The following is a 137263-nucleotide window of genomic DNA, read 5'->3' as shown; positions in this document are numbered from 1 at the left end:
GGTATCACACACCAATATGGAAACAGATATTGTTGGTTGTATGGCACTAGGTGAACAGATGCCAAACTTAAGAGACCACGCTACAAGAAAAACATCCTATCTTGCAATCTCACCAGACAAAACTGGCTAGTACAATTCTGAAGTTTCTTTCCTTAAGTTTGGATTTGGCCAGGCTCATGTTCAGACGTGCTTTGATCTTGACTGGTTTGTGGTAGAGCAAGCATGAGCTCCAGCCACCAGGGCCACCACACTTAGCACTGCACTCGACTCCTGCCCAGCCCGCTCTGCAGAACCCTTTTAACAACAAAGCACCGAACAGAATGCTGCCTTCAAATAGCAAAGGTTTTTCAGACTGGTTGTGTTGTACGGGTTTTAACTTTTTTAAAATAAGGTTTTCTTTACAATGTTCTTATTTCATTTAGCCTCTTATATCCCTGAAACATATGATTGCCTTAAATCAGGAGTGGACAAACATTTCAGGATCAAGTGCCACGTTTTCGGGTGGGGGGTTATGTTTGCGGGAGGACCACATATCCCAAGTGGCAGACAAGACCAATCAAAAAGCGAGACACTCCATCTCTCTCTCTCTCTCTCTCTCTCTCTCTCTCTCTCTCTCACACACACACACACACACACACACACACCCATCCATCCAAAACATTGCAAACCTGCCTGCCTTCACCAGAACCAAGCAGTGATTCCTACACAAAACTGTCAAGTCGAACCATAAGAAGAACTGCTGCAGATAAAAATATATGTTGAAAAACAACAATGTCTGGAATGACCACTCTGACAGGGCTTTGTGCATGGGCAGAATGTGCCCAGAAATGCCTGTCTCCTAGATGGACATTTTTTGTTGCTGCTTTAGGGCAGCAGCAAAATACAGTGGCTTCTTTGATGTAGGAAAACAAAGGATGTGGGAGGGCTGTATGCAGCCTGTAGATTGCCCATTTTCTCTTATGAGCCCCATTGGGACAGAAGGACTCATTTTAGAGAAACTAAGCCCACAGGATACAGAGGAAAAGAAAGTGTACTGTATGCTACTCCATTAACAGTAAATGGTACTCTCACAAAAAATTATTAATATGTATATTCTGTGTTATACTTGGTGTTGGCCTACTTGGAACACCATATTCATTGGAAAAGCATTGTTAGTAGGCTTATTTATCAGCCAGTTGGGAGACATTGTAATGTAGTATTGTTAAAGGACTGTTCTTCTGGGTTAGTTCCAAAATGTGCTTCTTTTCTGGAGAAAGATAGTACACTCAGGACTTCTGAGTGGAGCTGGGTTCTGCAAAAAAGAAAGAAAAGTGTGTAGTATTGATTCTCCCCCAACAGAAATTCTCTTTCTTGATGTAAGACAGCTTTTGCCAACCTGAGGCCTTCCCGAGGTTTTGGATTACAGTGGTGCCTCGCAAGACGAAATTAATTTGTTCCGCGAATTTTTTTGTCTAGCAAATTTTTCGTCTTGCGAAGCACGAAATCCCATAGGAAAGCATTGAAAATCAATTAATGCGTTCCTATAGTCAAAAAAAGTCCAAACAAAGCCAAATTTGGTACAAGAGTTTATTAAGTGCTCTTTAAAGTCACACATACTGTAAAGAGCATTTCAAAATTCAAACCCAGAATTTTTTTGAAAAAACAGCAGAGTGGCCCAATGGTCACAGAAAATCATAAAAATGCAGGGGAAAAAACAAGCTTCCAGATTCTTGCAAACTCCTCCCCAACTGTTCCCCCAGCCACCCAGCACACAGAAATTCAAATCCAGAATTTTTTTTTAAAAAACAGCAGAGTGCCCCAATGGTCACAAAAAATCATAAAAATGCAGAAAAAAACACACAAGCTTCCAGATTCTTGCAAACCCCTCCCCAACACCAAGTCCTTGAATTCCAAACACCCCAACCCAAAATCCGAAACCCCCCCCAAAAGTTTTAAAAGCTTAACTTACCAAATGGCTGCAAAAGAAGTTTTGGGAAAGCTTCAAAAATCACCAAAGTCTTTAAAAACCTCAAAAAAAGGCTACTATGTACACTGCGTTCTATGAGTTGCTCCTCGAAGTCAAGTCGCAACTGTATTAACGGTGTTAAGAAAAAGGAAACAAACTTGCAAGACGTTTTCGTCTTGCGAAGCAAGCCCATAGGGAAATTCGTCTTGCGAAGCAGCTCAAGAAACGGAAAACCCTTTCGTCTAGCGAGTTTTCCGTCTTGCGAGGCATTCGTCTTGCGGGGCACCACTGTATTCCCATTAGCTTCAGCTAGCATGTCAATGCTGGCTGGAGCTGATGGAAATAATAGCCCAAAACGGTTGAAGGATTGGCTAAGGCAGTGGTACAGTTTTGTGTGTTTCTATTGCACATGATTAGGAAATTTATTCTGTAAACCAGCTGACTTTGACACTTCTCCCCTCAATGTTGCCTTCCGGAACGTTAAGGTATTAGGGGTTGTCAGTGACAAATGTGCTTTGTGCTGTTCTGAAAAGAGGGCAGGCCCAAGATTGGCATAGTATTTACCCAGGTAGCTTTCCATGGTAAAAATCTACCAAGCTTGAGGAAAAGCTAATTTTTACATGACTGGAACAAACTGACCCAGTTGGCGCATGTTATCTTCTGTCTAGCTTTCGTTACGCAGAATGCAGCGGATTATGCAACTAAGTTTTGGTTTCAAATTCTCATGATAAACTCAATCTGTTCAAATATAGATTTATGATTCCCAAAAGTAAACGATAAGTAATACTAATATAACTTAATATCCTTGAATTGCCCACACACCCTACTCAAAGAAACTAGACTGACACTAAATAATTCAGCTTTTTATTAAGGCCTTGGAGTTCTACTACTGTATTGAAGTATTAAGCAAGCATAACGAGATGCAAGGTACCATCCCAGGTCCAAATTCTCAAGTCACTTTATAGAACATTTCATTAGTTTAGCTTTGCAGAGGTGTAACGCTGTGGCCAAAACGGTTTTGTAGCATTTCCAATGCTAACAAATGTAGCAATAAGTGTGTAGGCTTGTGCTGATCAGGGAGTCCCATTAGTAAGCATGTATGTAAACCTTTATGACAAAGATTTGGAGGCAGGGCAGGAATATGTTATACCTGTTGCCATTGGATACCTTTTCATTACCAGGCCTTATGCTCACTTATTGCCCGGAGGAGACTTATTACCTGGGTCCATTTAAATCTAGCTTCAGACCTGATTTTAGCAGGGAAGCTGTCTGCTGCCTTATGTAAACTATTAGTAGCATTAAATGAATTTATCTACTGCCTTTCATTTCAAGAAGAAATACCAAGGTGGTTCAAAAACATGAAACGACCAACCACAAAATAACAGGTATAAAACTCAATAGAAATAATGTGACCCATAATTAAAATCTGTAGTAAAACAATTTCACCCAAACTCTCAAAACGTTCATAGTTCAAATGTATAATATACACGCCCAACAACATGTTAAAACAGCAATCGAGCAGGAAGTTCAAGCCAGTATATCAGGGGAATACTTGTCAAAACGTGTGTTGTCAAGAGCTGACAAAATTCCTTGTATTCTGATAGTCATCAAACCGATGTTAGGATGATGGGGACTGAGAACATGTTGTTTCTCTTGTACCTCTCAGTGGCTTTATATACCACTGGATTGTCAATTCTAGAAGGTGATGCTGGGGCTCAGCCCTGTAGCATTTACAACCTCTGCATGAAACTTTATAGTGAGGCTGTCTTGAGAATTCAGAGCTGAGAATCATCAAAAATGTCAAATCAATAATGAACTGGATAAGAGTCAATAAACTGATGTTCAAAGCTGACAAGATGGAGGTACCATTGCTGAGCAGACAGGCAGGACTCTTCAGGGAGGTGGTTTCCAACATGTACAACCCTCCCCTCCCCAAAGAATTTGTCTTCTGGAGAGGCACACAGATCTAGTGTTGTCCCTGGAAGCTCAAGTGATATGGAACACCTTTTGCCCGCTGAAGCCATTCATAGATAGGAAGAGCTTGGCCATTAGGTGTCTATGGTTTGGCAATCTCCAGATTAAACCACTGCAACACATTGACTACAGGGCTGCCCTTGAAGGTGGCAAAGACTGTTCAGAAATGGCAGTTAGTTCAGAATACAGCTGCTGCAGCTAACAAAAAGGAAGTGTTGGGAACATTTTTGTCGTGCTTAAACAGCTCAGCTGGCTTCTTGGTCCAGTCCCAAGTGCTGGTGCTGACTTTCAAGAGCCCTTATGCTGCTTCAGACTTGAAAAGCGGAAGGGGCATCTATTGCCATATCAACCTGCTTATGAACCTGGGCCATCTTTGGAATCCCTCCAGGTTTCTCGGCTATCTGAGAAGAGCTGGTTGGTAATTTGAGAGACTGCATCAGATGCCACAACACCACTGCTCCGCATCACTGCCCCCAGGCTTTCCTGTCACCTGTTTTGATGTATTTCCAGTGCAGCCTTTTATCTGCTTTTGATTATTTTAATGCTGGTTCCGCCTGCTTTCTTATTCTTGCATGTTTTATTTTATCTGCAGACTGCGTCGTTGCCCTGGAAATACTTCCACTGAAACGTGGCATATAAATCTATAAAACTAAAGCAAACAAAAAAGACCTAAGTCCCCATTGACTGAGCTGGGAGAATCACGCAAGAGGCAACATTCCCTAAAACAAAATACATTTGTCTTAAAGCTAAAGTCACACAGATAGTAATTATTGATACAGCTTGCCTGAAGAACTTAGTCTTAGTGTGGTTTTAAAGGCAACTCATGGAACAGGGAAGTGGTAAGAATTTGATGTATAAAGGCTCCCACTCATCAGCTGGTTTGGTGCTACCCATCACTGACCTCAGCTTAAGTCAGGTTGAATGTGTTTGTTGTTCTTTTCCCTTCAACCAACCAAACAGCACTAGGATTGCTCATAGTCTTTGCCCAGGTGTGTTAACCTGCCATCATCAAATGTTATTTTTAGGCCTCTAAGATGCAAACTGTGGGCAACATCCATGTCCATCTTGCCTGCACAACAGAAGTCCACTGATGCACATCATCCATCTTCCATAAAGCCTTCCCTGCTCATTTGAAACATGCTTTGTTTATAAATGGAAATGCAGATAATGTTGCTTCAGACCCCAAATAACATAGGATGCTCCTCTGTTTCAGATAGTTAATAGTATGATGCAATCTTCCACACCAGGCCCTCTCTAGAACTTTAATGAGAAATGCAGCACTTTAACCTGTGGGAAAGATTCTACTGAGAAACTTTAGCAGGGGGAAGAATTATTCCGCCCACCTCTCCTAGGCCAGTGACCTACCTATTCCTGCACAACTATTTTCAAACTCAGCCAGCCTACCCTCGTCACCATGTCAACTGCTCGCCATCTGCTTCTTCATATTCAGTATATCTCTGCCATCTGTTTGCCTTAAGACGGTGAAAAAGAACTGAGTTGGCCTGCTCTTATTTGCTACATGCAAATAAAGGACTGAATGCCTTCATGCATGGAATGCAATAAACAATTTCTTTTTCACAGCCCTTGAAGGCCAGCTGAAAAGGACTCTGCCTTCTTTATGGTTAGAGTTTAATATGTCACGCCAAACACCACAAATATTTAAAGATGCTATGTGTCACCCCTCACATGTAAAGGAGTATGAAAGCACCAAGAACACAACGTCTTCAAAGCCTACACAGACTTACGCCTCTAGGCAAACATACATTTCCCAAAGACCGAGGCTGCAATCTATACATGCTTACCTGGGAATAATTCTCATTGAACCCAACAAGATGTACTTCCCAGTAAAAGTTTGTGAATAACACTGCCATATGCAAGCCTTTCACTCATTTCCACACACTTTCTAAAACAGCTTGCCTCACATGCTTGTGTAAAAGGAAAAAAAGGAAAAAGAAATACTGCTTACCGTAAGTCCAGGTTTTTAAGACAAGCTGTAGAATGGAATGGATCGGACCAGTTTTACAATCTAAGCGCTTCAGCATTGTTATGGTGTATTATAATTCAAACATGGGGAACAAGAGAAACTATATTCACATGGGGGGACATTATTAATCATTGATCAAAAGGTTTTTTGGGTTTTTTCAAACCCTAACAAGATGCCCTGATTTGATTGAGCAGCAACAGATAAAATAAAATGTGATATTCATTCTGAAAGGTCTGTAAAGCAGGTTGGCAAAAGAGTTCTGTGTAACTCCTAAGCTTTCTGTTATTGAAGGATTTGTGCCTTAGTGGTAGGGCACATGCTTTCAATTAATGAGGGCCCAAACTGAATCCAGTTAAAGAATCTCAGCAGATAACTTGGCAAGCTGCTGTCAATCAGATAGACACTACTGGTCTAGGAAGCTCCTTTATGCTGAATCAAACCATTGGTCCATGTAGCTCAGTACTGTCAACACTTGCTGGCAACAGCTCTCCAGGACTCTAGACTGGGCATATTCTCAGCCCTACCTGGAGAGGCAAAGGATTGGACCTTCTGCATGCAAAGCAGATCCTCTACTACCGAGCTACAACCAGTCGCCGATAAACCTTCTGCAACCTGATGCCATCCAGATATTTTGGACTACAATTCCCATCAGCCCCAGCCAACACAGCTGGAGAATGCCAGTTTGGGGGAGGGTGGTCTAGATGGCCCAATGGATGGACTCTACAAGACAGTTCCAGACGTTCCAACGTTAGTGCTATAAGGATACTGCCTTACTTCCTCTGTGTTTCTTGAAACTCAACTGCTAATCTCAACTGCCTTTTGAATGAACTCTTGCTATGACTAAAAATCAACACCACAAATACAATGATGTAAAAGCACTTTGTAAACATTGAACAGCATAATACACCTGTTAAGGTGGCAATGCTATGTCAACTCATTATAAGACAGATACACAGAATGAGAGCTTGATCACCCAGGGTTGGGTTCCATAAAAATGCACTTCCAGGCCCCAAATGGCTAAATAGAGCAACTGTTGAGAATGCAGAAATGGGTTGTTGTAGCTTCTCTTAGATGGGCTGGCATCCAATGGAACGGTGCACTTTCAGGAGTGAAGTCAAATCGACGGAGAGTTACAGCGCCTACTGTGGCTGTAGAGACCAATGATGGTAAACAGTCTGATAACTGTCTCTGGTTTATTGTAGTGATTGGGTTTCACACAAATCACGCACCCAGCAAAGAACAGTTTGCAGCCTGACCACAAAGCCTGTGTCAATATGGGGTGGTGGAACCCACTGTATTCTTGAGCTTGTGAGATCATCAATAAAGAGAACTGCAAGGTTCAATGCAGTTAAGGAACAGGGTATGGGTGAAGCAGGGATCAATGTAGCCTGACTGCTGTGGACTGGATAACTGCATTGCTGAATTGCACCACCCTGACAGTTAAACGATGGTGTGGAAATTTTAGTGGAGGGAGATCTGGGATCAACTGAGGGCAAGATACGCAACTTCAAAGTGTGCATCAGGTCACTCGTGTGTGAGCCTGGATTGAAGTGTCCTGCCAAGTAATCACATGAGCACTCTGCAACAAAGCATGAACTTCCATTCAGTCCATTACCACAAGCAACGTAAAATAAACTGTGTAGAGGCACAGTGAACTGCAATTGGGGATAGTAATGCAATATTCATAACAATTTGCCATGTAAATATAAGAAGGGCCCTGTTGAATCAGACTAAAGGCGCCTCTAGTTGGGCATTTGTTCCCACAGTGGCCAGCTAGATGACTATAGGAAGGCCACAAGCGGAACACGAGTCCATTGGCACTCCTCATGCACTTCAGCCTGAATAGAGAAAGTCACTAACATTTTTTGGGGGGTGGGGTGGGAACGTTCTCAAATGTTCTCAAATGTCTTAGAATGTTCTAAGGCCCAAACCAAGTTACAAGAAAAGAGATCCTGACTAAATATCAGGAAGAACTTTCTGTTAGGAGTAATAACTGTTCAGCCATGGAATAGACTCCCAGCAGACATGGTGGACTCTCCTTCCTTGGAGGTTGCTGAGCAGAGGTCAGATGGCCTGCATTGGGGGATTGGACTAGATGACCATCAGGATCCCTTCCAAATCTACGATTCTATGATTTTATGATTTCTTCTTCTACTACTACATTTTATTAAGCAGACAAATAAAATCTAGCTTGCTGAAAATTTCAAATTAATAAGCATCTTCCTTACAGACTACAGGAGACCTGATAAAATCAATGGCCATTGTAAGCAAATAGGGTGAGCACGAATGATAATATAAACATGATTGGGAAGATATGGGAAATCTGCAGACTAAATGGGGTTTTGACTAGAAAACTGTTATATGACTCCAAATAGGGAATCCTGAGAGGAATGACAGCCCCCCCCCCCACTGATATAGGAATCCCTATTCCTGCAACGGCACCATTTTTACCTCTGGATTTTAAATTGTATGAAATCTGTGCTGGGACCTGCTGATGAAGGGAGGGAAGACAAGTGGAAAGGTGGGCAATAAAATTAATATGAATGCTAGCAAGAATAACTTCTAACTGAATATTCCACCCCACTTCATTCCACTTCCAGAAAAGTAACAGGTGAAACTTCTGTAGCGTAAAAACAGAGCCCAGTGGCATTTTAAGGCTGCAATCCTATACACACATTTCTGGAAGGAGTCTCCATTGAACTAATGGAGCTTACTTCTGAGTAGACGTGGCTAGGGAATGAGTTGTAAATCTCTCCTACTGCACCGCAGTATTTTCACCCAGGATCCCTCATTCTACTGATCTTATTTGTCTCCCTCAAGCCACCATTGTTCCACTGATCCGGCACTCAACTTTACACTAAACTGATTCTGCTTAACACCCTTTGCTCTGATGCCTTAGTTCCCATCTTCCTAGGCCCATATCATTCCAAGGATGCCCACAATGGTCTCTCAACCCCAACCATTCCACCTTCCTCTCCTTCCACCCGTCTTTTATGGTTCACCTAATGTACCCGGTTCAGTTTGTTGTCATTAGGTTCCAATGGCCATTCATTCCCCGCATGCCCATTATTGCCAACTGGGGAAGGGGCAGCGGCTTGCGCAGCAACTCGTGGCTCGCAGCCAAGGAGGCCTTGGTGCCTTCCTGTCATATATAGTCCCTTGCTCATAAATCCCTCCTTTTGTCGCCGGCCAGCACCACTAATTACCTCCTAGCCTCCTCCTATCACTTCCTCGTTGCAGAGGAGTCAGCAAGGTGCACAGTCCTATCCCAACTTGCCCGGAGGAAAGGAGGAGGCGGCGGCAGCAGCAGCAGCGTCGCCGCGTGTTTGGCCAGCTGCCCTGTGGCGCCCCGTCGGGGTGCGTGAGAGAGATAGGGCTCCTCCTCGGCTCGGCTCGGCTGCCTCATGCCCTGGGCATCCTCCCCCCGATGCCCGGGGCTGGGACGACCCCCGCAGGGAACCGCACGGACTTCTTCCCCTTCTTCTCGGAGTTCAGGGGCGCCAGCCGCGTGGCGCTCAGCGCCCTGGAGACGGCCGTGCTGGCGTGCATCTTCGCGCTGGCCCTGGCGGCCAACGCGTGCGCCATCCGGCTCCTGGCGCGCCGCAAGCGGAGGCTGAGCGTGGCCAGCTGCCTGGTGCTCAACCTCTTCTGCGCCGACCTGTTCTTCATCAGCGCCATACCCATCATCGCCGTGGTGCGCTGGACCGAGAGCTGGACCATGGGCCACGCCGTCTGCCACCTGCTCTTCTACATGATGGGCCTCAGCGGCAGCGTCACCATCCTCTCGCTGGCCGCCGTCAGCCTGGAGCGCGTGGTCAGCATCGTCCGGCTCCGGCCCTCGAGGGCCTACAGAGGCAGGCTGGTGGCCGGCCTCCTGCTGCTCATCTGGGTCGTCTCGGCGCTGGCCACCCTGCCCCTCTGCCTTTTCTTCACAGTCCAGCCGCTGCCCAGAAATCACCAGGTGAGCTGACCCTATAAAACAGCCTTTTACAAAAGGCAACCCTTTTACTGCCCAGATCCCAACACACATTTACTGGCATGCCACTGATTTTTGTTCAACTTGCTTTCTGCGTATGATATCAGCCTTTCTGGTTAGGCACAGTTCCTCTCACTCACACCAGTAAGAAGTTGACTCAGAAAGTCTGGCTATAGGTTTATGCACTTGGGGACAACACCATTGAACTCAGTGGGGCTTATGTCACGCGAAACATTTACAGAAGCAGCCTGCTATTATATCTTTCTTAGGGCACACCTGCAAAATCCCATGCTACATGTTGATTTGAGGGGGGGGGGACTAACAACCCAGGTGTCCTGTCTTCGAGGAATGCTCATTGGTGGTCTCCCAAATTCACACCCCCCCCAATTATGCACTGGAAGTGCAAGTGGGGAATCTAACTTGATTGCACAATAAAGTGTTGAAATAGGTGTTAGGGGATAATTGGTCCATGTGAAGTTAGTTCCACAAAGAGAGAGATTTATTGGTTTCAAAGTAATGATCTATTCCACACCTGCCTAAAGGTTTGGGGTGAATAACAATTGAAAAGCTTAAAAATACAATTCAGTTAAGTCAGAATCCCATTGCCGATAGGTTAACTGTCCCTGTAAAGCCAAGCCATGTAGATATTCTGAAAGTTCTGCAAGCTTGGACTATGGTGAATCTCCAAAACAGATGAAGAGGAGATATAATTTCAGATTGCTCCTATTGTAAGGGGCAGCCAAAAAATCTCCCTTTGCTTATCATTTGAGCTGTAAATGCTCAATATAGCCTGCTGTTTGGGTTTGCTAACAATCCAGTGCAGCCCCTCCACATATGAATGGTTATAGAGTCAGCTATGCACACTTCGAAAATGCATCCAAGAAGTGCCTCAGGTAAGTGTGCATAGGATTGTAGCCTTCGACTTTAGAATGGTTTTGAAGTTAATTCATGCTTCCTGTGCTTTTGCATAGTTTCAGATTAGATATTTCACATCTCTGGGTCAGAGTAGGGAGATATAACATGGGAGATGTCAGAGACTGATCTTGCAGGGATAGCCAACGTGGTTCCTTCAGATGGTGTTGGACTCCAGCTTCCATCATCCACTGCCACTGACCATGTTGCTGGGAACTGGAGTCCAATAACATGTGGAGGGTACACTGTTGGCTACCCCTAGTGTTGTGAATTGTGTGGAAGGATGAGAGACACAGCAGAAATCTCAGAAAAATCTTCTATAGTATATGAAGCTATTTTCCCCCTTCAAACTACCAACATCTCTTGTATTCTTTTGGGGCTGTGCCAATCTGAACAAAGAGGAGTGTACTCATTTGAAGATGATGGATTTGTAGGGCTGGCTGACTGCTGTTGTTTGCTTTTATCAAGAGGCTGTTATTCTCCACCATGGTATCTCTTCTCCATAAACTTTAAGGGCCGTGCTGGAGAACATGGCAACATGCGTCCACTCCTTGGTTGGCTTTGTCAAGCCCCAAAAACATTTAAGACATGAAAACGGAAAGTGGGAGAAAACCCTATATTCCAGAGACCAATGGTAAATGGCCCGATAACAGTCTCTGGCATACAGGGCTTCAGGAAAAGCACAGGTATTGCTGAGATTTCAGTGGTGCTCTCCTAAGGCAAGGCTGGTTATTATCAAATCCTTTGAGTCCTTCACTGAGAGTACATAGTGAGTAGCCGTATCAAAGGAGTTGGCGTAGGCTCAAATAAATGGGTTTTCGTGATTTTGAATCATGCAAGCTGACTTGAACACTTCGAGGGACGCCACATCAGTGGGTAATTAAAGGCGGAGAAATTAAAGAGTCCCTTTCGGGATTAGTAATTGATGCATGGCAATCTGAAGCAAGATTCCTGGGATTAGTACTGGAAGAGACCCAAAACGTGCTGTCATCTAGTCTCCTGATGCAAAGCAGGATCAAGGTAGTTGGATCGCATTCCCAGATCAGTTTATGACAACCCGAGAAGGGCCTGGCACAAAAGGGTGCTTCTAGGTGCTTCTAGGCCAGCAGCTCGAACTGACTCATGGATGCAGGCTGGCCAATACAAAAGAAGGCAGGTTCTTGCACCTTCTGTGGCTGTGTAGAAGAGAGACTTTCAGCAGCTGGGGGTTTGTGATGTCAAAGTAATCCTGATGGAATTCCTCTTCTGAACAACTATTCAAGCAGGGGTAAGACACCTGTGGTCTTCCAGATGGTGTTGAACTACAGCTCCCATCATCCCTGAGCCCCTGACCATTAGTCATGCTTACTGAGGCTGATGGGAGTTAGAGTCCTACACCATATGAGAGGCCACTGGTTTGGCATCATTATATTAAAGCAGGGGGGATCTTCCAGATGTTGCTAGACTCCAGCTCCCTTCAGCACCAGCCAATGGTGGAGGAGGATCGCAGTGGGAGTCCATCAGCATCTGGGGTGCACCATGTTGGCGGAGAACTTATCTGCACTTCCTCTTGTCCTGCTGCTCTTTAGCGCTTAATCGGAGCAAACAGCAATTCAGGTTTTCTCAGGATAGACTTTGCTCTGATTTAGAGCTAAAGAGCAGGTTTTACCTGGGAAAGGAGTGGAGCAAGGGGGAAACCACACAAACCCGTGTTTTCTACACAAGTGGAAGTGTGGGTAAGCCCTCAGTTGTGAAGCTCATGCAAAAGGTCCCATATTAAATCCCTGACACCTCCAGGTAGGACTGTGAAAGATCCCTCTTTGAAACCATGGAGAGTCAATGCCAGTCAGTGTAGACAGATGAAAGTAAAGGACCCCAAATGGTTAAGTCCAGTCAAAGGCAACTATGGGGCTGTGGCGCTCATCTCGCTTTCAGTCTGAGGGAGCCAGTGCTTGTTCACAGACAGCTTTCTGGGTCATGTGGCCAGCATGACTAAACTGCTTCTGGTGCAACAAGACACTGTGATGAGTGCCAGGGCGCACATAAACACTGTTTACCTTCCCGCCACAGCAGTACCTATTTATCTACTTGCACTGGCGTGCTTTCAAACTGGTAGGTCAGCAGGAGCTGGGACAGAGCAATAGGAGCTCATCCCGTTGTGCAGATTCGAATGGCCGACCTTCTGATCAGCAAACCCAAGAGGTTTAGACCACAGCGCCACTCGCGACCCCTCAGTGTAGACAATGCAGAGCTAGATGAACACTCTGACCTGGCATAAGCAGCTCCCTTAAGTTCCAGACTATACATTACGCCAGTGGCTCTCAAAGGGTGTGGCAGCAGAGGATGGCCAGTGTGGCAGGAAGATTCAAGGACAATCAGTGTTATATTTTGGGAATGATTCGTGTTCTTACGTAACTGCATTGTTTTATACTTTCTGAGTGTCACATGATCATATTATAAAGTAGTTGTGTTCTGTGTTACAAATCAAGCACTGCTAGGAGTTATTTCTTTTTGTTTTACAATGTATTTCTTATCAATAAAGAAATATGTTGTGGCGTGAGCAAATTCTAAAAGTATGACCCAGAGAAAAAAGGGTAGCATGCACCTACGTCTGACTTTTCTTTAATTAATCACAGGCATGATGCACCTTGACTGTCAGATTAAAAAAACATTAAAATTTAGGAATTTCTTAAGAATTCATAATAAATACTATTTTTTATCAACTGACTTGGTGCTATTTAAGTATCGGATTTATTTGCCAAAAAAGCAATGAAAGTTTCTCCTCAGTTTGCCTGTTAACCTTTCAACTTTCATTGACTATGCAAGGAGCACAGCATGCGCAAAGTTAAGTTTAGAATTGAATTGGTGACTAGCCTTTGCAAAACTCTTCATTTGTCCCGTGTTCTACAGTACATATTGTATCTTTCACACAAGAACACACAAGCTCTGTTGTACCTATGCATTGCTTGAAAAGCAGACGTTTATGTGGACATGTAAGATGACTGCATAGACCACAGGAGATAACAGGAGAGAGTCATCATCAGCAAATAATTAGATTACGTTCCCATTTTTTGTCCGCCTTGCAGCTGTCTTTGCAAGGAAATCACATTTAATGCTAGCAAGATGAGGTCAATGTTAAACTATTTCATCACATTGCCATAATGGTTCAAATTGTAGGTTTTTGGAGGATTTTTTTGTTTGCTTGTTTGTTTGTTTGTTTGTTCTGTTTGCCAAATCTTGTGAGTACACTTTTATCTGAATATGTTCCAGGTTAAAATCATAAAGGTATTTTGATCATTAACTATTTCCGTAGATCCTGTTTGGTTAGTGGTTATCTGTTCTAAAAAGAGGCACCAAGCCAGAGCATGTTGACAGAGGCGTACCTAGGGGGGAAGCTCAAAAATCACCTATCAAACTACAAAGTGTATGACGTATATGTGTGTGGAGATGTGCCACTGTTGTTGCAGCAAGAGCAAAAACAGGAGAACCTTCCCGTCCTTCTTGCACCGTAGCACAAAGCCATGCATTTTTGCTGCATTTATTCCTTGCCTCACCTTTACTCTGAATGCTTCAAGTGCTGGGGTCATGTGAAATGTAGTAATTTCTAATATGTCTATTGCACTAAAGTGTCCTCCCCCCGTGGGAAGGCACTGATACAGCTCCTTGCCAAGGGCACAAGGGTGCACCTCTGTGTGTTTCTCAAACATTATGGTGAAAGCAAACACCCAGACTAAAAACTAATAGGGATTTTGTTCTTTTTCTTGCAGGAAGTGTTAATTTGCACCTTGGACTGGCCCAGCATTTCAGGAGAGATTGCTTGGGATGTGTCTTTTGCAACTGTGATCTTCTTAATACCAGGATTGGTCATCGTAATTAGTTATTCAAAGATTTTACAGGTATTTTTCATCATCATCATTATTTTTTAAAAGATGCTAATAGAGTTATCCACAATTAAAATTGAATCAGAGTTCTCATAGTAATGGAGTTTTAGTTTTAGAGATGGTAATAACAGACCACAAGTAGCCAAAAAAGTAGCACACTTCCTAGTTCTTAACAATTTTATTCTAGTTCACTTGCAACAGTCGCAAAACCTGAGCTGTTTATCACTTCATATCCTCAACATTTCATTAATCTAGGGCTAAACTACATGTTATATTAAGTACAGTGGTACCTTAGCTTACAGACGTTTCAGGTTACAGATGCTTCAGATTACAGACTCCGCTAACCCAGAAATATTACCTCGGGTTAAGAATTTTGCTTCAGGATGAGAACAGAAATCGCACGGTGGCGGCGCAGCAGCAGCGGGAGGCCCCATTAGCTAAAGTGGTGCTTCAGGTTAAGAACAGTTTCAGCTTAAGAACGGACCTCCAGAATGAATTAAGTTCTTAACCTGAGGTAGCACTGTATGTTATTTAAACAATGTGATTCAGACAGCCACTTCTCACTCTTAAGTGAAAGCAATCTTAGCACCCTGATCTAGACTGGCACCATGGTATGTGTGTGTGTGTGTGTGGGGGGGTTTGACAGCTCTTCTCCTCCATGCCATTTTCCTGCCAGAAAATCACCCCAAAGTTGCTACCTGCCCTGGAAAAATGGATTGTCCCATACAGACTTACCCATTTTGTTAAGATCTGTCAAGGAGGCCTTACCATCTTTAGCAGAGCCTGCTATATGGCAGTGCACGAGAGAGCCTTCTTGGCAGTGGCACCCCACTTTAAGAATTTCCTCCCCTCTGTGATACATGTGCTGCCTGCTTTTTTACATTTTAGATGCCAGCAAAGGGCTTGGTTATTCCCACAGGGTTTTAGCAGAATCTGATGCTGCTACTGGCATTTTCCGTTGGCTGGCTGCGACCGACCGACCAACCAATCTTCTTGTTTTTATTCATTGCATTGCGAATTTGATACTGTTTCAGTTGCAGCCTGCACTGCAATTGCTGTGCAATGAAAACTGAGTAAGAAATGTTTTAAATAAGTAGCACTCAGGAATTTTCACCGGGAAACTTCCTCTCCCTGCTCCTGTTTGTGGGTGGCCAAACAGCACTGTTGAAAGATGCTGTCAATATTACACATTTCCAGGAAGGTGGTGCTAGAGAGTTACATATGACTTAATCCTCCCTTTGTCAGAAGATTATGTCTTCCTTGTAGAATTCTATTTTGCCGTCAAGGAATATGTTTGGAAGTTAAAAGACAATAAAACTGTATTTCGAATAACCTCTCCATTGTGCTTTGCACTAGATAACATTTGCAATCCATTAACTTTCTGTAGATTTAGTATATTTTATAGCAAACAGTATATAGATGTGGTATGAGTCAGACTATTGGTCCATTCCACATCAGCTGCAGGTGTGAGAGGTTGTAGTCTGACACATTTGGAGAGCACCAGGTTGCGGAAAAGCTGCTGTAAACTGATCTTGTTTCCCCATCTGAGAAAAAGCAGTGTGCAGGTGGAAGAACATTGGATGAGTGTGTATGCAAAAGTAGTTTCCTGGCATTGCAAAAAACACAGTAATTGGATTAGGGAAAGCAAAATGAGAAGCAGTAAGAGAAATATTTTTTTCCATAATATTCAAACACTATACAAATCGTATTTGTGTAAGGATTAAATGCTGCTTTCCTAAGAGGAAACAAAACTATTAATTTTGTTATGGTGGAACAGGAGAGCATTTCCCCTTCATCATAATGTTTCACCCTCTTTCAATGCTCACTGGGAGCAACTTCCGAATTTTGATATTCCTTGATTGTAAGTCTGACTGGAGCGTCCCATATTATTTTGATACCTTGCACATTTCTAAACAATCGGCATATTTTCCTTGGATGCAGCAGCATTTGGAAGGCAGGCATGACAAAGTGATGTCCACATCATCTGCAAGCTGCTGGTTGCAGCAAGAGCCTTTCCTGGAGCTGATACTGTACTCTTAAAAAACAAATAAATAAAAATCCCAGATATGAAAACAGCCTCTCATTAAAAAAAAAAAGGACATTTTGATTACCTGTATATTCCTATTCCCTGAGGAAGTTGGGTGGAGGTGTGAGTACATTTAGCACAGCTATCTGGCTCACTGAAAAAAGGGGGGGTACCAAAACATGTTTAAAAATGTGTATTTTCATGCCATTCACTCTACCCTTTCAAACTTCCAAAGGAGATTCCACAACACCGCATGCCACTTTTTTCATTGTTGAGCTGTTCTTAATCAGAAAAAACTATTTTTTTAATTTATTGATATCTAATCACAGAGTCTACCTAACAATTTTTTAAAAATTAAAATATTTTCACTGAAAGGTGTTTTTTTAATGTTCTAATGCAGATTGCAAAAGAATCAAGGAGACGTCTTCATGCTGGCATGGCCTACTCAGAGGGTCATCACATTCGAATTTCCCAGAAAGACTTCAGACTGTTGCGGACTCTGTTTGTATTGATGATCTCTTTCTTTCTTATGTGGAGTCCGATAATCATCACCATTCTCCTCATTTTAGTGCAGAAATTCAATCCAAACGTGAACCTGATGCCTTCTTTATTCTTTTGGATAGTGGCTTTCACATTTTCCAATTCAATTGTCAACCCAGTTTTATATAATGTTTCCCACTTCAGGCATGAGTGGAGGAAAATCTTTTTCTGCTGCCCAGGTCCTCTTGGAAGAAAAGCACTTGCAACAGACACTACGCTAAGACAGAATAACAACAGACATTTTACTGTGTCTGCTATTTCCACATAACCATGTGATGTTTCTGACAGCGGTAATCTCACCAGCTATTTAGAACAGTGTGCTAAAGAAAGTGTCTGGGAAAGAGGGAGGCAGGTGGAATTAAAATATCAAGATTTGCACAGCATATTCTGGTCTTGGGAAATCTTGGTGCTGCAGAAAATGACCTTATAACTCTCCCATAGCAAGGGATACAGGTGCTGATGGCATTAAAACAGAAATTAAAATGTTGACTGCAGAGCATAACTGAACTCTGCAGTTTACTATCTTCCAGAAAGCGATTGTATTTTTGTGGGATCTTTGGCATGGGGCAGGGACGACAACACTTCCTTGCGTGAGAGCCAAAGGATCGGCGTTAACAAATAACAAGTTTAAAAATGAGTAAGTGGCAGGGATACAACCAAACGTTCACATGTGGCTGCTAGGTTTATAAATGTACAAGTAGCTGCCAGCCACAGGGAGACTCAGCCATTCAAACAATACTGCGTGTTTTGAACATGTGTCTATGGGTTTTCTTCTTGTACTGGATTTGTGCCTAGCTGGTGTGAAAAGGTTGCTGGGGTATGAGAAATGCACAGGATGGTGCATGTAGGTGCTTAGCACATGGTCACCTCTGGCATCACCTGTTCAGTCAAGAAAGTGAGGGATAAGTGCAAGTGGGACTTAGCACAGACAGCTCACCTTCCATCCACTGAACAGATGAAAGCACATGATTGTCAGGGGCTGGTCTGGATCGGAAGGTTGGGGAATGCAATCACAGGGAGATCAGCTCCTAACAGAAGAGGAGGGGAAATATTTGCCATCCCGCCCCCCGCCCCCCGCTTCCAGCGTTTCCAGAAGCAGAGAGACAGGCAGACACAGAAGCTGGTCAGTTGAGAGAGGAGCTACCCAGCTATGAGATAGTAGCTGAGCAACCAGAAGGGAGGGAGCAGCTGGAACCCCTCCCTCCCCCCAAACTCAGAGGTCCAAGCGTGTCATAGAACAAAGGAGATGCAACGGGTATGTGTGAGGCACTTACCATTGGTGTGCGTCTTGCTGCAGAAGTGGGGAGAAATCAGAGTAGGCAACTGATATCCTTCCGGAGGGTTGCCTGTTGTGCTTGTAACATAATGCTGTAATTAAAGGACTATAAATCTACCAAATGCTCATTAATTCTTATCGGTGAGCTACCAGAAGGGAGAGGGGAACTCCAGTACTTGACAATGATGCAGCAACCTTGTTGGAGCTTGCCTAGAGCGAAATCAGTGCCAAGATGGGAGATCACCTCAGAACCCCTTCACCCTACGTTTCATGAAAGAAAGTAAAGGTAAAGGTAAAGGGACTCCTGACCATTAGGTCCAGTCGTGGCTGACTCTGGGGTTGCGGCTTTCATCCCGCTTTATTGGCTGAGGAAACCGGCGTACAGCTTCCGGGTCATGTGGCCAGCATGACTAAGCCGCTTCTGGCGAACCAGAGCAGCGCACAGAAACGCTGTTTACCTTCCCGCTGAAGCCGTACCTATTTATCTACTTGCACTTTGACGTGCTTTCGAACTGCTAGGTTGGCAGGATCAGGGACCAAGCAACAGGAGCTCACCCCATCTCAGGGATTCAAACCGCCGACCTTCTGATCGGCAAGTCCTAGGCTCTGTGGTTTAACCCACAGTGCCACCCATGTCCCTTCATGAAAGAAAAGCCAGACACAGCATGACATAATTGTGTTGGAGAATAACTAAACAAACATTTGTTGGGCAAGTAGAATGAAAGGAGTTCCTTAAAACTAGCAGTAGGTATGGAATCTCCTTCTGTGTTCTTGGTTTCCAGGATCAGGAGGCAATGCACGTCTTTGGGATGTAAGCCACACTGAGCCCTGCTACTTGGCTGCTGCTGCGTAGTTTTGCACAGAATCAAAATGTATGTCACCGAAAACAAAACCCCACCCAGAATAAAATATCAGTTTGCTTCCTTCGAGGCTTTTGATAGGATTTTGAGCATTACAGCATGCTCTTTGAAAAAACGAACAACTTGATCGTTAGTCCAATAAGAAATACAGTAAAATAAAAAGAAATATTTTTCATGGTAATGTGAGTTTATCCTCCCCAACCCTTCTCTAGCTCAGTTTGGTTGGAGCGTGTGCTGATAATGCCAAGGTCAGAGGTTCGATCCCTGTAGAGGACACGTGCCTATTCCTGAATTGTGGGGGGGGGGTTGGACTAGATGACCCCCAGAGTCCCTTCCAACTCTACAATTCTATGAGCTCATGAGGCAGGAGGGACAGTTGATGGCTGAAGGCGGCAACGTGTGCCAAAAGTTATTTTACACAGCTTCTGGCAAATCTATGGAGTTTTAATTAAGTTGTGGTTAAAAAAGCTAGTCGGTGGTTTCATTCATTGGCTGTGCAGGCTGGGGTTGATGGGATATGTATTCCAGAACATCAGAAGGGCACCAGGTTGGGGAGGTCAGGGCTAGAGTGTTGGACTAGGACAAAGGAGACAAAGTTCAAATCCCCCACTCAGCTATGAAACTCACTGGGTGATATTGAGTGGTCATTCTTTCAGCTTAACCTTCCTCACAGGGCTGTTGTGAGGATAAAATTCAGGAGGGATTCATCTTGTATGCTGCCTTGAACTCTTCGGAGGAAAAGAGGGATGTCAATGCAATTACTGAAATAGTAAAATATTTAATTTTAGATGGCGCCAACCTCAGCGTGGAATCCATAGTGAGGATGTCAGTTTGTGTGACATAAACCTCTTTCAGAGTAGAGGTGTTTCTCAGCTTAGCTACACCTTCCTTTGGGGCAAATTCAGACTGCTTAAACTGGTGTGGTCCTACTGAAAACACCACTGCGATAATCTGTGATGACCCCAACACAGTTTATTTGAAAGTTCCACCATATTTAATGAGGCCTTTGCATCCTGGCCCTTTGGTTGCCATGGTCACCAACCTGGTCATGGAAGAAATGGACTCATAGCTCCTGACCTGGTGCTATCACAAGGGCTCCAAGCCAATTGGCAGTTGCAGCACTCATGGATGTCACAACTTGCAACCTTGGTCAGTGCTAGTTTGGTGCTGTGTCAGCACAGAACATTGTCCTTCAGCCATTGGCATGGGAGTGTTACATGAACTCCCCAGGTATGCTGTCTCTGGAATGGTGATGGATTGGAATGTATCAACACAACAGCATTTGTGGATCAGGTGCAAAATGTCAAGCCATTGTTTCTGCGAATAAAAGTTTTAAATAACGAATAAAGTATTCTTGTTCAGAAAGTAAACAAAATAGATACTTTGTATTTTTTTAAAAAATGAAATACTGTACTAGGATTGCCAACTTGGGGGGGGGGGAGCCTGTGGTGACCAAAAATCATCATCATCATCAAAATGATATGAAATTAGTTACTACAATATGGATTTATAATTGTAAGCACTTGCATAAAAGAATGTTTAGCTGGTGCAACATGCTAATTACAGATGTTAAATTCATGAACATGTGTTTGCAACACAAATAAAATGTAATTCACTAATCTCAGGTTTATTAAATTCCACATACTGGCAGGGTAAATGGTACAGTTCAGATAAATATACTCAAAATCGAAAAGAATCTGCTTGAAGGACTTTCCTACAAAACAATTAGTTTTTCAAACTGTGCAACTACTGAGCGTTTTCCTCAGAGCAGTATCCTAAAATGGAAAAGAAAAAGAAAAGCTGTTAAAATGTCTAAGATGACATTACAAAATAGAGGCAAGGTGTTAACATAATAATATGCAAATAGAGCTAATTTGTGAGATTAGACTGGCATGTGTATCAGTTCAACTCTTGCCACAATAAAGTATATTACCTATGACCCTTATTCCTTGGTCTCAAATCAGAACTAGCAAGTCTCAATTTGACAGTATTCTACAGCCAATGGAAGATTAAACCTTGTCCACCACCCTGTCAGCCCATGTCATGCCATGGCATGGTTTGGGGGGAAATGAGCTCACAGGACAAATTGGACCCCTTGATGTGTCAAGATTGGCTCGTGGGTCAGAGAATACAAGTTCTAGATTGGGTGCAGGGAACCTTTTGCCCACCAAATGATGCTAAACTAAAACTCTCATCAGCCACAGCAAGCATAGCCAAAGGTCAGGGGTGATGGGAATTGTTGCTGATGAAAGGTTGGAATGTAAATGCAATAATGAATAAATAGCCTGTTTTCTGGTGTACAGGCTTTTGTACAAACTGGAAATTGATGTGACAGGCCATAGTACTTCCAAAATAGCATACTGGAGGGATTGCCTAGAATAAATCCATGTCATGGGTGTGTGTGTGTGTGTGAGAGAGAGAGAGAGATCCTTATCACCTGGCAGAGGCACCAGCTTCTCCATTAAATTGTGGGGGCCCAACATGACCTCCTGGGATCACATGTGCAGCCCTCTGAACATTGAAGGTGTCTGGTCCCCTCAAAAACAAATCAGAGGACCCCGATGGAATAATCAACCAGCAAACAGGCGGGTTGGTTCAAGATGGGTACCCAATGCCTACGCCGACAATAAAGGTAGTGGACATTTTGATCCCCCAAAGTTGTCATGTCTTCATTTCTGCTTCTCACACCCCTCCAGCTTCCCGGTGACCTCAGGCTTCCTGTGCCTAGGCATGCAAACAGTTTCATAGCAGCACAGGAATTACCAACAGTACTTTTGCCCACCCGCCCTTTGGTAAAATTCTGCTGAAATGTTTCTTACCGTTATGAACAATAACCCTGTATTGTCTGTCTAAGCAGAGCTCTGTCTGCTTTTGCCTGACGATTCTTTGTGCTTCTGGACGTAGTCCATTGGCGTCGCGGGAAAACACAAAGGAGTAGCTGTCGGCGCAAGTGCCATCCTCATTCAGCTGACGGCAAGAGTAGTGTAGAGCATAGGTGTCATAATCTGTGGCCACTACCCAGTGATCGTCATCTGGAAGAAGCCATAAAAACAATTAAGAAAACTCAGTACCACTGTGCCACCGCTGTGCACTTCAAACATTTTGCATTAAACCAGGATTTGTTTTACATGGAACGCGGATCAGTCAATGTGAAGTCCATGTGTGGCAGAAAAGATGTCTGACTGCTGTTTAGACAATAAATATGAACAATACACAAATAAATAAAAATATACTTTATGTTTTCAAAATAGCACTTAAACATCTGAAGTGCATGCCTAAATAAAAATATATGAATCAAGTCTAATACATGTAGTCACATCTGTTCCCTACATTTAAAGCACTCTTGTACTATGTTAAGAGACGCGGGTGGCGCTGTGGGTTAAACCACAGAGCCTAGGACTTGCTGATCAGAAGGTCGGCGGTTCGAATCCCTGCAACGGGGTGTGCTCCCGTTGCTCAGTCCCTGCTCCTGCCCACCTAGCACTTCGAAAGCACATCAAAGTCCAAGTAGATAAATAGGTACCACTCCAGGGGGAAGGTAAACGGGGTTTTCGTGCGCTGCTCTGGTTTGCCAGAAGTGGCTTAGTCATGCTGGCCACATGACCTGGAAGCTGTACGCTGGCTCCCTTGGCCAATAAAGCGAGATGAGCGCCGAAACCCCAGAGTCAGCCACGACTGGACCTAATGGTCAGGGGTCCTTTTACCTTTTACTACGTTAAGAGTCATAGCTTCCTCTCAAGAATCCTGGGAATTGTAGTTTGTTAAAGGGTGCTAAGCTTTGTTGGGATCTCCTCAACAAAATACAGGTGCCATTCTTTGAGGGAAAGCCATGACTGTTGAAGTAGAACAAGAGTGTTTTAAGTGTATAGTACATGTGTGACCATTTTCCAATATGAAGATTAATCTTTTCAGGAAAAATCAAGAAGGAAGGTAGAAATGTAAAATGCACATGCAAATATAAAGCACATATGTAAAGTATGTATTGCTGCTTGTTGGTGGAATAGACTCCCACGAGAGGTGGTGGACTCTCCTTCCATGGAGGTTCTTAAGCAGAGGTTGGATGGCCATCTGTCGTGCAGGATCTTGCTGAGATTCCTGCATTGTGGGTGGTCGGATCAGACCCTTGGGTTCAGCAAATTTGGGAAGAAGGACAGGATAGAATAATAAACAGATTGGGAAAGTAAAAGGGAAAAATGAATGGGGATAAATCTGGGTTTGAAAACAAATGCATTTTACTTGATCTTCAAAGCTGTCAAAATGTCAGAAAAGGTAGCTACATTTTAGCAGATTCTTCTGTCAAGGTGCCTCCAGACTATCAGAATTTTGTGAAAAGGTTTCAAGTGCACGCTGGGAAAATTATGTTTGTGTAATTAAAGCAGATCAAAGCGTTCTGTTGCCCTAGCACAGCCAATCCACTTTAAAAATTGAAAGTGGCTTTTTGCAGTTTGGAAAGTGACAGGAAAATGCATCAAAAAGTGTGGAATGATTTAATGAGAAGACCTATAAACCCCACACAAGCAAACAGGACGAATGCTCACTGCTGTATAAATCTCTCACAAATCAGAATAATTTATATCCAGTCAATAACCATTGTGCAAGCAAGTCATGGCGAATGCTTAATAAACAGGTCAACTGGAGAAGCCCTCATAGGGTCATCTTGCAGAGCCAACATCTGAAAACATTCAATAAAGGGAATGCTGAGAGTTGGTATTTCACATAAGGACATAGATAAGGGCAATGGCCTTTTGGACTCTGAGTCCTCAGGAAGCTGCATGCTTTGATTTCGTGGCAGGGCAAAGGTAGAATACTTGTTGAAGGTTGAAGTAAAGAAGGGGGGAATCTTGTCAGCCCCCGCGACTGGCTGAGACCAATGGTGACGTCAGCTGGCTGCGCAGGCAAGAATCCCCCTCCCACGACTGGCTCTCCCATGGCTGTGCCAGGCCACAATTGCCACTGCTGTCAAGAACAGGTCGATTTCACTCCTTCTCAACAGACCAGAAAAATCTGCAATATGTCTTCAGATGGCTCTACATCTGCATGTACTATCAGGAAATAATGTTTAGTTATATGTACTTTTTGTTACTGGTGCATGCTTAGGGTAGCAAGTTATGCACTGCCAAAAAAAGAGAGGATTTGCATAGCTACAAAAAAGGACGCCAATTTTGCATATGGTAACTTGGAATTTTAGGCAGGAATGCAATATATCTCACTGTAGTGGGGAAGAAACCAGGTAACTTGTGTGGCTGCTCACCCCGTGTTTCTAACTGTTGATGGGCAACAGTTGAAGGCTCCTGCTGTCACTTTTTATAGTTCCTTATCTTTAGGCTAGACTTGGGCTTAGTAGTCCTCCCATTGGAGACGCCTTCAAACAGAGCAGCATCCTCTGATAGCCCTTCAGCACAGAGGACTGTCATCTGTAAAGTAGGAGACATGGCCACTCTATGCATCCACTGTCCCACAACATCAAACATTGTGTGTTCCGGTTCCTTTCCAATTTTTTTCCCTTCAGCATCATATATACTGTAGATTGACACAATTCTGCAAATGGTAGCCTTACTAGTCAGCTTTGGACTTGTTACACCAATCAGCAGAAAACAAGCAACGCAAATAATATACAGCATGCTAAAAAGAACTGATACTCACTTCCCTTCTGGAGATAGCTTGCCATCCCAAAATATTTCATCCTGAACTTGGCAGGATCCTCAGTCTCCGTGAAGATACCCGTCATGACAGGGCATATCTCCAACTGACTGAAAAGAGGGAGCGATGGATATAGAGTTAAAAGCCTTGGGAATCTGAGCTTAGGGGCGTGCTTGGGCTTACAAAACAGAGAAAGGGATTTGGAGCCTGTGGGGAAGCAGTGGAAAAAGAAACAGACTTACTTGAAGAGCACAACTCTGCCCTGGGCTTTAGCAGTCATATGCCCAGCCTCATCGACAAAGAACTGGGCTACAATATTGTCCTGAAGGAACAGTCCCTCGGGGTCTTTCTTGGCCACAGCATACCAGAAACCAGCATACTGCAGTAGGAGCAGAAAAGGTCTTGTCAGAGGTGCTTAGAAGATGAGCTTAGGGGATGCAGTACAAGGAAAGGAGATGCATCTTGAACGGGCTTCAGGACTGGCCATATCATTAGACAGAGGGAGGAAATTGCCTAAGCCACAGATATTCTGGCAGCACCATTAACCATTCCTCCCGAGTCCCCTAGACATTCTCCTCTGATGGAGATTGGAACTGGGTGCACCACATAGCCTCCCATGCACTCACAAAACTAGCCGGCTGCCATCAGGTTTAAAGGAAGCAAAACGCAACTGCCAGCCCACAGCTTCTGTACATAAAATGGTGGGCCACCATTTTGTCCACCTTAGGAAGCCAAAATGGCTTGTGCAGTTCTGACCGATTGTAGCCACAGCAGCTGACTTCTCCCAGATGAAGGTTGCCGCCCAAAATTTTTGCCAAAATAAAATTAGCAGCAAAGGGGAGCAGCTTGAGACATTTCAGCTGAAACACCTGAAGAATTTCAGTAAGGCTAGCTAGAAAAATTGTCTGAATTCTCAGCAAATTTTTCTCAGCTTCAACTTGATGGAAGAAACATTCAAGGAATTCTGAGGAAAGCCCACAGTTTTGATAAAAAACTTAAGGAAAGTTCTAAGGGAGTAGAAGTGATTTGTATCGTCATACGTAAAATAAATATCCAAAACCAATTCTTTTATTTACTATGATCTCTATGTAGAAATCCATAGCATAACTTGAGCCCTCCAAGAGCTGAATTCTGTACTTTCCCATAGGAAAAGCCTTTCTTCCTGAGGGTCATTTGGGCCCCATACCTGAGATTCCCCACCCCTATTTTATAATGTATTTTAAAGCATTACTACTACTACTACTACTACTACTACTACTACTACTACTACTATTACTAACACCATTGAAATTAGCTAAAATCAGGTTATTGGGTGCTAGAAATTAAAACATGCTACAGTCAAATCAGCAAAGAGACTTCTGCAAGAGATTCACAAAACTATCCTTTTTGAAATTCACTAAAAGTAAACAGGCAAACAGTATCTCTGGTTGTTATATGTGCTTAGGCTTAGTTATATTTCAGACTAAAAATTAACACCAGCAACATCCAGCTTTATAGTGCAACTGTGGTTTAAAAATAAACACAGGTCAGGCAGCCCATCAGGAAATGTGGAAAACAGGAATCAAAATAGTATTTCTGTTTCTCTAATATATGAGATAATAAATGTAGTCACCTAGCTTTATAGAATGAACTTTGCTGTTTTTAGAAAATCCACTACACTGATCTGCTCAATTACCTTTTTGGGGTGGGGGGGGTGGGGAGAGGAATCCAATACTAAGGAATCTAAGCATAATCCCAAGTCTTTGCTTATACAAGAATCCTACTCTGGTGCATTTCATCCTGTCCTCGGCTGTGTACACCCCATACATTAAAAGCATATGCCCCAAAGAATCCTGGGAACTATAGTTTGTTAAGGGTGCTATGAACTGTTGCTCTGTGAGGGGTAAAACATTGCCCTGGATTCTCAGGGGCAGGGCGTAGAATGTGTTAGAAATATGCTTTAAATGTATGTTGTCTGTATACGCAACTTGCTCCCTTGCTGAAGAGCTGGCGTTCCTTTCTCTGTAATCATTACAAAATAATTAAAATGATAATTCTAAGTGAAGCAACTCTGTTTTGATTATATTTAAGGAACTCAAGTGCAGATAATTTACAAGCCAACACAGGCAGGATCTTACATGTCAAGTAGCATAAAAGAAGAAAAACAGACTGAAAAGACCTACTCGGTACTTGTCGAAGTTTTCCTGGACTTTGAAGCTGCTCACTCGACAGTCGCGCTGTGCTTGGCATCTAGTGTCCATCAACGCCAGGGCCACAAGCACCATCCAGGCAAGGACTCCTCTCAGGTGAACCATCTTGCTCCTACGCACCAGCAACAAACAGAACATGCAATTCATGACAGAGAAGAAAGGAAATCGCCCAACACACACACACAGCCCCAACATTCCTCAGGAAATAGGGACATTCTATTCTACATCAGTAGAATGGATGGCAGATGCTTTGGGGGAAGCTGGAGACAGCTTCATAAATACCACCTCCAAGATCCTAAGAAGCCCCCACCCTTTTTTTTAAAGTCCTCTGTGTGCAGGGAAGGACGGGGCCTTCCTTCTTTCAGTTAATAACAGAGCCATAATCACCAGACAGTGGGGTTGAAAAGCCACTGAAGAGGATATGTCCGTCTGTCAAGGAGCAGCGCAGATCCAAAGAGCCAAACCTACAATGTACGAGAGGCAAGGCTGGATGCATGTTTTATAGCTCTGGGTAGGGAGGAGGAGCGGGGAGCAGTTCTTTTGTAAACCCAGCAGGCAAAAGATCAATATTGTTAGGGGGAGGTGATGAGCCACACGAGAGCTTGATCGATTCCCGCTGCTGGTCAAGCTGTTTTCACAACACTCTTGCTTAACTCTGCAACGGGAGGCCGATGGAGCTGCAGTGATCTTTGATCCCGGTCACTGGCTGCGCAGGGGATGTTGCAAACGCATGATCCGCCCTGGGTTTCAGACCAGACAATGCTTCTCTAGTTTGCAGAAACAGAACCTAGAAGAAGAAAAAAAGGGGGGGACCAAGAAGGCAGGAGGGACACAGCAAGATCAACTTGAGGCTCCTAGAGGAGGAGATGCCAACAAGACAAGAAATGCTAACAAGGAAGACTATATGAGGGGAAAGAAGTGTGTTCTTCTTTCCATTATACAATACATAGCGCCCATATCGTTAAGAAAATTACTTGCCGCTATACCTCATGAAAACAGGGACATTTCATTCTAAAGCATTTAGAATGCCCCTATTTTCATATGTAATGTTGGAGAACATCACCTTAAACAATGGTTTAGAACAACAGGGTTTCATGGTTTGTAATTCATTAGCTTCGCCATTAGAGCCCAATGGCTTGCTAGTCCACATTGGTCTCCCCATTCGCCAAGAGTGATATTGACAGTCTTTTGTAAAGTTTGTCTCTGAGTCTGGAACAAAGGAAGGCTCCTCCACTTAAGTGATTAGGTAGGTTCCTGTTCAGGCAGAGAAGTTGCTACAAGGGGATATCTGTATATTTTTGCAGGCTAGCAGGTGCTTCAACATTCAGGGGGCATGGCTAGGAGGGGCATGTTGATGAGGTCCTTTGTGTGAACAGCTCTATAATCTTTGTCCGCAATGGTATGAATGTTTCCCCTCCTTCACTGAGGCTGAGATGAACTGTGGAGTATTAATGTGTGACAACCCTGAAAATGTTTTTCAACGGAGTCTTTCACATCCAACCCCAGTACTGTGGTCAGAATTCCCATGAAGAAGAATGAGGTGGCAATGTGATAGGAGAGTCCTGATGTGGTAAAATGACGACAATATCTCATACAGGGTGAGGGCACCGTAGAAGAGGAAGGTTTTATTTTTGAATTGATTTGTTAGATGTGTGAAGAAAGTAATGTTGTTAGGCTTTCATGTGTAGAACCATTAATATAGAGATTAACAAGTTGATTTTGCTTTTGACTTCCAGACACATGAAGAACATAACAAAATGTGGTACAAATATACACAGTGATTATGGCCATGGGGTACAATTTTGCGGTTCTTTTCTGTGTGAATCACATTTCACAGAAACATAGAATTGTAAATATGGAAGGAACCATGAGGGTCACCTAGTCCAACTCCCTGCAATATAGGTATCGGAATCCTTAGAATTCATGTCCTCCCCCTTGTTGTTGAGCTTCTTTTATTGTTATATAAAATGTTTATTTTCCTCCTCTTTGAGCACATGGTGTTGCGTCGCAGGTCAATATTTGTTCTGTAGTTTCAACATCTCAAGAAGCATTAGAGGAATCCTGTTAAACATTTTCCAGCTATGTAATCTGGAGTAGGACAGGATGACAGAACCAATCAGGCCCAAACTAGATGAGTCCTCATATCTAACACATACAGTGGTACCTGGGGATACATACACTTCAGGTTACATACGCTTCAGGTTACAGACTCCGCTAACCCAGAAATAGTGCTTCAGGTTAAGAAGTTTGCTTCAGGATGAGAACAGAAATCGTGCTCCGGCGGCAGCAGGAGGCCCCATTAGCTAAAGTGGTGCTTCAGGTTAAGAACGGACCTCCGGAACGAATTAAGTACTTAACCTGAGGTACCACTGTACAGGTAAAAAAAGCAACCAGGGGTGATTTTATTTTATTATAAAAATATTTATATAATATAATTAAAAAAAATCAAGATGGTTTGCAACAACCATATCTATACACAATGAGAACCCTGAAAAAATTTACAAGCAGAGATCATCTGTTATTACAGGAAAATATTTTCCTAATGGCCTGCATAAGCGAAGTGGCAAAGAAAAGTGTTCAGCAGCTGTTTAGAGGTTAAAACAGAAGGCGTTTGCTGAATCTCTGTTAGGAAAGCAAATGGCCAAGAGCTTAAAAAGGTGAAGCTGTTCCGTCCCCAATACTCCACTTAACTCATATGCTGCCGAGATCTTGGTTAAAGTGAGGAAATAGACATGAAAGTGTCACATCCAGTTTGGCCTGTTTATCCTGTTTTCATAAGGACTCAGTTTCAAATAGTGTGATGGGATCCAAATACAAAAAAGAGGGGAGTGCAGCAAGTGTGGAATGGCGGATGGTGGAGTTTGAATGAGTTCAAACTCCATTTGGTTACAAAACGCACTGTGATCTTGACCCAGTCTCCTCCTCCAGAGCAGCCACACAGAAGAGTCCAGAAGGTTTTGCTTATTTTTTTAAAATAATGGCAGCATGCCATCTTGACTGGACCTGGATGAACTGCGTTAACGATGATTGGTTGAAACAAGTTTGATACGCCTTGGCTAGTGTTCACACTCCTGCTTACTGTGCACTCACTGTGTTTCCAATGCTGCGTTTTTAATCCGTGTTCACATAACATTATCCAAAATGCATATGGATCCTGCACTTTGTATAAAATACTCCTGTCTGGTGCATTGTTTCTCAAACCAGCTTTGCACCGATTGGAGTCCTGATGCTACTGGTTTTCAACTAGTGTGCCGTGGCACCCTGGGGTGCCTTGAATGATAGTCAGGGGTGCCATGGGCAACACTGGCCTCTGTTCCTCTTTCCTTCACTACCTTCCTCTGATGCCCTCTTTTGTCTCTGCCTCCCAAAGGCTTGCACAGCAGTTCGTTGCAGCAGGCCTGGCTTCAAGCTGCTCAGGTGAATGGTGCCTCTGGGGCTGGCCAGGGGGTGCTTCCCAGGCCCCTGTGGGGCAGTGTGAGGAGGCACCTTTCTTTGAGGCAGCTCAGAGATCAGGACCAGCAGCTGCAGCTGTCCAAAGGACTCTTAAGGAGAGGGGAGAAGAGATGCGGATGAGGGAACACTCCCCAAAGGGTGAGGGGCTGCTGGCTCTGCAAGCAAAGTGTTAAGATATGGGTGAGCATATCAGACGACACAGCGATTCTTCAAACAGCTCTTGTTTATTCACAGGCCAGAACTGAACTGAACTGAACTGAAGGGTTCAGTCAGCCTGCTTATATAGAGCTCCAGTGCCACGTAACTGTAACAATTTTCTAAAACTATCCAATCACTGAACGTCACTTTCGATCCCTTATTTGCATAACTATCTACAGTATTCCCCTGCTGGCCCAGGGTGAGAACTTCAGTACATAACACAAAGGGTGACATAACTGGGTTCCTGAGCCCCACAGGGCTGCCACAGAAAGAATGTAGTTGGACAAGAGAGCCATGGACCCAAAAAGGTTGAAAACCTCTGCCTTAAGCTATTCCTAATTCTTCTCTAGCATAACCCCCATGTGTCCTGGAAAAACCAGGACATCCAATTTCCCCCTGCAAAAGCACTGCAGCCATTTTGGGCACTGCGATCTTACCCGATTCCGTGCCGAGATCTCGCCCTTGGGGGGGCAGCAATCTCATGTGGGTCACATGACATATGTGGGAGCGTGGCTGGGAAGACACACATCCTGGTTTGGGGAACTCAACATTTTGGAGGGTATGCTGTAGTCAAGGTGTGAACACCTTTGCACAGAGCAAAAACACTCTGCTCTGATAATGCTCCTTGGAGTGTACACAAAGACAAACAAATCTGACACTAATTAAGCTGCGTTGATGTGAAACGAGGTTGGGATGGGCCAAGAGATAGCTGTGAAGTGCATGCAGAAAAGCACTGCGTGAAACATACCTTTTCTCCAGCATTTCAAGATTGGATTGTTTTCGTTTTTTGTCTTTTTCATTGGATGCTTCTCCTGTTGTGTGTGTAAACCATGGGTAGGAAAACTAAGGCCCGGGGGCCGAATCCGGCCCAATCACCTTCCATGGACGACCGTCAGGAATCAGCGTGTTTTTACATGAGTAGAATGTGTCCTTTTATTTAAAATGCATCTCTGGATTATTTGTGGGGCATAGGAATTTGTTCATCCCCCCCAAAAAATATAGTCCAGCCCCCTACAAGGTCTGAGGGACAGTGGACCGGCCCCCTGCTGAAAAAGTTTGCTGACCCCTGAACTCAGCCACTATTTCTCAGCCTAAGCCACTTCACAGGCGTGATATGCGATTAAAAAAGAGGCTGTAGATATATGCTGCCCTGAGCTCCTCTGAGGAATGACGGGATAAAATAATTGCTAGACTCCTTGCTTCAGTAGTTTAAGCCCTGTACTGGGAAATCCTCCAGATATAAAAGGCTTTGTACATGTGCTCTAGCTTCAGCTGGGCCAAAAAGGAGGGCACAAGCTGACTGACCCACCCTCCTTTGGTTACAGGGTTACCTCAGGTTTAACCCAACCATTTGTTCAAGAGCCAAGAACAATGTTTTTCATGTTATCATATATCGGCTGAGAGAAAGGATGCTTCCTCCCTTCCTTGGGTTATCTCTTTTGAAATGAATGTTAACAGCTATGAATTTCTGATTTCTTTGTCATAACTTGCAGGATGTTAAGAATGTTCTGTGTGTGACAGAGAGAGATCATGGCCCATTACAGAGAAGTGAATTGGAATTGAAACAGCCTACCTGTATGAAGGACTGGAGCCCACGACTTTTCTGTTTATGCTTTTATGATTTGGTGGTAGGCTAGAACGAGAGATGGAGGAGAAATTTGATTCAATTCCCATTTAAGACAAACTCACCTAATAGACCTATAATATATAAATTTAATAAATAGTAAATACAGTAATAATAATAATTCATATTTTTCAAACCAAACTGAAACACAGCCAAAACACAGTTGAAAGCGAAACACAGATTTTTCATTTCTTTGAAGGATTAAAAAAATTACTGCAGAAATGTGGAGAACTAAATTTAATATTGGTAAAATGAGAAACTGAAACAAACAAACAAACAAAAAAGAGGAAGAAGAAGATAGACCGCTTCATCCCTTTTTGGTACAGTCCACAAACTCTCAATTTCTTTTGAAAATCTCGAAGGATGAGCCACATCTTGAGGAATGAACTCCTGTTGCCACGACTACACTCAGATGTAAACACTAGGCTGAACAAGTGGAACCTTATAAATACCTTTGGCATTTACATGCTACTTGAATCTATTTTGAATAGCCACATGTCTGTCAGTTATCCTTCTTAGGAGTTTCCATGTACTGTAGGAGCTCAAAGATGGTGTATGGCTAAGAAGCATTCCATAAATAGTTGTGTTTGCTGTTGTAACTGCAAGCGTCAACAATATGTCATGCATGTTAAAATAACAAGACATGTGTATATCAAGATTATTTTGAAACAGCAACACAATAAAGAAAAATACTCTTAGTTCACCACAATCATAAACTCCAAAAGCATTTATATGGAAAACAGAATCAAGCATTTAAAGCTAGCTTCTTCTTTTGTGCTGACCTGAAAACAAATACCTGTACTGTATACTCAAAGTGAGATTAAATTGTACACTTAAAAACATGTGTTACTGAAATATTTGATCACCACTCATGCTTATTTTATTTATATAACAAGTTTGAGCAATGTTGGGTGGATTTGTAGCTTGTTGATCGATCAAATACAGAGTGCTCACTAATGGCTCCTCTTCACCGGGAGGCCGCAGGGTTCTGTTCTGGGCCCGTTGATGTTCAACATCTTTATAAATGACTTAGATTAAGGCATTGGGGGGATGCTCATCAAATTTGCAGATAACACCAAACTGTGAGGGGTAGCCAATGCTCCAGAAGACAGAATTGTGATTCAAGATGACCTTAACAGAACTGGGCCAAAACCAGACCTTTTTTTATTTTAAGGTGCTGGTACTGTGTATCCTTGATGCCAGAGGGAGCCACCAGGGCTTAGGAATTTGCCTCTCCCACCAGCTTAAGTTTGATAAGTAAATTGTTGTTGTTATTGTTTAGTCATTTAGTCGTGTCCGACTCTTCGTGACCCCATGGACCAGAGCACGCCAAGCACTCCTGTCTTCCACTGCCTCCCGCAGTTTGGTCAAACTCATGCTGGTAGCTTCGAGAACACTGTCCAACCATCTTGTCCTCTGTCGTCCCCTTCTCCTTGTGCCCTCCATCTTTCCCAACATCAGGGTCTTTTCCAGGGCATCTTCTTCTCATGAAGTGGCCAAAGTATTGGAGCCTCAGCTTCAGGATCTGTCCTTCCAGTGAGCACTCAGGGCTGATTTCCTTAAGAATGGATAGGTTTGATATTCTTGCAGTCCATGGGACTCTCAAGAGTCTCCTCCAGCACCATAATTAAATAGAGTTTATCTAATAAGCTTTTATTAATGTGAGAAAGGATCAAATGTACAAAGACCATTGCTTTGCTCTTTGGAAAATAATTTGGGGGATTTTTTTTAAATATACCATAGACTGCCAGACTAAAAAAAATGTACTGAAATAAATTTAGATTTCTATATTACTTTCATGGGGTGGGATTCACCTGACAAACCCTCTCAACTGATGCTCTGTGCAAGGTGTCTGCTTGCACAACAGGGCTCCCCAATCTTCTCTCCCCCCCCTGAAATTGGCTGGGGTGGGTGGGTAGGGGAAGCCCCAGAACAGCACATGGGGTGAGAGGAAAGGGGGATTGTTCTGGCTGGCAAGTTGATGTGCTTGTGCAGTTTGAATGTTCAACATAGTGCAGCAATGAATTCCACCCACTATACATAATCATGTGATAAAATTATCATCGGCGTTAACACACAAAAGTTATTGTTATGATTATGACTATATTGTATGTGAAACAGTTTATTAAGAGTTCATTTTATGATTTCTTTATTCAGTTCTTGCCTAATAATACAATGCATTTTAATAAAACGAAGACTCTTTTTAAAGCATCATAAATATTTACTAATAATACTTAGGCAAGGATTAAGGTCGGAAATTACCTCATGATTGTTTGAACCAATGGGAAGTTTTTTCCTTAAAAGATGTTGGCCGTTAAAAAAGAGAAGAGAATTAGAGTTTGTTATTTCTTTTACAGAATTATCATTAAAATCTACATTGTGATTCAAAACTCTTTTGGCTCACTTCTTCCTATACTAAAACAAACTGTACAGCCCACTCCTTTGCATGCCTTGTCTGAAGGGAAATTTATTAAGTTCAATGGCTTGTATTCCTAAGTTACACTCAGAGTACAGCCACTGAAATCAATGGGTCTAAATTAGTCATGGCCATTATTTTTAGGATTGCAGCCTAAAGCATTTTACCTAGCTGTCTTGGATATTCAGGTTCACTGAGTTAAATCATCCCACCTTTGTGTAAATACTTCTAACGTTTGTTCCATTCTATACATTTGTACTACTGCAGTTATTGTTTCCAGAACTACCCAGTTTCCTAGCAAGAGAAAGCTTTCCCATACAATGAGTGGCTTCCTGGTGTGTTTCGTGTATCCAAGGTATAAGTATCATTTATACTGAAGAGTGTCTGTGCATGTGCACAGGAGTGCACGTGTGGGCATGTGAAGTACTTATTTGCATACCTGTGGGGAGGGAGAGAGGCTTAAGTATTTCCCACATTGTATACACCAAAGGAAATTTCTAATCCATTAAAGAAATAAAGAGCATAAAATACAAGCACGAATATATGGGCACCCATTTACATGCACTTTTTTTTTACACCATTGCACAATCAAGGAACAGTTGGTTTAGTTTATCACTCTAAAATGTCTCCCTTTGGATTTATGAGCTAAGAGTGCTCAAGGGTTTAGTGTCCTGACATCTCTTTAATTAGCAGTCTCCTGGATCCTTCGCTAAGAAGACACTAAGCCAGCGGACTGCTGTCAAATCTTAAGGATTTCAGAAGGTTGGAAAGCCACAGAGCAAGCCTACAGGTCTACAGCCTATGCCTATATTCTATACAGAATGTGCAATCTACCATTTTCCCCTTAGAAGCAAAGTTCGACTTTTGGCTGTGATTGCTGCTGCTTTGATGGTGATGGAGGTGTGAAGCGGCGAAAAAGCTACCGAGCAAAAATGGGTGAGATAAGTAAAGATGATGTCGAGAAATACCTGGAGAACAACCCACAGTTTGCCAAGGAGTATTATGACAAAAAACTGTGTGCGGAAGTAGTGGGAAGCGTCTTCAAAGTCAACCCTGGGGATGTAAAGGATGGAATCTCCTTCAAGGAAATGACAAAGCTGGAGGAATGTCAGGTGCTTTTTGAGCTGATGATGGAAATGCAGGAAGAAGCCAGCTCTGTGGAAAAGATAGTGCACAAAATCCTGCAAAGGTTGGCACAGTTGCTGGCAGCTGACCGGTGTAGTATGTTTATTCAACGTTCCCGCAATGGTATTCCAGAAGTGGCTAGCAGGCTCATGGATGTCACCCCTACTTCCAAATATGAGAGCAATCTGGTGCCTCCTGAGAAAGAAGTCGTTTTTCCTCTGGACATTGGGATAGTTGGGTGGGTTGCTCATACCAAGAAGGTATTTAACATACCAGATGTAAAAAAGGTAAGTGAGAAAGCTTTTCTGGGTTTGGTGTAGGGTAGCCTCTCCCCGCTCCCCTTTATGTGAAAGGCTAGTCAACATTGTGCCCTCCAGACACTGTCAAACTACAACTCCTATCTTCCCTGACACTCTGGCTGAGGTTGTGGTCCAAAACATATGGCTGACACCACATTGGCCACCCCAGTTTATAGTTTACGGGGCAAATGGAATGAAGGAATTACAGGACCGTTACTTCAAGAGCCAAACCCATATCTAGGCATATTGTTGGAAATGTGGAGGGGGGAAGCTTTCAGTCAATTAACAAATTTCCCAATCCTGTATTTACCCTGTGTGTTAAGAAAGTAAATGCAAACTTGGGAGTTGAACATCCAAACAGTGGCATTCGCATAGATAGCGAGGGAGAGATTCAGAGCTGATTTCAGCCACATGTGAAAACTATAGAGAGTTTTCAATCTCTCAGGAATAACCACCTTAAAATACCTTAAAAGGGGGAAACGCAGGGCTGTCTGCCTGATCCTCTGCAGAGTTAGACTTAGGTGTGCCTAACTCTGTTTTGGATTGGTCTGTTTAGTGGGTCACAAGTTGTGTAAGCTTACAGTAGCCACCTCCACTCAACTGCTTTAATCTGGAGCAGTCCCAAAAACTTCAGTAGAGACTGAAATAAATGGGATGCAGACCTGCCAGAGGCGGGGCTAACACGAGGCTCTGCATCCAGTTTCAGGTATTGGGCGCCACTGAGAGCAGTACTATTGCATGCCCCTCAAGTGTCCCAATTTTCCAGGGACAGTCCTGGAATTACAGAAGCCATCCCACAGAAGAATAGGGTGTCCCTATTTTCATTGGAAAAATGTTGGTGGGTATGCAGTTGGAAACAGGCTGATTGCAACTCCAAGGAACCATTCACTGCTGTGCCCTTATGCAGCTGCCATTTGTTTCAATGGACCTTGCACAAGAGAACTGTCTTGATGCCTTGTAACCTGGATTAAATAATAGTAAGGAGAGGACATACCAGATAGGCCTGTGTTCGATTATAGAATCAGACTGCTTTGGCTACAGGCTCATTATGACCTGTTTTGAAACTACTTTCCACAACCAAAAATATACCCAGATTTGAGGTAGGAAAGCTAATATACTTGTGAAATTTGAAATCATGCCATATAGCACCTGTCTCGGTATTTTGGTTCTGATTGCTGGACCCATTTTCTATGGCAAGCAATATTGTACTTACTGCCTGTTACCATCAACAGAGGCCTGTGTGGATAATCTTTTTAAATTCATAAAGCAGATTACAGGAGAAAAGATCGACAGGACCAGAGAATATGTGCATCTCATTAGACTAAGCACTGTTATTCTAATATTATTAAATGACTGTTGCCGCTTGAAATATAGTATGCTCTACATTTCGGTACCAATGATATTTGGATATAATTAAGAAACAAACCAACCTAGGGGCATGGCCCAGTTAGATATCTCCTATTGAATTTAATGGAGCTAAACAGTTTTTTTGTATTTTTATCTTTGACTAGATTGTGCTCAAGTTTCTTTATAAAGCAGGAGAGGGATGAGGTGTGTTTTCCTTGTCATTTACATTTGCTAATGCAACATTCAGTTTTTCCTTTTTCTTTAGAATATTCTTACAGTAACTGGAAGTTCATAAAAGAGCAAAAAATAAAGTTTTGCTTGTCACTGACATTTTAAAATAAAATGGTAGCTGTATCATTTTATGATGTATCATTTATGATACAATATAATTAAAACATGAAAATAGAGATTTTCATGTATTAATTATCCGTATTCATTCACAGTGGTTCTCAAACATGGAAAGCCAAATATTAACCCCACCATCCATTACTTGAGGTTTTCTATTTGACTTCCATGTCTGGGAACTCTGCATGTAGTCTTGCATTCACTAGTACTTTAGCCTTACAATTTTGCTAGCTGTTTTTTCCTCAGTTCTATTTTTCTAGAAAAAGAGGTGCCGGAACTCACCACGAATACTTCCCTCCTTCTCTTAGAATAGCAATGGTGCCCACCTGAGAGGTGCCGGAACTGAGTTCCGGCGAGTTCCGGCTGAAAAAAGCCCTGAGATTCAGGGGACTGGTTAAATGAAAGAGTCAAAGGGCAGCCTTAACGGGATGTGGGGCCAAATACTCAAATGGAAACCGATATGGTGAACCTGCTCTGGAGTGGGGCGGGGAGATTCTTCTCAAACACCTCACTCAGAAATCCCATTGATGTCTCTGGGAAGTTGCCTAAGGGAGGTCTTCAAATATGGGGCTTTAATCAGTAACATATCCATTGCTGTGGTTAATTATATTAGGAGTCCTCAGTGCTTCTACTTGAAATCCTTTAAACATTATTAAAACCCTATAGCATTACCGTCTTTGGAAATCTTTGAGGTTCCAGGTAGGGGATTATGAACTGCAACCAATTCCAAACAGATAAAATGGAAGCAAATTCTAAAATGGCTGTCTTTAAAAGTTTCCTGACTAGCTGCCAGGGGTGCAAACTTGAATAAAGTATTGCGGGGGCCCAGGTAAGCCCTGCCCTGAATAATTGACCACATGATACAGTGCACACACACCATTTGAATGGGAATACCCATTAACTGTGGGGGAGCCCAGCCCCCTCAAATATTTTATTTTGGAGGCCAAGGCCCCCACAGCCCCTAGGAATTGGCTCCTATGCTAACTGCCAAGTCACAAGGAACTGAATCATACTTCTGAGCAGATATGTTGAAGACTGTACTGCAAATGGTCTTGATTACATGCAGCAACATACATCTGGGTTTTCCTGGACATATCCGGCTGCAAAATGGCGTCTGGGCGGATTTTTGCTGAATTGGCAAAATGTCGAGGAAAACCCATATTTGGGAATAGGGCAACCCTAATTAATGTCATTGATGAAATCCTTGGAGAGAACAGTATTGTCACTGCAGTAAATTCTATATTTCAACCAATCAGTTTCAGTACTTTTGCCCAACTTATTTCTTTCTTCTTTCAAATGAGAAGCTTGCAACTGAGCCAAGAGCAATTCCCTGAGGGGCCACTTTTGTTTGCCACTCGTCAGCTCCCACAGAGGTGAGAGGTTGCCAGGGCAACTGACCTTGTCAGAAGGCCAGCTGAAAGGTCTGGATCTGTTGCCCACAACCTCTTCATCTTCTCATTAATCTAGCAAAACTAAGAGCAAACCAGAGGTGTGAACTGGCACCAGGATAAGAGTAAAAGTTCATTTATGAGGCATTCCTAGGCCTATGTTTCTGAATATTGGTTGCCACACTTGCAATCATTTTCTTCTCTGTCAGAGTTAACAAGAGACTATGCTATTTTTTTTCTAGAATTATTTCTCCTGTGGAAAAGGAGAAAAAAATGCAGTGGGAAAATATTCCTGAAATGTTCTGTCCTTTTCAAGATAGGCATTTTAGAACTTACAACTATTTTATCAGTTTGAATTCGGTTGTTGTTTAAGTAAGCCCCTATTTTTACAAAGAGACTTGTGGCTCCTTTAAGACTAGCCTTCTCTAATTTGGTGCATGCCATGCTTTGGACTACATTTCCCATCATCCCAACCAGGAGTGGGCTGGGAGTTGTAGTCCAAAATATAATGAGAGCATGGGGCTGAGGAAGACTGATAAAGACTAACATAGATATCGAGGCCTAAACTTTTGTGAGGGAAAGATAATCTAGTCAGAGGCATGAAGATTATCATATATGGCAGGTACCACAGCATTCTTTTGTTGCTTTTGTAGCAACAGACTAGCATGGCTACCACTTCGTAATTTCCCTGTTTTAAGAAATTACTTTAAGGAATTACTTTAAGGAATTTTAAGTTAATATTTGGGGCAAGAGTTTTAGGGTGTTTGTGCATGGAAGATAGCCTAATGGAACCTTCCGGAATATGCGCTGCTCAGAAAAAAATAAATAAGCAAGGAAACAAACAATGTGTTGCCATTTCTCGCTATACACACAGAGAAAGACACACAGAGTGCATGCATTCCTATTGCAACTGTTACATGAAATGTGAAACAGCAAAGATACACCATTTATTATAGCGTAAACATTTTAAAGGCCACAGTCCGTTTCAGTATGGTTGCCTTCCTCCATGTCATTTTTCCGGCCTTGAAAACAAGCAAATGAAAAGCACAGCTATTTAAATAATTTCACAAGCCTCACTTCCGTATTTCTGCAGGGCAGTTATAGAATACTAATAAACATTTCAAATGTTAAAACTAATATATTAAGGAACCCGATTCAAGCATCTTTAAAGAGCTGAACAAATAAGAAACATAGCTGCAGCAAGATAAAATCCATTCTGAGAACATTTTAAAGGACCCGAGAAAATATAAAGGTAGATAAAGACACAAAAGCAGGCAAACCTCCCTGAGGTAAATGTGAAGGGACAGCAGCATGATTGAAAAGGTCCTTTGCCCAATGGCTACCCATGTTACCTTAGAAGGCAGGGCACTGGAAGAAGCTGACATTATGTCAGGATTGAGCCACAGGAATTTCAAGTGAGACACAGAATTAATTAGATACAGGGTTTTTTCCCCAGCCAGAACTTCTGTCACTTCTCAGGTGGGTGCCTTGGCATTATAAGAGAACAAGAGAGGTATTCATGGTGAGTTCCAGTACCTCTTTTTCTAGAAAAATAGCACTGCTTAGATGGTTTTTAAAGAAATGTATAAAAAGGAAATATCTACTTGAAAGGACACCTTTAGGGTTAAATAATTATTCATCCATTTAGTTGTTGTTTTTTTAAAAAGAAACATATTCATCCTGTTATGCTTAGAGCAGCTTACAGTGTCATTAAAATGCAAGGAGACCCATAAAATAGAAAAACGGTTACGTAAAACATTGTTTAGCTGTGTTTTATGGTATTTACAGGTGTGGAGAGCTCTTGTTCAGTGTCATAGCCAATCAGTTAGCCATACCCTTTCCCCGGATATTACATTCCATTCCCACTCTCCCGTTTTCAAAATAGTCTGTGGCCACTGAGCATGCCTAGTCTTCATTGGGCTGCTTTGGGGGATCCGCCCTGCCCCCCGCTTTTAGGTGGTTATATAATTATTTTCCTATTTCTGAAAACCTTGGGATTCTCCAGAGCCTCCTGGTTCCTCTATATTGTGCATGGATAGTGCTGTTTTGACTTCCTGGGGATAAACAATCAAGAGAATGAATTTGTTTTTAAGACTTGCTGTTGCCAGTTTTATCCTTTCACTTCATGTAAATCCAATACTGTAATATACTTTTGATATGAGTCTCAAACTATTCTGGCTTTGTTTAATAAGCACAGAATTTCTAACCTTTTCTACTTTCTACCTGAAACTAATGACTATTAGGCAGCGTTTCCTGGGACCGAAAACTGCACATCCTGTGTTTGCACCTGCCATGCAGCTTTTAGGAGGCATGGACTGCTTCCAGACGGGTGGCTCCTTGGGCTATTAAATCATTGCCCTTACTTTGTAATCTGCAAGTGATTATATTATAGGGGATATTGCACTTTCCCCTGCATCTTCACCCTGCTATGTTCCATCTACACAAGTTAGCTTGAATAGCTAACTCTAGATAGGTTAGGCAAAGGTCCTATTTACCTGAGTGACCACTTGGAACATTCTGAGTGATCCTTAAAACACACACACAATTCTTTCATTAGCTCTAAGTGGTTATTCATTTAAGAGTGGTCTCCCATTACTACTCATAGGTTTCTTCTTCAAACAGTTTAATGTTTCTGGTGGATCTTAAAGGTTGATTGGAAATGTTCGATGTGGGGCACTGCTGAAATGCTGGTGACTGGAAAGGTTTTTTAGTGAGTTTTATGGGGCTGAATGCCTGGGCCTCCTTCTAATTCTTGGAATAGCTACACTAGTTTCCTGGTGAGGTGATAGCCTGGGTAATGGGCCATTAAGGAAACAAAGGAAGGGGTTCTGTGTGATACGGCAAACGGGTGGGTAGTTAGAAAGATAGTTGAAAGTTTGGATTGAGGTGAGCTAGAAGATGTAAAATAAACTGTGGGTTGGGAAGTAGGCAGAGAGAGCCATGATTGATTTCTGTTTGAATACAAGGCTGCAGTTATGGGGGAAGCGAGACCCGCTTGGGGTGTTAATGCTGTGACATCCTCTATTGTAGACACAGGTTGTATACATGTTCAGTGCTTTTTTCTGGGGGGATCCAGGGGTATGCATACCCCTAAACTTTTTGTGAATCTTTGTACTTTTGGCCATTTACTGTATTTATTTTCCCCGATTTGAACTATAAAATGGTGATTTTCTTGAGTCAAAATGAGAGTACCCCTAAACATTTTTTTAAGAAAAAAAGCACTGTATATATGTAAATAAACCATATATCATAAAGACACCACAGTCTCTGTTGTAGCTCATTCTGAAGGAAATCTTGCACTGCTTGGAGATTGCTATGCAACAATAGCTTTCATTTAAGCAGTATTTTGCTAATATTTTAATATTAGTAAATAATATTTAAATAAAATATTCAAATATATATAGGAAGAGAAGCATTTTAGCACTAATTAAAAGATGGATTTAAAATAAAAAAGAGCAGGGCTATAGAATTGTGACCTCTGCAAAGATTAAGGTGAATAGGTTTACTTGCCCGATATGTCAAGACCACTTTCTACCTTATACTAATGACTAATGACCTCTTCAAAAAGACAGAAGGGTAGCACTAAAGGCATGTGTATCTGTGAAGATTGTGCTAATCTACTCAAAAACATTGGACTTCCTCTGGTAAGAAAAAAATATGGAAGAAACGCTGGGGAAACATAGGTTTACAAACAGCTGATAGCAGAGTGTGGACCTCCAGGAAAATGCAAGTGAACAAGGTGTGGAGATTTTATACCAAACATCTAGAATGGAAGCTTGATAGACTCATGTCAAGATAAAGGCAGGAACTCTTAACGGAAAACAAAATATCAATAGAATTTGCCAAGTGGGTTGAAATATCCATTTTTAAAAACTGGGGGTTTTCTTGGTGTTCATTTATCCTGAGATTATCTCCCTAAAACTTGGACAGTTACCAGTAAATGTGAGGAAGCACCTTGCCCTGACTAATGGTTCAGAGGGTTAAAGGAGAGGCCTAGACCTTCATCAGTTAGCTTAGAAACAGCATCTGTTCCCTTCCCCCAACAGGGATTAGTAAGAGAGAGAGAGCGCTGTTGATCACAGGAGCTAATAGTGTTTAATCCTGGATTTAATAGTATCAGGCAAGAAGAAAGCAACCATGCCCACTGACCTAACAAATGGTTAGTCAAATGGGACAAATGAGTTGTTCAATTAGTTGTATTTCATTTCTACTGGAATAGCCCTTGGCTGCAGATAATGTTATCCTAGTACCTTCACACCAGGACTATTGAAAGAATACAGGTTGTTTAGTACCATTTAAATGCAGTGGTACATCAGGTTAAGTACTTAATTCGTTCCGGAGGTCTGTTCTTAACCTGAAGCACCACTTTAGCTAATGGGGCCTCCCGCTGCTGCTGGAGCACGATTTCTGTTCTCATTCTGAAGCAAAGTTCTTAACCCGAGGTAATATTTCTGGGTTAGCGGAGTCGGTAACCTGAAGCGTATGTAACCTGAAGCGTATGTAACCCGAGGTACCACTGTACAAGTATCTTCTAGCTGGTGATAGCATGCAAATATACAGACATTATATTAATCTGCAAGCAGCTACTCAAGTAATGGGACCTCAATGGAAGATTGTGGTATGCTTTCTCAAAATATGTACAGTTTTTGTAATTTCTAGTTAGAAATAAAGAAAAGAAGAAAGGAAAAGAAGTATGAATTCGTCCATGAATGTGGATACCTCCAATGCCTAGTAGGGATGGAAGGATCTGTCAATTTCAGTTCTCTCCGTTTTTCATTTTTCCGATCTTAAATTCAGGTCTCCACATTTCCGCAGCAGTCGTCTTGAAAATTCATCAACATTTTAGTGCAAATTTCTCCTCATAAACACTTTTCCCTGTTCAGTTTTGACTAATATACACATTTTTGCAATTCCTCCTAATATAATGCATTTTTGAGTTTTATTTTCATTAATGTATTCATTCTTATGCACACTTTCCCCTAATATATGTGTGTATTCTTTGGTTGGAGAACTGGACAGCAAATTCTGGATAAGTGTGAATTTTGAAAGATGCCTGTTCTCATATTGTTTCAGAAAGGGCAAATTTGACAGATTCGCCTTTAACTGCAAACTGAATCAAATTTCTCACCCATCCCTAATGCCTAGTTGTTGTTGTTGTTTTTTAAATCTGCCCCAATATATCCTGTCTTCCTTTCAGGTTTCAGCCTCAATAGGAAGTCGTGAGAAGTTATTATATCTGCATATATTTAAACAAATTAATATAAAAAGTGTTAAAGAGCCTTCTCTCTCTCTCTCTCTCCTTCTGGAGATGCTAATCCTGACCTATACTTCAGTCAAGGAGAAATAAAGTAAGGAAGTTGTATATATACATACATACCAGGAATGCTTCTCTGTATTAATGCATATTCTGTTATGCAGTTAACAATATGTGGGTTAGTATTTTTCATCTTTAGACTTTAATCAAGACCTTTTAAAATTAGTTTATTCTGAATTTTGTTAGAATCTATTGCTTGATAATGGCCTGGTTTGTTTGATAATGATAAGCCAGCTGCAAAACATAAGTCTCCCTGTCTGGCTTGGAGAGAGAAGTTGCCAGGGTTATAGTGGGTGATGCTGTAAGCGGAAAGGCTAGCAGTTGTTTCTGCAAGTGGTTCTGGGTGGGTAAAATAGGGCAGAGCGCCATCCTGAGGAGAACAAGCTATAACAACGAGGCCCAGGCAGCATAGCTGATACCTCTGCTTGTAGGTTCAAGCTTGTTGCGCTTAGGAGAGCAATAAAGGACTTTCTTGTGAGGTGAATGCTGGGAACTCTCTCCATCTAAAGTCTAGACTCAGGTTGTAAATATGTGTATATAAACCATATTTCATAAAAACACCACAGCCTCTGCTGTGCTTAATTGTCCAAAAGGAAATAAAGCCCTTTGTAAGCCCTGGGAACTCCCTGGAATTTTGTCACCGCTTGGCAGAGATTGGAGGTGGTGTGTAACAATATATATACCGTATTTCACCACATACTGGTTGCCACTGTGTAATAGTCCCTCCCCCCATTTTCGGACCCCGAAAAAGGCCCCAGAGCATTCCCCGCATAATAGTTGCAGGGGTAAGCTGCAGCTCGTGCTGCAGGATACCCCAGCCAAGAAGGGGAAGCAGCAGGTGAGCAACCACCTCCACTGCCCACCTGTGGCCCCTTTCTCCATCCGGTAATTCACTGCATAATGGTCACACACCTCTTTTTGGAAAGGTAAAATCGGCACAAAAAATACGACCATTACACAGTGAAATATGGTAAATCCAGTGAAATTAGTATAGTAGTACCTGAAAGACCACCTGCCTCAGAACAAAACTGTAAGATAATTTAGATTATCTGGGGAAGTTCTACTCATGGCACCATACCCTTTAGAGTATCGCACGGTGATGACCTAAATACAGATTTTATGCTGCTGCCCCTGTCATACCTTGGAAGCAGCAACCATCAATTGCCTCAGACATCTTGTAAAGACTTATATTTGTCTCAGACATCTTGTAAAGCCCTATGTTTTATTTGCTTTTTTATACTGCTGTTTAACTGATTTTAGGTTGTATTTTTCTTTTAATGATATATATATTTAAAATATTGCAAACCACTTGGAGATTTTTAAAAAAATATTAAGTGGTTTATAAATTCTTTTAGATACCTAAGTCAATGATGTGGCTTAGAGATTGGCACTTCCATTCCAGCTTTTGGCCGCTGGGGAGAGAAAGGGTTGTTGCTTCCCTATTTATCACAGTAATACAGTGGAGGTCTATCTGATGCAGAAGGGTGAAACATAAGCTGATCTTCGGCACCTAGAAGGCTAAGATTAAGAGAACCGTGTTGGGAAGGGAGTTTCCAATGAACAAGGTCAGGGTTGGTAAGCTTAGTGAAGGAGGAGGGATTTATGCCTGCTCCAATATTAGAGCAACTGCGTCATCTCGAAAACCAAAGAGCAGGTGTGGTGTCAGCCCTTGGCATATGACAGCTGTTGGATCCCACCCTGCCTCCTTCCCTCATGGTGAGCACCACCTGTCAGGTCTCCTCTGATGATGCTACCACTAATCCTCCACTGGCTGGATTTTACTACATAAGACACTATGGGACATTGCATTTTGGGAAATTTAAAATGGTAGCCACTCAACGATGACTAGTGCCAAGCAGCTGATTGGCTCCCATTGGAAGTGTGCCAGCATGACTGCCAAGGTCTGCTGTCGTGCTGCTGTCATGAGGCCCCAATGGAGTGCTTAAGAGTGGCACTATGCCAAGGAGGCCATCGGTAGCCATAACTATGCTGCAGGCCTGCTCAAACCTGGTGCTGGCCTTGCCTGTGATCAACATAATGGAGGGGTGTTTCTAGGACAGGTGAAACTGTGAAGCTTCCTTGTTGCTTTGCTACTGGATGTTGCTCCGTATAGTTAAAGCTATGGTTTTCCCAGTAGTGATGTATAGAAGTGAGAGCTGGACCATAAAGAAGGCTGATTGCAGAAGAATTGATGCTTTTGAATTATGGTGCTGGAGGAGATTCTTGAGATTCCCATGGACTGCAAGAAGATCAAACCTATTCTTAAGGAAATCAGTCCTGAGTGCTCACTGGAAGGACAGATCCTGAAGCTGAGGCTCCAATACTTTGGCCACCTCATGAGAAGAGAAGACTCCCTGGAAAAGATGTTGGGAAAGATGGAGGGCACAAGGAGAAGGGGACGACAGAGGACGAGATGGTTGGATAGTGTTCTCGAAGCTACCAGCATGAGTTTGACCAAACTGCAGGAGGCAGTGGAAGACAGGAGTGCCTGGCGTGCTCTGGTCCATGGGGTCACGAAGAGTCAGACACGACTAAACGACTAGACAACAACAATTGGATGTTGCATGTTTTGTAATCTTCTTGCATTTATAGTACTGAAATGTGATTTGGGGGGGGGGAGGGAGTATGTTTTTATATTTGCTATTGTTTTGCCAGTGACTGATTTAGGGCAGCACAACCAGTTCTGCCACACTGGGCGCCGAGGCTAGGGGGTGCTGCAGAGCGCTGCAACTATGAAGTAGTGAACTGAGCAGAAAGAGATGTGGTGGGTCCTTGCAGAGGGTGCAAAAATATGGAAGACCAAGGTCCACCCCTGGTTTTGCTATGTTATTATGAAAATGTTTTTGCAGTGTTTGTTTGAAATGTATTCCTGTTTTCTTCATTGTAAGCTGCTTTGAGCATGATTTGTTTTTGTGGAAAAGTGACATACAAATCAAGTGAATGAATGAAAGAAAATAATGTAGTGGTAGGATCCCATGATCTGCAAACCTGCTGTGAGATCAAGGAGATGATCCAAATCTCTGATGTTGGTCCAATAATAATAAAACTGATTTATATGTACAGTATTTCTCAAATTCCTGATAGCTGAGATGAGGAGTGGTTCTGTGTGCATATGTGCTCTGGGTTTAAACTAAATCACACCACTTGCATTCGGCCAAAACGATTTACTTTTAGAGTAAAAAATACCCACTATCTCTGACAATCCTTGTCCCTATGTTTCTGCATCAGTCACTGATCCCTGGTTGAAAGCAGACAAGCACAGAACAGTAACATGCAGAGATGCAAAGCAAAGTCTCAGGGCAAGGTAATTTTGTTCAGTCTGCTGTGGTCACAGAAGTTGTGAAGGCAATCAGAATTCCCTGGTGGAGTCTGATCTAAAGGGAGCTAGGCTGCTACCATCATCAACATCACCAAGAAATATCATGTCTATAAAAATTTAGAGCATTCAAAGAATTTTGCATTCAGTATCAGGATGAAAAGAGACATTCTAAGTGTGGTGGAAGTATGTAGTTTGAGCAGTTTCTGCCCTAAAAACAAATGCCTCAGAATGCAATAAATGAGTACAGTAGTTTGTGTAAGGCCACCTAGTGAGTAAATGGCAGAAGTGAGACTGGAACTCTCTAGATCAGTCATGATTACATACGGTAGCTTTCAGCCATGTGACCTCCATCATCACTATTTGGGTCATGTGATTGTTTCATTATAAACATGTCCCTGCCTTATCACAAGTATTGCATTTACTTCAACACTATTCAGCAGCTTCTTAGTGTCAAATCACATAACTTCTAAATTAGATTACTGCAGTTCCTTGAATAGGAAAGGTTTTTTTTAATGTTTAATGTTTTATTATGTTTTTATGTATGTTGGAAGCCGCCCAGAGTGGCTGGGGCAACCGAGTAACACGTGTGGGATTTAAATAGTAAAATTATCATTATGGAATGGAACCTTCCTTATTTTCATTGGAGAAATGTTGGACGGTATGTTGTACATGGAGCTGTCTTTGAAGACTGTTCAGAAACAGCAGCTGGTACAGAAGTTAGAAATCAGATTGCTTAGCGGGGCAAGATGGCTTGAACATGTAACACAAACCTTGGCATGACTACACTGGCTACCAGTTAATTTACTTGCTCAATTCAAAGTGTTGGCTTTTTACATATAAAGCCTGAATTTTATTTTTTTTTACTCCTATCCTCTTCCCTCCCTATTCCTTTCCCCTTGTGTTTTTGGTTTTTGTTTAGATTGCCTGCCTGCCGGTAGGGATTGTTTTGATTGTATGTTCTTTTGAATATATTTTTGGATGAGCGCTTTAGGTGGGGTTTTATTTTAATATTTCTTGTGATTTTGTATCTTGTAAGTTGCTTTAATACGCTTCAGTGTAAAAAGCAACAGAATTATTTAGGGTGGCTTGCAATGACAACCCAATAGCTGGAGCATTGTGAAGTTGGCATGGGTTTTGCATCCCCACAGATGCTACTCACTGAAATGCTTGTTGCTTTTTCACTGATATACCGTGGTAAATATCAGTTCAGGAGTTGTGTTGCAGGCTGTTGTAATTTATTAAAAATATTCTACAGTGTTTTTTCCCTGTTTACTTTTTACTCCAAATGTTGACACCATATACATGGAATGAGGGTCCTTCCTGACACAAGTTTCCTAGCAACAGTTGTGCAATGCCAAGCCCATAAGTGAAACCAGAAGTACGTCAAAAGGATATGGCTGTTTTTATCTTGGGGGTGGTAGCTTTTGCTTCTGACTTTGTACTAAGGCTGTTGTGGTGCTTATGCTGGTTTTGCTAGTTTGTGTGGGGATTACCTGCTTCCTCATAGCTCAGTTGGTTAGAGTGAGGTGCTGATAATGCCAAGGTTGAAAGTTTGATCCCTGTAAAGCACAGCTGCATATTCCTGCATTGCAGGGGGTTCAGCTAGAATAGCTAGATCATGTTGCACATAGAATCAGAGTACCGTACATACCACCTTCAAAGTCATCTTGCCAAGCATAGGATGGTGGCTTTACTAAAGCAGGGAAGCCTACAGTTGTTGGTCAGAATTGCTAAAGAAAATACGTTGGAATTGCATGTCATGTGATAGGGACATTGTTTACATGTTTCATTAATGTTGCATAAAGGTAATGCAAAGAACTTGTGCCCACTATGGGCAAAAGTCAGGTGACAAAGACTAGTCCATAATATGCACAGCTGCAGGATTCCATGGAATGTTTTGCTTTAGGGATGCTTCAGGACAATCTGCTTGTTGAGCATTTATCCTGATTTGTTTCAGGGATATTAGATGACATTGGTTAATTAATGAGCGTTCACTCTGAGAGGCTAGACAACGTTGCATCAAAGCAATCTTATCCCACACTTTCCCCGTTGCTTTCCTTATAGCAAAAAATCCAGTCTTCAGGGGATGTGTGTGTTTTGTGCAAAAGCCCCAAATCAATTTTAATTGTGGATCCTAATTTTTTCTGTAGGTGATTGAATCCCACCCGAGAACAGCAATTCCGGAAGCCTGCTAGCTGTTCATGCTTCAGCCAAGAAATAAACTATGTAAAATATGCAGAGCATTAGCAAGGCATTTAGTGCTGACGCCTTGTCAAACCGATTGTGTTGGCGGTGCTCTTCCAAATATATTGTTTATAGTATTGTAAGAAGCAAAGAGATATCCCTCTCCTTCTATGTTCCTGTATAGCCTGTTAGTTAATGATGTTAGTTAATGATTAAGTTAATGATGAAGAAAAAAATGTTTTCTTAATGGACCAGTAGACTTGTCTTTATCCAAAACACAATATAAATGATGCATAATGTAACACTTAATTGCAGAATGGGAGCTGAAAAGAATAGTTTGTTCAGGTTGAATTTGGTCAGAGAACAGGAAAATAGCATGGTTTTCTAGAGCTAAAAGACAGAAACAGTTTTGGGGAAATCTCCCGAGGTTTTGCCGTTTTACTCTTGAGAACTCATGCTGGTTTGAACCAAGCAGCACATGCTGTGTCCTTATTTACTTTTCATCCTTTCGTCCTTGGTGTCAGGAAATAAACAACCACTTCAGAAACAAATGCATATCTTATGCTAACTTTTCACTGGAAGAATGCTAGATTAGAGGGATCTTTAGTCTCATAAGGGTTTTCTACACTTTTGAAGCTGTACAAAACTTCCCAGATCCCCTCTGGTTACATATGTCACACAAGCAGTAATTAGGTCTCTACAGATTTCTGCCAAAAGCCATCAGAAGAAGCCATTTTGCTCTTACTGTCAGGTTTCACATAAGATATACTTGGAATTGCAGATGAGGCTACCAGCATTAAGTGTATCAAGCATACAGTGTAATCCTATACATGTCTACTCAGATGCAAGTCCAACTTAGTTTAATGGGGCTGTTAGCATTATCATTATTATTATTATTCAAACATGTTGGCTTAAAATGTATTTGATCACTAGAATACAGTAAAGTGTTTTCTTATGGCAATTGTTCCATCAGCACAAGCATTTCGACTTGTCCCTCTCCTCTCCCTGTAAGCTGTTCTGGGGTTCTCCTGACTCTCCTAGAGTCTATTGCAGGCATAGGCAAACTCAGCCCTCCAGATGTTTGGGGACTGCAACTCCCATCATCCCTAGCTAACAGGACCAGTTGTCAGGGATGATGGGAGTTGTAGTCCTGAAACATCTGGAGGGCCGATTTTGCCTATGCCTGGTCTATTGGGTGACCGGGGGGGGGGGGAGGAGAGAAGGGAAAGCCTCATTGTACCTAGTGGGACTTGTTAGTTGAATCTGGCCTCATGAGTTCAAACAGAACTGATTCACTCTTCTGTCTCATGGTTATTTTATGTGTTATATCACAGAATTAATTATTAACTTCCTTTGTTTGCCGATGAAGCAATTTATTATACAAACAATGGCAAACTGAAAATAAGGTACACATAACTCCTACTAAGGGACGCAGGTGGCGCTGTGGGTTAAACCACAGAGCCTAGGACTTGCCGATCAGAAGGTCAGCGGTTCGAATCCCTGTGACGGGGTTAGCTCCCATTGCTCGGTCCCTCCTCCTGCCAACCTAGCAGTTCGAAAGCACGAAGTGCAAGTAGATAAATAGATACCGCTGAGGCGGGAAGGTAAACGGCGTTTCCGTGTGCTGCTCTGGTTCGCCAGAAGCAGCTTAGTCGTGCTGGCCACATGACCCGGAAGCTGTACGCCGGCTCCCTCGGCCAGTAAAGCGAGATGAGCGCCGCAACCCCAGAGTCAGTCACGACTGGACCTAATGATCAGGGGTCCCTTTACCTTTACCTTTATACACCCACAGTCATTCTTGACTTATTGCAAGTTCCAGGACTGCTTAAGTCTGGTAGTTTCTACATGTGACCTGTGTGAGGTAGGAGATGATTGGTTTAATGGGTGCTGAAGTCACAGAAACTCTGATGGCTCCCAAATATATGGGAAAGCAGTAATAATGCTGTATATAGTTCCTAGGCATTTGGTGTTCTCTCCTAGATAATAGGCTAATCTCTCTGCACCTTCCTACCAAGTCATCTTTGCAAGGTTTCTCTCCTTGGGATGGAAGGATCTGCTCATTTCAGTACTCTCTGTTTCATATTTTCCCTGTCTTAAATTCAGTTCTCCACATTTTGCAGCAATTTGTGATTATTATTTTTTTAAGTCCTCGTGAAAATTCACCAGCATTTCAGTGCAAATTTCTCTTGATAAACACATTTTTATTGGCAGTTTGGACTAGTATGCACATTTTTGCAGGCAATTCCCCCTAATATAATGCATCTTTGTATGTTCCTTTCATAAATGTCCATTTGTATGCACACATTTCCAAATTATATGCATTTCTGTAAACATTTGGTTGGGGAATCCATCACAACAGTTGGATGAATGCAAATTTGGAAGGATAGCTATGTTTTGGTTTGCATATTGTTTTGGAGAGTGCAAATTTGTCAGATTTGGCTTAAAACACTTATGGAATTTAATTTCTCCTCTGCCCCTACTCTCTCCTCCACCTAGACACCAGTTTAGAAGGAGAAGGCAGCCAGACTTTCTTACATTTATATCCTGCTATTCTTCCATCATGGAAACCAAGTTAGCATTCATGTGGTTTCCATCCAGACATGGACAAGATCCAGACCTGCTTAGCTTCAGTAAGATGGTGGCCTCTTGTGCCTTCAGACTATGCTATGGAAGAGATCTTATCCAGGCTAATCATTGCAGGGTAGGAATTAAAGTAATATACAGCCTGTTAGAGGGCAAAACATTGATTGCTATTTTGAATGCAAGATCCTCTAGATCTCCATAAGGGGGCAACTGAAATTAAAAAACAACAACTCTTAGTTGGCTATTTTAGAAAGCAACATTCACAGAATTTCATTAAACTGTCCAAATTGTTGAGAAAACTGATCAACAACTGATGAAAAGATTTTCAACCTGAAATGTAAGTACAAACTGTTTGTACTAAGGAGTTTGCTGACACAAAGATGCTATACTGTACCAGAAATCTAAATTAACACCCTCTGCTGACACACACTCTCTCCTGTGGAGCGAGAAGTGTATTATTACTATTATTGTTTTAACATTTATACTGCTTTATATAAGTAAGTGATTTACATAAAACACCATAAGATCATTTTTAAAAGAAATATATATATATATATACACAACACTATAACCAAAATTACATAGCAATAGATCTGTAAAAACAGAAAATCTATCAATAAAACTTTCAATTAAATATAAATGAATAACAGAACAGTGTGATGAATCTTATGAGCCAGGGAAAGTCTGCTTAAACAGATGGCTTTAAAGGAGGTATTTCAAGCCTGCCACTATTTCTGCTTCACAAACAGCACATGGAAGGGTATGGCAATAATGTCAACGGACCGAAGGCATTGTGAAAATTCAGGGCACAGTTCCAACATGGCAAGGCTTTAAAGCAGAGCTTTCCCAACTTTTCATGTTGGTGACACACTTTTTAGACATGCATCATTTCACAACACAGTAATTCAGTTTTACTAGCAAACCAAGCACGGGGAAAGTTCGCACAACACACATACAGACTGCAGCCGACATACTATCGTGTTGCAACACAAAGTTTGGAAAGCTCTGCTTTAAAGGATGTCAGGGAAAAAATGCATGGCTGTTTTTGGCTCATGCTCTCAGTATGCCTGCCTGCTATTGCTGTTCATGAGCCCCATCTAGAAGATTGTAGCCATTACCTTTTCCTCTGCTGTTAAGAGCTTATTGATTGTATCTTGAATTTTATTTAAATAAGTTTCTTTACCCACTTTAATGAACACTCAGTCTCCTCTAGGTCAGGTAGCAGTTACTGACCAAAATCTTGACCCTACATGGCAAACCTTCCAGTAACTTTATTGTGATCAAAATTAATTTTAGTTAGTGATATCCAACTAAGTCATACTCAGAACATGCCCTCTGTATGAAAAAGAAATGGATTCATTCGTGTTCTAATGCACAGAATTTCTGGGTAAATACTAACATTTTCAGCATCCTATCCTATTTAAAATGTGCCATATCATGGATACTTTGAGATTTGTGCATTGCAAGGGTTTGGACCCAATGACCCTCAGGGTGCTCTACAATTCTATGATTCTGTGTAGAATTGGAGTATAATATTTGTGTTGCAAAACCTATAGAGATGGAATGTAGATCATTTCACATCATTCTGCTTCTCATGAGAACATGCATATTTTTCTGCAGCAGGTGAACATTTCTGCAATATCTCCATTATGTTGAATGAGAAGCTATCTGTGTTTGTATGGATTGTCTGGTTCATTTAATTGACTCTTCCTGGGATCGTTTATTTCAGAGCCATTAATTCAACAAGTTTTAGTGTAACTGATGTCTGTTGCTGTTTCTGTTATTTCCCAGATACTCATTGTTCTGGGCGATTTCAGCATCCATGCCGAGGGTACTTTGTCAGTATGATTTTATGGCAGGAATAGCCAACGTGGTAATTTCCAAATGTTGTTGGGACTACAGCTCCTATCAGCATGGCCAACGATCAGAAATTATAGGAAAGTGGTCCAACAACATATTGAAGACCTTCCTCTTGAGCCAATTGAGTTCTAGAACTTTTCTAAAGGTGTCACTGTTCAATATGATAGTTACTCTGGCTGAGTTCTCCATTCCGAAAGAATAAATGTGAAACCAAGCACAATGAAGATTGTATAAGGTAAAGGTAAAGGGACCCCTGACCATTAGATCCAGTCATGACCGACTCTGGGGTTGCGGCGCTCATCTCGCTTTATTGGCTGAGGGAGCCGGTGTTTGTCTGCAGACAGCTTCCGGGTCATGTGGCCAGCATGACTAAGCCGCTTCTGGCGAAACAGAGCAGCACACGGAAACGCCGTTTACCTTCCCGCTGGAGCGGTACCTATTTATCTACTTGCACTTTGATGTGCTTTCGAACTGCTAGGTTGGCAGGAGCAGGGACCGAGCAACGGGAGCTCACCCCGTCGTGGGGATTTGAACTGCCGACCTTCTGATCGGCAAGTCCTAGACTCTGGTTTAACCCACAGCGCCACCCGCGTCCCAAAGATTGTATAGTCCTTTGCAAATCAAAAGTGACAAATGAGTTGCTGATAATATTTGAAAGGCTAATGAACTGGTACCATTTGTTTCAGAATAATCATTTCTCCGACTTTGTGGATAAACAAACCGGCTATACAACCGTCAACATGCTTGCAGCTCCAGTAGTGTCTGGGAAAGAGGTTCTCGCTGTGTTCATGGTTCTTAACAAGCAAAATGCCTCTGAATTCTCTAAAGAAGACGAAGATGTAAGTACTGACATGAAGAATGCTGTGGTCCATAGAGCAACAAGAAATAACAAGTTGGGTTCACTGAGTGGCCTGAGCATAGCTGTCAACTTTTCCCTTTTCTTGTGAGGAATCCTATTTGGAATAAGGGAAGTTCCCTTTAAAAAAAGGAAAACATTGACAGCTATAGGCCTGAGGTCACCTGACAAATGTAGCATTCTACTGTATTTTCTAAATGGATGCTAATCTGACATGAGAAAGGGCAATATCCAGAAATCAGTAGCAAAACATGTCAGCCTCCCAGGACACTCTGCTGCTGACTTTAAAGTAGCAATTATTTAACAAAGGAATTTCTACAGACAGCTTCAGTAGGAAACAGCTGAATTACAGTTTGTGAGCCAGTGTGAAGTAATGGTTAGAGCAGGCATAGGCAAACTCGGCCCTCCAGATGTTTTGAGACTACAGTTCCCATCATCCCTGACCACTGGTCCTGTTAGCTAGGGATGATGGGAGTTGTAGTCCCAAAACATCTGGAGGGCCGAGTTTGCCTATGCCTGGGTTAGAGTCTTGGAACATGACCTGAGAGACCAGCATTTGAATCCCCACTCAGTCATGAAGCTCACTGGGTGACCTTGGGCCAGTCATCATCTCTTAGCCTAACTTACCTCACAAGGTCATTGTGGGGATGAAATGGGGAGGAGGAGAACCTTGGCAGATAAAGGTGGCATAGAAATGTAATAAAATAAATAAAGAGAAAACAAATCCAGAAATTCAATTCTATCCCTGGTGGCCAGAACTGGGATAATGGGTTTTTATCCCACTACAGGTGTTTATTAACTTTCCAGTGCCAGGTATTTGCATTACCAGCAATACTGTTCTGTGAATAGTCACTATAATGACTTAATGTCATTATAACTTTTTGTACTTGGTTGCGTTTAATTTCTCTCTGATCTCACTGGTTGTAATTCGTCTCTACAAATATGAATATAATATATATATATATATATATATATATATATATATATATATATATATACAGTCAACGCAGATTATAACCTGATGCATCGGATAATCTTGTCATCAACGCTTATGCCACAGTAAATTTGATTGTTTTTAAAGTGCCACAAGAACCTCTCCAGTTTTTGCTACAACTAACTCACTGGAAATTATAGCATTGTTGGAACTTATGCATGTTGACTCAGAAGTAAGTCCCACTGAGTTCAGTGGGGTTTACTTCCAGCTAAGGGGATATAGGATTTCAGCCTTAGAGGGTAAAGATCCGGATAGGAGAAAGTTAGGAGCCTTGTGTAAGCTGTTTGCCTTTCCAAGGAAGAGTGTGGTGCAAGTAAAAAAACCACACCATTATGAGCCACAATCCCACCAAAGCGCTGTGAAGGCCCATTGACTTCAGTAGCAGTAAGACATCTTTGTGCTTAAGTATGTCATTGAAATAAATGGAACTTGAAGCACTTGACTTTGTTTGGATCATGCCCATGATAATTGCTACTCTCTCTCTCTCTCTCTCTCTCTCTCTCTCTCTCTCTCTCTCTCTTTCCTTTGCAGCTTTTTAACAAATACATTAATTTCCTTGCACTTGCTGTAAAGCAGCATCACATGGCATACTTGTACAATATTGAATCCAGAAAAAGTCAGGTAAAGTATTACATCTTACTTAATTAAATGTGAAGTCAGTGAAAGTCCCGTTACTTATTTTTCTTGCTGCTGCTTATGCTTTCATAATGTGCCCCCAAATGCAAAAGTATGTACTGATTGTGACACATTTCCTCATGATTTGCCAGTGTTGTTGTTTACACTTCAGCCTGCATCTGTCAGAGTTTTAAATGTTTCCTCATATTTTCTCTCTCTCTCTTAAATAGATGCTTTTGTGGTCTGCCAACAAAGTATTTGAAGAACTTACAGATATTGAGCGACAGTTTCACAAAGCACTGTACACCATTCGAATATACTTAAACTGTGAAAGATATTCTGTTGGTCTGCTGGACATGACCAAAGAGAAGGTCACTACTATTTTTTATAACTAGCTAATTAACCTAACTAAACTTTTACAAAAGACTAATGAGGTGGTGCCAGAGAAGAGGCAGCTTGCCCCCCACTTGTCACACTCGTCTCTACTTGAAGGAAAGGCACATACAAATTGTAACTGAATCATCATTAAAATATAGCTGTGGTCTTAAGCATGCTTACTTGAAAGTTAACTCTGTCAGAAATCAATAAGAGTTACTACTTCAGCTAAAATATGTTTTGGATGAGAGCATTATTTCTCTTTCATAAATGTGGAACAAGCATGCCCCTCCTCGAAATGCCTTTTGTTTCCCTCTCCCCTCTTCCCAATTGTTGCTGCTGCCGCTACAGGAAGGCTACGTGATCTTGTGTATGGTGAGTCTACTTAAATCGAATCCACTTCAGCAGGATTCAAGCAGACTAACTGGCCACAAGATAAGAGATGAACTCTTGTCCCCCCTCCCCCAATCCTTGGTGCCATTTTTCAGGGACATTTTGCTCATTCATCTGTTACTATTCCCAGGAATTCTATGATGAATGGCCAATTAAACTGGGAGAAGCAGAGCCTTACAAAGGACCAAAAACACCCGATGGCCGAGTGAGTACAATTCTTTCATCTCTCCAAATCTCAGCCTTCTGGATACTATTGACAGATTCTTACATTTCTTTCTCCCCTTGCATTTAGGAAGTCAACTTTTATAAGATTATTGATTACATCTTACATGGAAAAGAAGAAATCAAAGTCATTCCGTGAGTGTTTCCTGCCAGTTTGTTAGATAGTAATTAGTACAGTGTGTTTGGAACAGTCCCAGATTACGTGAGAGGGGGAGCATGAGCGGGTACTTGCTCTGGGTGGCAGGCTAGTGGGGTGGCAAAACAGCATCCCACCCTAACTTGGTTCTGCTATTTAGAAGAGGCTGGCGGGCCATAGCCTGCCATGCTGTGTTGTCCTGTTGCCAATATGGTGTGGCTGCCTATGGCCCACCATGGTGTTCCATCCTTCATTTGCAAGTCAGAGTACTCTCTGTAGCAAAGAAGACTGTCAGTGAGGCTTTGTATGGTGGATGGAAGTGGAGAGAGATGAGGCAAAAGGAGAGCTATCTACTGCTGCTGCTGCTGCTGCTCTTTGTGCCCCAGGTCTGGGAAAATAGGAAGGATGTTGATGATGGTGATGATAATTATATTTATACCCTGGCCGTCTTGCTGGGTTTCCCTAGCCACTCTGGGCGGCTTATAGTACATATAAAAACATGGACACTTCTTTGCTTTGCTCTGCTCTGTTACCTTTTGCTCTTCCTTCCTTCTCCCCCAGGCTCCAGAATTTAGCAAATGGCTTCCTCTGGTGGCTTACAATTCACTAAGCCCTTATGCAACATCCACTTGAGGAAGGGAGGGAAGTGGGAAGAGACTAGGGGTCCAGCCAGAGTCCAAGATGTTTCTTCCTTTCAGTGCCTGCTTTTGCCCTAAGATCTGGGGAGGGGGATTGAGGTGAGGGCAGCTGTGGGCACCATGCAATACCTTTCTGATGTTTCTGTTTAAATGAAACAAGGCGCCTTTTCTCTCTCTTTGACACTGACCACGAGAGCAGCTTCTCTCTTGGTGATAAGGGTACAGGGGTGGGATAGACAGACCAGAATACACAGAGGATGTAATTATTTGAGACAAACCTGAGAACAAGAATATGTGAGGGGGCGCTTTCCATATATTTTTATTAATGCCAATCTTGCCCCCAAACGCTCGGATTCATTACCCACAACAATTTTTTTTAAAAAACCTCTAACGCCCACCCACCCACACCAACACCACAGTCTTAAGAGCTTAATGGGTGTCACTGGTCACCTTTCAGTTTGTAGATCTGGTACTGGGTTTGGAAGTGCTCAATTTTATCTCGTTCTCTTCTTCAAAGATCACCTCCTCCAGATCACTGGTGTCTTGCTAGCGGATTGCCAACTTACGTTGCTGAAAATGGATTTGTAAGTTTCAGGGGTTTTTTTTATATACAGTTCCATATGTATAGGTGTATTTTGTTTAAATCTTTATATCAGTATGCTTCACAATAATCTAAACATATGTGTAAGGGCTCCTGCTTATTTGGCATTCATCCTGATTTCCTTGCACAAATTTCACCCAAAGTTTAGATTATATCTGGTATTTACTTTAGGTTTACTTTACCCAGGATCAGTGTATGTGAAGAAGTCTGTAGCCATAACAGCAAGAGCCCCCACTCTGTAGAAGCATCATCTAGAAGTGCCCCCAAGAAGATACAAGCAAAAATACCGTATTTTTTGCACCATAACACTCACTTTTTTCCTCCTAAAAAGTAAGGGGAAATGTCTGTGCGTGTTATGGAGGGAATGCCTACGGGTGGCATGCCTACGGATTTTCCTCCTCTAAAAACTACGTGCGTGTTATGGTCGGGTGCGTGTTATAGAGCGAAAAATACGGTACTCTACTTGGCCTGTCTCCTGTAGCAGCTGACACCTGACATTTAAATGACACAGCTTCTTTTTATTGTATTTCTCTCCCTCTCTCTCTAGATTTGTAATATGATGAATGCACCAGCAGATGAATACTTCACTTTTCAGGTAGTGTCTTTTCGTTTATTGCATTAACAAGTAAATGATGCTAAGATAATACATCAGCACTAGAGATGGATGAGACAATTCTTGGTCTGCTTTTTAAAGTGAATTGACCTAATTTGCCAGTCTTAGATTATATGTGGGTTGGAATGTAGCAACCAATCAGATCTAAAACATGTATCTTATGTGTTTATAATTGCCCAGAAGAAATAGTATTTTAAGGCAAAATGCATTGAATAGCACAGTAAAAAGTGTGCCATTTACATTTATTGATTGATTAAATTTATATCTTCCGCCCAAAGGAGTCCAGAGTAGCAAGTAATAAAAACATCTCAATGTCAATTTTCTCTCTCTGTGTGTGTTTAATTTGCAAAAAACAGGGCACCCGATATGCAAAACTGACAGGGGATGAAAGTCGACTGATCTATCCATCCATCGTGTTCACATAGGCATTATCGTGCTTTAATTCGTGTGTGGTAATGTAATTTCTTTTCTTTTTCTCTTCTGCAGAAAGAAGCTTTCGATGAGACAGGGTGGATTATTAAAAATGTCTTATCTTTACCTATTGTCAACAAGAAGGAAGAAATTGTCGGTGTAGCTACATTTTACAACAGGAAAGATGGCAAACCCTTTGACGAGCATGATGAACAGATTACTGAAGTACGCTCCAAGTTGCTTGACATTGTCAGGCTACAATCAGACACTGGAGGGAGGGTGTTTTACCATAATTGGAAATTTAAAAGCAAAATACTAACATCTTACACTACACTTCAGTGTCTTGGGAAAGTAGTTGGTATGTATACAACCTATCCTGAGCATCTAATATATTGTCATAGTAAGTGTGAGGACTTGGATGTCACTGTTGCTTTTATCAACAGACATTTCCTATAAAAGGTAATAATTTTCTATAAAAGATAATGCCAATGGGTTTGATCCAAAGTAGTGGATAAATAACTTGTTCACTAATTAGTGGTGCTCAAGTGCTAGTGGAAGACGTGTCCGTAAAAGACAGGTGTTTTGCATTATCACAGTGTGTGTGCCTTCCCAGCTGCGCAGAGCAGATGGAAATACCTAAATGTTTATATTTATTTACTCCATTTCAGATGCTTACACAGTTCCTGGGATGGTCTGTTCTAAATACCGACACCTATGACAGAATGAATAAGCTTGAAAACAGAAAAGACATTGCTCAGGAAATGCTGATGTATCAGACAAAAGCAACAGCGGCTGAAATTCAGACCATATTGGTGAGTGTGAGTTCACTTGTACAAAAATGAAGCTTGGACATTTTTGTGAGATCAGCTGAACTCAATGGTTTTATTTGCTTTTTCCCCCATGTTAGAAATACAAAGAAAAACTGAATTTAGATGTTATAGATGAGAACTGTGATGAGAAACAACTTATCAAAATTTTGGTAAGTAACTAAAGGCATACTTATATTTGATATGGGACACGGTGTTCGTTGTTTGTTTGGGATGGTGTTAGACTGTCCCCAAAGGATCAGGTACAGAGTCTGAAGATACTCCCATTCTGTCTTTCCTCTGAAGGCTGAGGTAGTTGGAGGCATGAAATGCCTGTTGCAGTTCCACCTGCTTCACCATGTACAGGAATAGCCTGGCCACAGTAACCCACACACACATTGACTACTGTATTGACTACTGTATTGCACTCTATGTGCATCCTGAAGATGGTTCAAAGATGATGCAGCATGGGTACCAACAAATGGGAGCATGGAACGCTGTCACCGAGTCCCATTCAAGGTGTTGACTCTGATATATAAAACCCTAAATGGCTTGGTGCGGGGGGACAGACACCTGATTATATGGAAGAACGCCTCTCCCAATACTATCCTGCCCATGATCCCAGCTCGGCTGCGGAAGTGCTATTAGCTGTACTATCATCAAGGGAGATCCAATTAAGTGGAACTGGGCTACAGCTTTCCAATGAGCTTTCTGCTGAGATCAGGCAGGCTACTGCACTGAGGTCCAGCAACAGCAGAAAACACCATTATTTCGCTGAGTCTTTATGCATTAGTTGTACGTGTTAATTTATATTGTTATTCAGAGATGATAAATATTATGAGCGTTGGGTACTGGTTCTAGAGGTTTTAGTGATTTAATTTTGTTTATGTTATTTGTTTAGAGTTATGTGATTTGATGTTGCAACAAGACTGTAACCTTAGGGTGAAGCATGGGATATGAAGTCTAATGAATAAACAAGCAGATAATAGCTCTTGCTCACACTGGGCTTTGCTGCAGTTTTGTGAACTCTGGTGTAGAGGGAAGGAACCATGCCCAAGAAAGCATTTGCAGGGGAGTTTGATGAATTCATTGGAACTACCATATCTCCATGGATCTACATGCTAGGGTACATGACCGTAAAGCAGTACCCTATGCAATATACCTAATAAAGTTAGGGAATCTACAAGGCAAAAAAAAAAAAAGCATTTGGAATGATTTTTCTAAAATGTACTTGGTCAGATATTTACATGGCAAATTCTCAGTGAATTAGCAAGAAATTCTGGGGTGGGTTTTTTCCTTCTGTTTTTCTTTTGTATAACTAGACTCCTTTGATAGAGTCACATGGAATGGCTTGTTTAGCAGGGAACATTCTTTGGTATTCCTGCTCTCTGCTTGTATCACTATTTAGTCTGGATTAGCAGAGGCTGGGGTTGGAAAGGATGAGAGAATGTGGGTGATCCCCGCCCTTTGGCTTGTGATTGGAAAAAATAGCTTTAATTACTTCTACTGCTACTATTTGGTGATGGTACCTACCAGGGAACTAGTTATGTCTCTGCAATTCTCCATTCCTGGTAGAAGTCTACAGCTTTTGCAATTGATGTACTGCACAGCATGGCAGAATGAGCCCTCTCTTGTCCTCATCTGCTTGCTACTACAGCTGTGTGCCTCTCTGTGACTTCATATAGTATATGCTTTGGTAGGACTGTATTGCAGGGAGACACAGGGTTGTTATTGAAAATGGAATCCACATGTTGAGCATTCTCTCATTTTGTATCATGTATTTGTTATGTATATATGTCAGATTTCCATGGCATCATGTGCTTCTGCACCACTGCCAACCACATATGTACAGTAGAGGTGATGAAATGCACAGCATCCTATCATGGCATAGGGAGAAGAAAAATTAACAGGGAATAGACTTGACACAGAATGCCATTTTCACTAGGAGTCTTCTATAACAAAGAGTTGTGCCCTGAGATTCATTAAGCCATTGGAGGGAATCCTCAGGCTCAGGGGCCAGTTGAATTACAGACCTTTTTATCTGGCCTTCAGGATTCTCCCCAGTTCACACCCCTCCCTGGCATTGATCTGTGTTCTCCTTGTGTTATTTTGCCTGAGCCCTTGAATTGTGGTAATACCTCTTGTTTGCCTGGATAGTGAGGTGTGTGTGTTGAAAACTAAAAATCAGGGTCCCATGTTTCCCCCACTGAGCTTGTATGTGAGTGAAACATTGGGCTGAAAAACTCTAGAAAATAATGCAGCCAAATTCCTGATAGAGAAGGGCACCTAAATGTAAGGTCTGATCTCCTGTGCACTGCCAAATACAACGGCTTTATCCTATTAGAAAGCTTGGAATCCCAGCTTGCTAATGGGATAAAGCAGGTGTTGCATCTTAAAACTGTCATTGCTCCAGAAGTGACTGGCTCTTGCCCTTGGGATCAGAATAAATAGAATAAATAGAAGAGGGAACCTACTTACTTTGAAAAGAATAATAATAAAAAGGGAGGCATGTTGAGATACTTTTCGTCATTGAGTTTTGCACTCAATATCCCGAGTGGTAAACAGCAGTTCCATTGGCCACTGTAGAATATAAGTAGATTCTGCATTTGGTACAGAAACAACTTTGGTCACCCTGATCCATGACCAGTGCCAGGAGAGGGATTCCCCTGGACTTCTCAATGACTTTTCATACTATGGAGCAGTGGCGGAGCTTCATTCTTTGGCACCAGGGGGGTGGAGAGCAAGCGGGGGGCGCTGGCACGCATCCTGGAGGCGTGGCACCCAGTGCAGGCGGGGGGGCAGCCGTGATGGCACCCCACCGGGATTGCGCTGCTGGGGGCGGTGCGCTCCCCCCACACTCCTCTTCCTCCGCCAGTACTATGGAGTGGACCATGATATCCTTCTGGCTAGGCTATCTAGATTGAGAACTGGAGGTATAATTTTATAGTTCTGTTCCTACCTGAACAGGCAATTTCAGATGATGACGCTGGGGGACCACTGGTCAGCTCAACAACATTTATACTGTGGTGTTACATGGGACTGTCTTGTTCTTTGCTTTTTTATTACCTACCATGCAACCACTGAGTTAGATCACCCAGAGATTTGGGCTGAGATGCCATCAGTATAAGTGCTACGTTGGTGCTTGAGTACAGTAACGGACTGTATGAGGGCCAACAAACCAAGTCTCCATTCATATAAGACAGAGGGGCTTTCTGTAGCATGTTTGTCTATTCAAATGTCCTCCCCGTTCTGGATGGAGTTGTAGTCCCTCTGAAGGTACAGGTTTGCAGTATGAGGATGCTCCTTCCACAGTCTCTGTCACTAGAGGTGCAAGTTTCCACTGTGGCATGAATCCCCTTTTACCAGCTTAGGCTGATTTTCCAGCTCTTGCTCTGGTAACCTTTCACTTAGATTACTGTATGTGTGCAGCTGCAACCGCACACATCGCCGCAACTTGGGAAGTGTCCAGAAAAGGGGGCATAGCAGTACAGAGTGGGCTTATGCCCACTCCACCAACATGCATGGCAGCCAGGTACATAACCCCCACGCAAAACAATAGTTGACTGTAGTTGATAATACGGCTGTTAGACTGCTAAGTGAGACTGGACATTATGATCATGTTGTGCTGGTGTTTTGATAACTGTGCTGGCTCCTAGTCTATTTTGGGGTGCAGTTCAAAGTGCAGAGTCTTGATCTTTAAAACCATTAATGGATTGAGCCCAGGCTGCCTGAAATATTGTTTATTTCCTGCCCACACATTGAGATTGTCCTCATCTGAGGCCCCTTGTTTAGGTTCTTCCAGCATCTGACATGTGGTGTGTAACTCTTGGGGGACAAAGCATTTTCAGAGGTGGTGACTCAGCTTAGAATGTTCTCCCCAGAAAAATGCTCTGACAGTTTTCTCGCAGCACATGAAGATTTCTAATTTAATTTTTTTCTTTATATTTTTTGTTAAATTGTTTTATTTGAATATTGTTTTTATAGAGTTGCCGCTTTTAGATTATTTTAATGTACAAATGCTTTTACAAAGCAATGTCCTCTATATCTTTTAGGCTATGCACCGCTCTCCAAATAATACCTGACAGTCTAAGGCAGGCATCCCCAACCTTCAGCCCTCCAGATGTTTTGGATTACAATTCCTATCATCCCTGACCACTGGTCCTGTTAGCTAGGGATCATGGGAGTTGTAGGCCAAAACATCTGGAGGGCCACAGGTTGGGGATGCCTGGTCTAAGGCTAGAGACATACAATAGTTTGAAAGAACATTCAAAGTGGTGCAAAAGTTAAAAAAAAATTCTACAACATACACTCGTGCGCATGTATCTTGGCCTACTGTTGCCTTTCATCATCAGACAGGTTTTACAGGTTTTTGAAACAATTCTGTTCTGAAAACCTGCAAAACCTGTTGAGCCGGGGGGGGGGAGTGGGATCATTATACACACCAGAAGCCGCAATCTGTCTATAACATGTCACCTTCAACTCTTTAGAGGAAAAAAAATATTCTCCAGAACCAGGCTTGCCCAACCTGTGACCCACCAAGCTGCACATAGCCCACCAGTGGCCATTAGCAGCTCATTCAACCTTCAAGATTTGCTACTTTGCCTGGCACAGCAAAAAAGAAAGAGAAAAGCAGGGTGGCTGGGGTGGGTAAAAGTCAAGCACCTGGTAGCCACAATGCATTTTTTTTGGTGAGCTATGTTCAGTCTGATGGGTCACAATTTGGGCCAGTCTGATCTAAACAATATATACCCTGTGATCTAAGTGCATCTAACTGGATGACAAATCTAACTGGATCTAACCAATGCATAAACATACGCCTCCCCACCTTAATAATAATTTGGAGATATTAAGCAACTTAGTATGTGTCAGCGCTGCCCAAGGTCCCAGCTCACACAAGACCAACGCTGCTTCTTTCTCTAGTATAAAAGTCTTTATTGAAGTTCAGTTTCACTTCCAGACGCGCAGCGCGCAATGCTACGTCTATACCTTAGACCGTCGAAGCTCCATCTGAATCTCCTCCCCCCTGACACCAGTTTAAGATTCTAGCCTTACTCCACCTCTTCCTCTGTTCCTTCCTTCTCTGGGTCTGCCTGCTAGTCGGAGTCTCAGCCCTCCTAGACTCCTCTGACGCTGAGTCCCCTGACTCTTCTCCCTCCCTCCTTCGGGCCTTTGGACCTGGCTCCCAATCCGGGTTTTCTGCTGTCCCGCGCTCCTCCACATTTGAACTTGGCGCGCACGCGCAGCCTCCCACTTTCCTTCTGACCGTTACACTTGTGTCACTGCTCCCTCTTTCGGGGAGGCTAGCTGGACCTGGCCTTCCCTCCGTTCCCCCACTTCCCGATGGGGGCGTGGTTACCCCTGACTCATCTTCTCTCCCCGCTGGAGGAGAGGCTGATCCTGGCTCATGTGACTCTTCCCCCCCACTGTGCTCTGGTGGGGGAACTGGTCCTGATCCTTCGCTGCTCCCTTGGGAGTCCCCGCTGGTCCCTTGTTTCTGGAGTGTCCCCCCTGGGACCCCCCTCGCCCTTACCAAAGGCGCCCCCTTCTGGGAATCTTCTGATTCGCTGGAGAAGCTCATGGAATCTCTCGGGCCACTGTCATATTCCCCTACGCTCCCTTCTGATTCCTCTCCTCCGCTCTCTATTTGCTCTCTCCCCTGCGCTTCTGCTCCTGAGCGTCTGACAGTATGCAATGCTAATTTTTCTAGAACTGTTGCTTGAAACATGAGAGATCTGTATATTCATTGTGGTTTTGATTCCAAAGTGTTGGCATGGCAACCCTCCCACAGAAGCTGAAGACAGAAAAATTATCTCCACCTAATCCCTTGTGACATGTCAAACTGATGGGGTTTTGTTTGGTTTTCCCAACAGAAAGAGGAATTGCCTGAACCAAAGGATGTAGAACTTTATGAATTTCGCTTCAGTGACTTCCCCGTTACAGAACATGAGTTGATCAAGTGTGGGATACGGATGTTCTTTGAGATAAATGTTGTGGAAAAGTTCAAAGTACCAGTAGAGGTCAGACATATTTTGCCTTGTTTCCCTAAGCCTGTGCCATATGAAACAAAGAACATAGCATTACCTTTGCAGACCTAGCGTGCCATTCATAGTCCTAAATATGAGGCAGATCTGCTCTTGTATATATATTCAGCTGTGGTGCGCCAGGATGCACCATTTCATCATGCAAACTAAGCCAAGGAATAGGCGGCAACACAACACAGAAGAGGCAATATGGAGTGTAGGCCTGACTCTATGTCATAGGCAGGCCCCAGGCATCCTCCATCTTATGCAGCTGCTCCTCATAACTGGCATCAGTCAGTCACCAAACAGGATTGCCCTCCCTTTGCATCAGCTGGGTGTCTGGTGCTTTGGAAACTACTTAAGTGGGCTTTGACAAAGCCCTACTCTTGATGTTGATGATGATGATGATGATGGTGATTTGTATATTAGCAAATGTAAAGCACAATAAAACACCAAACATTAAAAACTTCCCTATAAAGCCCCGTCTTCTAAAAGTTGTGTAATTCTTTATTTCCTTGACATTTGATGGGAGGGCGTTCCACAAGGAGGGTGCCACTACCAAGATGGCCCTCTGCCTGGTTCCCTGTAACTTTACTTCTCACAGTGAGGGAACCACCAGAAGGCCCTCAGAGGAGGACCTCAGTGTCCTGGCTGAATGATGGGGGTGGAGACACTCCTTCGGGTATACTGGGCTGAGGCTGTTTAGGCCCAACCTTTACCTATATCATGTCAGGCGTAGGGTGGATGGAGGTGGATTACCTAAAATGGTCTTGCAGGCCAAGAAGAGCTGAGAGGGGACTTGACCCCTGGTCTCCCAGGTCACAGTCCCAGACCCAAGTGCCCCTATTTTCCAGGGATGTCCCTGATTTAGAGATGCCGTACCAGTTTCTGATTTGATTCTGGAATGTCCCACTTTTCCTTAGGATGTCGCTGTTTTCATTGGAGAAATGTTGGAGGGTATGGAATTATCTGACCCCCTGAGCCATCTGAAGGCAATCCTGTATAGAGAAGTTTTTAAAAAAATGTTTAATGTTTTATTATGTTATTATATATGTTGGAAGCTGCCCAGAATGGCTGGGGCAACCATGTGTGGGGTATAAATTGTAAAATTATCGCTATGGCATGGGAATTCCCTATTTTCATTGGAGAAATGTTGGAGGGTATGTAGTCTAGTATTCTGTTAACGCTATGCTGACACAAAATCAGGATTAATCTCAACTTTATTATAGTACAACCAATTATATAGCTGTGGCAAAATAGCTTTGTATTTTGTTTACAAGACTTAAAAGTACAGAGAATCAAGTGCTTTTCATTTGCCACAGGTGCTTACAAGGTGGATGTATACTGTGAGAAAAGGCTATCGTGATATCACTTACCACAACTGGCGGCATGGATTCAACGTTGGGCAGACCATGTTCACCCTTTTGATGGTATCTTTTGTTTCTCTGGATCTATGCCTAAATTTGTTTTTCATTTGTAACACACCTGCAGAGATGCAACGTTGTTATTGTGTGTTTTTTTTAAAAAAACCCTTCTCTTTCTATAGACAGGTAGAATAAAGAAATATTATACGGACCTAGAAGCCTTTGCTATGGTATCTGCAGCTTTTTGCCATGACATTGATCACAGGGGGACCAACAACTTGTATCAAATGAAGTAAGTGGTATCTGTTGACATATACATCTGGAACAACTGTCTTAAATGTAGGGAACATGATTGGATGGTGGTGAAAAGAAATTGCCATTATCTAAAGCAGCCAGTTCAACTTAGTGCCTAATGGATCAGACCACATATGCATCTAGGCTAAAATCCTCTTTTCTGCAGTGGCCAACCAGGCATACGTAGTAGATAAATTTGCTGTGGTGGGAGCAACATGCATCATTTATTGGTCCTCTTGTTCAGATAGCCACTTATTGCAAAAACAAAACACAACTCCAAGAACCCACCACCCACACTTCCATTCCTCCTTTATATCTACACCATGGGTAGGCAATCACCTTCTAAATCCAGCCCGCGGATGGTCCGGGAATCAGCATGTTTTTACATGAGTAGAATGTGTGCTTTTATTTAAAATGCATCTCTGGGTTATTTGTGGGGCCTGCCTAGTGTTTTTACATGAGTAGAATGTGTGCTTTTATTTAAAATGCATCTCTGGGTTATTTGTGGGGCATAGGAATTCGTACATTTTTAATTTCCCCCCCAAAATGTAGTCTGGCCCCCCATAAGGTCTGAGGGACAGTGGACCGGCCCCCTGCTGAAAAGGTTTGCTGACCCCTGATCTACACAGTCGGTTGCCTGCTACTTCATGGTGGTCAGCTAGATCAGTCAAGGAGGGACAGCTGAACTCTGGGCTCAGCTTATCTCTTTCATGCACGGAAGTTGAGGTCAATAACTATATTACAACAGGATGGACCAGCAGGAAGACATGTTGTTGGTACTCTATGAATGAGAATAGTTTCCTATTAATTAAAAGCAAATTAGTGTGGATAAGCTCTACAGTATGTAAGTTCATGGTTCAGAAATACACCCTGTGGATTATTTTAAACTATATAATTGTGTTTCATCAGGTCAGCATCTCCACTGGCAAGACTTCATGGCTCTTCCATTTTAGAAAGACACCATCTAGAGTACAGTAAAACCTTGCTACAAGATGAGGTCTGTGTCTGTGTTCAGGTTATTTATTTGTACTTATTTTGCCCAGAAGGTCTGTTATTAGCTACTTATACACAACTTATACACAACAGTACTGCTATCCCTAGTTTTTGTTTTTATTTTGGATGACTAGGAAATACTAAGACAGTTTACTTTAAGTAGATGCATTATTATATAGTAGCATATACACATGGAATGATTTTATAAGCTGTATTGATTTGCCAAAATCTCAATCTTGCAGAGTTTAAACATCTTCCAGAACCTAAATAAGCGCCAGTATGAAACTGTTCTACATTTATTTGAAGTTGCAATCATAGCAACTGACTTGGCTTTATATTTCAAGTAAGTGATAAATTCTTTTCTACTATAATGCTTCCTTCTTAGGAAAATTATTTAAAATGCAGCTACTGTGGCCATTTTATAATTTTTAAAAACTTTTTTTTTCTGGGTAGTTTTTTTATGTTTTGAGCCTACTAGATTAAAAATGTTTTTAAGTATTAAAGGTAAAGGTACCCCTGACCATCAGGTGCAGTCGTGACCGACTCTGGGGTTGCGTGCTCATCTCGCTCAAGAGGCCGGGAGCCGGCGCTTGTCCGTAGACAGCTTCCGGGTCACGTGGCCAGTGTGACTAAGCCGCTTCTGGCAGACCAGAGCAGCACACGGAAACGCCGTTTACCTTCCCGCTGGAGAGCGGTCCCTATTTATCTATTCGCACTCGAGGTGCTTTCGAACTGCTAGGTTGGCAGGCGCTGGGACCGAACGACGGGAGCGCACCCCGTCACGGGGATTCGAACTGCCGACCTTCCGATCAGCAAGTCCTAGGCTCCGTGGTTTTACCCACAGTGCCACCCGCAGTCCCTGTTAAGTATTTAAGTATTACTTTAACATAAAAGGAAAAACATAAACAATGTCAAAAATACATGCATTTATGTATGGAATGATTTTTTGTCTGTGTCTCATCATGTGGGGAAAAAACTAGTCAGATACCCTGTACGGGACACTGTGTACATGTTGGTGCATATTTAAACTAAAGGATACCTGAAAAGTGATGATAAGGTGATTCCATTGTTAATCTTAGCAAAGGTTTACCTGACAGGGTTAGTCCATTAGGTCATTACTGCAATTACAAACCCAACGTAATTAACTTTAGTGCCTAATATCCATCAGGGTTTCTTGCTGTTGGGGCTCATAATTCCATTTCAGAGGCCCATGTTGGGCTCCAGGACAGTAAAATTCCCAAGCATTGTAAAAGTCACCATATTTCCACAGGAAAAGGACTATGTTTCAAAAGATTGTGGATGCGATTGAAAAGATGGAAAAAGAAGAGGAAGCAATTAAATATATATCTATGGACCCGACCAAAAAGGAAGTAATAATGTAGGTCAATTTCATTTTATCCTTCCTCCACTAAGGCTAGTACTGTTTTTCCTCCTGCTATAAATCTATTATCTTTATTTAAAGGGCGATGATGATGACTGGCTGTGACTTGTCTGCTATCACTAAACCTTGGGAGGTGCAAAGTAAGGTGAGCATCTTCAGAATCAAGTTTGACGTAATTTTTATTGAGAGAAAATACACAAGGCTTTTATTTCAGTAATATCTAGATATACGTTTGATGCTGAAGCATGTGAAGATGTTTATTGATTTCCAGATTTGTTCCCTATTCTTTTTCCAAAACGAGCTTACCGTAACAATAATAAAACAGGAATTCAACAGCTTTAAGAAGTTCAGAAGAGCAGATCCTGCTGATCAGACCAAGGGTCCGTCTGGCCCAAGCACTCTGCAAAGCCCTCAAGCAGATGGTCTTTGCCATCCCAAGCAACTGGTGTTCAGACAGATGTAGGCTCTGGCTCTGAGCTAAGAGCTAAGGCCAATCATTCAGGTTTGATCATATTTTAAAGCCATCTAAACATTGGCCATAACCATCTCTTGCAGCAGTGAATGCCATCAGTTAGTGAGTTCCAGAGGGCAGCGAGTAGACAGCATACCATTCATTTCCAGCTATAGATACTGGAGTAACATATTAAATACTTGTAGAATGCATTCACACCTTCTTCGCTGTGATACAGTTCAATTCAGAGTTGGATTCAGGACATGTTTGTGGTATTCCAAAACGATCAGAATGTGTGGCAAATATATCTTATTGGTCATTTTTAAAGAGTTATTACTATGATGGCAAAAACACATTCTTCTGCTACTTTTTCTGTGGAACAGGTTGAATACTGTTTTAGGTTACAATTGCTGTTTAATCTTGGATCTTTCAATAGAAGCCATTATTCATTCCTAGGTTGCCATCATGGTTGCAAATGAATTCTGGGAGCAAGGTGATCTTGAACGAACTGTCCTACAGCAACAGCCAATTGTAAGTGTTTCGTTGTAATTATATTATCTATTATATTGTTTTGTTTTAAAAACAAAGACTTCCAAGTATTTCAACTGACTATATCTGCTTCATTCATTTTTTAGCCTATGATGGACAGGAACAAAGGTGAAGAACTGCCCAAGCTTCAAGTTGGTTTCATTGATTTTGTGTGTACTTTTGTATACAAGGTAAGACGAATAATTTGAGTGTCATATTATTCCGTTTTTACAATGTATACCTAAATTTTTAGACATAAGGAATTATAAGAGTCAAATATGTATGTTAAATGGTTAAAACTGTGCATGTTTTGAACTGTTGAGTCTCCTAAAACATCTCCTACTGGTATTACTCAAGAGCTTTTCATATCAGGATGTCTGACCCTCCCTACTTTTAAAAGTTTCCTTTCAATGTAAATAGCACCATTCTTATCGTATACATACACTAAGGACAGAATTAGATTTTCATCAGCAAGTGCATGATTTCTAATCACAAATTTGCCTCTTGGGGCATTTACAGGGGAGAACCCAACACTTTCCCTCATTTGACTGGGAAATCAAGTTTCTAAGCCAGGCTGGGGGAATTAAACCCCTTCTGCCCATCAACCACTTATTTTTGACAAATGCTACCTTATCCTGGCATTGCGCATCAGAAACCTTCCTGCTAGCCAACTTAGTTCTGCCCTGAGATAAATATGTTTGTCACCGCAGCTTGCCAGCTAATGGCCATCTTTAGTCTGCACATGTCAGAAATGTCTGTTACCACTGTAGATGCACCATTTCACCATGAAAGGTCAGTTTACAGATCTGCACTGTTTACTTAGGAATTCTCGAGGTTCCACAAGGAAATTACGCCTATGTTTGATGGTCTTCAAAACAACCGGGTGGAATGGAAGTCGCGAGCTGACGTGTACGAAGAAAAGATGAAGAAGATTGAGGAAGAAAAGAAAAGGCAGGAGGAAGAAGCTGCCAAGAAAGGTTAGGCATATAAAAATGTGTTCCTACATGCATGCACATGCTTGTGCAATTTGGGTAACTTTGGCTGGATTTGGCATTCAAGGCTAAAGTCTGCTGATCAGCACTTAGTGGTAAGTAGGGATGGAATGGGCTGGATTAAGAGATTCCCTGAGCTGTGTGAAACCTTTGACTCACATAAGGCGAGAGAGGCGATTTTCAACGGTTCCCCTTTCTGCTTGCTACCCCTCCTTCCACCCCATAAAATGTGTTCCAGAGTGCGTTGGGGGCTCTGGAACACCATGGAAGGTGGCAGAAGGAAGGTAGACTTGGTTGAAAGTCGTCATCTCTGCAGCTTTCATGAGCAGCAGCCATTAGTGGGTGTGAATAGAAGAAACCTCTGGTTTTGCTGCTGGAACACCAAGTCGCCTGGTGCTTACTCTCACCATCTTAGCTCAGTACACCTTTTGCTCAGAGTTCATCTTCCAGGAAGCACAATCGCAAGTCAAACACCTGTGTTACATGTGCCCCAGTCTCTGAGTGGTAAGAGATTTCAGGAGTGCCAGGCAAACCTCAGGTTTGATTTCCTGAGAATGGAGGTCACTGGAAACTGTGGTGCCACTGCAAATGCTAGATGAGCACTCCGTTGTAGAGAGAGTATACCGGACCAGTCCTGCCAAATGTAGTGTGCAGGAGGAAGCCAGCAGAGAAAGCTGGGGAAAAGGTAGTACACTCTCCCTCCCACCATGAGTTTCCCCAAGCGTTTCAGCAGACAAAAAAGCACCTGCGTGGAGGAGAAGGAAGAGAATTGTCCAAGGTACGGGGTGTGTGTGTGTGTCTTCAATCTATTTTACGTGCTCAGAGGTTGCCTAAGTGCCTCTGCCCTACCATGTCATTAGCTGCTGTATAGGCTGCAATCTGATATCCACTTACCTCAGAGGAAGCCTCATTGAACTCAGTGGAACTTACTTCTCTGAGCAGATATGTACATGATTGAGCTGTTAGTGGGGAAAGTGGAAGAGTCACAGTAGCATTAATTGCCAGTTTGAAAATCCTTAGCAAAATCTCCCTTTACACACTAGAGAAATCAACTGGTGTTATCTGTTGAACTAGACATCTATTTCTAGCCTAAGTTTAAGAAGTGAGTCTTGGCAGAAGGAAAAGGAAAATGGCATGAGCAACTGAATCGAGTTCATCTTGTGATGCTTTCATAACTTTTTTTAAATGCCTTGTTCCCTATGAGGATACAATACTTTGTTTTCATGCTGTTCCTTGCACAAACCTGAGTCCAAAACAAATAGTATCCTTGCCAAAAACAACAGGAAAAGCTGTTGTATCTGTTACTCCAGCTGCAACGACAAGTTCACGTTCATGTTGCCTTCTGGACTTGATATTTCCCAAGTTATTAGCAAGACTCATGAAAACACAGTCAGCCCAATCCTGCTAAGGAGATCTGCATAAATAAACAGGCTTACCACTTACTAGATTTGGAACTAAGAGTATAGGATCAGGTGCAAGTGAAAAAGTCTATTCATCTGTACTTGACTGCCTTGAATAAGATGCATATTCCAAAGTGCATTCCATTGTGCCTGTACATTTTCCCATGCAACAAGGTATGTGGTAATACCTTGTGGATACATAGCTAGGGCTACATCAGGGCCAACAGCTAAGCTGGTTTGTAAGAACATAGAAATTGGCACCCTACACAATTCATTTTTTCTTTTAAATGATGAGATGCTTTTGCCTTTTCTCTTCCTGTGAAAAATGTGGATGTGTTTGGGAAAGTGCTTTGGGTCTTTGGTCCTCTGATCTGCTAATTTTAATTTCAAAAAGAAAAGCCGCCTTTAAAAAGCATCTTTTAAAAGTAGGTGAAGACAAGATAACATGGAAAGATTGCTCCTCTAAAAGCTATGAAAATATTATTTTTGGCAGGATGTATTTAAAATACTCTGTACAATATTCAAGGATTATTATTAGTCATTACAGTGTTACAGTGAAACAGTAAGCTCACAAAATCAGGGTGTTTATAGAAATAGATCAATGGTCTAAAAATTGTAGAGTAGTAGAAACACTTCAGTTTTGTATATAGGCATGTAAGGACCATTCAGATACTTCACTGATACAACAGTGCAATCCTGAAACATTAGGTAGGCTTACCATCGGAGTTCAATACAGTGGTACCTCGGGTTAAGTACTTAATTCGTTCTGGAGGTCCGTTCTTAACCTGAAAATGTTCTTAACCTGAAGCACCACTTTAGCTAATGGGGCCTCCTGCTGCCGCCACGCCGCTGGAGCCCGATTTCTGTTCTTATCCTGAAGCAAAGTTCTTAACCTGAAGCACTATTTCTGGGTTAGCGGAGTGTGTAACCTGAAGCGTGTGTAACCTGAAGCGTACGTAACCCGAGGTACCACTGTATATGATTTGGATTATACTCATATCTTTGGACCAACTGGTTTTGATGCTGCATTGAATGCTTGCCTTTCAAAATAAAAACAAATTTTATTTGCTGAACCACTACAGTGGAAAGTTCAGAACAGAAAATAAACAGGATGATATGAGATATTACAAAAATTAAGATCAATATTTTGAATATCATGCTGTTAATTTTAGGTAAACATTCTAGAGGCTAGGCCACTGATCATGTGACGTGTTTCAATGCAGGTGGAAAGGGTCGAAAATAACCTAGTAGCATGGTGATCCACAGCTTTCAAATGTAAGTTTTCATTCTAATGTTGCTATGTTAATTTACATGAACCAGAAAGCAACAATTTGCTTTACTACAAAGAGAAAAACTATGAAAAATTAAAACCTGTGGAATCATTTGAAAGACGTTGGAAGCAATAGAAAAAGTAGTTTTAAGGTTTGATTTTGAGATTCAATAAAAGTTATTGGGTCCCCCCCCCATGTCATCTGTATTCAGGATAAAAAAGGTCCACATTTTTTCCTCCCAAAGAGTTTGGAGGATTATATCGACGTATGATTTAATTTTCTGTCTGAAGACCTTTCATCAGCTACAGTTTTGTCAATGCAGTTAAGTATACCTAGTTGCTGAAACTTTCCAGGAAGAGTGGTTCAGTGTGTGTTTGTCCTTTGAAAAGTTTTCATATATTGTGCCATACCTTAGGTGAATAATATTTGGTTATTAGCCATCAAGCTGCTAAATGGTTATTCATCAAATGGCACAATTGCTGATAATGTGTTGAGCTTTAAAATGGCCAAACACACGTGCTTTCATGCCACAAAGTAAACACCTGTAAAATACCTAATGAACGCTATTAAAACAAGCACACATATCACCTCAATAACCCTTTGTTTCTGCTTTTTATTAGCTGAAGCAGCAGGAGGAGGAGGCGGCGGCGGTGGTGGTGGAGGAGGAGGAGGTGGAGGAGAAGAGGGCAAATCAAAAACATGTACAATTTTATAACTGACTTCAATGGCACTAAAAAAACATCAAGGACAATATTTCTGCTACAGTGGAAGAAATCTAGGAAGATCTTCAGTGAGCTTGGGGATTTCTCTGAAACATAAAGTAGCATACAGTCCAGTCCTTGTCTGCCATTTCCAGTGGAATCAACAGTGACAGCATTGGGAGGAAACTGAAAAAAAATCACGACGAATGGATGAAATATAATCAGAGATTAATTTGTACAAGTGGATTATGGGTTCATTTCTTGGGTTGCTGTCATCCTCAATTTATACAGAATGTTTTTTATTAAACGAATTAAAGCTGCGAACTGTCAGGATTTTTACACTATTTTCTGTCAATTTCATATAAGCATCTCTACATTGCCCACCTTGTAATCCCATAATTAGTAATGGAGAAAAATAGGTTTTATATTATGTTTAGCCCTTTCATCTGGAATTATTTATCTTCTTTTCCCTGTACTGTTACAAATAAAGTTGCAGCAGATGTCATGTTAGTAGCTGTAATTCCAGCATCAGATTTGTGCCTATAAACAGACCTATTGCGCATGCATATATACACCTTGATCCAGAGAGTTTCAATGGGTGCAGGAGCTGTAATGCAGAGGTGAGCAGTCTTAAGGCCTGCAGGATCAACTTTACTTTTTTTACTAGCATGCCGAGGTTCACCAACCAGAGCCAGATGCAAAATAGTGGTTCAAGAGGGAGGACGAGTGCTCAGAAATAATGACAAGGCACCTCTGTCCACTCTTGGTCTTCCACCCAAGCTTTGCTTCAGAAGCTTAACTTAGGTGTTGCAGAGGGGAGAGCCTGTTAGTTACTGCTATCAGTTATCTGAGAATCAGACAACCTTGCCAATTTCCCAGAGATCACAACCAGCCTTCAGCCCACTCCAGAGCAGACAGGGAGAAATCCCATCCACAAGAGCTGCCCTATTCTTAAAAGGAGGTAGTAAATCTTTGCCCATTATTTTGCATACGTGGATCTGTTGGATCCACTGAAATGAATGGAGGTTCATGTACACACAAACTCTGTGTTCTGCTAATCACCTCTGCAGTGTGGGAGCTACTGTAGTGTGGCTCTTTCCCACACTGAAAAGATACAATCTGAAACCTGAGACCACGTTGGCGGAACCCGTGCTGTATATCGTTCATCTTCACACCAGGATTCCCGTTTCCATACCCTTCCCACATAACTTGGCACTTCTCATGATAGCTTTGTGGTACAAAATGAATCGTGCGGTAAAAAGTATGTGAGAAGGCAGGCTATCTGTTAACAAATCACACAAATACAGCAATTTTATCGGTCATGACACTAGAACTTGGGGCCATCCAAATGATGCTGAATGTTGGGAGATTCAAAAAGACAAGAGAAAGTAACTTTTTCACTCAGTGCATATGGAATTCATTTTCCCACAATGTACGATGACCATCCACTTAACTGGAGGATAAGGCTATCAATGGCTAGTAGCCGAGATGTCTATGTTCTGCCTCCCCTGTTGGAGCCATTATGCCTCTGTATACCAGTGGCTGGACCTGCTTGTGGGCTTCTTATAGGCATTTGGTTGGCTACTGTGAGAACAGGCCGTTAGACTAGATGGGCCTTCGCCTGATTTGCCAAGCCTCTTTTGTTCAAATCAGCAAGGGTAGTTTATAAATGGACATCTGTCTTGAAAGCAACCCCCCCACCAAAACCCAAGCTCAGTCCTTGAATAAGCACTAATTCTCACTCAGTAAACAATATAAAACCCTTCTCAACCCAGTTGTAAATACTTTGGCCAAAATCTAAAAGCCTGAATGCAGCTCACATGCATTTGTTTCTGAAAAAGTTTCAACCACCATACAAGTTAAGCTAACAGTTTTAACTCCATGTGCATATACAGATGTTGTATATGGAAAACTCTTGCCATTACATTGCCATTGCATTGAGCATCCAATCCATATCTATTTATCTTTTTAGAGTATGCTTGATCACTATGGGCAAAGGAAATATCTTTCATTGATAAATCTTTATCTGCTGTGCACTAGGTTACTGAAATTAAAAAACAACTGCCACAATTTTTTTCAAATGCGCTATGACTATGATCCTCAAATCATTTTAAGATCAGATGTTTCGCTAAGCCAGCCATTTTGTTTTTATACGTCCAAATAGTGGCAAATACCTTAGGGGCAGAAATGCAAATACAGCTGTACAGCACCTGCTTTCTATAAACTTCTAAACATGCTACAAAAATGTTTCCGAAAAGGGTCAAAGCTATACAAAATACAAGAGTAACCCAATGATACAGTGCTTCATTAAAATTTATCATTTGTTCGATTATTGATTACTGGGCCAAATATTTACAATGCCATAAAAATATATAACTATATTATTTTTCTGTATTAAATATAGATACAAGAAAGAGATACTAAGGTTGCTGTTGATCATATACTTTGTATTAAAACAAAAAACAGCATATTAAATATGTACTGACCATTTTTTATAACTTCACTGGAAAGACCTACAAGAAAAACTGGACCTTGACGATGGACACTTTATAGTGTTTGAAGCAGCAGATATCGTAGTGGACTCTTCCAAAGCCCTGAGAGACATGTTACACAGATGCAAGCTGATTGTTGCTTATTGGATTTGGCTCCCAACCAAACTTACAAGAAGGCAAAGATTTAACCTTTAAATCCACCTTCTTACCTAAAGAAGCCTTCACACACAGACAGCTACCTTTCTTTGCTATTCAAGGACACCATTAATGTTTTATCTTCCTTCTGTGTGCATGAATGCTGAAAAATATAATGAAATAACATTAAATGTGTGTAGAGATGTTCCAATATTCACTCAAGCTGTACACCAGGGTTAAAACATGTTCATGAGTATATTATGAATATGTTCAATTCGCGTTATTTTTTGAAAACTTCTGGTCTTTTATTACCTGGCATATTTAGTTCTCTACTGTCTTAATGATAAGCACACTACTTTAAATATAATTGTTCCACGCACCCCCAAAAAAATTAAATGTAAATGTCATGCAAAAATATGCTAATTTCTTTTTAAACCTTATTTCACATTGCTCAGGGACCAAACAAGATAGTTTTCGAGCATATTATTTATTAGAAGCATATGGTAAAATGGATTTAAGATATGTTGTACTTTGAACAGGGGAGAAAGAACCAGGCTGAAAGGTTGTGTGTTCTCATCTTGCTGTATGCTCAGGATTACATTCTAAAGGAAGATTACTGTTCGTTCACTGCTAAGGGGATCAGAAATCATGGATAATGCTTAAGCCGAATGTACCTTTGCCCAAGGCAAGCCATCTCCCTCGTTCATTAAAACAAAATGTGACAGTTAACTTAGTTCCCAGTCTTACGTATCTATCCTTCAGAAATAGCTAGCCATACAAGTGCTCATGCTAGCCTCACGTTTGATCACCAAACTTAATCATTCCCTCTAACAGCAAACTTTAATAGCAAACTGACTGCTAACATGATTGGAGTCAAAACAGAAGCGCTGAGGAAGAAGAGGAAGGTATCAGTGATGCTGGGTAAGTTCTGAGGAATGCAGAACTACAAAGCAATAAAAGGCCCCAAAATTGCCTCTGCATATTCGTTTGGTGTTTTTTTTCTCTTTTGAAGTGAACATTAATCAGCTGCTGTAAATCTAACCTGTTCATCAGAGAATACTGAATCTTATCATATTTTTTGAATGTAGTATATCACATGGAAATAATCTCTTAGGTTAAACCACTGCAAAGAAACACAGTCTTATGCCAGATATCTAAGTGAGCCTGTGGAGAAATGTTGTGCTGGGTAATTCTTACGCAATTAAAACCATATTTAAAGAAAAGTCAAGTATGAAATTGGAAGCTTGATGTTTATTTATGGATTTTGATGATCCACGAAGTTCCAGATTTCCACATTACATTTCAGAGAAATAAGTCTTGAAAATACTCATCAAATTCTTCTTCCCTGTAAAACAATAGCAAATGGTATTAAGAAGCAGTGGGGGGGGGGAACATGCATGCAGTCATTTTCATTTACTCACAAAGACATTTTTCAGTCCAAGGTGTGGTACACATTTTTAGGTGTGCTGGCAGGGTCTGTGCTGACAAGAACGTTGCACTATTGGGGCATATTGTTAAGGAAACATATGCTTACAAAAATGCTTACAACTTATGGTGGCATGGCAGAGGTGCTGTACCAATCTTGCAAATAGATAGCACGTGCACAAACAGTAATGCCAGGATTGTTAGATCATTCAAATGTGTGAAATGGCTGAAACAAAACTGAGAAACCTACGGGAAGATTGAAATCTAAGGGGAATGTTTCCAAAGGATCGTGCTGCCTGCAGTGAGGCCCAAACTGCATCGTCGCCCACATTTAAAATGTCTTCCTGAACCTCCCAGACACCAATTGTTACCTTCCTTCCTAAGGCTGGTGCTATCTGTCTTCACCCTGTTGTATGATGGGCCCTGGCTGAGAGATTTTTGACTACGCGATTTGCCTACCACTTTCCCTCTTTTGGGGGCAGAGCAAATTTTATTTTACTAAGTCTCCAAATAAGTCTGCAATTTACAGAGAGGAGTTCTCTTCTCTGTTTCGTTTACTGAAGGAGGATATCTGCCCATAAAGGTTAACTGTAATTGTTACCAATTTGGGGAAAAATGACGTAATTATATTTATTTTAAATAAGCACCATCGTTTTAAAACAAACAGCTACTCATCAAAAAACTGACCGCGTTTTCTCTTCAGTTTCTTGTGGCGGACCCTTCCAAAAATCAGCATCTGAGGGACCATCTTGCTCGTCATTATTGACAGAATCTGTGAATGAAAAAGTGATTTAGTAGTATTTAAGATGATTTTAGGAATGTCACATTTTAAACTATGTTTGTAAGCTGCCCAAAGTGGCTGGGGAAACCCAGCCAGATGGGCGGGGTGTAAATATAACAACAACAACAAAAATAACAATCTCAAAGCATTTTCTTTAATAACAAGTCTTTCACAATCCAATGAAGGTAACATTCTAAATCTAACAGGAGAAGAATTAGGAACAACAGGCTTATGGATACGCTGCAACTATATTTAGCTAGCTTATATTCCAATATCAACATTGTGAATAAGACTGACCAAGCCTTTCCTCTTTAAAATCCATCCCTTTGTAATCATGGTGTGCTTTTCTTCCTAAACAGGTAATTTTGGCATGTGATTTTGTGGGCTACAGCCCAACTGCATGAAGCCATAAGAGGAACAAATATTGTTGCAGGTTTAAATGACTTATGTTTATCACCTCTTTTCCTAATCCCAAACAAAGTATCTTTTTTAAACAAGGCAAAAGATGCAATGAAACTAAATAGCCATTGTGGTTTGGGTCCCAACAGCCTATCGGCTGCTGGATTACAAACTGCAATTTTCTGCACTTCCACATGAGCATCAGAATGTACTTTCTTGCCACCTATCAACTCTGCATTGCGTTCCGTGGAATGGACATTTGAATGTGTATTCAAAATGCAGCCCCCAATCCACATCTTTGTGCATCTGGCAGCACCTCAGTACTTCTTAAAAAAAAAAAGTTGGAGCACAGAACTTAATGCTTACTTGGGGTAGAAAATCTCCTGGTAACATGAGCTTCTTGCCGGCATTTTACAGAAAGGGCAACATGTGTCTATCTGGGTCACATGCATTTAGGAGGCCGGGCTCCAGGCTGGCCCAGGGACCTGCCTGCCTCTCCTCAACTTTGACTGACACGCTCAGCAGGAATGTGGCTGCGGTGATGGGCTCACCACTCCTTTAAGCCAAAAATCAAGATTCCACCTGCGATTTAGTTACCTTTGTCAGAATCGTCTGATTCTTCTAAGAATGACTGATCTGAAAAGAGACATTTTTAGAATTTTATGTTAGTTACATGTCCGGTTATTCAAATACATGTACAAATATCATGTTAGAAACTCAACATCTACCTAACAAATCCTGGCATTTGATAAGGCTAGAGAGAAATGCTAAAAAATAATAATTATGGTTTTTAACTAGTAAGCCTCAAATATATAACAAATGCTTTTGGTTAATACCTAAATGTCAGTTTCAGTAAATGAGTTTACCATGAAATGTTGCTAACTGTCCAACATAAACATAGTGACCCAGGACGACATAAAGGCTAGTTCATCGGACAACAGGCTGCTTCCTCCACCAGGCCTCCTGTGCACAAATTCTCCTTCTACCCTCAACCGTAATTTGCAAACCACATGAAACACAGATAATCTTAATTTAGCACCTGAAACCAAGGTTTGGCTTGAAATGTCAGAGTAGAAGCACCCCAGGACAGAGAGATTTGCTTTCAAACGTACTTGGGAAATGTTCCCACCTGTAGGAAACAGACCAGGCGTTTTCCCCATCTCCCCTCTTCCTCCCATGTTTGTCCTTCCCTCTCACAACCGGATGTGATCTGTAATCCCACAGGCACACAAATCCTCCTGAGTTGAATCGGCTAGCGGTTTTCCAAACCACGAAATGTACATGTAGAGTCAAACATTCAACTATGAATGTTAACATTTTAAAACAACCTTGCTTTAAGCATAAAGGTTTCTTTTACCTTTATGGCTCTTTCTTTTCTTTGGCTTGTGTCTGTGAGGTGAAGATAACCTTGTTTTCTTTGAAGCTTTGGAGCTTTGTTCTGTGCTTGCTCTCTTTTTCGTTGGTGTGACTTCCTTCCTCCTTTATAAAAGGGAGTGGGTGTTAAAAGTTCTATCAATGTGTTTATCCAGCAACAAAAATATTACAGAAATATATAGTGGGTGGGGAAGGTCTCTTTTTAATTTCTGAACAGCCAACCCTGAAAAAATCAGTAAATTTGATGTTTTGAAACTGATCAATTTGAACATAGCATGGATGCTTTTTGTGTAAGAAAAGATGTTTCCTGTATGCCCTAATAAAAGAGAAAAGGTTTGAGCTAACTCAGCTGCTTCCAAAAAAGGGCCACATCTTAGTTGAACATAAATGTGCAGAGTGCAACCTGAATCAAAGCTTAACCCCAGAACTGTGTAATGCTACCAATCAGTTCTTGAACCAGGAAAGTAGAAGAAGTGTCAATAAACATGCATACACCTTCCCCCAATCCCATGAGGGGACTTTATGCATACACAAGCAGACTTCCGCATGTGTATATTGCTAACTGGACAAGCAAAGAGGTGTTTCATGGCTCTGCTCCCCAATCCAACAGCTGGGATTTCAGTTTTGGAAAAGCTGGAAACAGTTGCTTGGGAGAGGAAGATAATTTCAAGTTGTGGCAAACATCTGTTGGGGAACTCACTGGAGCAGATCATAGAATTGTAAAATTGGGCGTGACCCCAAAGGTCATCAAGTCCGATCCCCTGCAATGTTGCAAATACACCAAGGGAAACATAACCCCGCCGACATAGCATTGTGCATACAACTCAGTATACCCAAACATATATACAAAGACTGCACTTTCGTTACCTGTGGTGAAAGTTTAATTTGTAAGAGCATTCGGGACAAAGCCCTTTAAAAAGAGGGAAAAAAGAAGAATTAAATTCTAGAGGAATTAAATTATCCCCATAATTTTTACATCTAACATCAATTATCCCCATAAAGTCTGCTTTCAGTTTTTGTAAGATGGCCATGTCTAGCATGTCACACGTGCTGCACGCTAATCAAAACCGTCAGCACTAATTCTGCCTTTTAATAAATAAATCGGAAAAGCATTATTAAAAAACACTTGGGGTGATTTTCAACTAAGTTGTTGTGTGTGCGTGTGGAATAAGGTCTGCTCACACAGAAGGAATTTCCTCACTCTCCTCCCATCCGCACTGCCCAAATGTCCTCTGGAGCGTTGCTGGGACCCCCAGGACAGGTTTAGGGCACATGGGGGAGTCGTACGGGGGAGGAGAGAGTGGGAAAGTCTCATAGAAAGAGCAGACCTTGTTCCTTGTGTGCATGCCCCACTTAGTGCTGAATTCTGCCCTTGGGGGGCTGCAATCCTATACCCAGTTTCTTGGGGGTAAGCATAACCGAACTCAATGGGACTTACTTTTGAGTAGATATGTGTTGGACTACCCTGTAGTTCAACCAAATAAATCTTTGGTGGCGTTTGAACACAACACTAAGACATAATTTAACCAGTAGAGGGATGATCCTGAGCAAAGGGTTGGGCTCATTTGCTCCCTGCTCACCTCCTCTTTTGCTGCAGGAGGTGGTTTTCAGCAAAGCCAAACAATTCACATTCTACAGAAATCAGCTGGTTTGGAATGGATCCAGACTGCACTCCCCTTTTGTGAACTCTGTACTTTAAAAAATCCTGTAATGGGGGGTTTATAAAAGTCCTAATGTAATTTTCTACCCCGAGTGAACATCAACAGTAATAATTCAGCTGGCCAGATCCATTTATAATTAGCCGACTAAACCACTTTGAGGTTTTCTTAAAATTAAGCAGTGTATTGTTAAATAAAAATAAAAATCAAAGCTCACTGTTAGAACTCACTTAATTTAACAAGTGCGTTTTTCTTTTCGCCATGCTCAACGTAACCAAAATTCACCTCCCAACTCTTCAAGCCTTCTTTCTCATCACAGTGCTTACTTCCACAGGAAAACTGACCTAGAAAGCAGGCAAAACAGAAAGCAGCACTAAATTTATCTCTCCCCAGGTAAGTTGCTAACAATTAAGTTAACTGTTAAGGATACTACTACTAGGTTTGTTTAACAAGAGGGCCTTCTCAGTAGTGGCACCCTCCCTGTGGAACACTCTACCTTCAGATGTCAAGGAAATAAACAACTATCTGACATTTAGAAGACATCTGAAGGCAGCCCTGTATTGGAAAGTGTCTAATGTTTAAGGTTTCAATATGTTTCGATATATGCTGTGAGCTGCCCAGAGTGGCTGGGGAAATGTTATTATTATTATAACATCATGCGGTATTTACAATGAAGATTAGGGTAGTCTAAATTGGATGCAATCTCCAGCACTTTGCAAAGGCAAGGGAAGAAAAATAATAGATTGCAAGAGCAAGCAAGTGCAATAACACTGTCTTCTTGGTTCTACATGATCATCTGATGGTCCTGGGATGCCATACCCATACATTTCTATGGTCCAAAATCTAAGACATTGAGAAATATGAGTAATATATTGAAATCATTCCATTAGTGCACAATCCTAAACCAGCATGCCTATTTCAATGGCTGGAGGGGGGTCAGAAAGGAACTCTGCCATGTGGGGGGTGGGGGCTGCCCCATGACAGAAGCCCTTGCTATGCCTAGGAAGGAGTCAAGTGCCCACCAGTGACAAACCCCAAACTGGAACATTATAAAGCATGGGGATGTAGATCCCCAGGGGACCTAACCCCTGGGGGGAAGAATAGCAAAAAGAAAAGGAACCTGCCCTCCCACCTTCTGCTCGGGCCAGTGTGAGACACTGCAGCTTCAGCTGTGGTGGTAGGTGGAGCAGTGGCAGACTGTGGGGTCTCAAATTTCAGTGGCGCCCTGTACAACACCCCGTTTTTCACCCTGCATTCTAAACCATGGTTGCAGGGCCCCAAGGCTGCACTCCCACTGCAACTGAACCAATTGTGTTGCCCTAAACCCGCTTCTGAGAGAGCTTCCACTCTTGCTTCTCCCTGCCGCTTATTACTGGGATGGATACTGGCAGAGCCAGCGCACTGATGAGGCGGGGTGAAGCAGCCACCCCAGGGGGTATTCCCACAGTCACCCAGCCCACCCCACTGCCACCAAAGAAGCACCCCAGGCAAGGGAGGCTTTGGTGGGGCCATGGTGGAACCATGTTCTGCTGTCCAGCTTTGCCGCTGGTCTCCCCCGCCCCTAGGAGTGGAGAAGGGTGAGTGGCCCAGCTGCGCAGAATGCTTCGCCTCTCACCCAGCAGGGTGGCGAGGTTTTGCAAGGGCTTTTCCTTCTCGGCACCACAAGCGTAACAGCAGTGTGCCAACTCATCCCAGACCTCCCCTGGGTACTGGCACTGATGTCCCTGATCCGGGTGACTTCTTTGTGTGTTTTAAATTATTTTTGTTAATTCTCCCCACCTCCACTTTATGCCACGTTTTAACCTGTTGTAACTTCCCCGAGTTTTCCAAAAGCAGGTCATCACAGAATCATAGAATTGCAGAGTTGAAAGGCACACGCCAAGGGTCACCTAACGGAATCTCAGCTAAGGCATCCATGACAGCTGGCCATTAAAACAACCTCTGCTTAAAAACCTCCAGTGGAGGGGAGTGTTGTGTTGGAGTGAAAGATGCGCTGCAATTCAGAACAAACCATTTAAAACCGCTGATAGGGATGCATAGCTGGACTCTGTACTGTGCACGTCTTTCTTAGAATGCTGAACTTCAGTAACGAAACGGGCACAGCATGTGGCAGCCTTGTTTCAGCATGTCCCACGAATGAAAGCCCAACATCTTGTTTGATTTCACTGGCTCTGTTGTGTTTCTAACCCCGTGTGTAGTACCAGCGACATACAGCCTCTCGGAAAATGAGACATCCCCTTGCATAGCAAGTGGTAACTATCTGTATTAATAGGCTCACCTCCAGAACTGTTTTTGAAAGATTAACCTCAGAATGTTCTGCCTAAGCTGCTAACCAATGGATTGACAGTGTCCTCAGATACTTCACTTCTGCTGTGCAAAACCAACCGTAATGCTAAAGCATGAACCAAAGAGCACAGAATGCTGCTGCTCATTTACTTCTCCAAATGAATTAAGAGACACCCAGTCAACCCTGGATAAAAGAACATTTGAATATTTATACAAAACACACAAACGGGAAGCATCAGGGTTTGCTTGTTTAATCAATACGGTGTATTCTGTTTTAATTTACACCTACAGCAATCTGATGCCAGCATTAAAACTCTGGCTGATGGTGATGGGTTGGGATTGTAGCCCATGCTTCAAGTCATATGCAATAGGGAGACAAAGGATGTGCCTTATTAATAGTCTGATTTTTAGACACAATAGAGCTCTTAATCTAAGAGGGGAGGAATCAAAATATATTTAAGGACCCTCAAAGGCTTGAGCTGCTGTGGCACAAAACAGCCATTGGGGAACCTTGGAAGAGGGGATTTAAGTCACTTAAGGGTTAGGCTGATCACTTTGTTTAGTGGTAGGGAGGAATCTTCTCTGACAGCTGATTGGCAAGTATCTCTGGATGCTTCACCCTCAGCCGTACTGTATCTCTTAACTCACTTGCTGGAGTCATTGGGCTCCATCTACGTCCTAGTGGTTTGGTGCAATATTTCCGGTTGGTATAACTATTTATTTATTAAATCTGTATGCCACCCTTCATATGAAGATCATAGGGTGTTTCACAACATAAAAATGCAAAAACAAATTCCATAGTAAAACAAAAACGAACCAATAATCCCCCTCCCACAAACACATTTAAAAGGCCATATAATGTTTACTCAGCCAAAGGCCTGGTTATAGAGAAATGTTTTCACCTGGTGCCTAAAGATAAGTAATGAAGGCGCCAGGCGAGCCTCCCTGGGGTGAGCACTGCACAAACAGGCAGCCACCACAGAAAAGGCCCTTTCTTGTGTTGCTGCCCTCCAGACCTCTCATGGAGGAGGCACGTGAAAAAGGGCCTTGGATGATGATTGCAGGGTATGGGTCAGTTCATATGGAGAGATGTGGTATTTGAGGTATTGTGGTCCTGAGCTGTTTAAGGCTTTATAGGTCAAGACCAGCACTTTGAATTGGGCCCAGAAACTAATTGGCAGCCAGTGCAGTTGGGCCAGGTGTAATATGCTCAAACTGCCTTGCCCTGGTAAGCAACCTGGGCGCTGAATTCTGCACCAGCCAAAGTTTCCAAACCATCTTCAGAGGGAGCCCTACGTATAACGTGCAGCAGTAATCTAACCTAGAGGACGCCAGAGCATAGGCAATAGTAGGTATCTGGGGCATAGCTGAGTCACCAGCTGAAGCTGACAGAAGGCACTCTGCGCCACCGAGGCCACCTGAGCCTCAAAGGATCCAGAAGTAGCCCCATGCTGTGTACCTGTTCCTTCAGAGGGAGTGTAACCCCATCAAGAGCAGGCAACCTCCCATCCATCTAGGAACCTCCCACTAACAGTGCCTCCGTCTTATCTGGATTGAGCTTCAGTTTGTTGGCTCTCATCCAGTCCATTAATGATGTAAGGCAGTGGTCCAGCACATCCACTGCCACACCAGCAGATAGAAAGGAGGAGGAGAGCTGTGTGTCATCAGCTCTTTGCTCACAACGTACTGCAAACCTCCAGATAGTCCCACTCAGCAGCTTCATATAAATATTAAACAGCATGGAGGATAAAAACGAACCCTGAAGGAACCTCACGTTGAAGGCTCTCTGGGTTTGAAGATGGGTCTTGGTACTTCCCAAGCATCACCCTCTGGAAACGACCATCCAAGTAGGACAGGAATCACCATAAAGGAGTGCCACCCACCCTAACTTTGACAGCCATGCTAGAAGGATACCATGGTCAATGGTATTGAAAGCCACTGAGAGGTCAAGGAAAACTGTCTTTCTCCAAACAGAGTTCATCATACAGGGTGACCAAAGCTCTTTCTGTGCCAAAAGCAGACCTAAAACCTGATTGAAATGGATCTGCAAAATCAGTTTCCTACAGGAACGTCTGGCATCAAAATAACTACAATGAAAACGTTTGATATGAACCTCAACCTGTTTATGGAAGGAAAACACAACTTGTTTCATTAAATGATAGCTAGGAAGCCAAACCAGAATTCAGAAGAAAATGTCATTTTAAAATGAATGTCACTGCTGCTTGTTTTTCTTACATACTGGGCTGGGAGAAGCTTTAAACAGCTTCTATTGCCATGCTGAGATGTATGCAAAATCAGAATAATGTTTGATTTGAGAATGCTAATAAAATAATATACAAAACTTGTTTTGCAAGAGCAAGTTCTGCAAAACAGATTACACAACTGCATCTAGAAATGTTTACAAAATTGCTGAATGCTTGCGCCCCTTAGTGGTGAACTATATTATTGATCTATGCTAATAGCTGCTGGTAACTGCAGCTGTCTTTGTGAAGACAGCCTATGGTTTCAGAAATGATAATTGAGAAACAATAAATAAATGCAGAATATATATTAGCGGTCTACTGCATTGCTAGAACATGAAACTGTCACAAGAAGCTATCCATAGCACAGCTGTGCTTCCTATACATTGTTTACTGGAACTTGATCAGATACATTTATATCTTCAAACTTTCTATAAATTACAAAGTATCTATGGTTCCAAGCCAGCAGAAGCTCCCACTGGTGAAAATTGCATTTGCGGCTTCTACCAATCTCTCCTCACCCCTTCAGCCCCAATTCCGCCACCTACACAGCTCCAGAGGATGGCCCAACTTAGTTGTGGGGGCACAGGGAGCTGCAGCAGGAAAGGGAAACTCTACCAGCCAGAGCCTGCATCAATAGGCAGGCATGAGAAAAGAGTGAATGGACTGTCAAGGAGTGAGACATACAAAAAAAGTCATGTTGGTCTCAACAGTCCTCTTGCCCTGTCTACTTTACTACCTATGGTTGCATTAGCAAATGCTTCTTCAAACAATACATACTACAGTGGTACCTCAGGTTACATACGCTTCAGGTTACAGACTCCGCTAACCTAGAAATAGTGCTTCAGGTTAAGAACTTTGCTTCAGGATGAGAACAGAAATCGTGCTCCAGCAGTGCAGCAGCAGCAGGAGGGCCCATTAGCTAAAGTGGTGCTTCAGGTTAAGAACAGTTTCAGGTTAAGTACAGACCTCCGGAACGAATTAAGTACTTAACCTGAGGTACCATTGTAACTGAAATTTAGCTTGTTTCTCAGCTATTCTCCACCCAGATCATTAAAGCATGGCACCCATGGCATTAAAACTGCCATGACAGAACGATATAAGCTAATTTCATGTTATCGTGTATATCTTGAAAAAAATAGTCATTATGTGACAATGTAATAAGTAAGAGATAACAAGTAAAAACATTCATTCAAAAAGGTTGGATCTCAAAATTCCCTATGTGAGCATAAAGACCAAGGGAGAATCCCCTCCTAGATGCAGCCTTCCACACTAAGTCTCATAATGTTACAGAAGGTTTATCAGCTGGCAAACAACAATTGGGGGCAGGGGCTGCAGCGGGAAGCTCCATTCTCTGTAAAGAACTCTGCTCATAGAAGTTACAATTCAAACCACAATAAGAAAAAAAAAATAACAACTTGCCTTTTCCTGACACAACCTCTTTCTCATGTCTCCATCTAAATCCAAACTGTTAGAAGAATAAAAGACATGCAGTAAGTATTTTGCACTTACACATTCAGTGCATCCAGTGCAACTGAGATATTTCTCTTATGCCTCAGGTATTGCAAATTTATTTTTCTAGTTCACTATCACTGAATTATTATGATATTGAGCTACAATGGTAGGAATGGTAGCTGGTAAGACAATGGTAAGAATGGATTTCATAGACTCTCATAACTGCTAGTAGGCAAGAAATAGGAATGATGAAAATATGAATTGGTAAGATCCACCCTCGCCTGGAATTGCTTCTGGTGTCACTCTAGGTTGCTTTCCTCCACTTTAAAAGTTCAAAGTATTTACTTTAATCTAACTTTCCGTATTTCCTCTGTACCATTTAAATCTTGCAGCAAGTTGCAGGATAACCTTTTTTTTGTTCAGAAGACACTGCCATCCTGAATCTTGACCCAAACACAAGGCCATTCCAACTTTTTCATAATGTCTTATCACAGAGGTCAACAACTTGTTCATGGTCCCAGGAGAGGAGCAGAGCAGGTAATGAGGTGATAATGAGCTTCAGGGGTGCCAGTGAAATACTCAGCTAGATGCATGACACTACCTAGGAGCAGGGGAAACCTGTGAAGGTGACTGCTGGGATCAAGGCCTATCTGAAAGCCTCCAACTCCTAAAGGAACCCCAGGCTCCTTTGTATGACTCGCCATGTCAGATCTGTACCTGCAAGCCTCTCCAGAACCAGCAAAACAGACAGTAACAAATATAGATGGTATGAATTGTCTGTGCAGGTAGGGGACAGAGAGGTGAAAAGAGCACTCTGTGGAAGTAATACAGGATATATGCATTCCTGGGGTCTTCGCCCTGCCATCCCCTCTCACAATACCCCATTTAAAAAGCCGTGTAATGAATAAGACTACGATGTGTACTTTCATTCAAGGGCATTCCCTCTCCAAAAAACCCTGCTTTGAAAAGAAAGAAAGACTGCAAATAACACAGTACAGAAAAGTTGGTAGTTCCAATTTGCTGATCTAGATCCAACATACTGGCCACCTAGCTATACTCCCTTTTTATCATCAAATGACAAGGAATAGACAAAGCACTGTTATGCATAATAGTCTTATGTCCACTTTTGCATGAGCCAAAGTCCTGTTCAGCCTCTGCATTTTCAGCAAGGTGCAAGCAGGTAAAAAGTGTAACCCACAGCAAGAGCCATTGCGGGTAGTAGCCACTGATAGCAATATTCCACATGAATTTGTCTATTCCTGTTTTAAAGCCATCCAAATTGGTGGCTATCACTACAGCTTGTAAGAGTGAATTCCATAGTGTCTCTCTGCACTGTGTGAAGAAGTACAGTAGTACCTCGGGTTACAGATGCTTCAGGTTACAGACGCTTCAGGTTACAGACTCCCCTAACCCAGAAATAGTACCTTGGGTTAAGAACTTTGCTTCAGGATGAGAACAGAAATTGTGCTCCGCAGCAGGAGGCCCCATTAGCTAAAGTGGTACCTCAGGTTAAGAACAGTTTCAGGTTAAGAACGGACCTCCAGAACAAATTGAGTTCTTAACCCGAGGTATCACCGTACGTAATTTCTTCTGTCTGTTCTGAATCTTGCAACATTCAGCTTCACAGGATGCCCATGAGTTCTAATACTATAAAACAGCCAGTCACCTCCATTAGAACCTGCATTCTTGTGTGTTCACACTAGGCTATACTTTGGCTTATGATTACATGCAAACCAGGACATTCTCTCTACAGTACCTATTATTGGCCACAGGTGTTAAGATACTGGCTACGTTTCTACCTATAGTTTCTGCAATAGCATACATTGCCTTAAGAGAGATTACATTCACTTGGATGAACATAGACAGCCCCCGAGTTACAAAATTTGTCCAGCATGTACCTTGTTCTCTTTGTATTTAGTCAGTTCTGCTATGCAGTACTCCTTGAATAATTTATCGTAGTACTTCTTGCTAAGCCTCTTCTCCCTGAAAGACGGAGACATAATTATGGGTTAGTTGGTTAGACAACGCAAATGCGGGCAAAAGATAGAAGTTTTTTTCTATCTTTTTATCTTATATTAAAAAGGCAGGAATACTAGCACGGTAGTTTTATAAACGTACAGCTGTCACAGAAAATTAAAGAAAAAGCACAATTCAATGACCTTTTCTTTAAATACTTTAACATCCTATGCATTTATGCAGAAACCACCCTGTGTTTAAATGAGGATAGTGAATGGGGATAGAGGTGTAGAGAATTGGTGGGCTGGTTGGACAATTGCCATCAGTCCTGGCTAGCATGATAAGGAATAGCCAATGGTAAAGAATGATAGGAGCTACAGCCCAACAACATCTAGAGAGCCACAAGTTCTGCATATCTCATGTATAGAATTGCAGCCTAACACACAGCTGAGAAACAGCTTTGAAGATGCCTTGTTTTGTAGCATTAAAAACAAATCACTAGATTGCTTCTAATTGGCAACGCACAACAATAATTCCCACTCACTCGCATCATGAGTCTATTAGCCACAAAGGTGTACAATTAGACTTCTTAAGTTTATCAAGCCATTTTACATAAAAAGAATATGTATGAATTAACGTATTTATACAAGAGAGAAATAAATGAGATCAATCTCAGCCCAAGTTACCAGTTCATGTCAGCTTCATCTTCCTCTCTCCACAAGAATCTGTGGTTTTCTCTTATAATGTCAAGGTCAGTCTTGTCATTTTCTCTGTTAAAAAAAAATCAATCAGTTATCAAATGATTTTTTTTTTAAAAAAAGATCACCTCTCTTCATTTGTTGCATTTCCTTTCAGAATCTCTAACACATTCAGTTTCATTTTATAGCTCACTTTTCCAGAAAAATATGTGTCCAAAGTGGCACATAATGCATACAAAATAGACAATGAGCAATGTTTATCCCTGCCCTTATGCAGCATTTGAAAGGGTGGAACACTTTGCAATTCAGCAAGGAGGAGATGGAGGCAGGAAAGACATAAGCAACCAGCCACAACTCCTGCTCCTGAGCCAATGGGGAGGTAGTTTTGGCTGGCTGTAAAATGCCTCCCAAATGAGTTGGAAAAACAGGGCACCTGTCCATCCTGCCACTCTTCTGTGCAGGGCTCACTGGTCTCTTCAAGACCAAATGAGATGTTCTGCCTTCATCTTACATGGCTGTGGGATGAGATTCTCTCCCCCCCTACTTTGCACTATATCAATGTACAGTGGTACCTCGGGTTAAGAACTTAATTCATTCTGGAGGTCTGTTCTTAACCTGAAACTGTTCTTAACCTGAAGCACCACTTTAGCTAATGGGGCCTCCTGCTGCCGCTGCTGCACGATTTCTGTTCTCATCCTGAAGCAAAGTTCTTAACCCGAGGTAATATTTCTGGGTTAGGGGAGTCTGTAACCCAAGGTACCACTGTATTGCTTTTCCCCAACACAAACAACAACATGGGATGGATGCAAGTAAATTGTAACATGTGAAGCACTCCTGAATTATCCAGAGTTTACTTCCGCATGGCCCACTCCTATTTACTCAAAAGTATGCCCTCAGTGATTTCACTTTAACTTGCTCTCTATTATTTATGCATAAGATTACAGACTTAGTAACTTCTGAAAGCAGACAGACTTCTTTAATTATTTTGTACTCACCCTGAACGTTTGAAATCTTCTTTCTTGCCACCGTAGTACAAAATATAGTCATTGACCATTTTCTTATGTCTTGCATACTGACAAAAATTAAGGAATTTGCTGACAGCATTTTCCTGCTTTTCAAAAAAGAAATAAGATAACTGGAAATCTATCGTTCCTTTGCTGAAAGAACTCTGCCTACACCTAGCAAATTTGGAAATGGCTTACACAGCATATGAAGGACCACTCAAGGAACAAGACAGAGATTTCTGCAAGAGTGAAGTTGGGGAGACTAGCAAATCTAGTGACAAAATTTTACTATTCCAAAATAAAATCTACACTGGAAGGTTCCAATTTGGACCATTTCATACAAGTGCCAACCACAGTGCATTTGCCAAAAGTAGCACTATGACGACATGATGTAGTTTTCTGATGAAAATACTGAACAAGGAAAATACTCATAATATGGTAATTCCCAATATAATGTCTTAGAATTTTTTTTGACACAGGCTTCTTCTGTGCTGGTTATTTTTAACCAAGGTCAAGACAATAAATACAGGCAATTAACTGCAGGGGTGGGGGCAGAATATTTAGTTATTTTAGAATTGTACCATAACTCGTTACATAAAAGACATCTAGAAGTGTTGCTTCCTTTGTCAATAAAGCAACAGGCTTTCAGGCATGCTATCATAAATCATTTATCAAGCTTCTAACTTACACAGCACTTATACAAATATAGACAGAGAGCTCTGCCCCTAGGATATAGGACTAAATATTACAAGACAAGGCATAGACAGTTGAACTTCATACACCATTACTGACACAGGCCTAATATACATGAAGATGAACTAAGGACACCTCGCTCCATGTAAATAGAGAAAGCAATCCACCCATCAGCTGGATTCATGACAGGCAAGGAATGCTACTCCCCAAAAATGAGGTAAAGCAAAACAATGGAATATGCTTACCGAGCAAAAGACACAAACTATTCAACTATTAACACCGCATTTCATTGAAGAGGTATCAGGAGTGAAGTGGTCGCTGCCTGTATATTATTGACTAGAATCCAGCTTTGGAGTCATACCTCTCTTCCACCCACACGTTTGTTGTCTTAAAAGACAGCAAGAACAGAAATAGGAGAGTCCAAGTTAGTTCTTCTAATCAATTGAGGAAGGCTCCAAGTCAGACTCAATAGCACTTGTGGTGGTGGTGTAGTGGCACTGCTCATCTGGTTCCCCAATGCAAAGTGTGGCTGTGAGCATAATGGCATCAGAGTGGCTCCACCACTGTGCCCACACTGAGCTCTCCTCCTGGCAACTGGCAGAGATGCTCACTGTTTAGAAGCCAGGTGAGTGATGCTACCCCACCTGCCTTACTGACTGCAACTGGTACTGTTCAACCTGCTGCAGTAGCTACACCTGCTGAATTCTCCTTGTAACAAGAAAAGGGCACTGAGGCTCACTAGGAGGAGCTGCAATCCATTTGCCTCCTCTTTTGCTCTCTCCGACAGCCTTCAGTCACCTTCCTGGAGAAGAAAAGCACCACACCTATTACTAAAGAGCTCGATCTCACTCAATGACTCCCTCTCAGGTCATCATATTGTCAGTTCTGCTCCAGATCATACTGTGTTGTGTCAAGTCAAGTTGATGTTTCTGTTGGGAGTTCAGAAGGAATAAATTGTTCTAGAAGGTAGTATGGGCAAGGGCCCTCATTGGCAGGTGGTAGCAATGAGATCCACACTGTGCCACAAGAGTGCTCCCTAGAAAAACTTACATATAACCAAGATGATATATGTGGCAAATTTAATGGCTGGTACTTAACTTTGCTCAGCGAAAATTCCTCTCTTAGATCATGAGAAATGAAATCCTATACCCTATCCCTAAGGAAGCAACCTCTCAAACAAAGGTCTCTTTCATGAAGTTTCCTCTTCTTCTCAAAATTAAGATGAACTGTTTCTTCATCAACGCAAATTTAAAGGATACAGCATCCAATGCTAGGAAATGAAATCTTTGATTTCTTGCTTCTTCCCTGGTAAAAACAACAACATTATTCTAGTTGTCTACATGCCATGTGCTTAATGCTGTTCTGAAAACATTCCATAAGTACGGCAAAGTACCTGTCCCATTCATCTGTCGCCACCTGTCTGTGGGCCACCTTGCTCTGTTTTTCTTTCTGGAAGGGCTTTTTGAGTAATGCATCTTCATTCCTTATCATGCAGGAGGGGAAACACACAGAATTGGTTATTAGAAGAAAACACATATAAACAGAGCAGCAACTTAGTGTTAAAGGAATAGCTTACCCCCTGTCAATAATTAGTTGGACCACTTGGAGAAGGAATGGGAGGTAGGTCTACACCACCACTCATTCCCCCCCCGCCCCCCCATCATAGAGCAGGGCCAGCAACTCCCACTGCTACAGCATGAGCTTCCTCTACACCTCTCTATTGCTTCTGGATTAGCGATTAGAAGGCCAATGGATCATCCTCAGGAGTCAGACTTGACCCTGGATTTTCCAGGCACTGATCTCTAACTTATTGGGTAAAGGAAGCTGTGTTGGCCCAAAAGAAAAACCCCAAAGTCCACATTCCTAAATAACAATAAGTAGTACTCAGACATCTGGGATCAGGAGCAAGGGCTTACAGATTGGAACATGCAGCTTTCATATGGGCTTAAACTCCAGCAAATCTCTAGATATTTAGCACTATGCGTTAGTTCTCCATAGGAATCACTCCTAAAGGACTACCATGCAAAGAAAGCTCACTAAGGTTTCTTTTCTGCCAATCAAATTGCATCCCTCTCTTGACATCTGAGCAACATTACAAGAGTTAACTAGGAAACTACTTTCTTAGGGACTTCCGGGTTAGCGCCATCGACTAATGGCGGATTCCCTCTGAGCTCCGGAGGGAATCGGCTCTGCAGGATCGGGTCTTGCCGCTGTGGCGACGCGGGGACCCATAAAAATCACAGGCGGTGAAGCCTGTGAACCTGGTGACTCGGCGTGCACCATTTGCGCCCCCCCCGACCTGCGAAGGAGACTTTTTAAAGGCTTCGGAACCGGGGACGGGGTGAGCGGCGCGGTGCGGAGAGTCGACTGCTTCTCCTGCAGAGTGAAGCCGCATTGCCATGGTTGGAGAGCACTGACTTCTTCTTTTGAACAATTGGACTCTAAAAGTAACAACCCGTGAGTACTACGGAAATTGGTACTGTAAAGAAAATTTTGCTTTTAAGAATTAGGCACGATCGGGGAAGGTGTAAAAAGGAAGTCTGCCTCCCTGTCTTGTAAACAAGTTAAAGCAAAGACCTGCTAACTAAGGTCGAGAGAACCTTTTCTTCTTTCCTTCTTTGGTAAAAGACTTTAATTTCACGATTTGGCAGTATAAGAAATTTTGCTGGAGGATAAAGAGCTAATTTTGGGAACCGAAGTGCCACCCTCCCGGACCCAGGAGTGTTCCGCGAGAGAGCCTGTCGATGAGGTACTAAAGAGTTTGACAGCTGTCAAAGTAGCTGTCAAAACGGAAAAAGAGAACTTTGTTTCTGTTGCTTCTGCTGGTTATATATGTTACAATTTTTGTTACAATTTGTTGAAAACAAGGAAGAACTGATACAAACTAGCTGGATTTTTGGACTTGGATTGGAATGAACACTAAGAAACCAAAATCCCTCTAGAGGGGGATTTGGGACATTACAAGAATGGCTGGAGAAGGGAGAATTCAGGCTGAATTGGACAGAGTCTTTGTTCTCTTGGGAAAGTTGCAAGGCCAAATTGATGTTTTGGCTATAAATGTTACAACTCTGGACTCAACTGTAAACAATATCATTGAAACTGATAAGGAGTTGAATCTGGAAGTTTATCAAACTGAACAGAAAGAGAAACTTGACAACTTTGAGAATTTGGAGGAGACATATGTTGTCCCTGAAGAGCTGCAGATGATGAAGGAGGACTTGAGGCCTGACATGATGGTAATGAAGGAAAATAAGAATTTGATGTGGAAAATCTGGCCTGAATTGGAGATTGAAGAAAGGAAAGATCTCCTTATGTGGAGATCCGAAGACCTAAGGATTATAAATTTGCTCAAGGTGGAGGTTGGAGCCCTGGGGACATTTGGACTTGAAAGGAGTAAGAAACAAGATTTGGGTTCCACCTTTAAGTATGGAGGACTGGTTGAAAGAAACATGGATCCTGAAGGGCCAGAACTTCTCCGAGAGTTGGTGTTTAATTTTAAGGACTATCAAAAAAACCAGCAGAGAGGAATTGAGAGAGAATTAAGAGCCTCGGATGTGAGATCTCCAGGCTAAATATTAGATTAAGACTGATGGACATTTGTTGGGGACTGGAACCGTGAAAGGGTGGGGTGGGGTTTGGGAATCCAAAGGGTACATAAGTATAATGTGTTTTGCTTTTATTTTTGTTTTTGTAATGTTTATGAAATTTGGGAAATTCGTGGAAGGGAATTTGGGTCGACTTTAGAAAGAATGTTTTAAGAATATGTATTGATGTATAAGTATTGATGTTTAAGTTTGGATAAGGTAAAATTGGTTTTTTTAAAAAAAGGAACTAAATTAAAGGAAAATAAGGTTAGCAAAAATAAATTGAGGAAATGGATGAAAGAGTAAAAGTAAAATAATAACATGTTAATTTATTAGGTTAAGAATTATGGTTAAGGATTTGCTGAATCAATAATTTGAATTGGAATACAAAAAGGGGAGGTAGGAGGTCGGGAAAATATGTCAATGAAAGTAAATTTTGGTGAACTTAATGTGTTTTTAAATTTTATGTATCTTTTTTTCTGTTTTTTCGTATTTTTTTTCCTTTTTCTTTTTGACTTTTTATATTCTTACTGTATTAATTTTGAAAATTTTAATAAATATCTTTTTTAAAAAAAGGAAACTACTTTCTTAGTTTCAAGTTTAATGTCTGTCACTTCTTTACATCTACATGTTTATAACTCTTCTGATGCTCTGAGCAGCTGGTAGAGATGAAAGATCTATCCCTGGAATGCAACCCAATGAGTTGCTTAGCTGCCTTTGTGCATGTCTTCTAAACAGGGAAGCTCTAGTTCTTTCTCCAAGACATTTATACAGCTGAGACAGGAAGTCTGGCACTCTATGCAATGCGCTGGTGTCATCTACGGTTAGGCCAGCCCAGTGTGCAGAAAATGTTGCACTAGAACTGACATTCAGCCAAGGCTGGGGCAAGGAAGTTATATTCTTTGATCTACTCTCCTGAAGTTAAGCAGACAGCTCCAGCTGGTTTTGGTGTTGTTGTTTTTGCACTTGAATGCTGTCTTCGGCACAGGAAAGGCAACTAACCATTAGGTAAATAAATAATCCACATAAATAAATTATTTAGGCATGTTTAGGGATTTACTCCCAGGTAAGTGTGCATAGGACTGCACCCTTAGTTGCCACAAAAATGAGTAATAGAATATAATAATCAAGCAGCAAGAGCACTCCATTCCCTTCCAGCAGGTGTCTTATTCTTTCATAGCCTGCTGCCACCTGGCTTTGACTGCTTTGATCTCTCATTCAGTAGCTTGATTAATCCTGCTGAGATGTGGCAGAGGGAAAATCAAACTAAAGGACCAACTAGGCTTCAGTGCTGTTCTTGTAGAGATGAAGCACAGAACTGCAAGAAATGAGATGGCACAGAGACACTAGATGAGAACAGCAGTTCTCCCCTACCCCGCTCCTCATTGGAGACAGCACTCTCTGTCAAGCTTGAGAGAAAGAAGACGAAGGAGTCTGCCATTTACACTCCTAGGAAGGACCTTATAATACTACTAGTAAAAGGCATTACCTATTTTTCTGCTGGTCCGATTTCTCTCCTGTTTCATCATCACTAAAATCAGAGTCATATCCTCCATGGCCAAGGATCTGGGAAGGGAATTATAAGACACAGAATCTAGTAAATTTAAGGATCACAAGACACTGATTTAAAAGAGAATTGCCATCATTTCCCACTAAGTTTAAAGGAACAAGAAGCATGTTTTGATAGCAGATCCAAACTACATATTGGCTTCATAAACAGAGAGAAGATGAGAGGAAGTAAACAGATTTCTACATGTCCCCTCTGCTTAGAAAACCACACCCCATAAGAACAGCACTTCATCAATTGTCTCTGACTCCAGAGACTACTGAAGAGGACTGTCACAACAGCAGCAGCCACACGTCCTTGCATGTCTCTTCCAATGAAGTTTCACTGCAGGAGCACATAAGAGGTGATGTGGGAATGCTCCAACTTCCCTCTCACCTAGGAACAGAAGATGTAAAGAGGCTCTCTGCACACATATATTCACCAGTGCGTCAGAAGATCATCTATAGTAGTATCATCTACATGTTATTGCCCATCTTTCAGTGGCCAGCCCATCTTTGACTTTCTCAGGTCTTTGCACAACACCCTGCCAGCACCATGGAAAAACCAGGAGTAGCTAACATGGTGCCTTCCAGAGGCTGCTGGACTACAACTCCCATAATTCCTGACTACTGGCTATGCTATAGCTTTAGAGTGGAATCCAAAAGTATCTGGAAGGTACAACATTAGCTACTCATGCCCTGACTGACAGGTCCTAACACCTTTTCAACCAAGTCCTCCAAGTAAACTCTACAATGAACTAGATCAGGGGTCGGCAACCCGCGGCTCTGCAGCCGCATGTGGCTCTTTTACACCTTTGCCGCGGCTCCGGGGCGGATACTAGCGAGGGGAGGAGGCTCATTGTGCGCCCCGACACTCCCCACTGTGGCGGGTGCTGTACTGGCTGTGACGTCGCATGGGGGTGGTGCGTGCGTTAGTTTTGCGGCTCCCAGGTTTTTTTTCTTCGGAAACGGGTCCAAGTGGCTCTTTTTGTCTTAAAGGTTGCAGACCCCTGAACTAGATTCTACTTCTGTCTTATCTAGGAAATGATTCAGAGATGATGGAACAAGGCAACACCATAAGCCAGGCACTGAAGCATCTAGGACTGGTTCACAGAGTCCTATTTCCAGTTTTTCTCTTCACACAATCAGCAATAGTGGCTCTCCAGTGAAGCATATGTCCATGATTATAAATTTACAGGAAAAAAATATGTCAGCATGAAAATATGGAATTTATTAACTAGGATGGATCCATAATGTTCTTTTAAAGGTTGCATAGTACTTCTTCCTTACACACAATGCACACCAGCATTCGGTCTCAATTTAGGAGAAAGTGAACTTTTCCCCTTTCAGTAAGTCACTCTCTAATATCTAAATTGCACGTCTGGTTTAGAAAATGCCATACACTGATCAAAGAGCAGTAAAAGGATATAATGATCCCCAACTTTCATTTAGGCTTGTGAGTAAAAAGGAGGGATTCTAATCTGTAATTGTGAGACAACGCAAAATCAAGGTGTGATAATTATTCTGCATGAAAAAGGATGGCATTCAAGAGTGCCATCTTATGTATGTGGCATCACCAGAGTAACTGGGACAAACAATTACTATGAAGTAGCCCGACAGCATTCATTGTTATGAGAATAACTGCAGTAATACCTGGTAATACCTTTCTGCTCTGAGAGGCCAGAGTTCAAATCCCTACTCTGGTATGAAGCCCACTGTGTGACCTTGGGACATTCAGCCTAACCTACCTCACAGGGTTGTTATGATGTTAAAATGAAAGCAAGAGAGGCATGTACTCCACCTTGAACTCCTTGGAGGAAAGGTGGGTTATAAATGCAGTAATAAATAAATAAATAAATAAAACCTCTGGCAGTGACAGCTTATTTCTGTTGTCATTCTTTATCTGCAGCTCTAGGAATTAACATGTTCTTGCAGTTTAGTGCAGATTATTCTTTAAAACAACTGCATGTTTTTCTATAGTATCCAGTGGTACCTCGGGATGTGAATGGGATCCGTTCTGGAGCCCCGTTCGCATCCTGAATGGAACATAAGACGCGACGGCGTGTCTGCGCGTGCCGCACTTTGCCGTTTCAGTGCATGCGCGTGACGTCATTCTGAGCATCTGCGTCTGCGCGAGCGGCGAAACCCGGAAGTAATGCACTCCATTACTTCCGGGTTGCCGCAGAGCGCAACCCGAAAGCGCTCAACCTGAAGCACATTCAACCTGAGGTATGACTGTACATACAATATACAAATATTCTATTTGTATATATACAAAATATATACAAATTGTAAAAAGACTAGAGTAGGTCTGCGATAAGGCACCCTTTAACATTTTTCAGTGACAATGTGTTTAGCATAGTGTTTCAAAGTGGTGAAAAAAGAATGTTTTCCCATCCTTTCAAAATATGTATATGGATGAAACAGTTCTTCTAATCTGCAGTAGCAGTTGTGAATACTGAGAGGAAAATAGTTATTTAGGATTAAAATGGAGTACAAACGTTTCATCATACGTTTGTGTGTTTTTAACTGGCCTGGGATCACTAGATAAAGAGCAGTATGTAAATAATCTTTAAAAAAACAACCAAAAAGCAAGCATGTTTACATAACACTTATGGTAATTAGTAAGGCTGATAAACACAAGGCTGAGGTTGCAATCCTAGACATTAGGGGTGGAAAGCCAGTGGCATCCCAGCTGCTCTTGGACTCCCATCAGCCAGAGCCAGGATGCCCAAAAGCCAGGGATGGGGGGAGCCACAGTTTACAACATCTGGAGGGTCCGTTCGGTTCTTCCTCGCTGCTGTACCATTTCCTTGTGCGTGACCTCATCTGTGAGCAGCAGCAAAATATTACACTGCAAATGTTGCCGAATCAGTACAGAAAGCAAGATTAGAGCAATTTTAAAATAAAGCCAGATTCTTTTTTTTGCATTTGCTTTTTGCCCTTCTTTCAAGAAGCTGGCTGGGAGGCACCCACGACTTTATTCCCAAATTAAACTTCGTGAGATAAGACTGATGAGAAATAAGTTGCTTTTCCATGGAATTAAACTTCAGGCCTCCTCGGTCCAAGTGTGACCCTGTGTCCATCAACCCACACCATATCCATTGCTAGCCAGTGCAGAATTTACCCCATATATATAAACCACGTTTTTTAAAAACAAAAACAAAAAACGTTTTAAGTGGTAAGCCTCCGACATATAAACCTTAAATGCGGGGAGTGCGTGGACGAACGCATGCAAGTTTCGGGGTCGGAACTGCCTTAAGAGATGCGATTCCCCTCCTGCATCCTCTCCCTAAACCCACAGGAGAGTCTTCGGGACCATTATTCTTATTTTCATTTTTGCTGCCCGACCCGCAGCGAGCGCCTTCCCAGCCGGTCACTGAGGCGACGGGCCTCCGTTTCCTTCTCCCTCCCCCGGGGCGAGGGGCTCCGACTCACCGCATTCGAGAGCTTCATCTCCGGCTGCCGCCCCGACTTCCAGCCCGTTCGCTTTGCCTGGGAGGAAGAAGCGAGGCGCTTAGGCCTCTCCTCCTCCCGCGCAGGAGTCCCTCAGAGAGAAAGGCCCCGTCGGAAACCGCGCCCGCAGCCCCAGGGGGCCGGGTGGAGAAAGCTTTGGCCGCGCTAGGCGGCGACTCTCCGGGGCCGGATCCTTGTCCGCATCAGGTAACGCTCGCTCGCTCGCTCGCTCGCTCGCTCTCCCCCCTGACTTGGGAGTCGTCGGCGGGCGGCTTTCTTCGCTCCCTCTCCGAGCAGAAGGACAGGCCTGCAAGTCTCCGCCCGCCCCAGCTGAGTGGGGAGGCCGGCCACCTTCTCGCCGAGCAGAGCGCCTCCCTTTCGGTCCTGCGAGAAGGCGCCATGTGTGGTATGAGGCGCCCCCAGGTGTGGTGGTCGGTAGCGAAGGGCAGACACTTCATCATCATAAGCATGCCCCTTCTAATAATGAATTTCTGCTCATTATGGATTCCCTCATATTTGCAGTTAAGGTAGTGATGAACCCCTGGACACCTTGAGAAGGGGAAATTTCACTGAATTTGATGCAAGTTTTAAGGGCTCGCCCACCACTTCCGTTTGTCCCGTGATTTCTAGGCCTGAGAGGTTTTTCTTTCAAATTATTTTTATTAGTTTTCCAAATTATTGCAAATCAAACCAAATGACTTTAATTCAATACAATTAAAAAAACAAACAAACAGGTTTCCCACTCCTGTTGCGAACAGGTTTGTCTCTCCCCGCCCCACCACTTACCCTGGAAAACCGGCTGTTTACTGCTGAATTGCAACAGACATCATCTGCAGAAAACCCGATCGATGTTTGTTCCCATTCAGCAGTAAACAATTCTAAATGTTTCAAAAACATGCGATCCAAAAAAGGCCAGACACACAGAACCCACATTTTATTCAGCCATAGTCTTGTTGAAGTATATTCTCAAGTAAATGGAATGTTTTCAAGGATGGATCACAGATGTCTCTTAATGAAATAATTCTGTATGTTTATATATATTAAGGGTGTGCTGCAACCATAATATTTGCCTTGTGTCTGTATCTGTAGCTTTTGGAAGCAGCCTGATCTGTTTTGGATCTGCTCTGTCATTCCAGTTCGATTCAGGTTCATTTCTGTTCATCCAAATCTCTGTTTTGCTCCCTTTGACTATACTGGGGAACCTAAAGATGGTGGTCATGTTTTTTTTTTTCCTTTTTAACATAAGTGGGTGGAATTTGCAGGCAAATGAGCCCCTTTGACTTGGATGGAGCTTGCCAAATTCCATGCATACCCATTCATGGGTTTTCATACAGGGAACTTTTACAATTTTTTTTTAAAAATGTTATCTGCCAGAATTGTATGCACATTTTAGGCATGGTCCAGCGTACTAAAGGGATGAAATCTGTCGAATTTCAGAAATAAAGGTGCATTGGTTGTTCTGAAATGAAAAGCTTTACTATTTTCGGGTGTTCATTCCCCTTTGGAAACTGTAGACATGAAGGAGGTGCCCCTGGGTAGAAAACCTGTTAAATTTCAGACAAATAGGTCCAGACTGGGTGATGTTACCTTCATTATATCTTAAAAAGCAACAACTGGGAGAATTATTTTTCTCACTGCTCCCCCGCCCTTCCTGGAAGCATCCTCCATGAAAAAAGGAGAGTGCTGTGGTTTTTATGGAAACAGCTATGTGAGAAAGAAGCAGGCCACCTCAGTCTCTTACCTCTATCTCATGCCCTGCTGTCATAGCCAAAACTCAAAGGGGAATGACAATCCACATCCCTCCCCCTCTCTGTCAAAATGGGGACAGGGAAGGGAGCACAATTCCACTTCTTCTCTCTCCTCTCAAGCTCTGGGTGTTTTCCCAGACATCTTGATTTCATTTCTCAGCAAAGGGGAGGAGGAAAAGGCTGTGTGTTTGTTGAAAAGCTAGTTGGAAGGTTGGGAATTCCCTAATCCACCTTGAGATCTCTTGCTTTGGTGTAACCCAACTCAGTAACATGAAAGACTACCCTGAATCACCCTGATGTGCCTTGTTATTTGGGTATACGCACAGCTAATGCACACCCCTAATATATATTCCACTATATAATGGATGTGATTTTCCTTTAAAGGAACTCAACTTAGTGCTTGCAAAAGTGGCATCACGTGAATTATTCAAATAACTCAAAATAAATAATTTATACATACCAGGCGATAAAATCCAGTCCCTCCCTCCCCTCTTTTGTCATCCCACTCCCAAGGAACTAAAAGTCTATTTTTGTATGAATGAATCTTGATATAAGTCTAGCAACTGGGCCAACATAATCACATTTTGTGCACGTAGAAGGAGAGAAGATTTATAATTCTTCATTATACATGTTATACAAGACAATATGTAGGCAAGAGGCAGCTTCCAAGATAGTGAAATTCTAGACAGTGACAATTTCAGCTGCTGAGAAATAAGATTTTTGTGTGTGTGTTTGTGAAAACCATGTTTAAAAAGCCAGTAGTGCTGGATAAATAATAAGGTATTCTATCTATCAGGCTGGTAATGGAGAACCTTTTAGGGTTTCCTTTTTATTTTCTTGTTTATACTCTGTGATCTCAGATATCTATAAATTAAAACTGGTCCCAAGATTTCCATGAAGAAGAGGTTGATGAGTCACTTTTTAGGAAAGTGCCAGCATGTCCCAGGGTGCTGTCTCATATCTATTCCCTTTAAAGGCAGTGCATTTCCCACATACTGCTGATAAAACAGGTAGTTGGAAACCCCAAAGAGTTTTGTGGCAACTTAAAAGATAACACATTTAATAAACTTGTTAGTCTTTAAGGTGCCGCAAGACTCCCTGTTTTCTGCTGCAAGAGACTAACATAGCTACCCTTCTGGAAATAGCTGAGTGGAGATAGTGAATGTTCATCTCTCTCTCAACAGTTGTTCCTTTACTCTATCTTTCACTAAGGCGAGCTTTAACAGCTAACATCCCCATCGATTGGTTTTAAATCTGCATGTAGGACAGCCTCAATGGCCATGAATCTTACATCCAAATCCCGTGTCCAAAAGTCATGGGTCTGGATGGTTCTTCTTATTCTAATCTAAATGTGTCTTAGAATGACTTCAGCAAATATTTTCATAGAACCAAAATAGAGAACACTATATTCTGCTATTGATTTTTGTTCCTAAGTTGTCTCTTTCTTGAACTTTTTCCAGTACAGGTACGACCTTGAGCAAAGAATCTGCAAACAAAGCTGCTGGATTCTGGTGAAATAAGATAGTGATGGCACAGGTGATCAACAGCCAGTTATCATGGCCCTGTAAGTTCCAACTGTTGGTTCCCCAGGATTTAAAAATCACATCACACACCCCAGACACTTCAAATGGCAGCTGATGATCTACCTCATTTCTAGGTGAAATAAAAGTCTTAAAGGATATACCAGAGACCCCATGGCACTTTGAAAGAAAAGATTTCAGATAACTAGCAAGGATCTTTTAAAGGTTCTGTTTGGAAATATCCAGGAATGGAGCCTGCCCAATATTGTATGGGTTAATATTCCACAATTGTGGGGCCACCACCCAAAAAGCCCAGTATCATATTGGACACTTTAATTATACTAACTGCAATGTTATATTACTTATGACATTGTTTTTGTGTTGTTCCTCTGGAATGTTCTGACATCTTCAATTTATTGAATTTTATTGGGAAATCATATTTGAGCTTTGTATTGTGTTTTCAGTGGCTCCATTTTTTACACTTTCATCAGTAAGGTGATGCACATGTCTTGCAAACACTCAATGCTCTCATAATAGGTGGGACAAATGGTTGAATAGGTCCTACATTTCTTAGGTTAGTCAGTTACAGAGGGACTATGTTACAATTTTGTGCTTTTTCAAGAAGTTAATTTGAAAACAACCAGTGTAAACAAAATGCTGAAATATTGTCTTCTGTTTCCTAAAAAAAAAAATCATTCATGAATCTGTGACTTAAGAATGTGCAAAAGAATTTTCTGTTGTTTTGTTTTGTATTAAAGATGGTCTGTGGCCCCAGATTGACAGTGTTATGTTTGCCCATCTCTAGACCAATCTGTTCCAAAAATAAGTCTTCATGGGTTTTATCCTTCCTTGGGTCCAGGGCTTTTTTTCAGCTGGAACTCTCCAGAACGGCATTCCAGCACCCCTGAGCTGACCTTGGAAGTTTGGAGAGAGATTGACCAGCCTCAGCAAAGCCTCGCTGTGCTTCCAGCTCACGAGGAGACCCTCCTCAGAGCCTGAAGGGGACATCCTCTGTGAGCTTTTTGTGAGCCAGAGGCTCAGTGGGGCTTTGCTGAGGCTTTTCAGCCTCCTGGCTAATAGCTGACACATGAGAAAGCTGTGCCTCAGCTGAGCAAGCCCCCAGCTGCTCCGGAGCCAGAGAGGCCTGGGGTGGGGGCTCCTTAAGCTGCTGTGCTGAGGCACGGATGCCTCTCCATGCCCCATGCTCTGGCTCACACAAGGCAGAGGAGTGGGGAGAGGTTGCTAGGCTGATCAGCTGCGGTGCAGCCTCAGAAAGCCTCTGGCTGGCAAGGGAACTACCCCCCTCAGCTCAAAGAGATCCTCGTTGGGCTCTGTGGTGGGTCTTTTGCATTCCAGCACCCTTTTCTCTAAGGAAAAAAATCACTGCTTAGGAATAACAAAGGAAAGGCCACTGTTTGGATATATATTCCCTGCTCCAATATGTCGTATCTTCCATCCAAAGATCATGTTAAGGCAGCTTGCCACAGCCTGTTTTGCTGCAAGTGAGAAAGATACAAAAAAATTACAGAAGGTTTAGTTGTTCCATAGTCAGCATTAAGTATGTGTCACAGCAAAGATAGATTTCTAGTACCCGGGAATTTGAACAATCCACATCAAAGAGCCAGTGAGGATCATCCATAGTACAAATGTCTAATTTAAACATTAGATGTGACCTGCACCACCCTAATGGATGTTAAGCCTCAGGAGAGCTCCAGGCTATGTTCCCCTCGCCTTCCCAATTAATCTGGCAAGAAGTCGAAATGTTCTTCTGGCAGTGGATCTTAGGGGTTGCGCCAGTAGGAAGGGTAATCCCTTTCAAAAGGGTTTATTTTGTTTATTGTGGCTGAGGTAAAACAGAGCCTCAGTTGGTCTGAATTTGGCATTTGCAACAGAACACTTCACAAGAGCATCACTAGGAATGTAAACTCAGAATCCCAGCAGAGGTTCACAGGGAGAATTTCTGATCTCAAAAATCTTTGCAGCATAGCAATGACAATCAGCTTCTGAGCAGAAACATCTAAGGCTTCAGTGCTGAACACTGTGAAGCAGTTCCCACAGGGCCCAGTTTAACGCACCCCTTCCCTCACCAGTAGCCTTGACGCATAGTGCAGCATTGTTATTCCATGTGCACCCCGAGGCTCAGGTAGAATATTCAGGTTCAGCAGAAGCTCTCCATGCTTTTCCTTCAAATGTTCCAGCAGCTGGTTTTACCTGGGTCCTTGGCATGCAGAAGCTGGGGAGAAAGTTGCACTGGTGTGGGTTGGCACCAGCACATAGCACCCTCAGACAGTTGTGAGCGCCTCAACAAAGTCCACTGCTGATGCTTACCTTTGGCCACTCTTTAGCTGTTGTTTTCAGGCCTGGAATGCCAGGCAGTCTAGCCATCCTATGAATTTCCTTCAGTGCCCTGGGGCGCAACAGTACAGCTGGGCCATTGCATGGCATTTAAAGGAAGCCTAACTCTGCAGCCTGGCCCTACGTTGGAGTTCTGCCACCTCCAGGAAAACTCATAGGGGCTTGCTGATGGAGGGTGTCAGGAGCTGGAGCCAGGTGTAGGTCAGCAATAAAACATTAAAGCACCCAATGTCAGTGACATTAACTCTTTATTCAAAGAAACAAAACAGTGCAGTCCTGTAGGCCTTGCCCCAGTGAAGCAGTTGTGAGGACTGAAGGTCCCCATTTTTCCACAACTCTCTAAGGTTCCAACCCTGGTTCCTTCCCCAGCAGCCTAAAGCTTCCGCATCTTGCCTCTCGTTGCCCTGCCCTCTTCATTTCTCTACATGTTCTGGGAAACCAGGTGGGAAAGGAGCTTGTCACAGAAGAAGGGGGAGACTCCCTAGATTCTTCACCCGCTTTCCTCATCTCTGTCTCCTGGCCCCACTCCTCTCCTGCCTCTGATTCTGGACTGCTCTCTGCATAGTCTCTTCTTGCTCACTAAACCCTGTTTCCTCTTCAGCTTCCGACACCTCCTCCTCCCAGTGTGCCCCCTCTTCTACCTTCTGAGCATTCATCGTCGTCACACCACCTATCAACAGGCTCTGAGCCTTCTTCATCTGGGGGTTCCCTTGGAGGCTCCCCAGCCGGTGCCTCCTCCCACTCCATGGCATCCAACCAGTCCATGACAAAGAGGAGCATTGTTGGGGGAGGTGGACCACCAAAGGGCTGTGATACAGGTTTCAGGTTGGAAGCTCGCCATGATACTGAAGGACTCTAGGAGCCATTCTGCTCTCTGTGCACTCAAGATGGTGGATAGAAACAATAGGCATGTGCCTTGATTTACGCAAAAGCAACTCTGGGGCACCTTAAAGACTATCATGAGGTAGCCAATATGGCACCCTCCAGGTATTTTGGACCACAACTCCCATAATTGCACACCACCAGCCATGCTGGCTCCCCTGATGGAAGTCCTAGTCCACAATATCTGGAGAGCACCATGTTGCCTACGCTTGGACTGTCACATTTACAGCCACAGGCACTTTTGCTGAATGACACTCATTTCATCTGAGAAAATAGGCATTAGCTTCATTAGCACCAGTTTAATCAGCAGATTAATCAATGGTGGGCAATTTTAATCTCTGAGGATACAATTTAAGTGCAATTTAAGGACATGCCAATTTATTTTCCAAGGCTATTTTGTTCTGTTATTATACTGTGATGGAACATGGAAAAAGCAATATATTAAATATCACCTTTCCTCCTACTAATGGGTGGTAGCTTTTATTTCTAATTCTAAGTTATCTCACACTTTTTTCCTATCTCAAAAATGACCCAATGCCCTTCCGTCAAATTTTTGATACTATGCAAATTTTTATATATAGTGTTAGCCAATCAGTTAATTGGTTAAAAGACATATGAATCTGCAATGGCACTTTTAAAATAAGTTGGAAACCCTAGAAAATGCCCCTAACAAAGTGAATTGAAACATTCTTATATACAAAGGGGGAGATTTGGCTGGGTTTCTTGCTTTGATGTGTTTATTCCTCCATTAGTGTTGTAAATAGTTCATCTGGCAGAGCAGTTGCCAAAAGCAATTACCGGTATATTAACTCTCAGATGCATGTAACACCTAATTCCAAACAGCACTAGGATAGCCAATAATACTTGTGACAGGTTTGGCCAATCAGAATCTTCTAATGTCTTCTAGATACTATTCATCATTATTTTAATTTAAGACATGCCAGACAAGTACGAATAAAGTAAAACCATTTAAAATAATGCAAATGTAACAGTCCATCTCTTACACAGTAGTATAAAGAAGGAATAGTGATGAGGGCGCATAACTTGAAGCAAGCTATATTGGGACATGAAATGGGTCTCATATTATATAGGGTCTTTTCAGTTTTGAGTAATTGTATGTACTCAAGGTGGTAAATGAAAAGCCGTATGTCAGCTTGCTGGGAAGCATAGTGAAGGCAACAGGCTCTTTGCTTTCTGCCTAAAAGCATATTCCTCCCTTGAGTTCTGCTGGCCAGGAGGAATGAATTGTAGCCATGTGACTCTGTCTAACTACTGCTGATTAGGTAGCAACACAGCTTCTGAGCTGACTCACTGTAGAGCACCACATATCAGGAGCAGTCTATCTGTGCTGTGTCAGTTTAGAATTTCAGCAGCAGTACTTACTGCCCATAAAGGAATACATTCGTTTTTGGCTTAGTCCAGATTTTACCAATCATTTCGCAAGTGGAACTGTTCTGGGATAATTGCTATTTTATACATTTGGAAACTTATCTATTTGGGAACTTGCCTTGGGCCCGGAAATTACTAGTTTACAGGATTGCTTTTGGGTGGGCGGGAGGAAATCTTTCCTTTCTTCTGGGCAAAGAGGTGAATTGGAATACTGAAAGGAGCGAGCTAACGTCTCCAAGGAGTCGCCTGGCATCACTCCACCTTCTTTTGTTTCTAATGGCTGTTTCAGACCACCCTGCTGCAAGAAGTAACCAAGGTATGCCTCGTCAGGATTTGTACATCAAAGAGGCTGTATGGCAAACGCTCAAATTCATGATGAGAGGTGGAAGCTTAAGTCTTAATAGGTTTTGCAGAACGTACATGACGGCATTCTTCTTGTTGCCAGGCTACAGTAGCCACCTAGCTATTACAATAAGAGCAGCAGAATGCAAAATGAATACAGTAAAATTCAAATTGAGGAAATACAGTGGTGAGTGGCTTTTTCAAGGGGATTGTACTCCAGAAGCTCAGGTGCACTACCATTATTCTTAGCCTGGGTTTAAGGGGTCTTGATTTAATGCATTGGCTGAACTCCACCTACAATATCAGAATGGACTGGAGGATGAAAATATCAGACTGGCCTGGAGAATAAGCAGGGCTTATTTCAGTTCGGTGAAAATCCTGGCTGTTGGTATGCCGTTCCACAAAAGAAAAAGCCACTGCTTTCCAAAGTGCTGAAGAGATCGTCCCTAATCAACCCTAGAATTTGCCAGAACCTGGCCCTGCTCCATGGATTGCTATCAGCTTGAAATGATGATGGAGCAAGATAAAGTCCAGGCTATGAGGAACCTCTGTGCAAGCACCTTTTTTGAGCTGTTGCTGTTATATCTGACACACACACACCCCACGAAAAAGTATTAAAGGGAACAGGTACTTACACAAGCTGTAGAAATTAGAATGGGATCATACTGGTTTACTGAAAATGTGTGCAAGGAATGGTCCATGCAGGAAGCACCCTTCTTTTCCTGACTTGTCATCAGACATGGAAATCAACAGCAAAGGGAAGCTGGGTGAGTCTGACCCCTCGCTACCAGATTCAGGAGAGGACAAACAACACGGAAAGGCAGCTGAATGCCTACCTGCTTGTGGGCTTCCCATAGTCATCTTGACAGCTAGTGTTGCAAGCCAAATGCTGGCCTGTCAAAGAGCCCCTTTGTCTGATCCAGCGGGTCTCATGTTATATTTCTGCAACCAGTCTTAGAGGAGAAACAGGCACCACTGGGGCTGGGACTGGATAGATCTGGGTGCTGCTTTCCTTTCTGTTCCTCCATCCTTTGCAGCCAAGGTCTGAAGTTCCATTCAGCATAAACACAGGACAATTTTCAGAACCCTTCATGCATTTGGGTTTCTGCATTAATGGAGTGATGCTTGGCGCTGGCTGGGTTCCACAATGATGCAACGGTCCTGCAATGATGCATGCCCAGCTGCTGGTTCCCTTTTCTCCTCATTGCCATTCTGGTCCTTTGTAGGTGAAGCTGTACCTCTCAGTCCACGCCTAGCCAGTGTTGTGGCCTTTAGATGTCATAGAAGCCAACGCCTTCACTCTTGGCCATGTTGCTCTAGGGCTGCTCTAAAGGGTGTCAGGTTCCCCATCCCTGTCTCTAGGCCAAGCTGCTGCGAGCCTCTGACCACATTCTGCCCATCCCCAAATAAATCCACTCTAAAGGAATAAAGCAACATTCCCTGTTCAACTTTGTACCTCCGCTACTGTTTATCTGCTACTCTCCTGTCCTCGAGATTCCAGTCTCCCTGGCAACAGTTGCCTGGAGCTCCATATGTTCACCTGGCCCCTCTTGTCCATCACCTTCCATCCAGGTGAAGCTTCCCTCCTCTACCACACTTGACTCACCACTGGTAGGGATGTTCAGGGGAAATTTGATTCAGTTTGCATTCAAAGACAAATGCACCTAATGCACATTTCTGAAACATTCTGGGAGCTGCAAAACAGCCATCCTTTGAAATTTGCAATTGTCCAGATTTTGCAATGTGATTCTCCAGGCAAGCAATGTGTGCAAAACCCCCCGCATAAACCAGGTAAAGGGTGCATAAAAAAGCATATATTGGTGAAAATAACACACACCACTGTGTTATATTAGGTGAAATGTTCTTTGCAAAAAATATGTACGTTAGACCAAAATGGATACAAAGCTGTAATTCCTGAACTGTCCAGCTGAGCAGGTGGTGACCCTCTATGACAGTGAGCCTGGCAGTAGATCCTTAGCACTCACAAGGGATTCCTGTGGAAACTGCTGCCAGTGTGACCTGTGCCTAGGCACATTCAATCCATACCTGTTTCTCCAGCAGAAAGAGGAAAGGAGAGGAAATCTAGGAGGAAATCAACCAGGCATCTTGACACGGGCCTCAACAGAAAGGTTGTCTTCCCCCAAAGATTTGGAGAGGTCACAGTGATTGAACTGACAATTGGGAAACCAGATTTCCACAGCTAAAGCTTGAGTGAGCCATTAAAAAAAATCCATACAACCCACATAATCTTATAAACAGATTGATGACAATACAAAGCAGATACCCGGCTTGGCAGGAATGGGAATATAAGTTCATTTTTTATTGCCCTGTAATAAAAATAAACCATTGTAATGTTTAGACTTGTGGTTAAACCAGATTGTGAGAAGTAATCTTTTGGGCTTTGTGGTGCTGGGCTGGAAAATATGAACAAAGGCATTGCGTTCTACTGCATAATGCATGGGTATAGGGAGATGTGTGCAGAAGCTGGACACATGTGGGGCAGGGGTTAAATGAGGAAAAGTTGCAACATCTCATTGTCCTAAGACTCAGAGAACAGGCTTAAAGGGAATCCAGAGCCATTGGGAGCTGAGCAGAGTTTGCAATTTTTAAAAATAGGCCATTAGTACCACAACAAATCTATTGTCCTGGCTCTTATTTTCATTAGAGGCACATTTTCAGTTTGAAAACAGACATTGGCTGATGTATTTACATGTCAGGCACTGAAGTAATCAAGCAGGGAGTCCCATGGATCAGTGTTTGCAGTAAAGGGGAGCTCACCATTGTCAGGGGGTGGTGTTTCGTTAAAGCCCCTCACCAATAATTTGAGCACTGCACTTATTACTCTGTTCCTTGCATCAGAAATGACTGCCGGTCAGTTTAGTGGACTTCAGGTAGTTTGGCAGATCCAGTGACAGCAGAAGGCCATTCCTGGGCCACTTCCTGTTACTGAGTTTCCAGAATGGTTGCACGCTTTCTCTGTTTGGGCAACATTCTACAGTGGGAGATTATGTCCTGGTCCTTTCTCTCTGCTCAACTACTAGTTGCTTGCTACCTCACTGTCTTCCTAAAGGAACTTGCCTGCCCTTGGCCATGAATGACTGACAGGTTCACTTTCACCACCTCAATTCTATACAAGTACCAACCTCCAAAAAAGATGGCAAGAGCTCGACTACCTACGTGCCATAGTGTTGGACTTGCTTCCATCATGTGTTGCTGTACTCAAGTCAATGGATTGTGCAACCACTGCTTAACAGCCCCGTAGTAATACATGGGATGCCTATGTGTTCTGAACCACAGCCCTAGCAGAGGGCTCATGGGAGTAGTTGGGTGCAGGGATCCCAAAGGAGGAGGCCAAAAACACCAGAGTAATCAGTTCTAGTGCCTTATTAAAAAACGTGTAGACTTACAGCCTGACAGCTCTCCTCACTGAACCCAGGATGGACACCACAGCTAGGAGATGGCTTGTCCGTACCCAGGCCCAAGTGCGTATGTTCTTCATCCACTAAGCAGCATACGTAACATGGCCTAGGGCTTCCCATCGCTCCACCTGCCCAGATGAGGGCATGGGTGGCAAATACCCAACTCTTCCAGCTAGTTCCCCTTTCTGGGCTCAGAGCCCAGCACCCAAAGCCCACCGATAAGGATAACTTCAAAGCAAGCCAATCAGCTTATATTGGCTGTGAATATAAGCATATATGAGCTCATTGCTACAACAACTACCAATTAATTGTGGGGTTGTCTTGACTACCAAGATGGTGTTAGCATAGCTCCCAGAACAGTTCACCTTTGGGTCAACACGCTACGAAAGGTGTTTTGGCCCTTTTCTACATAGGACTACCCCTAGCCTCAATCTCGAGAGGGGAAATGAGGTTCATCAGCATGAGATCCACTTAATACAGGCCTACAGATACTAGATGTTCAGCTTGATAATAGCACTTCCTGTACCATTCTCTGTTGGTGATGTACATTCCTCTCAAATTCTGTGCCCCTACAACACTTCTAATCATAACCATATACTTTATTCTTATAAAGGAAAATAATTATATTGATGCCTGCTTACCGGCTATGGTATTCTATGAACCAATATTTTCCCTTAGCACCTGAAATAATGGAGTTATACTAAAGGCAAAATTGATCCATTCGTTTTCTCTTGTCGTTATTATGCACCTGAAGTTCGAACTGACAAGAGGATTATTTAAGTGCTTTCAATATCATCATCATCATCATCACTATTACCCATAAGTGTGCACAATGCTTTGGAGTATGCAAGGGGACAGGTCCCTGCCCCAAAGAGCTTACAGTCTAAAAATTGGCACAGGCGAAACAACAGAGCAAAAGGATAGGCTGGGGCAAATACTGTGCAATTATTTGAGTTGCATGTGCTTTGGCTTGGTTACAGGCTTAGTTACAGCAGCAGCTGTTCCACTGGACCAAATGGCAAATGGTGGGCAATTTCATAACTGTTTCTCCCAGCCTGTTTTTCTTAAAGAAGTGCAGCTGTAGGTGGCTGAAATCAGGAGCAGAGGAGCAGCAGCAATTGTCTGCTCAAAATCATGGTCTTTTCACTTTGCTGGGGGGGGGGGATACAGGGAAAGGAAAGGGTTAAGCACCCTACCTTACTCTCTCTGATGCTTCACTCTTGATTTTTAGCCTTTCATGGCTGCTTGTAATTCTATTATTATTTTTATTTTTAAAACCCACTATCAGTAGGAAGAATCATGGAACTGCCCAACACATATCATTTGTCCCTTTCTCTGACAGAGAAGACTCTACCAGTCCCAGTGACAGCTTCATTTTATGCAGTACTCAGTTCATCAGATTCTGTCACCTGGCCAGCAGGTTAGCTATGCTCCACTTGCCTAATCTGTAAAAATGATCCCTGTGTCAAAAGATCAAAAATCCTTCTAATGAATGATGCAGTGCCCAGGGAAAGAACCATCTCCAAAGGACTGATGTTCTGCTTTTTTGGTTTTGAATTTTAAATTAAGGGATGTTAAGTTTAAGTACATTTATTATTGATCTGCAGCTCCTTGCACATAGAATGTTCTAAAGTCCAATAGTGCTTTAAATATCTTCTACTTATAAGAGCAATGATAGGATAATGGTGAAAATAAGAACTTAGGCCTAATTGGGGGGTGGGGGTGGACATTGCCTTTTCTTAAACTGTGATGTAGCAAATGTAAGTTTTAAGCAGCCAACGTCACAGTGCTTAATTCCTGGTAAAAGTAAGACAAGGGCTCAAGCCTTGGATAAAACAACCTGGAGAAACCTCTCCAATCCCCAGTGCTGAAGGCTCTTTCTTCAGTGGTTAGGCAAATGCACACCCAACATGCTCAGGGGGCACTGGCATATATTCAGTTGTCCTAGGCTAGGGCGAAGCCTTGGCTTCAGAAACAGATGCTGAGGCAGCAACTTTACGTAGATTAAGCCCCACTCCTTTGCCTCTTTCTAAGGATGACACAGCCTACCGCAGCAAATAAACAAGTTTTCAAAATAATATGCAAATTGGTTTGCTTCAAAGGCTGGCTGCTGTACATTAGCAAGACAAAGATGCAAGGGAGGTTTAAAAAAGGATTTTGTCTGAGAGCAAAAGAGCGTTTTCTTTCTCAAATGACAGTTGTAGGCATTCTTGGTAATAGGCTCCATGTGTGCCTGTTTGTCTAGCTGTGACCCGAGCTTGTGCGAGAAAAGCAAACCCATAAGACAACTGTTCCTTTTGCTGTGATGGCTTTGGACCGTGTCACTCAATTTCCTCTTTTTGCTGTCACTTGGCATATGCAAAGAAGAAACAAGGGGAGGGAGCCCCAATTCCCAAAGGACATTTTTACACAGGTGGAGGGATCCAGTCAAAGATGATGACCGATCTCCCCCCACCACACACACGCACACACACAATCCACCTCACGCCCACGCACCCACCCACCAGCAAAGCATAATGTTGTGCTATTTTTGGTAACAAGAAGAGGGCCTCCCCTCAGACGAGAGAGAAAGGGAGAGCGCCGTGTATTTTCTCAGTTGCGTCACTTTGCAACCTAAAGCTGTGTTGTGCTCAGTGTTTCTTTGCGGTGATGCAAGCCCTCTTCTGCTTCTACAGCTGGTTGGATTTTCCTCCTCCCTGCCTTCACAGCACCTCGCAGGTTCCCTCTCTGAGAGCACTACGCTGCTTGAGTGAATAGAAAGAAACATACAGCTCAGCTGCAGGTTTTCCAGCTACAAAAAGATAAAGAGAGAGAGGAAACATTCAGAGGGAAAGAGACAGAAAAGAGCTGGAGAAAGAGAGAGAGAGAAATATATTGCTGTGTCTTAACAAGAAAGACATTCAACGGCTGAATAAAAAGGTGCGGGGGGAAAACCCTGTTCATGTTTTGGGATATCATTCTTTCAACTGGCTGGAACCAGAGTGGATCAAAAGAATGGGAAATGCCAGCAAACCCTTTAGAAGAACTGCTTCTTTCCTATGCTTTTTCTCTGTACTGTTGCTGACTGAAGGGAGCAAGACAGGGAAGACAACATGTCCAGCTTGGTGTATTTGTACCAAAGATAATGCTTTATGTGAAAATGCCAGAGCTATTCCGCGCAGCGTTCCACCTGACGTTACCTCACTGTAAGGGCTGTAAGCATTTGGTTCTTTTAATTTCTGTTTAAAAATTGAGCCAGCATGTGTGGTGTTTTCAGTGCAGACTGAGGGGTGTCTGCAGTCGTGAATACCTACAGCATTCAAAACCCGGGAGCCGGGCATTGAGGGGGGATGTGCTTAATGTTGTTCTCTCTGAATGCAGCTAGAACATCTAATTTATTTCTTTCTCTGAAACTTGTAGCATCCATTTCCCCTTTTTTTGTGGAAATAATGTAAATACTAGTGATGATGACAAGAAATGGTCCTTTGAAGTGGTAAATAACTATTCCGGGAGCTCGCGTTAACGTAAGGTCTGTTTTCTTTTCCTTCTAGTTCCTTTGTGAGATCGGCTTTTACTAAAATCCCAGAAAGGAGTTTTGTCTTCTCACCATCTCTGCAACTTCTGTGAGAAAGATTTATATCATTGTTACTTGTTATGAAACATGTGTATCTAAAGTAACGGAGCTTTAGTACTTGTTCTATAAGAAATAGTGCAGATCAGTTATGTAACAAAATGCACCCTAGCGATTCCAGTAAAGGTAATTAAAGGTGTGTCATTCCTAGTTGGGTGTATGTATGTATGTATGTGTGTATGTGTATGTATATATATATATAACTTTATCTTCCTCTTTAATATTTGTTAATTGCTGTTATCTTTATCATTATTATCTTCATTGTGCTAACTTGGCAATATTATTTGGCTAGGCTAAATTTAGATGCCTGATTATAATTATGTTCCCACATTGCGTTCCTAAATCACATGTATTGTACTTCAAAGGCCTGACTATACTAATGGGTCGTAATTATTAATTCCCCACACTTTTAAAATTTGGTACTGGTGGATGTTGAAGTCTAAGAGTTGTTGCTGACTAAATAGACTGGCTGTTTTCAGAATCGAGACCTGAATTTCAATGGGACAATTCTGCAAGCAAAACCCGTAATGTTTGCTTCGGTAGAGGTTTAGCATTTCCCACAGATATTTCTTTAGGTAGGGACTGGATTTGTCCCCTGTTCTCCATCACAACACAGACCTGGAGAAAAACTGAAGTCAGTTGATGTTTTGTGCAGTAGGGATAGCTCAGAAATAGGTCTATTTTGAATGTATACTTTGTGTGAAATAGAGACACCTATAAAGGATGGCCCTTACAGATGACTGATTTGGTTCAGAAACCTGTCGAGAAATCTTTTCACTCATTTGTTTAAAAAGAAAATTGTGTGTGTGTACAGGATGGTAGAATAAACGAGATGAGTCAGCCCAGGGCATAATTTTGTTTGGCTACTAAGCATTACCTTCTGTTGGAACATTACATCTATTCAGTTCAAATGCTGATGCCCTGATAGTTGACGCTATGACCCTTCCTGTTCTTGTCTACTGTCAAGGGAGCTGATAAGAAGGCATGCGCACAACGAGTAAGGTTTTGAATCCAGGACAAATGAGTAAATATAGTTACCATGGAAACCTTTATGTTGCCCCTGTACACATTATCCCACACAAGCTTTTTTGGAGTAAGAGCATATTACAAGAGAGAGAGAGAGAGAGAGAGGCAAAATTCACACATCATCTGTGCTGGGGGAAAGAGACGGTTACGGTTTTTGTATTTGCTCGTTTGTGTGTCCATAAAGGGAAAGGCACATCATGAGTTTGCCATTTAGCTCTGAGACACCACCTGCACTGCCATCCGGCTATGTGGTGCAAAGAACATGCGAGGTCGCCCATCTCAGCAGGCTTTTCAGCAAGGCGGCACGTTTCCTTGGCTCACAGTGTACTTGCTCTGAAGGCCCTTTTGCAGGTGGAAAAGCAGCATATACATTTCAGTATAAACAAACCTACTCCATGCTTTTGAAACACCAAGAGTCCAGAAGCTCACTTACAAACCTAGAAGCGCAGATTTCAGCTCCAGGTATATGTGCATTGTAATAACTGTGGTTCTAGAGCAGTGCAAGATAACTGTAACACTCTTAATCTCAGGCCATGGGTTCAAGCCCCGCGTTGGGCAAAAGATTCCTGGATTGCAGGGGATTGGATGAGAAGACCCTCGTGGTCCCTTCCAACTCTACAGTTCTAGGATTCTAGGAGTCACCAACCTTTCTGGGCTAGTGAGCATATTTGCATACCGGAGAAACTGTTCTGGGCATCACACCGCAACCTAGTTTAGAATGTTTATTTCACGTCTAATTTCAGCTGGGGAGGGAACCAGGTGTGTACCAGAGAAGGCCAAACATGTGACCCCCAGTTACACATCAATTCTCATCTCAACTATTTTTTCTTCTTCTAGAGCTTATGCCATACAGGTCTTCTTGACTAAAATTATTCCTGTTCAGTTAAACCGTTACCTGTTGGAGTTATTTTGGAAGGCCAGGTCACTGGTCAAAAGAGAATAGGTTTAGGTCCTTTACAGGTAACATAAACATTGTGGCTTTCAAATCCTATAGTATACAGTATAGAGAAATGTGATGATACCTTACAGAGATTGTAGCTTGAAGTCTGCCAAGTGGGATGCATTTCCCGAGTAATAGGTAGAAGATATAGCCAGGAGGGTAGGAAGCACACTGCCAAGGGCTGTGCTGGAAGTACGTAATGCAACATACATAGACAGCCAATCTGCATGCTTAGTAGCATTTGCTCTGTGATCTCCTGACAGGGTTCAAAGGACACATAGAGCTGGAAGGATTCTAAAAGATTGCCAGAATTAACCTCCCATTGTAAGATTAGACCATCTGCATACCAACCCTGCACAGATCACCCCACGCAACCCACGGGTGAACACAGAAGGGTCCCCACAGAACAGGTCGCTCCAGAATGTGATCCAAACAGTGAGCCCTGACTACAGTCAAGCTAAACTGGTAGGCAGAACACAGCTTCTCCTGCAACATGTTCAGAACAGAAATGGTGACAAGGATTCAGGGAGTTTCTTAGAGCACAGTGGAGCTTCACTGAGCCCATTCCTCTTCCACTTGCACCACCCTGCATTTCTCAATTAGCTGCTCATGAAATGTAGGAGGCCTTTCGGTGTGGTCTCCAATGCAGAGCAAGGACCTGTTTATTGATGATTGATCCTGATCGGTTTGCTGGGAGGCTAGATGACGTTGCATCAAGCTAGTGTTATCCCACACTTTCTGGTGCTTTCCCTTATCACTTTCCTTATTGTGCAAAGTCCAGTTTTGCGGGGGAGGCAGGCTTGTCACACAAGAGGTCCAAAACAGTTTTAACTGTGCAAGCTGAACTTGCTGGAATGTGATTGAATCCCACCCCAATATACCAATAACCTGGAAGCAAACAGGAAACAAGGGAAGGCCCAGCCAGTGCATCCACAGAAGGGTTTGGGCACTTTCAGTCCCAGCAAGGCTTTCCAAATGGAAAAAAGCACTGAGTCAGGCATTCATTACTCTCAGGATATAGGCATACAAATCATTCCAGATGGAAAAATGGACATTTCCCTCTGTTTTTACTTATTTCCTTGCCCGTCTGGTTCTACTGCCCTCAAGAGGTCTATTCATCTTGCTCTTTCTGCTCCAGCATCTGTAGATTATTTCTGTGGGACTCCTCAGTCAGAATGAATTATAGAAATTAGTCATACATGTTACATAATTTTGACCCATTGTGAGCCTAGAATATATACAAATCCCCATACAGAATGTCCCCTACTATCTAATCTATTGAATCATGAGCCCTATTCCTGTGTTCCTCACATGCAAATCCAGTTGGGGGTGGAGACTGTGCTCCATAGCCCCTCCTGTCACTGGCTTCTTTGCCTCTCACACACAGAGGGCTGAATGTCTTCAGTGAGGTCCCTTTTTGACTTGTGTAGGGGCTCACTGTGTGATTGAGAACCCCGGAAGGTCAGTGTTCTAGACCATGCGATGAACCTACCTGAGTAGAGAAGGCTCCCTACTGCAGAAGTTCTGACCCCAACCCATGGTGGCTGACATAGTTAGCCATAGCAATGAGGCAGAAGGCATGGGGCCAGGGAGCATGCCTCTGCTTCACAATTCAGAGTGCATGTGTGGCAGTGCCTGAATAGGGCTACAGAATCATAGGCTGTGCATATTCTTTTCTTCAAAGACTTCTGGGTACTGTAGTTTACTCATCAAAGTTACAATTCCCAGCATCCCTTAACTAACTACAGTGCCCAGAATTCTTTGAGGGAAAGAATGTGTTTTAAAGGGATAGAAATAGGTAAAAGAGCAAATAAACAAAACATGCCCCCCAAATATTCTGTAAATGTCTCTAAAATATTCATGGTTGTTTGACAGCAAGAATTGTTGCTAGTAGCTGTTGGTTGACTACTAGTAGTTGATTTGCTACTGCAGTCATAGATGATTAACAGTTAGGGCAAAATCCTACCTGAGAGTAGGGATAGAAGAACCTGTCCATTTTGGTTTGCTTAGTTTCTCATTTTTCTAGTCTTAAATTCAGTTCTCTACAGTGCTGAAACAGCTTGCATTTTTTTTAATTAAAAAATCCTCATGAAAATTCTTCAGCATTTTGGCATGAATTTCTCTTAATAAGCACATTTTTAATTAATGTTCACATTTTTGCGAAAATTTTATTGCAATTTAATATGCTTTTGCATTTTATTTTCACTAATATAGTCATTTTTTATGTGCACTGTGCCCTAATATATGCATTTTTGCAAACATTGGTTGGAGAACTGTGTTGCAAAATTCTAGTGAGTGTGGATTTTGATGGATGGTTATGTTTCAGTTCTTATATTGCCTCAGAAAGTGAGAATTTTGATAGATTCAGCTTTAAATGCAAACAGAATCAAATTTCTCTCTCATCCCTATCTGGGAGGGAATTTACTTGAAAGTAAACACTCATTCATTGCTAGTCTTGGGAACAGAGGACCCTTTGGCCATGACACCTTCCTCTTCCTGGAATAATTTTTGCTGAAGAGGGTGGGGAGTAGTATTAGACTTGCCATACATCCGGAAAATTCTGGACACGTATAGAAATCAGATGTCTAAAATGGCATCCAGGGGGGATTTTTTGAATGTTAAGAGAACTCCAGAATTTCCAGAACGTATGGCAACCTGAGTTTTTTTTCCAGTTTTCTGTGCCCCCCCCCTTTTTAAAAAAATATTCCAGGGGATGCTGCACCCTAGCAGCAGTGGAAGTGACAAGAGGTCACTTCCCTTGGCTGGAGAGGGGGGACAGAGGGAGGGGAAGGGAGGGAGTAAGGTGACGCAGCAGCCTAGCTGCTCGTAGTTTGTTGAAAAAGGGACCCCGTACCAGGGGCGTCCCATGGGCGGCTCAGTCGCAGTGGCGGAGGCAGTGAGAGAGGGTCTATAGCTGGGCACTTGGGAGCTGCTAACAAGGCCACCTTGCCCAAGGGGTACATGGTGGCAGCACATCCTTGTGCTGCCGGGGCGGCCTGCAGCTGCTCTGGGCCACCAGCCCATTCCAGCTGCAGCACTATAGAGGCAGAGATGGGGGCCAAGCAGGTAACGGGGGGGGGGGGAGTGCGGTACCGCAGGAAAGTGTTTAAACGAGACCTGGATAGGCCTGGATAGCAAGGGCAACAAACTGTGAGGATGGGGGACAAAACCAGCTGTGGTACGTTCAAGGTTGCGGGGGGAGAAAGGTGGCAGTGCCTCACTACATGTTTCTGAGGGCTGTTGGGAGCCTGGGCAGGTTTGTGGAGGTGTAGTTTAGAGGAAGGTTAGGTGGGGGGCATGTTGGAGAAAGGGGTGCATTAGGGCCTGGCTGTTTTCATTTGGGGGGGTTCCAGTATCTAATAATCTTCCTCTTGGAGATGCTGTGGAGGGTGGTTTTTTGTTTTTAGGGGTTTCCTGAAAAAAGCTCAACAACTTTGGGGGTGTCAGGAATTCTACTACTTGAAATATGGCAGTCCTAAGTAGTATAAGCTTTCAGGTGCTGTCGGTCACCCAACTGGCATATGGGGCCAAGTTTCACTTCCTCCAAGTCTTGTGGAAGATGCCATGTCAATCATATCAGACAAGGTGTTCTCCAAATAAGAACAATTAGTAAATTCTTTTATGCATGTTGACGCTCCATTGCATTAAATTACATAAATTACATTATACTGTCATTTAATGTTTGCATTTTATCACATTGCTAAATGTATGTTAAGCATAAAAACAATATTTAAGCTGCAGTTTTAAAGACTGAACCGTACATTGAGTCGCTTCTACCGGTTACCCAAGTGGAAGGCAGCTTATATAAGAAACTTTTCCCATGCTGTCCTGCCCCCTAAAAAGCCTTTCAGGAGAGTTGGAGGGCCTCCCTGAACAGCTACATGGAACTGTCATGCAAGAGGGGAACTACCTGGAAGCTTGCATAAACAGAGATATTTCATTAAGCCTCACCTGCACAGCCACATGGATCACTGCTGCAGATAACATGAAAAATATTTACCATAGTAGCCATATTTACCATTGAGAAACAGTTAAATTACACACTGATCTCTTGATTCTTTGTGGGTTCAGAAACATATGTGGATCTGAAAGAGTTTCTCCATTCTTTTTACAGTGCAATACTCAGAAGTAGGCCTCATTGAAAAAAGCATTGAATAGGGCATCCTTTATGGAAAGTAAGCACAGGATAGCAGCTTACTTAGGGCTGCCATAAGTCTGCGGACTTTTGCCAAAGTGGACATATGACAAGCAGGGTGATAATTTTCCCGGGGGAGATGTTGTTCTTTGAGGAATATGGCAAGTAAATCGGAAAGCCTGTCCATTCAAAAGCTCCCATGTGCAGCTGAGAGCACAGATGAAGCTCTGGAATTGGGGCCACTTATGCAGACTTCACGTGCCAGAATCAAAACTTCGAACATCCAAGCAAGGCCACAGTATATTTTTGAATGCACAGGTAATGATATCAAATGCACAATGAGCAATAGTGAGAAACCATTGGGAAACTCCATCATTTCAAATAGCCACACATTTATAGATTACTATTAGCCTATTTCCCAAAGGTTCTAATGAACTTATGTCAGTTTTCCAGCTTAGGATCTGGGCGTTGTCTGCTTTTGTATTACAATATTTCCCTTGGGTTCTTATGCAGGAGATGGAATATGCCTCCTGAGATCTGTGGTTCTTCATCTTTAACTTTAACCAAGAACCAGCAAGGTGGTTTTTAAACATCTGTTCCGACAGCATGTCACTGTTTAGTTATTTTTTGCTTTATATTTCTTTATACAGGTTATTTACAGCAAATACATTTGATGTCATTAGCGGTGATGCCTTCATGGGCCTTCCTCATCTAGAATATTTGTGAGTTGAAAAAATAACGTGAAAGATTTCTTGAGAGTGGTTGTGTGCTTGAGATAGAGAGATTTCTTTGACCAAGCTGCCTTTATGACCCATTGCAGGTTTATAGAGAACAACAACATCAAGTCTCTTTCAAACACTTCCTTCCGAGGACTGAAATCTTTAATTCACCTGTAAGTAAAAGTGTTTGTTTTATTCCTTGCCATCTTTACAGAACTATATCAATGACATATTTCTTTTGAAGATGTTAACCAGCTAAAGGTTTCGGGGGTTGATTACCTGTTTTGCCATTAATCAATTGATTATACAATTAAACAGGCAATTGCCTAATGTATCATTTAATAATTCAAACCCTGTTCTGTGAGTAGTGTTAGTATCTGCAGCTTGGATCCAAGGAATCAAGAAACTGCTTTGCATATACAAGGAAGCTTTGAGCTTGACTTTTGTTTCGCCCCCTGAACTGCCCTTCATGGCATGATTTTAATTTTAAAGAAGGTTCAAAAGCAATTTGTGATATTGTGGAGGTGTGCCATGCAGTGGGGGAAATTAAACAGTTCCACTGGGTATGCCCAAATCCTTGGGTAATCCTAAAGTAACTCTTTGGATCTCAGCCAGTGTGATCCAGGCATTAAAGTTTATGCATAAGGTCTTTTGCATACATGAATGAAACTATCAATCTCTTGGCATGCTTCATGGTTTGCAATTTGGAGAAAAGTGAATAACACACAATAAAATAGCACATTTTCTTCTTCTCCATCCACCAGCAACTTAGCCACAGAAATACTTCTAAAACTTCACCCTAAAATGAAAATTGTGCAAATCAACAGGCGTGGGGTGTCAGTGTTGTGCATGGGGTTCATATCTTTTGGATTGAATCTAAAGGGAGAAGTGCTAGTACAAAACAATATTTCAGTCAAATTACCACCATTAGCAGAAACCAAATTTATCTATACTGTAAATTATACGTGAAAAATGCTTTCTCCAAATAAGGTTACTTTCAGAATATAGGAATGCACTAGAACTACCACCCCCATCCCCACCCCTGGCATATGTAGTTCAAAGTCTTTTTTTATTTATTTGAATCATGCATAAATAATATAAAATAATGGAATTTTTTGATATGAAAACAATATTATTTATTTAAGACATTTATATACCACTTAGTTATTCACATTTCTAAGTGGTGTACATAAAAACAATCCACAGAAAATGGGACAGTAAAACAATATATACCATCCTAAAATGAATTTTTTATTGTAGTTGTTAAATTTATAACTACATCACATACATACATTCAATGATCACAGGGTAGTGTATGATTTAAAACCAGCAATAATAATACTGTGTGTGCGCGTAAACATCATAAAATTAGGCTCATATGGTCAATGAAACTAATTGGCACAGTCCAAGAAGCTAAAAAAATAGGCATATCCTGATGCCTCATCTTCTTCCAAAGGTCCAAGTGAAAAAAAATCATCTTTAAAAGATCCAAAAAAGACAGTATTGAGGAAGGGGGAATCACATTTCCAGTGGGATGGCATTTGATTATGGAACAGGACTTGTGGTCAGTTCAATCCCTGCTTCATCCCATAAATATATTATCAGATATATCATGTTCAAGTACAATGTATATAGATGTAATTAGTAATCCTGTGGTCCTCCAGATGTTGTCGGCCTCAGTTCTCATCAGCCCCAGCCAGCATAGCCAATCAGCTGGGACAATGGACATTGTAGTTGAAAAACATCTGGAAGGCCACATTTTCTCCATTCCTGTCTATGAACTACTAAGCGGGCGGTGGAATCCTTGGGCCCCTCCTTTCCTTCTTTTCCAGCATGGTCACAACAAAGAGATCAGAAGCTTTCACTTCCACCAAACGAGGTTCCTTATTACGTTGACTAAAACTATGGTGTGTTCAAAGAAGCCAAGATTAAACAAACCATAGTTTAACAAGTATCTTCATCCATTTCAGACATAAAGAGTAACTCTAGCTAATTTAAAAGCAGAAACAGAGATTTCTGATCTCTTCTTCAATGCCCTGTGAGGGGAGGGAGAAGCACATGAGTTTGAGGCTCAATGAAGTTTGTGCATGTAACACTAATCCATAGTTTAGCATTAGGTCTGAACTGGGCCATTATATTCCTGTACAGCACAGCAAATAAATTTGTGATAATGATGCCTATTAAACTGTTCTGTGAAATTACAGCAGCTGATTAATTTAGTTCCTGACACACTAGTTTCATTCAAATGAACTTTTACATAGAAGTATAATGATTCAAGCAGCTATTAAAAATATAATTATAAATTGGCTTCTTGACAGCAGAGAGCCATTTAATACTAAATATGCTTCAGACAATTTGTTTTCAACAGAAATGGATTTTTTTAAAAAGTGTAACAGCTTTGATTTGTTGACTATCACTTGGCGGGCAGAAAGGGGGGCAGAAATCTGTATTTATGCATGGGATGAAAACTCTTTCTTGAGATTTGTTGTTGATGGTTTTTGCTTAATATTGTGCAAGTCACCCTGGCTTGTTTGGGGTTGTTGTTTCTCAATTGAGGGGTGGGTTATATTAAATAAGATAAAATAACTTTGCATCTTTGAAAGTCTTCTGAACAATTAAAAGAAAGCAAAAAGTCACAGAGTTTGTCAAAATATTGACAAGGCATGGGAAATCTTCACATTCAACAATTGTTTTGGAGAGCAATCGGAAGTGCAGACATGATATTTTAACAAAGAACTGTTAAATAAGTTGCTCTGACAAATAATCCTTTAAAGAAAAAACACTTCTTGGCATTTACATAGCACTCCTTAATTGCTTGCCATAGACGTATTTGATGAAACAGATTAGAAATGAATGAAAGGATGATCTTGTGCTAAGAATAAAACATTTTCTTTTGCAGGAGTCTTGCAAACAATAATCTCCAAACCCTCCCAAAAGACATATTCAAAGGCTTGGATTCTTTAACAAATGTGTAAGAAAGCTTCTTCATTTTAACACTATGATTTGAAAGACAAGAGATCAATGCTCACTAGTAATTATTACAGAATAAGTACAGGTCTGGCCACTCATTAGGTGGGTGTGGTATGACAGATGTATTAAAACCGTTGCTGCCACTTGCATTGTCAATTTACATTCAGGCACCAACTGGTTCCATTAGGAGATATATTTTGCCTGTTACCAAACATCTCTCCAACCTACCAATTTTTTAAAGCTTCAAAAATGTATAACATGATAGAAACGCAGCAAGCACCAGCAAGGACAAGGCTGCTGCCTAATTGTTCAATTGGCTGCATAGCAAGCAAATTACTTTGTTTTGAACCAAACCTTTCCAATAGATGAAGACAGTGATTGGAACACTGTCAAGGGTATTAACATTGTTTGTGTAATTCCACAGCCGAAAGTTGACTATTTGAGACACAGTCGAAAACACCCTGATTATATACAAGGAAAGTTGAAAAATGGGATAGACTGTGTGCCATCAAATCTCCCTTGTCAGAGAATAATAAAATCATATAGAGTTGGAAGGGACCCTGAGGGTCATCTAGTACAAACCCCTGCAGTGCCGGGATTCCAACATACAGTCCTCCATCCATTTTTTAAAAAGTTTATTTTTATTAAAAGATTTTCATGTATAACAAAGATACATATATAACATCTGTTTTCAGTTAATAAAGTCCTTTCTGCACATCAGTTACATCCAGTATGAGACATTTCTGTCCTAGGCATTGTGAGGTTGGCTTACACTGTACCCCATCCAATTTGAAACCAGACCAGACCCTGCTTAGCTTTGCAAATGTGCTGGCAGTTTTATTGCTAGTCACCCGTGTTTTAGTGGAGAGCATACCTGCAGTAGAGATGAGGCTTGGAGAGGGGAGGACATTTTCAGTGGCAGCCAGGAGCATCCCTGTGCTTGCAGAGTATAAGCTACGTTTACTAGGATCTATAATGTGGTGGCACCTACACTTTGGAACTCCTTGCCTGTTGATATCAAGCAGATGCCTTCACTATACTATTTCCGGCACCTGCTAAAAGCATTTTTGTTTAGATAAGCCCGCCCAGGTTTCAAGAACAGAGAATGTTTTAACTCTTTTAACTAATTCTTTTATTCCACTTTGAAGATTTTTTTTGCAATCAAGCTGTATATAAATTTTACGTATTAAATAAAATAATAGTTATGAGTGGAATAAAATGGGAAAGTAAAGCATCAAGAGCCCATACTGAGAGCAGTGAGACTTAACTGGATGAAAAGGGGGCTGAAATATTTCAACACACTTACAACCATATCTGCAAATAAGTAAGAAATGCTCCCTCCTTATGCTGCTCTACGACCGTAATAAAGTGTTGATTGATTGAAAAGTAAGAAATGGAAAACTAATGTTTCAAAAGCACTTGTACTGCATCTACAACCCCCGCCCCTCCTTTCTTCTCCTGACAGGGACCTTAGAGGTAATGCATTCAAATGTGACTGCAAATTGAAGTGGTTGGTTGCATGGGTGAGCAGAACAAATGCAACAGTAGAGGACATTTATTGTGAAAGTCCTCCGGAATATAAGAAACGAAAAATCAACAGCCTCTCTCCCAATGAATTTGATTGCATTATTACAGGTGAGTGTTCTAACTGCCTTCCGTTTACTGCATTGATGGCATATTTTTCAAGTCACTCTCGCCATATGCTATAGAATGGGGATGTATGGCACACCCCATGGGACATGTGTCCCAGCTCTACTAACCCTCTTCAAGCCTCACCTTTAGATTCTGGGGTGTGCTTAGCACCTAATAGGGAATTGGATGTACAGTGGTACCTCAGTTCTCAAACTTAATCCCCTCTGGGAGTCCATTCGACTCCAGAAACCATTTGAAAACCAAGGCGCGACTTCCAATTGGCTGCAGGAGCTTCCTATATTCAAGCAGAAGCTGCGGAAGCCACGTCAGACCTTTGGCTTCTGAAAAATGTTTGCAAACCGGAACACCTACTTGCAGGTTTGGGAGCCGATTTATTCAACAACTACGCTGTTCAGGAACCAAGGTACTACTGTAGTTAGAATGATTCCTTCCCTCCCCATGCCCATTCCCTGCCTTCAGAACACCTCATTTTGGGCCATATGTTGGTGGACATATCACATGCCTGCTGAGCTGCCCACTGGCATGTGGACATGGTTCTGCTAGCATGCAGGTTTTCTGCCGGCATGACACCTTGTCCACCAGACTGTGTGTTAACTGCCCCCACCCAGCTCCTCCCAGGTGATACTTTGGATTGCTCTGGTAATTCTTCCGTTCTTGAGCTTTTTTAAAACAACCAAACACCCATGAAGCTTTGCTTCCACTCAACAACCATTCATTCCAGTAAAGAACTGAGTAACAGCGTTGAAACTTCCTGCGTTATGTACTTTGCCCGGGTTAACAGAAATAAGGGGCTTTAGAAAGTAACCACTGTCTGGGAACAGGAGTGCCAGCTTGGCCCTGTGACTGGGTGCTTGGGCTGTGGGTTTCCAAGCAGTGTGCATGGCCCTAGCGTGAAAATTTGTTGGTGCCCAGTCCCTTCATGGAGAATTTTGTGGGTGCTTGAGCACCCAGGGCCCCAGAGAGCCGGCACCTATGTCTGGAAACCATTTTTAAAAAATAAATAATAATAATAAATGAGCATGTCTCCTTTTGGTGTGCCTTTTTTGCAGAATTTGTTGTTTTTCGGAAGCTGCCTTATCAGTCACTATCGGTGGACACATTCTCGTTTGAGAATGATGAATTTGTTGTCATTGCCCAGCCTTTTACTGGAAAGTGTATCTTCCTTCAATGGGACCACGTGGAAGGGACTTTTAGAAATTTTGACAACATTACAGGTATGAATGATTTGTCTCCACAGACATGTGTTGCTACCTGATCTAAATGCCAGTTGATGATGAAGCAGTCTTTTATCTCTTTTATACTTTTTTTATCCAGGGACGTCAGTGGTTGTATGCAAGCCTGTCATTGTCGAGAGAAACCTGTACATCATAGTTGCCCAACTCTTCGGCGGCTCCCATATATACAAAAGAGACGTTAATGCGAATAAATTCACTAAAATTCAGGATATTGAGATTCTCAAAATCAGAAAGCCTAATGACATTGAAATATTCACGATGGCGAAAGAATGGTATTTTGCAATTGCAGACAGTTCAAAAGCTGGAATCACCACTGTTTACAAATGGAATGGAATCGGATTTTATTCTGACCAGTCTTTGCATGAGTGGTATAGAGATACTGATGTGGAGTACCTTGAAATAGCTGGCAAACCTCACTTGATCCTGTCCAGTAGTTCTCAGCACCCTGTCATCTATCAGTGGAACAAAGGAACAAACAAATTTGTTGACCCTGTTGACATTCCAGATATGGAGGATGTTTATGCCGTAAAGCACTTCACTGTGAAAGATGACATTTACGTTTGTCTAACAAGATTCATTGGCGATTCCAAAGTAATGAAATGGGGAGGTTCAAAATTTCTGGATTTACAAAGGATGCCATCAAGAGGGTCAATGGTATTCCAGCCTCTTCAGATAAAGAATTATCAATATGCCATTCTTGGAAGTGATTATTCATTTACTCAAGTCTATTTCTGGGAGGCAGGAAAGGCCAAATTTGTGAAGTTTCAGGAATTAAATATACAAGCTCCAAGATCTTTCACACACGTTTTTGTCGACAAGCAAGATTTTCTCTTTGCCTCAAGCTTTAAAGGGAATACAGTGATTTATAAACATATCATAGTGGACCTAAGTGCGTGACACACAGAGATTTTTGGAATCTGTTGTGAGGCTTTCTCCAATGATAACAAGGACCTAATGAACTAAATGCATGATGATGATTCTCTTTACTTCCAGTCTGCGGAATGCCTTTAACGGATCAGATTGCTAGAATCAAATACTACAAGTATCTTCATCCGTAAATGTCACGTCTAGTGCTGTTGGGAATTGCTTTTTTTTTTTAAAAGAAAAGACAAATTAAATCATTAATTATTCTTTGCAGTCACAATGGCTTGGATCCAAATTTAGTCATGCTTAAAGTAGACCCGTTGATATCAATAGTACATAGTACAGTGATGAGTAACTCAAGTCCCACTGATTCCAGTGGGTCTAGTCTAAACATGACTAAGGCTGCATATACACCATACATTTAGAGCACATTTAAAGCACATTCCCCTCGCCCAAGAATCCTGGGAACTGCAGTTTATCTTTCACAGAGCTACAATTCCCAGCATCCTTAACAAACTACAGCTCACAGGATTCTTTGCTCGGGGGTGGGGGTCCTTAAAATATATTGTGTGTATGCAGGTAGTCTGGATCCAGTGCTCTGTAAATATGTAGTGAAACTCCATCTATCTTGGGGGGGCGGGGGATCCAATAAGATGTAATTTTCCATTCTTCACCTATTTGAAAACTGCCAAATAAAACGTTTACATTTTCTTTCATATTCCAAATGGTTTTTTGTTTCAGAATTATGTCATTTTTTAATGTACTTTTGCGCCAATTCAGCAGTTTCCTAGGGACATTGAGGTCCACTGTGAGGATGCCGCAAATGTAACACTAGACCTGGACCTATGTGGTTTTTTATTATTATTTTTAAGTTTGAAGAGCTGTTTTCTTTTTTTTATCATTCTTTTTATTATTTTTCAAAATTATGCAAATCAAGTCTAATTACATTATTTTAATACAATTTCTTAAAATCGGGTTTCCCGCTCCTGTTTCAAACATATGGCAATCATTTCTTCCCGTAGATGCATCATTTCTTATTTAGTGTCCAGTTGTCATCCTTCGCTTGCCGTTAAACCATTCTTCCAGCTGACTGCTTCCCCCCCCTTACAAACAGCATCTCTGCTACATCTTACAAATATAAAATCCAGTTAATGTGTGTAGTCCTTCATATACATTTTTGTTCCAGACCTGGTGTGCTGGGAGAGTTCATTACTATCTTCCATTGTTCAGTTCTTTGCAGTGTTTATCTGGATGGTACAAAGTCACATTCCATTCCTTCCGCTGTTTACAGACTAACGTATGGGCCGCAGCCATTAATAACTCACAGGGTGTACATCCAGGCTCTTCCATTAAATTCCGCTCTGGAGTTCTTTCTCGGCACACAGTTAAGAGCAAGATCTTTCCTCAAATTCAGTCTCTTTACCACATCTGTTCGGCTGCAGTTCACCCCCCACCCCCCGCATTCCTCCGGCAACACTCCAGTCCAGAAATAGTTGCAGATAAAGTCCATTCAGGCTCGACCGAGGGGGAGGGCATACCAAAACCTTATTAAATTCCTTAGCATAAATCAAAAGCCTCCCCCCCTCTTTTTCCAGGTATCAGACAGAATAACAATGCAGTGGCTACACACGTCTCTTTCATTATGCAGGGGAGGTCAAGAAAAGGAAAGACCATTTGAAAACTGTAAGAAAGCACAAAGCACCTTGTCATCCCCCTTCCTTTCTCGGCTGTTGTAGGGGTTTCTCAAGCTTCAGAAAAACATTCAAATACATTCAGAGAGCCAAGCCCAGTCCTTTGGGCAGCTGATTGATTGCAGCCCATTAGCATATGTCAGTCCAGGAGCGCTTCTTGATTAAAGCCAATTGTCCAGATTAAGGAGGAGCCAACCACAAATCCCGCTGGTAACAGAAGTTCGTCCAAGGCAGGGACACACTTCCAGGTTGTTCCCACTCTGCCTTTCAAGTTGGCAGACACAGGATTTCATGGTACTGTGGGATGCAGTGAACTCCCCAGCCGCTACTGTGGAGCACTGCGAGGATTTATGCCTCATAAGTCCTCGCTTTCCCCTGCCTGAACTTCCTTGCAGCTTGTGGTAGGCTGCGAAGAACAACTGCCATTGACTCGTGAAGTAGCTGGAAATGAACCTGGACCTATGTTATGACACTGTTGGACTTTTCTAGCCACTTGAAGTGCATAGCTCCCAAACTCTAAATATGGATATCTTTGGGTACAACACAGCTCCATAGAAATGGAGAAAATGAGTGTGTGGCACCCCCACTTTCCATGATTTACATAGGGGGAAAAATCCTGTTGAATTCTGCTCTTTTTGCTTCCAATAATTCCTTACATATCCATACTGTGGGAGGAGCTCAAGATACTGTGGGTGAAGCTCAAGCAAATATTACTTTTGCACAGAACTTCTTAGTAAATTACTAGTTAAATATTTATCATTAATCAGTATTTCGAAGTATTTTCATTTTAATGAAAAATATGCAGTGTTTACTCAGAAGCAAGTCCCGCTATCATAGGGTTGCCAGGTCAGGGGCATCGCAGACCCTGAAATTTCTGGGCCTAAACGTGAGACTTAGGGACAGCCCCTGGTGATGTCATAGGAGTGGGCCCTGATCTTTCTTCCTCTGTGCTCCCTCCCTCTATTGAACCCTGGAGATGGAGGTTAATTGGGAGACAGCTGAGAAGGGCAGTTCCCACCACCAGCAAAAAAAAGTATATGCAATAATTTGCAGCCAACTCCTGCCAGGCTGAAATGTCCAAGCTGTGTGCAGAAATGTCTTAATTAAAAATAAATAAATTAAGGCAGTCTCACACACCTGGAGATTCAAGACTTCCCTTTGCTACCTGGAGGGAGCCAGGCAAACCTGGAGACTTTGGGTCAGCCCCAAAGGTCTGGCAACCCTATATAAACTGCCCTTCCTTCCTTCCAAACAGCAGCACTCAGTGATACTATTTCAGAATATACTGGGATGTTATTTTGGGATATCCTGAGATGCCGTTCCTATTTGCCCTGTTTACGTGGCTAGTTAACACAGTCTTTAATCAAGATGCTGGGGATGCAACTCTTCTTTCAACAGAGAGAAAGAGAAATCATGAATCTGACATGAAATGAAATGTCCCCAGTCATGTACCGAGAAGGACTGAACTTGACAATATGCCAGCTACAGTTGGGAGTGTCTGATGCACCCTGAATTAAAGCAGAGCGACAGTTCTGGAGAAGAAAACCTGTCACCTTGCTAATTAGCAGGAATGCAGCATGAGCCACTCACTAAACAGTTATCAGATGTTTTGTCCCACAGTGCTGTCACTGCGACAGTTCTTTTCACAGAACTGTGCTTCAAAGACAGCCCTCCAAATTCCTGGCACGGTATTGATGCAAACATATTCTCAAACGAATAGTTCCTGGAATAACATGGCAGACATTACAGGGTCTCCTAGAGCTCTCTCTCTCTCTCTCTCTCTCTCTCTCTCTCTCTCTCCCCCTCCCTCCCTCCCTCCCTCCCTCCCTCCCTCCCTCCCTGCTGTGTTTAAGTCATGAGAAAATCAGAAAGCAGACACAGGACACACAACACCAAATCCTGGTTTTAAAATGGAGACTCTTGGATGTCAATTTACAAGTATACACTTGCTTAATGGCTGCAGTTTAAAAAAAAAGCAATTAAGAACCAGCAAGGGTATTGTTTTGCACATAGCCACAGATGGATTCAGTATAATACTATGCACATCTATTAGGAAGTAAGTCCCACTAAGTTCAGTGGGGCTTACTCCTTGGTAAGTGGGTACAGAATCACACCCTTACTCACTGTTTAAGTGTATCTGTTGGGGGAAATACAATGCAATAGAATGATTTTACCACCTCAAGACTGTCCCCCCACATTGTGCTTTCTCTGACTGTTTTTCAACAGGCAGCAATGTCATTAATCTCATCACCTAAAAAAAGAATTGAGCACCTCCTTTTAGGGCAGATTCTTGAAAGGTCTAGACTAAAAAAGTCTGAAATAACTAGTTGCTACAAATGGCCCCTAATTGGACCTCCATCAAATTTGGGTTCAAGGTCTGTTACCACCAGTCTCTGTGGATGTTGTCATCTCAGCACCATTAAGAGTAACATCATACAAGCACCTAGACGTGCAGTTCTATTTGAGCTTATAGTCATATAAGTCTCACCCCACTCCCAGAAATGTTTATTGTTAAAGCACACAAATGAAGATGCAGAGAGAAATGCAGGAAATTTAGGAAACCAAAGAGGAATATCATTCTAACTTTTCTGTTCTGACTCTTGATTGGTTGCTGAGCCTTCCCTGTGGTTTTTAGAAAACTATGAGGCCAAAAATCAGCATCCGTATCCTTACAGCTGGATCATAGCCATGATAGACAGCATTTCCTTTAGATGACTGCTTTCTGGCTGACTTTCCCTCCAGTAGCTGCCGCTCCATGTGTCCTGTAAATGGGGTGCCTTTGGGGACACAGGGGTTCCAGAATGGTTAAGTGGTGGTGGAGCTTCTGCTTCCCTACTTATTGTAGCCCCTTGTGAGATCTTGCACAAGGCTGAAGGGTTTATTGGGACCTTG

The 137263-nt window shown here is 42.2% G+C and overlaps 5 protein-coding genes across 13 annotated transcripts; 3 read left to right on the top strand and 2 right to left on the bottom strand.

Moving 5' to 3' along the window:
- Window positions 1–9155: 9155 nt before the first annotated feature.
- FFAR4 (free fatty acid receptor 4) lies at window positions 9156–18767 on the top strand. Its single transcript, XM_053388724.1, has 3 exons — window positions 9156–9864; window positions 14538–14666; window positions 17078–18767. Exons 1-3 carry the CDS (start codon window positions 9331–9333, stop codon window positions 17483–17485), a joined length of 1071 nt encoding a protein of 356 aa, XP_053244699.1. The 5' UTR covers window positions 9156–9330; the 3' UTR covers window positions 17486–18767.
- A 2187-nt stretch (window positions 18768–20954) lies between these two features.
- On the bottom strand, window positions 20955–27695 carry RBP4 (retinol binding protein 4). Its single transcript, XM_053388723.1, has 6 exons — window positions 27570–27695; window positions 27156–27294; window positions 25236–25372; window positions 24997–25103; window positions 22173–22385; window positions 20955–21128 (listed from the first exon to the last, which is right to left on the bottom strand). The coding sequence occupies exons 2-6, from the start codon at window positions 27285–27287 to the stop codon at window positions 21100–21102; spliced, it is 618 nt and encodes a 205-aa protein (XP_053244698.1). The 5' UTR covers window positions 27288–27294; window positions 27570–27695; the 3' UTR covers window positions 20955–21099.
- A 7966-nt stretch (window positions 27696–35661) lies between these two features.
- Window positions 35662–77202, top strand: PDE6C (phosphodiesterase 6C). Its single transcript, XM_053388722.1, has 22 exons — window positions 35662–36285; window positions 55324–55476; window positions 57019–57108; window positions 57333–57473; window positions 58001–58075; window positions 58163–58227; window positions 59384–59450; window positions 60015–60062; window positions 60567–60716; window positions 61160–61303; window positions 61399–61470; window positions 67168–67314; window positions 68640–68747; window positions 68864–68973; window positions 69885–69972; window positions 70211–70311; window positions 71239–71346; window positions 71431–71494; window positions 72257–72331; window positions 72436–72519; window positions 73152–73305; window positions 75944–77202. The coding sequence occupies exons 1-22, from the start codon at window positions 35806–35808 to the stop codon at window positions 75961–75963; spliced, it is 2544 nt and encodes an 847-aa protein (XP_053244697.1). The 5' UTR covers window positions 35662–35805; the 3' UTR covers window positions 75964–77202.
- Window positions 77203–80550: 3348 nt separating this feature from the next.
- On the bottom strand, window positions 80551–103959 carry LOC128414053 (protein FRA10AC1). The gene is made up of 14 exons (XM_053388721.1): window positions 103856–103959; window positions 100362–100438; window positions 96682–96771; window positions 96548–96593; window positions 94587–94663; window positions 93580–93663; window positions 92836–92920; window positions 90905–90950; window positions 85187–85300; window positions 84166–84208; window positions 83282–83403; window positions 82522–82560; window positions 81432–81516; window positions 80551–80664 (listed from the first exon to the last, which is right to left on the bottom strand). Exons 1-14 carry the CDS (start codon window positions 103871–103873, stop codon window positions 80622–80624), a joined length of 969 nt encoding a protein of 322 aa, XP_053244696.1. The 5' UTR covers window positions 103874–103959; the 3' UTR covers window positions 80551–80621.
- A 44-nt stretch (window positions 103960–104003) lies between these two features.
- LGI1 (leucine rich glioma inactivated 1) lies at window positions 104004–133391 on the top strand. Of its 9 annotated transcripts, none has more exons than XM_053388713.1 (9): window positions 104004–104080; window positions 107082–107185; window positions 119059–119130; window positions 125890–125961; window positions 126060–126131; window positions 128858–128929; window positions 130394–130563; window positions 131631–131795; window positions 131896–133391. In XM_053388713.1, exons 2-9 carry the CDS (start codon window positions 107178–107180, stop codon window positions 132711–132713), a joined length of 1449 nt encoding a protein of 482 aa, XP_053244688.1. In that variant the 5' UTR covers window positions 104004–104080; window positions 107082–107177; the 3' UTR covers window positions 132714–133391. The 9 variants fall into 9 exon arrangements, with proteins under 9 accessions (XP_053244688.1, XP_053244689.1, XP_053244687.1 ...); XM_053388714.1 differs by lacking the exon at window positions 104004–104080 and adding an exon at window positions 104104–104296 and having other exon boundaries at window positions 107087–107185; XM_053388712.1 differs by lacking the exon at window positions 104004–104080 and adding an exon at window positions 104104–104296.
- Window positions 133392–137263: the final 3872 nt, after the last annotated feature.

The sequence above is a fragment of the Podarcis raffonei genome, chromosome 5, assembly GCF_027172205.1.
Source record: "Podarcis raffonei isolate rPodRaf1 chromosome 5, rPodRaf1.pri, whole genome shotgun sequence".
NCBI lineage: Eukaryota > Metazoa > Chordata > Lepidosauria > Squamata > Lacertidae > Podarcis > Podarcis raffonei.
The sequence above is the reverse complement of the archived record's forward strand: the minus strand, read 5'-3'. Positions and strand labels throughout refer to the sequence as shown.

What these genes read in the sequence shown, in the direction of transcription:
- FFAR4 (XM_053388724.1), top strand. Translation starts at nt 9,331, where the DNA reads ATGCCCGGGGCTGGGACGACCCCCGCAGGGAACCGCACGGACTTCTTC. An exon ending in CGCTGCCCAGAAATCACCAG is followed by an intron (nt 9,865 to 14,537) that starts GTGAGCTGACCC and finishes TTTTTCTTGCAG; the next exon opens with GAAGTGTTAATTTGCACCTT. An exon ending in GTTATTCAAAGATTTTACAG is followed by an intron (nt 14,667 to 17,077) that starts GTATTTTTCATC and finishes GTTCTAATGCAG; the next exon opens with ATTGCAAAAGAATCAAGGAG.
- RBP4 (XM_053388723.1), bottom strand. Translation starts at nt 27,287, where the DNA reads ATGGTTCACCTGAGAGGAGTCCTTGCCTGGATGGTGCTTGTGGCCCTG. An exon ending in AAAACTTCGACAAGTACCGA is followed by an intron (nt 25,373 to 27,155) that starts GTAGGTCTTTTC and finishes CTCCTACTGCAG; the next exon opens with TATGCTGGTTTCTGGTATGC. An exon ending in CAGGGTTATTGTTCATAACG is followed by an intron (nt 21,129 to 22,172) that starts GTAAGAAACATT and finishes TTTCCATTTTAG; the next exon opens with GATACTGCTCTGAGGAAAAC.
- PDE6C (XM_053388722.1), top strand. Translation starts at nt 35,806, where the DNA reads ATGGGTGAGATAAGTAAAGATGATGTCGAGAAATACCTGGAGAACAAC. An exon ending in CAAAAACACCCGATGGCCGA is followed by an intron (nt 58,076 to 58,162) that starts GTGAGTACAATT and finishes CCTTGCATTTAG; the next exon opens with GAAGTCAACTTTTATAAGAT. An exon ending in AACAACTTATCAAAATTTTG is followed by an intron (nt 61,471 to 67,167) that starts GTAAGTAACTAA and finishes TTTTCCCAACAG; the next exon opens with AAAGAGGAATTGCCTGAACC.
- LOC128414053 (XM_053388721.1), bottom strand. An exon ending in ATTTCCTAGCATTGGATGCT is followed by an intron (nt 94,664 to 96,547) that starts GTATCCTTTAAA and finishes AATTTTTGTCAG; the next exon opens with TATGCAAGACATAAGAAAAT. An exon ending in GAAGATTTCAAACGTTCAGG is followed by an intron (nt 93,664 to 94,586) that starts GTGAGTACAAAA and finishes TTTTTTTAACAG; the next exon opens with AGAAAATGACAAGACTGACC.
- LGI1 (XM_053388711.1), top strand. Translation starts at nt 118,523, where the DNA reads ATGGGAAATGCCAGCAAACCCTTTAGAAGAACTGCTTCTTTCCTATGC. An exon ending in CCACCTGACGTTACCTCACT is followed by an intron (nt 118,714 to 119,058) that starts GTAAGGGCTGTA and finishes TTTTCCTTCTAG; the next exon opens with TTCCTTTGTGAGATCGGCTT. An exon ending in TTGGATTCTTTAACAAATGT is followed by an intron (nt 128,930 to 130,393) that starts GTAAGAAAGCTT and finishes TTCTCCTGACAG; the next exon opens with GGACCTTAGAGGTAATGCAT.